General features: G+C 41.8%; 1 protein-coding gene across 1 annotated transcript; it reads left to right on the top strand.

Moving 5' to 3' along the window:
- Positions 1-45523: 45523 nt before the first annotated feature.
- SLC26A2 (solute carrier family 26 member 2) lies at positions 45524-112938 on the top strand. The gene is made up of 3 exons (XM_082252871.1): positions 45524-45632; positions 89793-90417; positions 111346-112938. The coding sequence occupies exons 2-3, from the start codon at positions 89806-89808 to the stop codon at positions 112867-112869; spliced, it is 2136 nt and encodes a 711-aa protein (XP_082108997.1). The 5' UTR covers positions 45524-45632; positions 89793-89805; the 3' UTR covers positions 112870-112938.
- Positions 112939-144179: the final 31241 nt, after the last annotated feature.

Genomic DNA, 144179 nt, shown 5'->3' with positions numbered 1-144179 from the left:
TCTGGATTGGTAGCTGTGTGTGGGTAGTCAATGTTATCTGATTTGCTCCAGGGAAACCACTAATCGTGGTAAATATAAATGAGGCGGTTATGGAAGGTGTGTTGCTGTGGACAAGTTAACGGTGTGGGATATAGCAATAATTTTGTAATTTCTTTATATGGTGATATATCATTCCATATGGTTATGTGACTTGGTTGGGGATTTTTTGCAGTGATCATGTATTATTGCCTTGATCCCTGATGGTTGTAATACCGTTTTTTCACCCCTAGGTGGTCGGATGTTTGCTCCACAGATATTCAATGAAAGTTAGTTTATATCCAAACACATATTTCCTTCAATCTATTAAGAGCAGCAATATATCTATCTCTCCGGGGACTAAGCAATGGTATGACAATATTGTCCAACTCATTGACGGTTAATCACCGTGTCTTCACCCCTATTTGATAGGTTTGCTTTTGTATGGAGGATATTAAGTAGTGTTGGGGACTAAGCAGAGCTATCTCAGTGTTTACCGCTGACCGCGCTTGTGTATCGGTTCAGTACGGTTCACATGGAGGGTGTTCGCTCTGACGGCGTGAAGCCGTTTCTTCACCCCTATATAACAAGTGCTTGGTTTACCTTTGTTGATAATCTGTGGAGCAGTGCATCCGCCTTCGTTGTTTGTCGCCACCGTTTTCCATGTGCCGTCCTTTGTTTCCGTTCTCCTGGTCGTTCCGGGCGTCCGATATGTGGTTGGAGTGGTGAGGGGTGTGCCGCCGGGCAATGACGTCGACGCGTTTCGCCTTTCTTGCGTAGCTTCGTCTGGACGTAATTTGAGCCAGTCAGCTGATCCCTTTTATCACGGTCTTTTCAGCTGTTCTGACTCCGGGTTAATTCATGGTGAGGGAGTTTCTTTGCGTTAGGTTCTCACACCTGTTGTGGTGGGGGCATGGTTAGGTGATGTAATTAAGATTGAATTGCCGATTTGCATTGTGCATGTATTCTCTCCGGCACAACATCGTTATTATTCTTGGGGTGCAGAGATCTGGAATTTTCATTAATTAGGATATGACAGGCATATTCATTTAAGAATTACAATTATTTTAGTGTCACTCTGCGAGAAAAAACTTTTTTAATATTTTATATATGTAGTTGGAACGAAAGACAAAAGTTTGTTACTACAGGTATTGCAATTTTAGTTCCTTCTTTGTTCCAGTAAATTTAGGATAAAAGAAATCATAGTTGTTATTCACTAATATTAGTCTGATAATTATCGATCGGAGATGGGCTATTTTAATTGACAGTGTTTAATTTTGCAGGGTTAGTTAAATTGAAAATTAAACCATTAGATGCCGCTATGTATTATATATACGTTAATTGTATATAAGTATGTGGCTATAGCCCCTTACGAATGTTCGCTGGTAGAGGTTTCTAAAATTGCATTACTGCATTTTGCACAAATAGTTAGCTGAACAGGGTGATGACAAACACATGACATTTAAGCTCATTTGGACTGATTGTATTTATCATTGTACTATTGTACATGCTCTGGGTGTTAATTTCATCAGTTATCGGTGTACTATAATAGTCTTTCTGTTATCATGTGTGGTGGTTGAGGGTTAAGTATATATGTGGATGGTGTTTGTTTACTGAAACATGTAGGTCGGGATGTGGGGAAGATTGTATCCCATTGTTCAATTTCGGGAGTCTTGATATCCAGTGGGTTCTTGTTGACAGATGGGAAAAAGGGGGTATATGATGTTTTCCATTCGTTTACATTCAATGTTAAAGAAAAACTTGAAGGTTCATTTCGGTGTTTAATCCATTGGGTGTCAAGCTATCCAGGTTATAAATCCACCATTTTTCTTTCTGTAACAGAATGCGGTCGAAATCGCCGCGTCTTGCCGATATTTTCAGTTCATATATTCCTTTTATTTTTGTGTTTTTCATACTGCCATTATGGTATTGGGCAAAGTGTCTCGATAGGGGTTTATCCGGGTTCTTGTCCTTTATTTCACGCATGTGTTCCCCTATTCTGATCTTCAGTTGACGTTTTGTTTTCCCTATGTAGTTCTTATTACATGGACATGTTATCATGTAGATGACCTTGGTTGAAGAACAGTTAATTAGGTTATGTATTCTGAATTCTTTTCCGTTTTTATTTTGGAATGTGTTCGTTCTGTCCACGTACGGGCACATTTGGCATCTTCCACATGAAAACATGCCCTTGCTTCTGGGTGTGTCCATAAGCCAGGTGCTGTCGTGGTCCCTCGTGTATTCTGATTGGGTAAGTATGTCTCTAAGGTTTTTGGCACGTCTGGCCACCATGTTGGGACTGGGTCCAACTATTTCTTTTAAAGATGGAGTATTATGGAGTATGCCCCAGTGTTTTTGGAGAACATGTCGTACGGATTCCCATTGGGCTCCATATTGGGTGATTATCCGTGTTACCCCTATCGCATCGGCCTTTGGTTTTGGTTTGCGTTGGAGAAGGTCTTCTCTTGTTCTTGTACTGGCTTTTTGTTTAGCCTTCCGTAATTGCCTGTGGGAATAGCCTCTTTCCCTAAATCTGTCATACAGTTCCTTGCTCTCTTGATGGTAATCTCTTTTTTCTGAGCAGTTCCGTTTGATCCGCATGAATTGTCCTGTAGGTATACCGTCTTTTAACCATTTTGGATGATAGCTGTCAGCCATTAAAAGGGTGTTCGCTGCTGTTGCTTTACGGAATGTTTTCGTCGTAAGTCTGTTGTCACTCATTTTTATCATTATGTCCAGGAAGGATATTTCCTTTTTATCGAACGTGTGGGTTAGGCGTATATTTCTTTCATTTGAGTTCAGCTCTTTCATAAATTTTTCAAGTGTTGGCATGTCCCCTTTCCATATCATCAGCACGTCATCTATATACCTAAGCCATGTATGCACGTGGTTTCTATATGTTTCACTGGGATATACTTCCTCCTCTTCCCAGAGGCCGAGGTGGAGGCAAGCATATGCTGGTGCCCATGCTGCTCCCATAGACGTACCCTGGGTCTGTTGATAGTACTGGGAGAGGAATTGAAAATAGTTGTTATTTAGGATAAATGCCAATAGGTCTACTATGTACTCATTTTGATGACTTAGATTGGGGTAGTGTCTGTCAAGGAATATTTCAACGGCTTTTAATCCCCAGTTATGGGGTATTGAGGTGTAGAGTGATTCTACGTCGATCCCCACGAGCCATGTCTCGTTTTCTGTATGCATATTGTTTATTTTCTCCAGTACATCCCTTGTGTCTTGTACGTAGGATTTCAATTGAGTTACCATATCTTTCAGGAGGGCATCAATGTATTTTCCTGTTTTCTCAAGGGGGCCATTGATGGCCGACACAATGGGTCGTCCTGGGGGGTCAGTTAGTGACTTGTGTACCTTCGGGATTATGTAGAATGTTGGTGTATTATAATCTTTTACCGTTATATGTTCAGCTTCTTGTTTTGTCATTAGGCCTTCTTCTTTGGCCAGTTTAATTTTCCAGTTTAATTCCTTGATTAATTTTGGAAATGGATTGTTGTCCAGTTTTTTATAAGTTTTGTCGTCGTTGAGAAGTCTGTTTACTTCTTTTTCATATTGTGTTGCATTCATCAGGACAACATTTCCCCCCTTGTCACTTCTTTTTATGACGATATTCTTGGCTTCATTCAGCTCTCTGATTGCTTTACGTTCCTCTTTGGTGATATTGTCAATACCTTTGTTTATCCAATCAATTTGGTGGAGGTCAGTTTGTACCTGGTTTAGGAATACGTTCATCCATTTGTTTTTATTTATCTGTGGCATGTTGAGTGATTTTATTCTTATGCCTGATTTTCTGAAGTTCTCCGGGCTATCAGGGGATGATGGTTCTTCATTTTCCTGTAATAGGGAATTCAGGATTTCTAGTATTTTTTTGTCATTTTCATCTTGAACCGTATCCGGTTCCGTGCTTTCGTTCTGATTTGCATATAGTGATCTTAGATATATCTTTCTTATAAACAGTACAATGTCTTTGTATACTGTAAATTCATCCATTGTATTTTTAGGTGAAAATGAAAGTCCTCTTTTGAGCAATTTTGTGTGATGTTCTTGTAGTTGAAATTCTGATAGATTAATGACTTTTAAGTCATTTGTTCGTTCTTCTTCTTCATTTGTGGCTATTTGCCCCTCTGGCTTCTGGTGTGTGGTTTTCTTATCTCCCTTTCTTGCCTTCCTTGTTTCCTGTTTTGTTTGGAGGAGTTGGGGTGTTGTGAGTCTCGTCTTATTTCGTTGTCCGTCTCCTCCCCTGGTACTAAAAAAGTCACCGATTTTGTGTAGTTTTCATCGTCTGTCTCGCTGGAGTTACCCTTTGATCTTGATCTGGAACGTGAACCTCTTTGTCTGGATCTGTATCGATTACGTCTCTTTGTTAGGTCGAAGATCTGACCTTTCTCCCAGTCATCCAGGTCTCTTTTGTATTTAGATTGTTTGGTTTTTTTCAATGTTTGTTGGGCCTTTTCGATTTCTTTTTTTAGATTATCGTTGTATGTATTAAATTCTTCATTTTCTTTAAATGGCTCCAGTCCTTTTATACTTTCTGTTATTTGGTCGTTGAGTTCAGTGAGTTGGATTCTTTCTTCCTCCACTATGAGTTTCATTACCTCGATTCCGTGTTTAATGCATTGTTCTTGCCATTTTGGAAGAAAGCGGTCGTTTTGTAGGTGTTCAGCCGGTATCACTTTATCCCTTAGACCTCTTGGGATTATTCCCTCCTTGATGTATGTCTCGAGGAAGGAGACATCCCATTTTCTGTTCAGATGTTTTGTGATTAATTTTTTATGTTCCTTGAATCTATTAGTGATTTCCTCCTGTTCATTGAGTGTCGTAGTGCCTTCCTTGTTGAAGGCTTGGCTTATTTCTATGTCAAAGTTTTCCCCGAGTGAGAACGCCATGCCCTTGTGAGAGTATAGGTTTTAGTGGTGTGTGAAGTTTTTATACTTTATGCCACTGGTCGTTGATTGTGTTTTTGCTTTATATATTATTTACTCCAAGGAATGGATCACTTGTGATCCGTGAGAATTCTAAGCATATAAGGTGGTTTATTGAGGAGTAGTTGTATCAGTCTATGTTTGTGCCTGTATGTAAAAATGCATGTGCTGACTTAACCAAGAGAAGCATATGAACAAGGTATTTCTGTATAGACCACAGAGGAAAGAAGGTTAATTAGTCAGCAAAATAACATATCAGGCTCTATGTAAAGTAAACATAGGTGTTTTATTAATAAATTTATAGGGTATATTAACAACCGTGCAATAAAATCATTGGATAGATACGATCAGTGCAAATACGAGAAACAAGACAAACAAGACATATACATAAACAAAAAGTGACAAAAAACCGGCCGGCATGAGCTTATTATACTTCAATTAGTATTAATATACAATCAATCGATTAATCAATAGGATTTCTTGAAGGGACTCCTTAAAGTACAATCGTACGCCAATCTGGATTGGTAGCTGTGTGTGGGTAGTCAATGTTATCTGATTTGCTCCAGGGAAACCACTAATCGTGGTAAATATAAATGAGGCGGTTATGGAAGGTGTGTTGCTGTGGACAAGTTAACGGTGTGGGATATAGCAATAATTTTGTAATTTCTTTATATGGTGATATATCATTCCATATGGTTATGTGACTTGGTTGGGGATTTTTTGCAGTGATCATGTATTATTGCCTTGATCCCTGATGGTTGTAATACCGTTTTTTCACCCCTAGGTGGTCGGATGTTTGCTCCACAGATATTCAATGAAAGTTAGTTTATATCCAAACACATATTTCCTTCAATCTATTAAGAGCAGCAATATATCTATCTCTCCGGGGACTAAGCAATGGTATGACAATATTGTCCAACTCATTGACGGTTAATCACCGTGTCTTCACCCCTATTTGATAGGTTTGCTTTTGTATGGAGGATATTAAGTAGTGTTGGGGACTAAGCAGAGCTATCTCAGTGTTTACCGCTGACCGCGCTTGTGTATCGGTTCAGTACGGTTCACATGGAGGGTGTTCGCTCTGACGGCGTGAAGCCGTTTCTTCACCCCTATATAACAAGTGCTTGGTTTACCTTTGTTGATAATCTGTGGAGCAGTGCATCCGCCTTCGTTGTTTGTCGCCACCGTTTTCCATGTGCCGTCCTTTGTTTCCGTTCTCCTGGTCGTTCCGGGCGTCCGATATGTGGTTGGAGTGGTGAGGGGTGTGCCGCCGGGCAATGACGTCGACGCGTTTCGCCTTTCTTGCGTAGCTTCGTCTGGACGTAATTTGAGCCAGTCAGCTGATCCCTTTTATCACGGTCTTTTCAGCTGTTCTGACTCCGGGTTGATTCATGGTGAGGGAGTTTCTTTGCGTTAGGTTCTCACACCTGTTGTGGTGGGGGCATGGTTAGGTGATGTAATTAAGATTGGATTGCCGATTTGCATTGTGCATGTATTCTCTCCGGCACAACATCGTTATTATTCTTGGGGTGCAGAGATCTGGAATTTTCATTAATTAGGATATGACAGGCATATTCATTTAAGAATTACAATTATTTTAGTGTCACTCTGCGAGAAAAAACTTTTTTAATATTTTATATATGTAGTTGGAACGAAAGACAAAAGTTTGTTACTACAGGTATTGCAATTTTAGTTCCTTCTTTGTTCCAGTAAATTTAGGATAAAAGAAATCATAGTTGTTATTCACTAATATTAGTCTGATAATTATCGATCGGAGATGGGCTATTTTAATTGACAGTGTTTAATTTTGCAGGGTTAGTTAAATTGAAAATTAAACCATTAGATGCCGCTATGTATTATATATACGTTAATTGTATATAAGTATGTGGCTATAGCCCCTTACGAATGTTCGCTGGTAGAGGTTTCTAAAATTGCATTACTGCATTTTGCACAAATAGTTAGCTGAACAGGGTGATGACAAACACATGACATTTAAGCTCATTTGGACTGATTGTATTTATCATTGTACTATTGTACATGCTCTGGGTGTTAATTTCATCAGTTATCGGTGTACTATAATAGTCTTTCTGTTATCATGTGTGGTGGTTGAGGGTTAAGTATATATGTGGATGGTGTTTGTTTACTGAAACATGTAGGTCGGGATGTGGGGAAGATTGTATCCCATTGTTCAATTTCGGGAGTCTTGATATCCAGTGGGTTCTTGTTGACAGATGGGAAAAAGGGGGTATATGATGTTTTCCATTCGTTTACATTCAATGTTAAAGAAAAACTTGAAGGTTCATTTCGGTGTTTAATCCATTGGGTGTCAAGCTATCCAGGTTATAAATCCACCATTTTTCTTTCTGTAACAGAATGCGGTCGAAATCGCCGCGTCTTGCCGATATTTTCAGTTCATATATTCCTTTTATTTTTGTGTTTTTCATACTGCCATTATGGTATTGGGCAAAGTGTCTCGATAGGGGTTTATCCGGGTTCTTGTCCTTTATTTCACGCATGTGTTCCCCTATTCTGATCTTCAGTTGACGTTTTGTTTTCCCTATGTAGTTCTTATTACATGGACATGTTATCATGTAGATGACCTTGGTTGAAGAACAGTTAATTAGGTTATGTATTCTGAATTCTTTTCCGTTTTTATTTTGGAATGTGTTCGTTCTGTCCACGTACGGGCACATTTGGCATCTTCCACATGAAAACATGCCCTTGCTTCTGGGTGTGTCCATAAGCCAGGTGCTGTCGTGGTCCCTCGTGTATTCTGATTGGGTAAGTATGTCTCTAAGGTTTTTGGCACGTCTGGCCACCATGTTGGGACTGGGTCCAACTATTTCTTTTAAAGATGGAGTATTATGGAGTATGCCCCAGTGTTTTTGGAGAACATGTCGTACGGATTCCCATTGGGCTCCATATTGGGTGATTATCCGTGTTACCCCTATCGCATCGGCCTTTGGTTTTGGTTTGCGTTGGAGAAGGTCTTCTCTTGTTCTTGTACTGGCTTTTTGTTTAGCCTTCCGTAATTGCCTGTGGGAATAGCCTCTTTCCCTAAATCTGTCATACAGTTCCTTGCTCTCTTGATGGTAATCTCTTTTTTCTGAGCAGTTCCGTTTGATCCGCATGAATTGTCCTGTAGGTATACCGTCTTTTAACCATTTTGGATGATAGCTGTCAGCCATTAAAAGGGTGTTCGCTGCTGTTGCTTTACGGAATGTTTTCGTCGTAAGTCTGTTGTCACTCATTTTTATCATTATGTCCAGGAAGGATATTTCCTTTTTATCGAACGTGTGGGTTAGGCGTATATTTCTTTCATTTGAGTTCAGCTCTTTCATAAATTTTTCAAGTGTTGGCATGTCCCCTTTCCATATCATCAGCACGTCATCTATATACCTAAGCCATGTATGCACGTGGTTTCTATATGTTTCACTGGGATATACTTCCTCCTCTTCCCAGAGGCCGAGGTGGAGGCAAGCATATGCTGGTGCCCATGCTGCTCCCATAGACGTACCCTGGGTCTGTTGATAGTACTGGGAGAGGAATTGAAAATAGTTGTTATTTAGGATAAATGCCAATAGGTCTACTATGTACTCATTTTGATGACTTAGATTGGGGTAGTGTCTGTCAAGGAATATTTCAACGGCTTTTAATCCCCAGTTATGGGGTATTGAGGTGTAGAGTGATTCTACGTCGATCCCCACGAGCCATGTCTCGTTTTCTGTATGCATATTGTTTATTTTCTCCAGTACATCCCTTGTGTCTTGTACGTAGGATTTCAATTGAGTTACCATATCTTTCAGGAGGGCATCAATGTATTTTCCTGTTTTCTCAAGGGGGCCATTGATGGCCGACACAATGGGTCGTCCTGGGGGGTCAGTTAGTGACTTGTGTACCTTCGGGATTATGTAGAATGTTGGTGTATTATAATCTTTTACCGTTATATGTTCAGCTTCTTGTTTTGTCATTAGGCCTTCTTCTTTGGCCAGTTTAATTTTCCAGTTTAATTCCTTGATTAATTTTGGAAATGGATTGTTGTCCAGTTTTTTATAAGTTTTGTCGTCGTTGAGAAGTCTGTTTACTTCTTTTTCATATTGTGTTGCATTCATCAGGACAACATTTCCCCCCTTGTCACTTCTTTTTATGACGATATTCTTGGCTTCATTCAGCTCTCTGATTGCTTTACGTTCCTCTTTGGTGATATTGTCAATACCTTTGTTTATCCAATCAATTTGGTGGAGGTCAGTTTGTACCTGGTTTAGGAATACGTTCATCCATTTGTTTTTATTTATCTGTGGCATGTTGAGTGATTTTATTCTTATGCCTGATTTTCTGAAGTTCTCCGGGCTATCAGGGGATGATGGTTCTTCATTTTCCTGTAATAGGGAATTCAGGATTTCTAGTATTTTTTTGTCATTTTCATCTTGAACCGTATCCGGTTCCGTGCTTTCGTTCTGATTTGCATATAGTGATCTTAGATATATCTTTCTTATAAACAGTACAATGTCTTTGTATACTGTAAATTCATCCATTGTATTTTTAGGTGAAAATGAAAGTCCTCTTTTGAGCAATTTTGTGTGATGTTCTTGTAGTTGAAATTCTGATAGATTAATGACTTTTTAGTCATTTGTTCGTTCTTCTTCTTCATTTGTGGCTATTTGCCCCTCTGGCTTCTGGTGTGTGGTTTTCTTATCTCCCTTTCTTGCCTTCCTTGTTTCCTGTTTTGTTTGGAGGAGTTGGGGTGTTGTGAGTCTCGTCTTATTTCGTTGTCCGTCTCCTCCCCTGGTACTAAAAAAGTCACCGATTTTGTGTAGTTTTCATCGTCTGTCTCGCTGGAGTTACCCTTTGATCTTGATCTGGAACGTGAACCTCTTTGTCTGGATCTGTATCGATTACGTCTCTTTGTTAGGTCGAAGATCTGACCTTTCTCCCAGTCATCCAGGTCTCTTTTGTATTTAGATTGTTTGGTTTTTTTCAATGTTTGTTGGGCCTTTTCGATTTCTTTTTTTAGATTATCGTTGTATGTATTAAATTCTTCATTTTCTTTAAATGGCTCCAGTCCTTTTATACTTTCTGTTATTTGGTCGTTGAGTTCAGTGAGTTGGATTCTTTCTTCCTCCACTATGAGTTTCATTACCTCGATTCCGTGTTTAATGCATTGTTCTTGCCATTTTGGAAGAAAGCGGTCGTTTTGTAGGTGTTCAGCCGGTATCACTTTATCCCTTAGACCTCTTGGGATTATTCCCTCCTTGATGTATGTCTCGAGGAAGGAGACATCCCATTTTCTGTTCAGATGTTTTGTGATTAATTTTTTATGTTCCTTGAATCTATTAGTGATTTCCTCCTGTTCATTGAGTGTCGTAGTGCCTTCCTTGTTGAAGGCTTGGCTTATTTCTATGTCAAAGTTTTCCCCGAGTGAGAACGCCATGCCCTTGTGAGAGTATAGGTTTTAGTGGTGTGTGAAGTTTTTATACTTTATGCCACTGGTCGTTGATTGTGTTTTTGCTTTATATATTATTTACTCCAAGGAATGGATCACTTGTGATCCGTGAGAATTCTAAGCATATAAGGTGGTTTATTGAGGAGTAGTTGTATCAGTCTATGTTTGTGCCTGTATGTAAAAATGCATGTGCTGACTTAACCAAGAGAAGCATATGAACAAGGTATTTCTGTATAGACCACAGAGGAAAGAAGGTTAATTAGTCAGCAAAATAACATATCAGGCTCTATGTAAAGTAAACATAGGTGTTTTATTAATAAATTTATAGGGTATATTAACAACCGTGCAATAAAATCATTGGATAGATACGATCAGTGCAAATACGAGAAACAAGACAAACAAGACATATACATAAACAAAAAGTGACAAAAAACCGGCCGGCATGAGCTTATTATACTTCAATTAGTATTAATATACAATCAATCGATTAATCAATAGGATTTCTTGAAGGGACTCCTTAAAGTACAATCGTACGCCAATCTGGATTGGTAGCTGTGTGTGGGTAGTCAATGTTATCTGATTTGCTCCAGGGAAACCACTAATCGTGGTAAATATAAATGAGGCGGTTATGGAAGGTGTGTTGCTGTGGACGAGTTAACGGTGTGGGATATAGCAATAATTTTGTAATTTCTTTATATGGTGATATATCATTCCATATGGTTATGTGACTTGGTTGGGGATTTTTTGCAGTGATCATGTATTATTGCCTTGATCCCTGATGGTTGTAATACCGTTTTTTCACCCCTAGGTGGTCGGATGTTTGCTCCACAGATATTCAATGAAAGTTAGTTTATATCCAAACACATATTTCCTTCAATCTATTAAGAGCAGCAATATATCTATCTCTCCGGGGACTAAGCAATGGTATGACAATATTGTCCAACTCATTGACGGTTAATCACCGTGTCTTCACCCCTATTTGATAGGTTTGCTTTTGTATGGAGGATATTAAGTAGTGTTGGGGACTAAGCAGAGCTATCTCAGTGTTTACCGCTGACCGCGCTTGTGTATCGGTTCAGTACGGTTCACATGGAGGGTGTTCGCTCTGACGGCGTGAAGCCGTTTCTTCACCCCTATATAACAAGTGCTTGGTTTACCTTTGTTGATAATCTGTGGAGCAGTGCATCCGCCTTCGTTGTTTGTCGCCACCGTTTTCCATGTGCCGTCCTTTGTTTCCGTTCTCCTGGTCGTTCCGGGCGTCCGATATGTGGTTGGAGTGGTTAAGGTTGTGCCGCCGGGCAATGACGTCGACGCGTTTCGCCTTTCTTGCGTAGCTTCGTCTGGACGTAATTTGAGCCAGTCAGCTGATCCCTTTTATCACGGTCTTTTCAGCTGTTCTGACTCCGGGTTGATTCATGGTGAGGGAGTTTCTTTGCGTTAGGTTCTCACACCTGTTGTGGTGGGGGCATGGTTAGGTGATGTAATTAAGATTGGATTGCCGATTTGCATTGTGCATGTATTCTCTCCGGCACAACATCGTTATTATTCTTGGGGTGCTTTGTCTTTCGTTCCAACTACATATATAAAATATTAAAAAAGTTTTTTCTCGCAGAGTGACACTAAAATAATTGTAATTCTTAAATGAATATGCCTGTCATATCCTAATTAATGAAAATTCCAGATCTCTGCACCCCAAGAATAATAACGATGTTGTGCCGGAGAGAATACATGCACAATGCAAATCGGCAATCCAATCTTAATTACATCACCTAACCATGCCCCCACCACAACAGGTGTGAGAACCTAACGCAAAGAAACTCCCTCACCATGAATCAACCCGGAGTCAGAACAGCTGAAAAGACCGTGATAAAAGGGATCAGCTGACTGGCTCAAATTACGTCCAGACGAAGCTACGCAAGAAAGGCGAAACGCGTCGACGTCATTGCCCGGCGGCACACCCCTCACCACTCCAACCACATATCGGACGCCCGGAACGACCAGGAGAACGGAAACAAAGGGCGGCACATGGAAAACGGTGGCGACAAACAACGAAGGCGGATGCACTGCTCCACAGATTATCAACAAAGGTAAACCAAGCACTTGTTATATAGGGGTGAAGAAACGGCTTCACGCCGTCAGAGCGAACACCCTCCATGTGAACCGTACTGAACCGATACACAAGCGCGGTCAGCGGTAAACACTGAGATAGCTCTGCTTAGTCCCCAACACTACTTAATATCCTCCATACAAAAGCAAACCTATCAAATAGGGGTGAAGACACGGTGATTAACCGTCAATGAGTTGGACAATATTGTCATACCATTGCTTAGTCCCCGGAGAGATAGATATATTGCTGCTCTTAATAGATTGAAGGAAATATGTGTTTGGATATAAACTAACTTTCATTGAATATCTGTGGAGCAAACATCCGACCACCTAGGGGTGAAAAAACGGTATTACAACCATCAGGGATCAAGGCAATAATACATGATCACTGCAAAAAATCCCCAACCAAGTCACATAACCATATGGAATGATATATCACCATATAAAGAAATTACAAAATTATTGCTATATCCCACACCGTTAACTTGTCCACAGCAACACACCTTCCATAACCGCCTCATTTATATTTACCACGATTAGTGGTTTCCCTGGAGCAAATCAGATAACATTGACTACCCACACACAGCTACCAATCCAGATTGGCGTACGATTGTACTTTAAGGAGTCCCTTCAAGAAATCCTATTGATTAATCGATTGATTGTATATTAATACTAATTGAAGTATAATAAGCTCATGCCGGCCGGTTTTTTGTCACTTTTTGTTTATGTATATGTCTTGTTTGTCTTGTTTCTCGTATTTGCACTGATCGTATCTATCCAATGATTTTATTGCACGGTTGTTAATATACCCTATAAATTTATTAATAAAACACCTATGTTTACTTTACATAGAGCCTGATATGTTATTTTGCTGACTAATTAACCTTCTTTCCTCTGTGGTCTATACAGAAATACCTTGTTCATAAATCTGCCTAGTAACCTATCTGAAATGACTAAAAGGATACCTATTTATTTTCAAAAAGGCCTGCCGCCATCCCATCTAGAAAAAGGGGTTATGAAACCCCTTTTTCTTTACATTCTGGTACAGTGCATGGGTAGGGGCGCATTTGCTCAAAGCACTGCTGATAAACCAAATGCCTCAATAAAAAGCTACTTTTAATACATCTGACAACTGATTCAAATCAGGACACATTAGCATTACCAAACTACATTATATTTTTAAGTACAAAAAGACTCTTATTTCACTCCAAATATTTAATTCTGGGGAGCATGCAGGAGCATTGTGAGTAGTTCATGTTAACAGAGACTAAAAACATCTAATTTATACACTATGCAATTTATACACTATGCATTTATACACTATGCAATTGTCTTTAGATTTTTTCCTTTAGATTGACCAAAACCATATAATATAAGGTTAAATCTAAACGCTTTCAATTTGTATGCAATCAGGCAGGCCCTTGCACTACATAGTAAAAGTAAATCTAAAGGAAATCTAACAACAAAAGTTGTATAGTGTGTATCCAGCTTTAGTCTGCATATAAAAATACACATACAATGATGTCTTAGAGCCGGTTCACACTGCCGCGACCAGAAAGTCGCCTCATAAGGGGCGACTTGTTAGCGCGACTTTCAGCGCGACTTCAGCGCGACTTGGCGCGACTTCAGCGCGACTTATATGATAGACGACTTTGTATGACTTTGTATTTGGCCAATCAGAATATGATGTGTTCCTCATTGCCTCATTGCCCACCAAATAAAAGTTCTTAAAAATTGTCGTTTTTGATAGAGAGGCAATTATTGAAAAAATTATTCAAAAAAAAAAGAAAAAGAGATTTCTTTGGATTTAGTGTCTGGGGGGGGGGGGGGCGGGGGGGGGGTCTAACAAGTGTACCTCTGAAGTTTCAGCTCTGTAGCATGTCCAGAACCAGAAAAAAAGATAATTTTTCTTAGAATTTTTATTAGCGCAGGGATGGAGTTCCGCTCCTGTCACTCCTGTCAGGCGTTTATTGGGAATTTTTTGGGCGTCTTTGGAGGCAGGCATGACATCTGAACTTCTGCATAGGGGTATATATACACACACACACACACACACATATATATACACATACACACATATAGGTGTGAAAGGAGGGTAACACCATCTCTGCAAATAATTTCAGTAGCGCAGGGATAGGGTTCCGCTCCTTTCACACCTATATGTGTGTATGTGTATATATACATTTATGTGTGTGTGTATATATACCCCTACACAGAAGTTCAGATGTCATGCCTGCCTCCAAAGACGTCCACAAAAAAGCCCAATAAACGCCTTAAACAAAAACGCCCAGGTGTAAAAGGAGCGGAGCCCCATCCCTGCTCTACTAATAATTCTAAGAAAAATGATCTTTTTCTTATGGCGGTCACCCTGACATGGATGAGTTCTGTCACCCTGGCATAAAAGGAGCAGAGCCCCATCCCTGTTTTACTAATAATTCTAAGAAAAATTATCTTTTTCTTCTGGCGGTCACCCTGACATGGATGAGTTCTGTCACCCTGGCATAGCAATCAGAGTCAGCTCACCCTAAACTACACTACAGTCACCCTGACACTTAACACTTTCCCTACAGAGACTAGATTATTGAATCTAACTATAGCGGTATATAGTACCCTAACTACACTGCATATCCCTTTCCTCACACTAAGTGTCCACTAGTGCCACGTATCAGTGCCACAAATCAGTGTCCACCAGTGCCACATATCAGTGCCATGTATCAGTGCCACGAATCAGTGCCACGAATCAGTGTCCACCAGTGCCACATATCAGTGCCACGTATCAGTACCACGAATCAGTGTCCACCAGTGCCATGTATCAGTGCCAAGTATCAGTGCCACGAATCAGTGTCCACCAGTGCCACATATCAGTGCCACGTATCAGTGCCACGAATGAGTGTCCACCAGTGCCACGTATCAGTGCCACGTATCAGTGTCCACCAGTGCCACATATCAGTGCCACGTATCAGTGCCATGAATCAGTGTCAACCAGTGCCACGTATCAGTGCCACGAATCAGTGTCCATCAGTGCCACGTATCAGTGCCACGAATCAGTGTCCACCAGTGCCACGTATCAGTGCCATGTATCAGTTCCATGAATCAGTGTCCACCAGTGCCATGAATCAGTGTCCACCAGGGCCACGTATCAGTGTCCACCAGTGCCACTGCCCACCAGTGCCACTTATCTGTGTCCACCAGTGCCACTCACACAGACCAGGCAGATTTAAATGGTATATAGGAACTGTAGGCATGGCTGCAATGTGGGGAATCCCTGGTTAATTTTCCTTCTTCTTCCTGGAAAGTCAGATCACAAGTCGCTTCAAATAAGATAAGGATCCGACTTGGAGGCGACTCCCATTGAAGTCTATTGGGACAAGTCGGATACAAGTCGCCTCAAAGTAGTACAGGACCCTTTTCTGAAGTTGGAGCGACTTCAGTAGTGCCAATTAAGACGACACTCATTGATTTACATTGAATCTGTTATGTCAAGCGACTTGGGGCGACTTGAGGGCACACAAGTCGCCTGACAAGTCGCGGCAGTGTGAATGGACTCTTATTGTGCAAATGTAACTGCAAATTTTGCAAACAAGGTTTATTACCCACTTCAGCCCTGGAAGGTTTACCCCCTTTCAAGACCAAGCCGTTTTTTGCGATACGGCACTGCGTTACTTTAACTGGCAATTGCGAAGTCGTGCGACGCTGTTCCCAAATAAAATAGATGTCCTTTTTTTTCCACAAATAGAGCTTTCTTTTGGTGGTATTTGATCACCTCTGTGATTTTAGTTTTTTTTTTATTATAAACAAAAAAAAAACGACAATTTTGTAAAAAAAAAAAAGAAAAACTATATTTTTTACTTTCTGCTATAAATCCAATAAAAAAAATGTAAAAAATCAAATTTCTTCATCAATTTAGGCCAATATGTATTTTGCTACATGTTTTTGCTAAAACAAAAAAAATCCCAATAATTGTATATTGATTGGTTTGCGCAAAAGTTATAATCTCTACAAACTATGGAATATTTTTATGGAATTTGAATTTATTTATTTATTTTTTACAAGTAATGGCGGTGATCAGAGACTTATAGCGGGATTATGACATTGCGGTGGATAAATCGGACACCCAGCGACACTTTAACACTTTTTGTGGGGACCAGTGACCCCAATACAGTGATCAGTACTAAAAAATATGCACTGTCACTATACTAATGACACTGGCAGGGAATGGATAAACATCAGGGGCAATCAAAGCGTTAAATGTGTTCCTAGGGAGTGCTTGCTAACTGTGTGGGGGATGCTTTAACTGTGGGAAAACAGAGATCTGTGTTCCTGCTTAGCAGAAAGACAGGATCTCTATCTTCCCTTGTCACAGAATGGCGATCTGCCTTGTTTACATAGACAGACCGCCGTTCTGCCTCTCTCGGAAATGATCACCGGCGGACATCAGGTCCGTCAGACCTGCTGATTGGTTCCTGCTGTGTCCAATCACATGCGCTCCAGACCTTAAAGTGCAGAATGACATAACTGTATGTGATTCTACGCACAGGAGCCAATGTCCTGCAGTAAATGTACGTAGGGTGGTCAGCAAGGGGTTAAGTGCACACTGGGTTAGAAAGGCTGGATTCATCTCTTTTTCATGGATAGTGTAGGACCCACTGATAATGGGGTACTTTGACGTAGTGGTGGGCTTGAGCACTATATGGCCATATGGTGGGACCAAATCCCCATTTTTATTTATGGATTGTCTTCACACTTAGTAATTTCTTTTGCATGTGTGCGCTTTTCTTTTTTAATATATTCTTTTGGTTCATAGCTGCACCAGCTTTAGAAATACATGGGTATGCTCCCCCAAATTCTTTGCTTGTCACACTGGTAGGATTACCTACATTACAAAGTCTATCATTCCCTGTGATCAAGCCCTAAAGGCTCAAAATTACAGACCTATTGCCTAATGGTCTCATTTGCCCACTGTGTCCCATCTGTCAGTCTGTATTACCAACCTTGGTATCCGAGTTTTTGTCTGAGTACTCCCTGAAGAGCACTCTTTTTGCTGGACAGTTCATGTAGCAAGTAGTATAATAAATATACTGCTTTATCTCTATCTCTGCCTCCCTCTGCTGTTTATCTGATAAACAGACAGCAATATAATGTATACTTTTGCTCCACAGTATTAAAAAGTATTAGAACATTATTTGTTTCTTTATTATATTATTTATCATCATTATTCATATAAAAGTATCCCCCAATAGTACTTTTTTCCCTTAAACCCAAAGTTTTGACAAAGTTTTTTACCTCCTTCCTTTAGCTATTTTTTGTTAGGTTTAGGAAGATGGTAAGGATATTCATAGAAAATAAACATTGGTTCGATACAAAAGGCAGTTTCAAGACTCATCTTCATTCATGTACGAAAAATTAAAGATTTTTCTAAAACTGTTTCATGTCAACAGGAAGGCCATACGATTAGGGGTATGCATGGGATAACTTATGGTGATATTATGGTCCTTGTTAAGGATTTTTGTCTTCATGGTGTAGCACGCCCCCTACAGGGGCTGCTGAGTATGTTCGTTTCCTCCTCACTTCCTTGACCCTAAGACACCTCCAACCCGCTTGACGCTATGGGTTCTGACATGATGGTTCAGAAAACATGACAATGACACATAGATATAGGTACATCAGTTTTACTGAGTTTAAATGGAAAAGGAACAAATGCAATTTCAACACAACAGGAATTATGACAGTCTAGGATCAGAGTGAGATTCCGAGTCTTGAAGTCCCACAAAGCACAAGGTAACCCAAGACTCAGAATCCCTTACTTCAATATTATCGGAAACAAATAGATATAATGATATGAAGAAACATATAACTATGGTTGCAAGAACAGTGCAACAGTGAGTGACAAATCAGATATCTGACTCTATATTATTTGATAATAAGACAGTCAGATCTAACTAATTCAGCTGCATGAATAACTCTTAATGGAGTATACTTCAATAATAAGTGTAACTTGACAGAGGGCACTCTATCATCTATAGGCGGCCCCCTTTGTCCCTGAATTAAGTGAGTCTCTTCCTGAGCAAGGCCTTGCTGGTCTTCGCCGGCAGTAGGAGCTCAAATCATTCCAAGAATGAAATTTGTAATCCAAAGGGGAAAGGGGTACTTGTATCCAGATTCTAACTAAAATAAACAGTATGATCCACTGTATGTATGTATGTAGAGGCGGTCTCTCGGTTCACCACTCACTAGGCAGACCAGTAGTGTCCCATGGCAACCGCTCCGCTAACTCCTAGTTCTCACTGTAATTATACTGTGTCACAGGCCCTCTCTCTGAGCTGCTGTGCCCACTACAATGGGATATCTCTCACCCGATTCCTGAGTACTCCTCTCCAACAGTCCTCCGCACTGGGCCAGTCACTCCCCTGCAATGCTCGCTACCACTCGCAGGTGTTGTCACTCTGGATCAATCACTTCTCAGTGACATCCGCCACCTCTTGCTAGTGCCTCTGCACTGGCCTGAATCTCACTCCCTCTGCTCCCTGCAGCAGATCTCCGGCTCTGTCCCCGAGGAGAGAGAGCGAATCTCTGACCCCGACCCTTATTTATAGACCCCCGCACAATCCCCTGCGGGACCCGCGGCTCCCTGGGAGTATAGTTCCAACCGGCCATCTCACACAGTCTTCATTCTCCTCTGGACCACATATCCCATAATCCAATACGCCACTCTTTAGGAGAACCTCAGAACAAACAGCGAACTTAAAGGAACAGTACGTCAGCCTTAATTATGCTGGTAGCGATTTCTTCACTTGGCCACATCAGCTTGCCTTCTTTTTTGTCTTCATTTTTTTTGTTTTGTCTACCTTTTTTATCTTGCACCTACTTACAACCCCCACTTCCTAAATATTACAGATATCAAATAAAAGCCATGACCAAAAATAAAAAATACTTACCTTGTTCTTGCTTCTGATGTCACTGCGCCTGCAGGAACAGATAAGTTATTGAAATTGTGTGAGAATATACCGTATTTTTCACTCCATAAGACACACTTCCCCCCCCTTCCTCCTCCCCCTGTAGGCGGCGCTTACGCGCCGCCGGAGGCGCGCTTCCGCTGTTTTCAGTTACAGCAGGAGTCGGGCCAGGGGAGGAGCGGCGGCGATCGCCGCTGCTCTTCCCCGATCGTCGGGGAATCTAGTTTGGAGATACGCCCGCCTGTGTAAACAGAGCAGGCGGATCTCCTAAGTGACAGGGAGTGACAGATCGCAGAGTTCAGCATAGCTGAACATGCGATCTGTCCCTGACTCATTCAGTCACCTCCCCCCACACATGTTAGTAAGCACCAGGCATACATTAACCCCTCCCTGTCCAATAAAATGAACCCCTTCCCTGCCAGTGTAATTTTTACAGTAACAGTGCATATATATAGCACTGATTACTGCAGTAATGTCACTGGTACCCCCAAAAGTGTCAAAAATGTCAATCAAGGGTCCGATCTGTCCGCCGCAATGTCGCAGTCCCGCAAAAAATCGCTGATCGCCGCCATTACTAGTAGCAATAAATAAAGCAAATAAATAAATTTGCATCGATGGGCACTGATATGCTGCACTGATGGACACTTATATGCTGCATTGATGGGTGCTAATAGGCTGCATTGATGAGGGCTAATATGCTGCTCTGATGGCCACTGATGAGGTGGCAATGGTGATCGCCGCCATTACTCGTTAAAAAAAAAAAACACCAAAAATTACAGAAATCTTTCCCTTAGTAAACGCAATAACTTTTGCGCAAACCAATCAAAATACGCTTATTGTGATTTTTTTTTACCAAACATAGGTAGCAGAAAACAAATTGGCCAAAAATTTAAAAAAAATTAGATTTTTACATTTTTTTGGGGGGGAATTTCATATAAAAAAATGTTAAAAATATTGTTATTTTTTCAAAATAAATGCTCTTCTTTTGTTTATAGCGCAAAAAGTAAAAATCGCACAGGTGATCAAATACCACCAAAAGAAAGCTCTGTTTGTGGGAAAAAAAGGACGGAAATTTCATTTGTGTACGGCATTGTACGACCGCGCAATTGTCAGTTAAAGTCGCACAGCGCTGAATCGCAAAAAGTGGCCTGGACGTAAGACAGCAAAATCCACCGGTGGTAAAGTGGTTAAAAGAGACTTGTACAAAAAATAATGATTGGTTAAAACCCCGAGACCTTTTTTTTACCTTTCCTTTATACTGGCTTTTGGAATTTACAAATGCAGAAATTTAGAAATTGAATGAAAGGTTTAGCACTAGGAAACCCTTTTTGATAGATAAGTAGTGCATTTTAAATACAACTATATAGATCAGACCAAAATGAGGGACGAATGAGGAGGAAAGAGGGACAGAGGGACTTTGTTCTAAACCAGGGACAGTCCCTCGAAATCAGGGACAGTTGGGAGCTATGGACTTGTACTGGAGAGGCAAAAAACATAACGGTAAGTAGAGAGCTGGGGTAGAGGGTTTTGTGTAATTTAGCCCTAGAGGACTAGGGGGGCTGGTTTATTGTATTTTGTCTGAAAGTACACTTGTCCTATAACGTGTCTGTTCTCTAAACTGTATCTGTTACTTGCTATTGCTTACAAAAGCAGGATATACTACAAATTTGGTCCCTAACCAACGAAGGCCTTGCTTTACTGATTTGTTGTGACACAGGGCTGGGTTAAAAGAATACAAAGCTGCGATTGATTTATCCAGCCCATCCAAAGACTTGATGAAGGATGGAGGAACATCAGGTTAACCATACATTTTATTTTGTCCACTATGTCCATGTTTGCTCTATAGGCTTTCTGTTCTCACATATTCATTTCTTGTGCTTGGAGTATACTTGTTGGCTGAGCATAAGCAGATATTAGTATCAAGTTAACTTAAATAGCGACTTGCACGGACTTCATATAATTGAAGTCAATGCAGGTCGCCTCCAGGTCGCCCCAAAGTAGTACAGGACCCTTTTTCTAAGTCGGAGTGACTTGTGTCGCTCCTATTAGAACGGGTCCTGTACTATTCAATGGCGAGCGACCGACCGCGACTTGTCAGGCGACCAAGTCTTCTGTCAAGTCGCGCTAGTGTGAATGGACCCTTAAGGAACAAAACATATAGTTGTTGGTGTGGTTTCCCAAGTTGGGATACGTAGTTCCTAAATCTTTGTGTCTGCTCCATTCATAACGTGAATGGAACAATCTCTCATTTATCAAGGAACATAAAGCATGTCCCATGCAAGACAGATAATTGGCTCTTTATTCCTACTAATAAAGGCTTATTCAAGCAATGTTAAGTGTCATGTGCAGTAACTCACAACCAATCAAAGCTGATTATTTAAGTTAAGCGCTGTCTGAAAAACCATAATATAGTCAATCGGGATTTTCCAGTTGTGAAATATATTTCATTTTTCCTTGGCACATTGCTCGGAAGAGTTAGCATACTTCTGTTTAAATCATGGTTACCACAGTAATAGCCACCAGGAAAACGCTAGAAGAACAGAAAGCCATTGTATTCTGGGTTAGGACAGATCAGTCTGGCTAATCAGCACTGCACGAAGGAGGTGTGGTTGGTTCTAGTTAATAAAAGTTGTGTTTGATTATTCATTATTTAGGTTAACATTATAAAGGGCATGAACAAGCATAAAAAACAACTTTATCCAAAAATGAATATATCAGATCATCCATCATATTTGACTCAAATAGCAAAACATATAGAAAGAAAGACAGGTAGGAGTCAGACTGGGATCAAAAATCTACCTGGTTTGTCACTTGCTTTTAACAGCAAACCTGTCAGAACAATCTTAAACTAAACATATAATAAAACATGTTTAAGCGGAGGTTACTTTGAGAAAAATTGCATTATCAAAATGATCAGTAGATCCAGAGAGCTCAAAACCTCCATCCCTGCCTGCCTGTTGGTCAACGAGGCCACCTATCATATTAACAGACCAATAGGGGATCTTAGAAGGAAAGATGAGACAGGACCAGGCTTGACTTTTACAGGTAATGTCAGGATTTGCATGTCAAGAAGGCTGCCTATGGCCTTGGATCTACTGATGAGATATACAGCTACTGAAGGTAACACCAGCTTATGGATTTTTTAAAATCATATATTAACCACTTTACCACCGGAGGATTTTGCTGTCTCACGTCCAGGCCACTTTTTGCGATTCGGCACTGTGCGACTTTAACTGACAATTGCGCGGTCGTGCGACGCTGAACCCAAACGAAATTTACGTCCTTTTTTCCCCACAAACAGAGCTTTTTTTTGGTGGTATTTGATCATCTGTGCGATTTTTACTTTTTGCGCTATAAACAAAAAAAGAGCGTAAATTTTGAAAAAATAACAATATTTTTCACATTTTTTTATATGAAATTCCCCCCCAAAAAATGTAAAAATCTAAATTTTTTAAAATTTTTGGCAATTTTTTTTTTCTGCTACCTATGTTTGGTAAGAAAATCACAATAAGCGTATTTTGATTGGTTTGCACAAAAGTTATTGCGTTTACTAACTAAGGGAAAGATTTTTGTCATTTTTGGTGTTTTTTTTTTTTTAACGAGTAATGGCGGCGATCTGCGTTTTTTTTGCGGGACTGCGACGTTGCGGCGGACAGATCAGACCCTTGACTGACGTTTTTGACACTTTTGGGGGTACCAGTGACATTTCTACAGTAATCAGTGCTATAAATATGCACTGTTACTGTAAAAATGACACTGGCAGGGAAGGGGTTAATTTTATTGGAGAGGGAGGGGTTAATGTATGCCTGGTGCTTACTGCGTGTGTGGGGGGGAGGTGACTGAGTGACACAAGGACAGATCGCATGTTCAGCTATGCTGAACCCTGCAATCTGTCACTGTTTGTCACTTAGGAGATCCGCCCGCTTTGTTTACACAAGCGGGCGGATCTCCAGACTCGATTCCCCGACGATCGAGGAAGGCCCGACTGAAAACAGCGGGAGCGAGCCTCCGGCGGCGCGCGAGCGCCGCCCACAAGGGGAGGAGTCCAGCGACGTAGGTCTACATCGCTGGACGGAATCGAGCCACTTTGCCGCAGTACAGTCCCAGTGACTGGTCGGCAAGTGGTTAATACAGACTTTGCATGAAATGCAGGGCCAGCCTTTAATGTCTGGGCCCACTTACCTATAAAAATTGACAGATGATTTCTCAAAATAGGAAGAGTCCCCTGTAGTGCATTTGCACATTTTTCCCAGCAAGGAGTATTATCTCCAAGGGTTAAAAAGGCTGGATTCATCTCTTTTTCATGGATAGTGTAGGACCCACTGATAATGGGGTACTTTGACGCAGTAGTGGGCTTGAGCACGATATGGCCATATGGTGGGACCAAACCCCCATTTTTATTTATGGACTCTCTTCAGATTTGGTAATAATTTCCTTTGCATTTGCGCGCTATTCTTTTTTAATATACATGTCTTTTGGTTCATAGCTGCAGCAGCTTTGGAAATACATGGGTATGCTCCCCCAAATTTTTTGCCTGTTTATTATGATTTCTCAAAATTGAAATGTAATGCTTAGCTTAACCCCCATCTTGGCATGAGGGTGACATCACATTCTTTCCAGCAAGATCCTGGGGAATACAGAGTAGCTAAATGTTGAGGGAAGATGCTCTTCCAATGGACTGGAGTGTCTTCTTGGAAGATTTACACTACTCTGCATTCTCCGGGAACCTTCCTGGAAAGGGATAGGTATCACGCCCAGCTATGTGTAGGACAAGGGAAATGTAGGTATAGCATTTAACTTTTTTCTCTATGGGTAAAGTTTACAGATCTTATCATCAGGCAATATTTACAGGGGGAGGAGGGCTGGCTGGACATATAACTAGAATCGAAAAAAACAAACACAAGGCCCCCCTGGCCTAGTGCATTATCCTCCACAAAGATTTTATTATCAAAAGGTATAAAGATACTCACAAACAAATTCTTGGTACAAGCATATCAAATGAATGTGTTGCCATCATCATCATCAGAACCAAAGGGTATCGTCCTCTGGAGCTTGAAGGCTTATGCGTTTCGAGGCTTAGCCTCTTCCTCAGAGCCTACAGACCATGTCTTCACCCTTTGGTTCTGATGATGATGGCAACACATTCATTAGATATGCTTGTACCAAGAATTTGTATGTGAGTATCTTTATACCTTTTAATAATAAAATCTTTGTGAAGGATAATACACTAGGCCGGTGCGCCCTTGCGTTTGTTTTTCGATTTTAGTGGTCTCAGACTACCCTGGTCTTGAAAGGGGCTGCAAGGCTGAAGCATTCAAGAGCAGCCAAGTAGAAGGTCTTCAATAGCCACAGGGGTGTGGCTGGATGTGGTTGGAGGATTACCTCTTAAGGCCCGTACACACGTAGCGATTGTCGGCCGTAAATATTCGGCCACCGACCGATCGGCCGATTGTCGGCTTGTTAGTATGATGCTTCCGACAACCGACTGCGACTTTTCGGCCGAACAGAATCTGGTGTGCAGGCTTTAAAATTTTTGTTGGCCAACACCAGAACGGCCGATTGTTCGCCAGTCAGTACAGAATTTGGCCGACAAACAGCAGATGAGCAAGACTGGGCATGCCCAGAGAAGAAAAAACACACGGAAAGTTAACCATCACATGACATCACTTCTGCAGTCGGCTGTTGTTGGCCGACAAAATTCGTGTGCAGTCTTTAGCAGTTTTCAACCGACAGGACAGCACCGGACAAAAGAGGGCCAAACGTTCGGCCGACAATCAGTGCGTGTGTACGGGGCTTTAGAGCACAGTAGATAGTTGCTTTGTATCAACTTTTTTTTTTTTTTGGACATATAACTAGACCTGAAGTGGTTGTAAACCTCAGACGTGACATATGAGCAAAGCATATCTCTCTATAGTGTGTACTTATCTCAATTAAGAGCACTAAGTGTTTTTTCTGTCTGCTGCTTTGTTCCTCTGCTATCAGCATGAAAAACTTCTGATATGTTTTCCTGACACCAAGAGAAAAAAGATGACAGGGGAGGGATCTCCAGCTGATTGACAGCCTCAGCTCTGTTCCTGTATGCTGTGTGAAGAGGGGTGTGTCCCTTCCTTCCAATCAGCTCTCAGAGCTCTCCTCACTGAGCTCTGCAGTGTAATCTTAGCTCTCCGTTTCCTTTTTTTCTGAATGCTCAGAAAAGCTTAAAAATTCTGCACTTTGTATGAATGTAGAGGAGTAAAGACTGCAGATAAACAGGTACAACCTATGTAGGAGGATTTGTTTCATCTCTGCATCACCAAAGGCCAGTCACTTTGCTGGGTATATGTAAGTGTTTACAACCACTTTAACCACTTGCCGACCGCCTGCCACAGATATACTGCGGCGGCTGGCTCGGCTGCGTGAACCGCCTTACTTGTAAGGCGGTCCGCTGGAGCGATCCTGGGGGCGCGCGCCCACCCCCATTAGGCAGCGGGAAAACCGATCCACGGGGCCGGCGGCTGCGATTGCCGCCGGGCATCCATGATCGCTTCCTGTGGAGAGAGAACTACGGTCTGCTGTTATAAACACAGCAGACCGTTGTTCTCTCTGGAATGAACACAGAGCGCCTGTGATCCTCCTAATTAGGATCACAGGTCTCTGTGTTGATTCCACAAGTCCCTCCCCATATAGTTAGAAAACACTCCCCTAGGCTCACACTTAACCCTTTGTTTGCCCCCGGGTTAACCCCTTCCCTGCCAGTGTCATTAGTACAGTAACAGTGCATATTTCTAGCACTAATTACTGTAGTAATGTCACTGATCCCCCCAAAAGTGTCAAAAATGTCAGTTAAGGGGTCCGATCTGTCCGCCACAATGTCGCAGTCCCACTAAAAATTGCAGATCGCCGCCATTACTAGTAAAAAAAAAATAAACAAATAAAAATGACATAAATCTTTCCCCTAGTTTGTAGACGCGATACCTTTTGCGTAAACCAATCAAAATACTCTTATTGGGATTTTTTTTGTTAACGAAAAATATGTGGCAGAATACAAATTGTCCTAAAAGGATGAAAAAATCAGATTTTTATTTATTTATTTATTTTTTGAGAATGTTATATAGCAAAAAGTGAAAAATATATATATTTTTTTCTGAATCATAAACTCTTTTTTGTTTATAGCGCAATAAATAAAAATTGCACAGGTGATCAAATACCACCAAAAGAAAGCTCTATTTGTGGGAAAAAAAGGACATGAATTTTATTTGGGTACAGTGTTGCACGACCGCGCAATATTCAGTAAAAATAACGCAGTGCAGAATTGCAAAAAATGGCCTGGTCATCAAGGGGGGAAATCTTCCGGTCCAGAAGTGGTTAAGTATGGGTTAGCCAGTCAGAAAAGAAAATAAATCATCACACCCCAAACTGCAGCACATTTTCTTCTTTTTTTAAACTCCAGAAGCAACATGTTAGATTATCTTCAAGATACTCATATAGGAAATGTTGGTTGCTCACTTATCCATTTAATCACTGACACATATAAAAATAAACCCTATATGTAGCTGATAAAATGCAGACAAGGCTCTGACTAATGTAATGTATGAATTAGATGTTCAGTAATGGGAGGATGTAGGGTCAGTCCTGCCTATAGGTGACAAAACATCTTTTGTGAGCTATTCAGACCATATCCTGATTCCGGCTTTGTTCACACTGTCTTCGTTAACGTCCATAAAACACACATGACTGACAAAACATATCGCAAAGGAACCAGTTCAAAATGATGTGTGAAAACACAGCCTTTCATAAAAAGTCTTGCATGATGCATTTTAAATGAATTTAAATGAGTAGCTAAGGCCAATTAAAATGAATAGATATGCAAGTCATATGAATGGCAAATGCAGTTGTCATATGTTTTCCATACATTAAAATTAGAGTAAACCTTATTTCTATTTATCAATATGTTTGACATATCTCTCTGCATACAATTTTCCTAAGGCTACGTTCACATCTTGGCGTTGCTATTACAGGCGTTTTTTCAGGTGTTTTTGCAGGCGTTTTACAGGCGTTTTACAGGCGTTTGTTGTGCAGGTGTTTTTAGATTGAATAGAGACCAATGGAAAACTCCTGTAATCTGCCCAAAAAAAAGCTCATGTACTTTTTTGAGCGTTGGGCGTTTCGCTCACGGCGCCAAAAAGCTCATATGTGAACAGGGGCCATTGAAATGAATAGGATTTGTCTTGTTGGGCATTTTGAGAGCTGATCCTAGAGCAGAAAAACTCCCCAAAAACGCCCCAAAACGCCTACATGTGAACGTAGCCTGGACTCCATGCAGATATAAAAAAAAAAAAAAAAAAACAAATACTGCAGTTTTTTCATGAATAAATCATTAAATATTTTTATCTAAATGTAAGCAGTGTAAATATCTGAATTTGGCTTGATATCAGCCTTTCGCAGAGCTCAGACTGAGAAAGGGGGTGATGAACTCATCATTCTGTTGTCTCTCCTTTCACTGTCCAGTTATGCACTGGGGAAGGAACAAGACCTGTGAGTGTTACTTAACTGCAGCAGAGAAAAAACAGGTCTCCTGCCCTGCCAGAAAGTACAGTGCTGTGTGACAGATGTAGGTAAATCGCAGGACTGAATGGACAGAAATTGAAATCATTTGAAAGGTACAACAACTCTCATAATTATTTATTCGCTATATACAGTGCATCCAGAAAGTATTCACAGCGCTTCACTTTTTCCACATTTTTTTATGTTACAGCCTTATTCCAAAATGGATTAAATTGATTATTTTCCTCAAAATTCTACAAAAATACCCTATAATGACAATGTGAAATAAGTTTGTTTGAAATCTTTGCAAATTTAACCAGTTGCCGACTGCCTACAGTATATTTACTGCGGCAGTCTGGCTCCTACAGGCAAAGCGACGTAGGGATACGTCACTGGATGAAAGGCAGCTAAGGGGCGCGCTCCCGCCCCTGATCGTCAGCGGGGAAGCTGCTGCGGGTGTCAAGCGGCACCGATTGCCGACTCACACCGGCGATCGCTCCCCGCTGAGAGAGAAGGACGGTCGGCTATTGTAAACACAGCTGACCTTTCTTCTCCCTGGAATGATCACAGAGCTCATGTTATCCTGCTATATAGGATCGCATGTCTCTGTGATCATTTCACAAGTCCAACCCCCATACAGTTAGAATCACTCCCCTAGGGTCATATTTAACCCTTTGATCACCTATACTGTTAACCCCTTCCCTGCCAGTGTCATTATTACAGTAATAGTGCATATTTTTAGCACTGATTACTGTAGTAATGCCACTGGTACCCCCAAAAGTGTCAAAAATGTCAGTTAGGGGTAGGGATGATCGAACTTTTCAAAAGTTCGGTTCGGCCAGAACATCCGAACTTCCTGAAAGTTCGGCCCGGATTTCAGAACCCCATTGAAATCAATAGGACCCGAACTTCGGTAATCAAAAAACACCATTTTGAAGCCCTAAAACCCAATAAATGTCCCTAAAAAGTGCCTAGGGTCCTGGGTCATGCCCCAGGGACTATTAATCACACAAAAAAAGTTCTTAAAAATTGTCATTTTTGATAGAGAGCCAATTATTGAAAAAATTAAAAAAAAAAAAAAATAAAAAAAATAAATAAAAACATTTCTTTGGATTTAGTGTCTGGGGGGTCTAAAAAGTGTACCTGTGAAGTTTCAGCTCTGTAGCATGTCCAGAACCAGAAAAAAAAAGATTGTTTGTATTAGGTCACTTAAAGAACAGGGATATGGCTCCGCTATTTTCACACCTTGCCGGTTTTGTAGCAAGCATTTTTTTTGGGCATTTTTTGGGGGACTTTGGAGGCAGGCAAAACATCTGAACTTCTGTGTAGGGGTATATATACATACACCCATGTCTGTATATATACACATACACATATATAGGTGTGAAAATAGCAGAAATCTATGCTTGCGCTAATTAACACCAATATAGCTTCTCTCCTATAACACCTATATATGTGTATGTGTATTAATACATATAAGTGTGTGTGTATATATAACCCTATACAGAAGTTCAGATGTTTTGCCTGCCTCCAAAGACCCCAAAAAAATGCCCAAAAAAAACACCTGCAAGAAAATACCTGGGCATTTTTTTTGGCGCAGGCATTTTTTTGGGCGTCTTTGGAGGCAGGCAAAACATCTGAACTTCTGTATAGGGTTATATATACACACACACTTATATGTATTTTTACACATACACATAGGTGTGATAGGAGCGGAGACATATGGGTGTTCATTATTTCATTAGCGCAAGCATAGTGTTCTGCTACTTTCACACCTATATATGTGTATGTGTATATACACAGACATGGGTGTATGTATATATACCCCTACACAGAAGTTCAGATGCTATGCCTGCCTCCAAAGATGCCCAAAAAATGCCCCAAAAAATGGCAGCTACAAAAACGCCCAGGTGTGTTTTTGCAGCTGGCGTTTTTTTTGGGCATTTTTTTGGGGTCTTTGGAGGCAGGCAAAACATCTGAACTTCTGTATAGGGGTATATATACACATAATAATAGATAAAAATTCAGCGCAACTGTATAAAATAATATAATAGAAAGCTGCTATGCACTAAAGGATCAATAAACCAAAAGTCCCAATAACAAATATATAACAAAAAGTGCAGCGCTATCAAATATGGATTATGAAGAAGATATCGAGGAGAGCAGTCCATAGGTGAAAATTATGGTGAAGCATGCACAAGATATAAACATTCAGTGCTCTTCAATGTGCTGGTAATCCTCCACCCAGTCTCATTAGCCTCTCACCTCACACTTAGCCCTTGTGTCACCAGACAGGCTAGTAAGACAAACTTTATCCAAGGATATCACAAATATAGATCAAATCAGTATTCCTCTTCATCAGAAGATAAGGCTCACAGGTAACAGATCACAGGTCCATAAAGCGGGTCACAGGTCCATAGGAAAACAAAGGTCCGGACATAGTGCATTACCGCAATAAATTACTTTATTGAACATAGCATAAAATCATAAAAATTACCTTGTAAAGCACTATACAAGTGCATGTGATGAGCAGATTGTATTACACACAGCGGTCTCGACCGCAATGGATCACAGGTCCTATGATAGCTGAGGAAGTCCCGTGCAGTGGGACGTAACGCGTGCGAAGGGGGAGGGGCCGGTGACGTCACCCGCCATCCATTGCGGTCGAGACCGCTGTGTGTAATACAATCTGCTCATCACATGCACTTGTATAGTGCTTTACAAGGTAATTTTTATGATTTTATGCTATGTTCAATAAAGTAATTTATTGCGGTAATGCACTATGTCCGGACCTTTGTTTTCCTATGGACCTGTGACCCGCTTTATGGACCTGTGATCTGTTACCTGTGAGCCTTATCTTCTGATGAAGAGGAATACTGATTTGATCTATATTTGTGATATCCTTGGATAAAGTTTGTCTTACTAGCCCGTCTGGTGACACAGGGGCTAAGTGTGAGGTGAGAGGCTAATGAGACTGGGTGGAGGATTACCAGCACATTGAAGAGCACTGAATGTTTATATCTTGTGCATGCTTCACCATAATTTTCACCTATGGACTGCTCTCCTCGATATCTTCTTCATAATCCATATTTGATAGCGCTGCACTTTTTGTTATATATTTGGTATATATACACACACACTTGTATGTATTTATACACATACACACATATATAGGTGTTATAGGAGCGGAGACATATGCCTGTTAATTATTTAATTAGCGCAAGCATATGTTTCTGCTACTTTCACACCTATATATGTGTATGTGTATATATACAGACATGGGTGTATGTATATATACCCCTACACAGATGTTCAGATGTCATGCCTGACTCCAAACATCTCCTCAAAAAAGCCCAATAAACGCCTGCAGCAAAAAGCATGCTCACAGGCGAGAAGCCATATCAGTGCACTGAATGTGACCTAAGAGAAACGATCTTTTCTCTATAGCGGTCACCCTGATATGGAAGGGTTTTGTCACCCTGCCATAGCAGTCAGAGTCAGTTAACCCTACACTACACTACGGTCCCCTTAGACTTAACACTTTCCCTACAGAAACTAAATTATTAAAGCTAACTATAGTGGAAAATAGCGCCCTAACTACACTAGATATCCTTTCCTCACACTAAAAATTGCTAAATGACACTTTGTAGCAGAAGTAACAGAACTGCTTCCACTCTCTTCCATGTCCCTGTATAACAATGCTAGGAATTTGGCGGAGGCTATCTTATATACTGGGGGGTGTATTCACTAATGATTGGCCTCTGGACCCCCTAGTCACTCCAATCACATTCCTAGCATTCTCCTGCCCCCTCAATTGGCTTTTACTGATGGTTCTGGTCCAATCACGGGCTTTTAAAGCCCATTTCCTGTCCCATTGCATTTTGGTCGGTTCTGGTCGCCGAATTCCGAACTTTTTCAGCAAAAAGTTCGGAATTCGGCCGAACCTCGAACAGCCAATGTTCGGGTCGAACCGATGGTCGACCCGAACCGTTCGATCATCCCTAGTTAGGGGTCTGATCTGTCAACCGCAATGACGCAGTCTTGCAAAAATTACATTAGTAGTAAAAAAAAAAAAAAAAAACATTAAAAATGACATAAATCTTTCCCGTAGTTAGTAAACGCGATATCTTTTGCGCAAACCAATCAAAATACGCTTAATGCAATTTTTTTTTACCAAAAATATGTAGCAGAAAACAAATTGGCCTAAAATGTTAAAAAAATTTTGATTTTTACTTTTTTTTTGTGAGAATGTCATATAGCAGAATGTGAAAAATATATATATTTTTTCAAAATTGTCGCTCTTTTTTTGTTTATAGCGCAAAAAATAAAAATTGCACAGGTGATCAAATACCACCAAAAGAAAGCTCTATTTGTGGGGAAAATAGGACGTTTGTTTGGGTACAGCGTTGCATGACCGCGCAATTGTCCATTAAAATAACGCAGTGCCGAATCGCAAAATAGGGCCTGGTCATTAAGGGGACAAATCCTTCCGGTCCAGAAGTGGTTAATAAAAAATAAACAACAGAAAAATCACTGCACTGCCTGATTATGGTTCATTAAGCTCCATTTGCAGTATCAGTTAGAGAGAGCAATTCCAAAAGTGAGCAGCTAGTGCTAGACTTATGAAAAAGGCAAGAATGTCCTGAGAACATAACTACAGGAGTACACTGCATTCAATTTTATTTAACCCCTCTACCTGTTTGTGCTCATGTGCTGTGATTCTTTAACCCTGAATTTCCAATAAAGAATTGGTGTTTCCATCGAAGTGTGGGATATGGGATGTGAACAGGATATGGGGATAAGTGTACCTACCTGGAGCGGTGTTACCTTTACTGTAAAAGTATTCTGGGAAGCGGTGTCACCTGAATGCAACTAGAGTGTGACAGCAGTGAGCCTTTCTTGGGCTTTTGCATTCCTCCCTGTAGCCCAGAACCACAACAGCCAATGTCAGGATTACATGCAGGGGAATGAACTGACGTTTCCTGATCTCCTCCTGCAAAACTATAGAAAAGAAGCTCTGAGCACAGATTCTGTATCAGAATCGTGGCTAGAAACCTGGATACATTGTGGATTAAGCGCAGTCCTGTGCTCAGTTGACTGCAGTAGAGGCACAAGGTAGACATTAGGAGTCCTGGCGCTTTTCCACTGCATGGAACCGTACCGGTTCGGCACGCTTTTGTGCTTTTCCACTGCGGTACCGCATGGTATAGGGTCGGAACGGTTCGGTACGGTACGGTATAGGTTTACTTTTCCACTGCATGGAACCGAACGGTACGGTACGGTACGACTCTGAAAAAACAGTACCTACTCGATTGTGGTTCCAACAGGTACCAAACTGGTACCATATCCCACAATCCTTTGCATGCAGTCACTACTAGCCACTGATTGGTCAGAGAATCACACCCACCCCGTTGTTATCCCACCCACTTACCTATACCGTACCGTACCGAACCGTTCCGACACTATACCATGCGGTACCGCAGTGGAAAAGCAAACCGGGCCAAGCAGGGCCGAGTAGAGCCGAGCCGGTACTAGCCGGTACTTGCAGTGGAAAAGTGCCAGACCCCTGATATCTCCATAAAGAAGACCTATTTTTTTGACACTGCTAACACATAGTGGCTTGTAATATGTAATTAACCACTTAAGCCCCGGAGGATTTGGCTGCTAAAAGACCAGGGGGTTTTTTGCGATTTTTTACTGCGTGACTTTAACGGACAATTGCGCGGTCGTGCGACACTGTACCTAAACAAATTGGACGTCCTTTTTTTCCCACAAACAGAGCTTTCTTTTGGTGGTATTTGATCACCTGTGCGATTTTTTGATCATGCGCTATAAACAAAAAAATAGCGTCAATTTTGCAAAAATAACAATATTTTTCACATTTTTTATATGAAATTCCCCCCCCAAAAAAATGTAAAAATCAAAATTTTTTAACATTTTCGGCCAATTTGTTTTATGCTACATATGTTTGGTAAAAAAAATTGCAAAAAGTGTATTTTGATTGGTTTGCGCAAAAGTTATCGCGTTTACTAACAAAGGGAAAGATTTTTGTCATTTTTGGTGTTTTTTTTTTAACGCGTAATGGCGGTGATCTGCGATTTTTTTTGCGGTACTGCGACATTGCAGCGGACAGATCGGACCCTTGACTGACATTTTTGACACTTTTGGGGGTACCAGTGACATTACTGCAGTAATCAGTGCTATACATATGCACTGTTACTGCAAAAATGACACTGGCAGGGAAGGGGTTAACTGTATTGGAGAGGGAGGGGTTAAGTGTGTCCTAGGGGCGTGTTTCTAACTGTAAAGGGACATGGCTATTGGTGTAAAAACAGAGATCAACGGTTCTACATAGTAGAACCGTCTGATCTTCATTTTTACACCAGGGAGAATGACCGGCGGCTTGCTTACATAAGCCATCCGTCTTTCTCCCTTCACCGGAGCGATCGTGAGTGACCGTCGGACGATCGGGTCCGCCGGTCACACGCACTGACTTGTCAGTGAAGGAGCTGGGGCGGGCGCACGCCTCGGCGGGCGCGCGCCCGCCCGCAATTGGCTCACAAGTCAGTGACAGGCGAGTGACGTACCCCTACGTCACTCTGCCTGGCCGGGGCTGACCGCCGCAGTATATAGTCGTGCGGCGGTCGGTAACCGGTTAAGTAAAAAAAAAAATTTAATTAAAATAAAATAAGATTAAAAGTAAAAAATAAAAATGAAAAGCTCCCCCTTTGCCCTGCTCATACACATATGAACTCAAATGTGCGCATATGTGCATGTGAATGGTGATTGTGTGGCACACATGTTAGTTATCACCGTGAACATCAGAGTTATAACAATTTTAACTAATTTACAGCTAACTCTAAACTCATGAGTTGTAAAAGCATCTCCTATTGATAATTTGGGTATCGTCATTTTTTGCCATTTTGTAGGCAAGCACAGTTTGGCGGCCTGACACATTTGGTATCTTTTTACTATAACACAACTGCAACTTTTATTTTGCACAAATGTACGGTGTTTGTGTGCATTAAAATTTATTTTAGTGTATTTTTCTTGTATTTGTTCTTGTTTAGTGTATTTTTCTTGATAATATATATTTTCAGGAAAAAATACTTTAAAATTAACTTTAGTGCCCACAATACAATAGGGGTTGATTTACTAAAGGCAAATAGACTGTTTACTTTGCAAGTGTGGTTGCTCCAGAACTTAGTAGATGAGGTAAAGCTTTACTTTATAAAGAATACATCAAATGCAAGAAAAATAAAAAAAAATTAATTTTTTCTTGCATATGATTAGATGATGGAAGTCAGCATAGCTTCTCCTCGTTTACTAAGCTCTGGAGCAACTGCACGGTCTATTTGCCTTTAGTAAATCAACCCTATAATATTACTGATTTTTTGTGTGCACTAGTTTTAGTAAATCTCTCCCATTGATTTGGTAAATGTTTGCTTAAATATCATGGATATCATAACTTTAAAAAATATAAACTACCATTTTTTCATTCTACAGGGCCTCTGTTTTAAGAAAATATATAATATTCCAGGGGTTTTCAAATATCTTTCTAGCCAAAAGTGCAGATTTTAACGTGTGCAAAAAAAGGAAAGTTTTGCTCTAGAGGGGAAGTAGTTAAATAGAACCATATTATCTTCTAATCTTCTAATGCCAAAACACCAAAACACATGGAGGGAGATTTCTGTTGTATGGTGGATGTTTGTACAGTTTGGAGACAGGTGTGGTGGTTTACAAGCAGCTATATGATCTTTCACATTCATATTAGAAGGGTAACAAACATCAATTAAGAGTTAAAACTGTTGTCATCCAGACAGAAAAAGCCAAAAGGTGCGAAAATGCATAAAGCATGCATACTCATGAAAAAAAAAGGGAAACATATATCATTACACATTCTAAAAACATTAAAAGAACACTGCTATTGCATGAATTGAACATGTGTAAAAGTGTGAATAAGGCCTATAGCAAAAAGAAGAAGCCACAACATCACCACTTGAAATCTCCATTTATCTAAATTAATGTGGTTTTAAAGTCTGAAGGTTTCTTCCTTCATGAATTCTATGCATAAAGGTAAAAAACCTTCTGTGTGATGCTCCCCCCACAATCCCTCCAATACTCACCTGAGCCCCTCTCAATCCAGCGATGTGCACAGGGGCCTTAGCTGTCCCTGGTCTCTCTCTACTCATTGGTTGAGACACAGCAGGGGAGCCATTGGCCCTCACTGATGTCAGTGAGCCAACGAGGTGACAGCTGGGTGCGGGGCTGAACCGTGGCTCTATGTATCTTATGGACACATAGAGCGGGGCTCGGAAGCGAGCACACACCAGTGCTTCCATAGCAAGCGGCTTGCTACTGGGGGCAATGGTCAAGAGGGAGGGGCCAGAAGCGCTGCCATAGGACCCAAGAAGAAAAGGACCAAGAAGAAGAGAGCCATTGCACAGAGCAGGTAAGCATAACATGTTTGGTATTTAAAAAAAAAAAAAAAACAAAAAAAAAAAAAAACCTTTAATATCACTAATACTTACTAATAAAATCACATTTAATGCTTACTTATACTTGTCCTTGACATTGAACTCCAAGTTCTTCTAAGCGGAATTACCTTGGCTTGAGAGAAAGAACAACCTATTATATGAACAGTCGGTGATTATAATATACTATTTAAAGCATGCACTTAAGACAAGTGGGATTGTTACACTAAAAAGAAAATGGCAAAATTACTACATCGTTATACTAAATGCACAACTATTGGTAAGCGCTCCCATTGCCACAATATTATTTACATTGTACCTTTATTATTAAAAAACAATTCCAGTTCCAGTCAATGATTGTGCTAGGGATGGGCTTGATGTTCGACTTGAACATCAGCTGTTCATGTGTTCGCTGAACACACAAACAAATGGGGCACTCGGAGGGGAGTTCGCCCACCGATGAGCGCCGAATAATGCACTGCGCTGGTGCAGTGAATAAATTACTGATGATTGGCCAAAGAATGCACATGACTTGTATACTTTGGCCAATCACAGCACAATGTCCTGTCAGAGCCATGATTGGCTAAAGGCAGAGTGCCTTTAGCCAATCATGGCTCAGGGGCTAAGTCCACACCCCACACTATATAAGGCTGCTGCTTACATGGCAGCCGTGTGTAGTGTGTGATAATAGAGGTTAGGCAGGTAGTTAGTGGATAGTGTGTTGAGTTAGATTAGTGCAGTCAGTGTAGTGTACAGGCATACTCCACTTTTCTAATGTTTATATATTTTGTAGTCCTGGGTCCCCTCTTGGTGCTCCCCAAGTTTTGTGTCCCTGTCACTTATAGTTCGTGAGTAGTGCCATATCAAGCTGACCAACATTTCCCATAGACACCAATGTTAAAGACAGGGAGCAGTGCCATGCCAAGCTGACCAATATTTCCCATAGATGCCAATGAGCACTGAAAGCTGAAAATTGGTCTAGGCAGGAACGTGCCCTGTATTTAAGTGGTTAAGGGGAACCATATGACAGAATTTATAAAACAAAACGGCATGGGTACCCCCCTAAAATTTATACCAGGCTCTTTGGGTCTGGTACAGATTTTTAAGGGGAACTCCATGCCAAAATGTAAAAGAAAAATGAGCATGTGCCCGCCCCCCCCCCCTCCTGAACCACACCAGTTCACTTGCCCTCAACATGGGGAGGGTGCTTTGGGTGCCCCCGAAAGCACCTTGTCCCCATGTGGATGGGGGAAAGGGCCTCTTCCCGACAACCCAGGGCTGTGGTTGTGGGGGTCTGCGGGTGGGGGGCTTATCCAAATCTGGAAGCCCCCTTTATCAAGGGGCCCCCTGATCCCAGCCCTCCCCATGTGAATGGGTATAGGGTACCCATGGGTATCGTACCCATACCCATTCACCAAAAAAGTGTACAAACCCCCTCCCCCCACAAAAGCCAGTTTTTGACAAGTCCTTTATTCAAATAAAAAATAAAAAAATAGTGTCCCTAGATGTAAATCAATCGTCAATCACGCTGCCCGCCTCACCCGAAAAAAAGGCGTACCCACCGAATGAGGCACTTGAGCTGTAACAGTCACGGGACGTCAGAAGGGGACGGTGCCACGGATGACGTAATCGGGTGGGCCTGCCGGCCCCTTGCCTATAAAAGAGCTGTCACAGCTCAAGCGCCTCATTCGACGGGAGGCCTCTGAAGAGGCAAAGCGTCTTTGATTTTTTTTTTTTTTTCTATTTTTCGGTGCGGCGAGCAGCGTGATTGACGATGGATTTACTTACTATTTTTTTATTTTTATTTTTGAATAAAGGACTTGTCAAAAACTGTCTTTTGTGTTTTTTTTTGTACACTTTTTTGGTGAATGGGTAGGGGTACGATGTACCCAATACCCATTCACATAGGGGGGGGGCAGGATCTGGGGGCCGCCTTGTTAAAGGGGGCTTCCAGATTCCGATAAGCACCCCACATGCAGACCCCCACAGCCCAGGGTTGTCGGGAGGAGGCCCTTGTCCCCATCAACATGGGGACAAGGTGCTTTGGGAGCACCCTCCCCATGTTGAGGGCAAGTGGCCTGGTATGGTTCAGGGGGGGCACTCGCTTTTCGTCGTCCCCCTATCCTGGCCAGCCAGGCTGCATGCTCGGATAAGGGTCTGGTATGGATTTTGGGGGGGACCCCACGACGTTTTTTTATTTTTTTATCTGGAAGCCAGTAATACATTACAGCCGCGAGCAAGTTTAAATAAAATTTTTTCCTTGTCAGTATTGCTGCAATGGGCTACATACATCGTACAGATGTGCAACTTTACAGGCACATTACCCACTTCAGCCCCGGAAGATTTTACCCCCTTCCTGACCAGGTCCTATTTTGCGATTTGGCACTGCGTTACTTTAACGGACAATTGCGTGGTCTTGCGACGATGTAACCAAACTAAATCTACCTAATTTTTCCCCACAAATTGAGCTTTCTTTTGGTGGTATTTGATCACCTGTGCGATTTTTATTTTTTGCGCTATAAACAAAAAAGAGCGACAATTTTGAAAAAAAAAAACACAATATTTTTCACATTCTTTTATATGACATTCTCAAAAAAAAATGTAAAAATCAAAAATTTTTAACATTTTAGGCCAATTTGATTTCTGCTACATATTTTTGGTAAAAAAAAATCGCAATAGGCTTATTTTGATTGGTTCGCGCAAAAGTTATTGCGTCTACTAACTACAGGAAAGATTTATGTAATTTTTATTGTTTTTTTTTTTTACTAGTAATGGCGGCGATCTGTGATTTTTTGCAGGATTCTGACATTACGGCGGACAGATTGGACCCCCTCACTGACATTTTTGACACTTTTGGGGGTACCAGTGCTAAAAATATGCACTGTTACTGTAATAATGCCATTGGCAGGGAAGGGGTTAATACTGTTGGTGATCAAGGGGTTAAATGTAAGCCTAGGGGAGTGATTTTAACTGTGGGGGGGAGGCGTGGCTTGTGAGATGACCATTGAGACATGTGATCCTATATAGAAGGATCACATGGTCTCTGTGGTCATCCCAGGGAGGAGGACGGACGGCTGTGTTTACAAAAGCCGACTATCCTTTTCTCTCAGCGGGGAACGATCGCGAGTGTCAGACGGCAATCGGAGCCACCTGACACACGCATCGGCTTTCCGGCTGACGAGCGGGGGTGGGAGCGCGCCGGGTGGCGGCGCGCACTCGCCCCCTAGACTCCCCAGAGCGAGCGCCGCACATGTACGGTGATTTGCCTGTAGGAGCCAGCCTGCCACAGTATATCTGCGGCGGCTGGTCGGAAAGCGGTTAAGGGGAACCCCCAGGCACAATATTTAAAGAAATTTTTCATTTTTATTGTTTCACTTTAAGAATTATTAAAATCACTGCTCCTGTAAAAACGATCATTTACATTTTTTTTTTTTTTTTTGCATTGCTACATGTCTCCCAGGGGAGTACCCAGGACCCCATACATTTTTATGGCAATAACTTGCATCTAAGCCTTTAAAATGAGGACTTTTGATTTTTCATGTTCGTATCCAATAGACTTTAATAGAGTTTGCATGTTCGCCAGAACTTTTTTCTTGTTCGAGATGTTCTGGTCGGAACCGAACAAGGGGGTGTTCGGCCCATCACTAGATTGTGCTTAGGTACTGGCTCCTATGGTCTACATGATAGAAGCACTCTAAAAGAATGCTGTAATCTTCAGAAAGCAGGGAAAAGTCCTTTCGCAAGATCAGTAGGCTAGCTTGGGTCACAGACTTCAAGCACTCCATCTATGAGGATGCTAAAAACGTTCTGTCCTTTACTGCTTTTCTTTGTAAGTCAATTTTAAAATCAAAAGAAATCTGGAATTTGCTGCAACACTTCACCTTTATTGACCCTTCACAGAGCTGGGTAAAGTAAAAGTTGACGCGTTTCGCGCTGTGACACTCACAAATGTGTCAACCTTTACTGTATCCCACACTGCCTGTGATGTCTTTTGCATGAAGGATCAATAAAGGTGAAGTTTTGCAGCAAATTTTGGATTTCTTTTGATTGTGTGTCTGCAGACGAGCTGTGCTAGCACCTTCACCTAAACCATGGCTATGTTGTGGATGGATGGCTAATGTGCTCACCTGGAGTGACTTTCTCTTTAGTAGTAAGCCAATTTCAGCTTTGTGGGTCTTTATATTAAACATGTGATGGTACAATAAAACCAACAATGGACTGCCTCACCAGGCAATAGGAATGTGAGGAAGCAGAATTGGGTGGGCAAGCTCTAGCACTACCAAAAAGTGTTGAAACCTTGTCCATTATTCAAAAAGGCTGTCACAGGTATGTACTTGAGCGTCTCGGTATGTGCATTTTATACATGCCAACAACTTTTGTTTTTGTATGTTAAAGTGTCAGAAATACTTTAAGGGGCAGAAGTCTAATCTATGTGGGTGTGATGGAATTTTTTCACTTTATGGTCATAGACTAAGTAGCAGAGGGGGGCTAAGCTGTAAGACACATTTTCACACACAGCCATCATATAATAACAACTACCATACATGTACTGGGATTTACATGATTGTATCATCCATGAGCCAACACCTGAGCTCCAGATTAGATTCCAACCCTAGATGATGTCCAAACAAAGTCAGTGGTGGCATTCTTGGGGACAAGAAGAAGAAACCGTTGTCAAGGGCAGTACAGTCATCTCTATGAGTTGTATTATATACCATTTTTCAGTTGTTTGGCTTTCTCTGGCTTTAATGCTTTCCGAGTCACTGAACTGGAACCAGTAAATAGCAGGTAAAGTCATCATAAATGACCTAAACCTCCAGTGCTTCTTGGAAAAAATGATGGCTTTGAAAATGTCCACTCTGCTTGGTGTACATGGTTTAAAAACCCAAGGTATAATATCTAAACTGAAACACTTTCTGACCTACTATTCAAAATGTTCATTATTATATAGGACTAGACATTAAGCCCGTTAAATTAACGGGCGCTAGAACATATGTGGTCAAACATTTGTAAAAACAGACTTTTTCCAGTACAAAAAAAGTGGACAACCATGCAGTTGATTTCTATCTTATCGGATGTATTCTTTAGAAATGTTAAAGAAGAATAATGTGAAAATTTCACTTTTTGAATTTTTTTTTTTTTTATGTAGTAAACAAAAACAATTAAGGTACGGTAAATGTTGCTTCAAAAGCAAAGTAACACTGGAACGTGTTGGTCTCCTCTAAAAAGGGGGGGGGATTTTTAAGGCAATGAGCAAAATATAAATGCTAGATAGACAAAACAATGGCATAACAACAATATAAAAAATTGTAAATTATTTATTGAGTACAATTAAGAAAATATATATCCATGACCAAAATATGGATCCATGACCGATTGTGGTTCTTCCATCTTTTGGTTTCATGACAAGAATGTCAAAACCATTTCCAATGTGACTTCATTGTCATTTTATATATTTTCTTAATTGTACTTAATAAATAATTGACAATTTTTTATATTGTTGTTATGCCATTGTTTTGTCTATCTAGCATTTATATTTTGCTCATTGCCTTAAAAATCCCCCAATTTTTAGAGGAGACCAACACTTTCCAGTGTTACTTTGTACTGACTTTATCGGATGACGGCAATATCATGTCACTTATCATCTGGGATTAATTCATCGGTAAATGTTGCTTAAGTGCAAACCTTTTCAAACAATTGTAAATATACAAAATCAGTAGAGTTTTTGTTTTTTAATATTTTTTCTTGTTTTTTTGGGGGGGGGGGGAGGGGGGGTTATGTTGAATTTCTAACATCATTTTCCTGTTCTTCAATAGATCTATTTTCTATCCTTTGTCTTTTGGCCTTTGTAATGTTTAACTCATTTTGCTGAGTTGAACACTCTTCTTCTGAATTGTATATATGTATCTGTTTGGTTTAGTCCTATAGCCTCTGTCAGCTCTGCGTCCCTGTTGCCCTAGCAACATCGGGGACACGCGCAGAGCTGACCGAGCGGCTCTCGCGTGCGAGCGCACACCCGCCGCGTGCCCGCGCACAACCGCCGCTTCAACATTTTCGGCCGGCCGCCCGAAGTCTCTGCGCTCCAAGTCCCAACAGCTGTCCGTGGGGCACATGCGTAGTAGCGCAATCCCACGGACACAGGGACTGGACGCAGAGACACTTGTACTTTATATAGTAAGATTTGCAATATATAATGCCAACATTTTGCAACATGTACAGTTAAAACACAATTCAGTACAAGAGAGTTAGATGGGCCCCGCTCATGAAGGTTAAAATCAAGAAGGGGTACAGAAGATAAGAACTGTGAGAGAGCCGGTGGAGAAAAGGTAAGTACCATTGCATTGTAGTGAGATACACTCGTATGGGAAATACAATAGGGTCATTCCTTACTGGACAGCATCCTTGGCTTGTGGCAATAAGTTTGATGTTACTGTAATTTTCTGCATAGGACTTCCCAGAGTTCTGGATTTTCTGAGGGTTGAGCAGTGAAAGGACATCACCCTCTTTGGCACTTTAGGCAAGGCCCACTAGCCACAATACAGCACCACTATCTAGCCCACCCTCTTCACAGGCATCTGTCTCTTTGTCACCGCACACAGGTTCGTGATCAAGAGAACTTTCCCCTAAACAAATAATGATTGTCCAAGCTGGTATTGCCTTTTACCAAAATAAATGCTTTACCGTACGTTTCACATAACATAACTTTCAACATCTACGGTGGCGTCTGTTTCTTCTGCAGCACATATCCTTGGCGATACCCACACATTGCATAAACCTCCCCATACATACTCTTCCCATCTAAGGAGTTTCATGGCTTCACTCCCCAATCCAACAGAAAAGTCAAAGTGATCCCCTACTGATCAACGTCGCCTCCCATAGGGAAGCTGCGGACCCGTTCTAATAGGAGCGACACAAGTCGCTCCGACTTAGAAAAAGGGTCCGGAGCTTCTTTGGGGCGACCAGGAGGCGACCGCCATAGACTTCAATGTTATGAAGTCCGTGGCGGCCGCTCCGAGGTCGCGGCGCGCTGCTCGCACCGCGATCTCGGAGGTCGCCCCGGGAAGTAGCGTTGCGGTAGTGTGAACCGGCGCTAAGTCACTGACTTGAAACAAACATGTAACAGATGTTATAGTATTTGTAGCTGATCACTGGCTCACCAGGTAGTGAGAGAAGGATGACAGCTTAGACTAGAGCGAGGGTCAGCAACCTGTAAATCATGATCTACCAATAGATTGTGGCAGGGCCGTCTTTAATATTGATTGGACCCTGGGCAAATATTTTTTTGGGCCCTCCCAAATCCACCTATCAATTATTTGCAGGCAGTGGGGGCTCAAGGGGCAGCTGCTTTGGGCCCTACAACAATGACTGGGCCTAAAGCAGCTGCCCCTTTTGCCCTGTGTTAAAGACGGCCCTGGATTGCGGACAGCTAACTGGTAGTTTGCAGTCTGTGCTTGCTGACCCGCCATTCTAGGAGCATCAGAGTGCAATGTAGGACTACTTGTAAAGTTGGAGCTGTAGTAGGGAGCCAGGGTCGCACAAGCCGATTCCTCTCCATGCGGAGTGATACCAAATTATCCCAGCCAAATGTAACTAAGGGCTCATTCACAAGTGCAGCAGGCACTGCTTCTCCTCTGAAAAGCGATTTGTTTGATAGGTGGTTAGGAGGCAATATGTTGCCTCCCCACAACCTGATTTAAATCCATGATTGCCGTGCAATGCACGCAATTACGACACCGGAGAATGGCAATTAGAGGTTTAAATCAGGTGCGAGGAGGCGACACTGCGCCTGGTGATCTTTGACTTCTCCCATGTTGTTCAGGTAGATCTCCACCTTTAACCACATCCTGCCTGGCCCATAACAGAATGATGGCTGGACAAGACGTGTGGGCATCGCTCCCCCTGCCTGGGTGTCACATGATGTCCAGCAGGATAAGCCACTCGTGCGCCCCCCTGAGAACGCACAGCACAGTGATCGGTAGTGCGGTGTGTTGTTCTGACACACCGCATCTCTAATCTCGGTAAAGAGCCTATGATGTAGGCTCTTTACCATGTGATCAGCTGTGTTCAATCATAGCTGGTCACATAGTAACCAGGAAGTAACGTTTATCGGCTTTTCCTCTATTTGCGTTGACATGGCGCAGGTAGAAGAGAGCTGATCAGTGGCTCTCATGACAGGGGGGCTCTGCACTGAAAATCAGCGCATTGATTATCAGTGCAGACCCATCAAGGATGCCCACCAGGAATGCCAACCTGCGCCCACCAGGGATGCCAACCTGTGCCCACCAGGGATGCCAATCAGTGCCTACAAGGGAGGCCAATCAGTGCCCATCAGTAATGCCTGTCAGTGCCTCCTCATCAGTGCTGCCTATCAGTGCCCATCAGTGTCACCTATCAGTGCCCACCAGTGCCGCCTGTCAGTACCCATCAGTGTTGCATGTCAGTGCCGCCTATCTGTGCTGCTTATGAGTGCATGCCCATCACGGCCACCTCATCAGTGCCCATCAGTGCAGCCTCCTCAGTGCCCATCAGTGCTCGTCAATGGAGAAAACTGACTTATTTATAAAGTTTTATAACAGAAATATAGAAAAACTATTTTTTTTAAAAAAAAATGTTCGTTCTTTTTTTAGCAAAGAATAAAAAACCCAGCGGTGATCAAATGCCACCAAAAAAAAGCTCTATTTGTGGGAAAGAAATGATAAAAGGTTCATATGGGTACAGTGTTGCATGACCGCTCGATTATCATTCAAAATGTGACAGCGCTGAAAGCTGAAAATTGGCCTGGGCAGAAAGGGGGTAACAATACCCGGTATTGAGGTGGTTAGGGTTGCCTATCCCTAGTTAAAGATCTCCAGTGTGCTTTGATCCTAATTCTTCAGGTTAGAAGGAGTAAAGTGTAATCTATACATTATATTGCAGTCTTTTCCTTGTTACAATGTGTGTTGGATGAGTATGAATGTAAGTGTTGTATATGAGCACACAGAGGGTGTAACGTGTGTCCCCATACAGTGGGTGTAGTGTATGAGCCCATAGTGTACACCTCCCAGAGTGGGAGTAGTTAGTCCTCATCATCACCACTTGTTGATCGGCTCTCCGCCTCCTGGCCGGCCCAATGACAGCTGCTAGCTCCTTCCCAGGGCCCTGGCAGCCCGCTATGATCACTGTGCCCAGAGCGGGGAGCCCGGTGAGTATCAGGGGCCGATCACTGCGGGGAGGGGGGTCATAGTGACAGTGGAGGGGACAGGCTCTGTCCTGTGTAGGACTTGTCATTGCATTGTGCATACAACTTCCAGCAACTCCTGCTGGAGGGGAGGACCAGATGGTATCCAGTTCAGCGCTTGTCTGCTCTGCGCTGATGCCAGGGAAAAGTTGACTTGCCAAACTCTCTGGCAGCCTGATCTCTATAGATCGCTGGTCTCTGATCGCAGACATGGTACTGCCAGGGAGGGGGCGGGGCTACACTCTGCTAAGTGACAGCTCAGCTGCACGACCACTCCACACCGATCAATGTGACAGTTCATATACTCACACTGATCACTGACAGTTTATAAACTCACACTGATCACTGACAGTTTATAAACTCACATTGATCACTGACAGTTCATATACTCACACTGATCACTGACAGTTTATAAACTCACACTGATCACTGACAGTTTATAAACTCACACTGATCACTGACAGTTTATAAACTCACATTGATCACTGACAGTTCATATACTCACACTGATCACTGACAGTTTATAAACTCACACTGATCACTGACAGTTTATAAACTCACATTGATCACTGACAGTTCATATACTCACACTGATCACTGACAGTTTATAAACTCACACTGATCACTGACAGTTTATAAACTCACATTGATCACTGACAGTTCATGTACTCACACTGATCACTCTGACAGTTCATATACTCACATTGATCACTGACAGCTTATATACTCACATTGATCACTGACAGCTTATATACTCACATTGATCACTGACAGCTCATATACTCACACTGATAACTGTGGTAGCTCATATATACTCACAATGATCACTAACAGCTCATATACTCACATTGATCACTGACAGCTCATATACTCACACTGATCACTGACAACTCATATACTCACACTGATAACTGTGGTAGCTCATATACTGACATTGATAACTGTGACAGCTCATATACTCACATTGATCACTGGCAGCGTTTATACTCACACTGATAACTGTGGTAGCTCATATACTCACAATGATCACTAACAGCTCATATACTCACATTGATCACTGACAGCTCATATACTCACACTGATAACTGTGGTAGCTCATATACTCACAATGATCACTAACAGCTCATATACTCACATTGATCACTGACAGCTCATATACTCACACTGATCACTGACAGCTCATATACTCACACAGATAACTGTGGTGGCTCATATACTCACATTGATAACTGTGACAGCTCATATACTCACATTGATAACTGTGACAGCTCATATACTGACATTGATCACTGACAGCTCATATACTCACATTGATAACTGTGACAGCTCATATACTGACATTAATCACTGACAGCTCATATACTCACAATGATCACTGTGACAGCTCATATAAACACACTTATCACTGTGACAGCTCATATAATCACACTAATCACTGTGACAGCTCATATACTCAGATTGATCACTATGACAGCTTGTATACTCACACTGATCATTGTGAAAGCTCATATACTCACATTAATCACTGTGACAGCTCATATACTCACATTGATCACTGTGACAGGTCATATACTCACATTGATCACTGTGACAGCTCATATACTCACATTGATCACTGTGACAGCTCATATACTCACATTGATCACTGTGACAGCTCATATACTCACATTGAATCACACATTGATCACTGTGGAAGCTTTTATACTCACACCAATCATTGTGATGGCTCGTATATTCACATTGATAACTGTGACAGATCGTATATTCACACTGATCACTGTGACAGCTCATATACTTACATTGATTACTGTGAAAGCTCGTATATTCACATTGATCACTGTGACAGCTTGTATACTCTCATTGAATCACACATTGATCACTGTGGAAGCTTATATGCTCACATTGATCACTGTGACAGCTCATATACTCACATTGAATCATTCTGCTTCTTCTCATGGAGAAACTTTCATCACTCACAAATTGTAAATATACCTTGTATATTTACAATTTGCAGCTTCATCTAACTTTTTTTTTTTTATAATAACGTATTAGATGTCTCAATATACCACACTTGATTTCTGTAATTATGCAAATAAGTCTGATAAAATATTATTGTTACTACAACTACTAATACAACTAAAATTAAGGGCACGTTCACATAAATTAAAGCTGATCTTGGCAAGGGCACACAAAAACAATTGTTTTCTATGTGCTGTGTTCATACCTAAAGGGGTTGATTTACTGCAAAATCTGGTGCAGCTCTGCATAGATTTTGATTTTTTCTGGTCAATGCTTAATTGAACAAGCTGAAGTTCACAGCTGTACCAGATTTAGCATTCTCCAGTTTTAGTAAATCAACCCCATAGTAGATCTAAACCCCAAAACATAGCGGTCGATTTTCTAAAGGCAAATACAATGTACACTTTGTAAAGTGCAGTTGAATTCTGCAAGTGCAGTTGTTCCAGAGCTTATTAAATGAGCAAAAGCTCTGCTGACTTCCATCATCCAATCATGTGCAAGCACAAATATTGTTTTTTGAAATTTTCCTTGCATGTGATTGGGTATTCTTTGTAAAGTGAAGCTTTACCTCATTTACTAAGCTCTTGAGCAACTGCACTTGCAAAGTGCGCAGTTTATTTGCCTTTAGTAAATCAACCTCAAAATGTATTATATTGCATCGTACCCATTCTGCACGATTTCAAAGCCGCATGTCAGTTCGACTTCAGGTAAGACATAGAAGACATATGTGCGGTTTCACGCACAGATGTCCACTCAAGTCGCACCTGAAATCGCCAAAAGTAGAGCAGGAACTACTTTTTCAAGTCGATGTGGCACCGCAAAGTCGGTGTCGCATCAATTTGAACATGGTCATTAGGGTGCGACTTGTCATGTGATTTGACCTGTCAAATCACATGACAAGCTGCTCCAAGGTGAACGAAGGCTAACTGAACAAACTGGCCAGACAAACTAGCAGTTAGAGGGTAGACACAAATCGTTTACCACTGACAAGGGTGCTTACAATGGTCAGCTTTTTTCATTCATGAAAAACCTTTAACCTAACAGGAACAAAATAAACAGTTTGCTGTAGCTGCTTATAGGGTACTCGCTCAAGGTACTGATGTTTAAAAATTAGTATTCCTGGTGAAAACTTCTTGTATTTATTTTGCGCGTATTTTTGTGTATTTGCGTGTGTATTTGCACGTGTATGTGTACACGAGTAAAATAAAATGATAGAATTCTAGAATGAATTTTTAACCTCTTCAGATTACCATTTTACATGCATGTGTGTGTAAAATACTGACCGGCAACACAGATTTCTGTATTTTTTTTTTTTTTACTCATCTTTACGCCGTGCATGTGACATGCCTGTGTGTACAGCCACATTGAAAATAATGGGCTGCATGCTACTGCATCTCCACATAATGACAACTGACGGGTTCTAACCACTCTATCAAAATCCAGAAAAAATTGTTGCCTTTTTATACTTTTAGGATATCATAGCCAAAAAGGTCCCTAAAGTTATTATGTTCATATGACTTTCTTTTTATTGTTGTGTAGCTAAATTTTTTATTTTATTACTGTATTCTGGAAGTTAGACACCATTCTCAAATGAGTGTATATGCTATTTTACTGACAAGAGAGTTTTTAAGAAAGGTGTGTTTACAGTGAGGGAAAAAAGTATTTGATCCCCTGCTGATTTTGTACATTTGCCCACTGACAGAGAAATGATATAATTTTTCTTTCAATAAATTTTTATTAGAGAATAACAAAGACAAATAACAATGGACGTGGTACAATAATGAAAGCCAATTTACAACAAATAATGGTTGTAGGTCATCATTGTTAGGTGGGTACCCAGCCAGCAACGCATTATAACATCTAGGGTTAAGTCATGAGAAAGGTAGACAAACCTATGTACTATAAGAGAACAAAAGGTGTTCACCATCTAGTAAGTGCAGGGGATAGCCCCCAAAACAGTAGGGAGCCTCACCCAAGACACCCCAAAAGGGAGCAAACTGTGTCTCGGATGAGGCGCACCACGTGTCAACTGCAAAATCGTATAGTGACCCAAACAATAAAACTCCAAATTATATAATTTTAATGGTTTATTTTAACAGTGAGAGACAGAATACCAAGAAAAATATCCAGAAAAATGCATTTCAAAACAGTTATAACAGTTACAAATTGATTTGCATTTTAATGAGTGAAATAAGTATTTGATCTCCTATGACTCAGCAAGATTTCTGGCTCCCAGGTGTCTGCTATACAAGTAACGAGCTGAGATTAGGAGCACCCTCTTAAGGGGAGTGCTCCTAATCTCAGCTTGTTACCTGTATAATAGACGCCTGCCCACAGAAGCAATCAATCAAATAGATTCCAATCTCTCCACCATGACCAGGATGTCAGGGACAAGATTGTACACCTACACAAGGCTGTAATGGGCTACAAGACCATTGCCAAGCAGCCTGATGAGAGGGTGACAACAGTTGGTGCAGTTATTTGCAAATAGAAGAAACACAAAATAACTGTCAATCTCCCGTTGTCTGGCGCTCCATACAAGATCTCACCTCATGGAGTTTCAATGATCATGAGACTGATGAGGAATCGGCCCAGAACTTCACGGGAGAATCTTGTCAATGATCTCAAGGCAGCTGGGATCATAGTTACCAAGAAAACAATTGGTAACACACTATGCTGTGAAGGACTGAAATCCTGTAGCGCCCGCAAGGTCCTCCTGCTCAAGAAAGAACATGTACAAGCCTGTCTGAAGTTTGTTAATGAGCATTTGAATGATTCAGAGTAAAACTGGGTGGAAGTGTTGTGGTCAGATGAGACCAAAATCAAGCTCTTTGGCATCAACTCAACTCACCATGTTTGGAGGAGAAGGAATGCTGCCTATGACCCCAAGAACACCATTCCCACTGTCAAACATGGAGATGAAAACATTATGCTTTTGGGGGTGTTTTTTTGCTAAGGGGACAGGACAACTTCACCGTATTAAAGGGACAAAGGACAGGGCAATGTACCATCAAATCTTGGGTGAGAACCTCCTTCCCTCAGCCAGGGAATTGAAAATGGGTCGTGGATGCATATTCCAGCATGACAATGACCCAAAACACACAGCCATGGCAACAAAGGAGTGGTTCAAGAAGAAGCACATTAAGGTCCTGGAGTGGCCTAGCCAGTCTCCAGACCTTAATCCCATAGAAAATATGTGGAGGGAGCTGAAGGTTCGAGTTACCAAACATCAGCTTTGAAACCTCAATGACTTGGAGAGGATCTGCAAAGAGGAGTGGGACAAAATCCCTCCTGTGTGCAAACCTGGTGGCCAACAGAAACGTTTGACCTTTGTGATTGCCAACAAGGGTTTTGCCACCAAGTAATAAGTCATGTTTTACGAAGGGGTCAAATACTTATTTCACTCATTAAAATACAAATCCATTTATAACTTTTGAAATGCTTTTTTCTGGATATTTTTGTTTTCATTCTGTCTCTCACTGTTAAAATAAACCTACCATTACAATGATAAACTGGACATTTTTTTGTCAGTTGGCAAACGTACAAAATCGGCAGGGGATCAAATACTTTTTCCCTCACTGTATAGAGACTTAATTGGGCCAGAAAATACATAAAAATGCGTAGAAAAATGGACATGTCACAATTTTATAAACGCACCAAAACACAGCACACAGATGATCTGTGCTGGCACATTGGTTGAAGGTGTTCTTAATACACAAGTCTTTTTTTTCTTTCTGACGTGTGAGTTAAAATGCTAAGGTGTGAACCAAGCCTACTTTTAAAGTAAAGATAGAAAACCTTCTGCATGCAGCTCCCTCCCTCACCCCCCAAATACTTACCTGAGCCCAATTCCAGTCCAGCTCTGTGCGCAAGAGCCAAGGCTCTCCCGGCAGTCTTGCTCCTCATTGTCTCAGATACAGCAGCGGGAGCATTGTCTCCCACTGCTTCCAATAACAGCCAGTGGGAGCGGAGAGCAGGGCCAAGCCGCACTCTGTGTGTCTTTCAGACACACACAGCAGGGCTTGGGAGCAAACGCGCAGGAGTGCCCCCATAGCAAGCGGCCCGCTATGGGGCACTCAACGGGGGGGGGGGGGGAGCCAGGAACGCCAGTGGGGGACATGAGAAGAGGAGGATCGGGGGAAAACCATTACACAGAACAGATAAGTACGACATGTTTGTTATTGTAAGGAGAAAAAAATAAAAAAATCAACTGTTTAGTATCACTTTAGGCAGCTGTGTTGCATTTAATGTGTTTGTAATTTTAAATGCAGACATGTGGCCAGGTTGTGGTAAAGTGTGCAGTTGAGCCATGGTTTTACCTCCTCTCAACTGTCCACCTAAACATGAACATAAAGCTCATGCCACGAATTCAACAAAAATTAAACGGCATGAGCGTTTGCAGGTGGTACTATCCTTGAACATTACTTAATCAAGTGAATGGGGCTGAGCTGCAATCGCCCTGCAGTGGGCCCAAATTTTTAGGGTTAAAACAGAAGGTGAGAAGGTGACTTACCACTTTCTCATCGCCTGTCAAACTTCTCTGAAGAGCATGCCAGTGCAGGTAGAGGGGGCGACAAGGGCTGCTGCATGTAGGAATGAGCCCCAATGTTGCGGTATGACTTTGTGCAGTGTATTTCACTAAGGCCCCTCTCACACTTGTGTGACTTGTCCTGAGATTTGGGACTTCAAAGTCGCATGACAAGTCGAACTCCATGATTTCCAATGAGTACCGTTCATATCTGTACGACTTCAAGTTGCAACAACTTCAACGTAGTCCCTGCACTGCTTTGGGACGATTTTAATGCATTTTGAGGTCCAAAGACATAGGCATTACTTCAATTCTAGTCAAAATCGTGTAAAAAATTGCGTCAACAAAATTGTGCCAAAATCGCTGTAAAATCATGCGACTTTTAGGTGTGAAAGGGGCCTAAAGGGCTGGTTCACATTATCTCTGTTGAGCTGTGTTGATCTGCACCGCCTATCATAACCTCTAAAAGCCTGCACCACAACTGCCTGCATTGCACAGCGGTTGCAGTACAGCCCCATTCACTTTAATGGAGTGCATGCACTAGTACAGGGGTGTCCAAACTATGGCCCTCCCGCTGTTCCAGAACTACGATTCCCATCATGCCTAGTTAAGTCTGTAAATGCCAGAGATTTACAATGCCTCATGGGACATGTACTTCTGCAACAGCTGGAGGGCCGTAGTTTGGACACCCCTGCACTAGTAGATTTATGCATATTTGTACGAATATCCTCATTAACACAATTGAAAATCCTGTTTGAGATTTTGTATGTTGTGAACATTTGATTTTAGGAATGAATATAATTTTCCAAAAGAAAACCCCATACACGAGATGAAGTTTCTTGTCAATGTGGTCGAAAACAAACATCACTTTGACCCCACTAACAATTTGGAGAATAAAACAAGCGCACATTTCTTGAAATAAAAGTTTTCAAGCTAAATTATTCCCTTGCATGGCTAGCTTAAAGCCTAACTCTGGGCAAGTAAAAAATCATCCCTTGCAGTGGGGCTGTGCCCACACTTGAAGAGTTTTTTGCTCATTTAGGTCTAGGGAGATGTACTTACCTGATCCTGCGCTCTCCCCGCTGCTAGACTAGTCCCCAAAGCATTTGTACCCCCACGTTCTACCAGTTTAAGGTCTTCTGATGTCATCAGAGCAACTTCAGTTCTTTGTAGGGCAGCCTATTACATTTTTTAGGCCTCATGCATGCCTTGCACCTTTTTGTGGCTGCTAACTTTTTAAATTTCTTTAAAACACAGTGAGATACTGGTGCTTTGACACTGAATTCATCAGCACTGGACATTTCCACTAGACCATGGACAGTTTGAGGCTGAAAAAGCGCACTAGGGTAAAATAGCAGCATTATTTTCCACACCCTGGGGACCACTGGTGGCACGCACGGCTAGACCTAGAAGTGAAGAGACAAGAACTCACTGCTCAAGGTGGTGTAATTGCCTGATGACTCACACCGGTGCATGCCCCGGCTCGCCTCCGTGGAAACTTGATAAAGGAAAAGGAATTGGCAGCCATGCATTTATGCTTTGATGTAAACCAACGCATGCATGTATGACATATTCTACAAACGTGGAAAGTTTGTATTTGGAGAATACATTTTAGATGTATGTGCATATTTATGCTGATGCATGAAAGCATCGCCGTCTATCCGAGCACAAGCACCACTTGTGGCTCCCTGGGTGCGCAAAATGGTCTTTTACGCTAGTGCGTTTTTTCCAGTCTCAGACTGTGTGCCTTAGGTGGATGCCAGCAGCTAAGCCAAATATGCCAATCGCAATACCCAGTAATGAATACAGTATAGCAGTGCTTCAGACTCTGCTTTGATCTTCAGCTACAACTGCTCAGAAATGTGCAATTAAACATAAATAATGAAATCAAGTTTATAAAAAAAGCTATGGAAATTTTTCCTTTATTCAAAGGCAAAGGCACAGATTATGGAGGGGTATATTTAACCTAGACTGTGTGACATGATGATAACGCAAGCAGCCATCACATGCACTTTGCACTCCCTGCTTCCTTTTTTGTTCATGCTCTGGCTGACACATAGTGCAATAAAAAGAATTCATGTCCTTTCCTCTATCAGGAATGGATGTATTGTTTGTAACTTTAAAAGTTAACCCTTTTCACGCCTAAGCCTTTTTCTGACATTTGGTGCTTACAAGTTAAAATCAGTATTTTTTGCTTGAAAATTACTTAGAACCCCAAACATGTATATCTTTTTTAGCAGAGACCCTGCAGTGATGGCGAACCTTGGCACCCCAGATGTTTTGGAACTACATTTCCCATGAAGCTCATACGCTCTGCAGTGTAGTTGAACATCATGGGAAATGTAGTTCCAAAACATCTGGGGTGCCAAGGTTCGCCATCACTTCCCTAGAGAATGGCAATTGTTGCAATATTTTATGTCACACGATATTTGCGCAGCAGTCTTTCAAATGCAATGACCCGGGCGAGCTGCGGAAGGCAGCGGGAGGGGTATCCCTGCCTCCCACTCCTTGCAATGACAATTGAGCAGCTGCTCAGCTGCATCGGTTGTCATTACAAGAAAGCCGACCATCGGCTCTAAACAACGGTACCAGGATGATGTCTCTAGCTGCAGGCATCACCCTGGTTCAACCCCTTAAAGCTGAGGCCGCATATTTGCGTTCTGTCGGCATAAAGGGGTTAAAGGAAAAGCAGCCAGCGCTGAATTAAACCAATGTTGAAGCTGCTAGCAATGTAAGTGCAATACACTAACACCCAAAACATTTAATATAACACATTTCAACAAATTATTTCCTATCTGGGTGCCATTTCTTGGTGAGTGGTCAATGATGATGTGTACAGTCTGGGTATAGGCTACATCAGTAAAGACTAGAGGCCCCTGAGGATGCACTCTTGTGGGAAACGCGTTGGCCACTATTGTAGCTTCTACTGCACTATGAACTATTCTTTTATCCATGGTGTATGGTATGCTTGTATCATCACATGAGTGGATGACAGCCCAGCATTGGAGGGGTAACAGAACCAGCCTTGGAACCAGTGATGTGTGTATGGATCTGGGTTCCCAGGGAGATCTAACCATTTGCCATATGAAATGTGAGCGTGCCTGCTGCTTATATCTTGGCAGCCAAATTGTCTGGTGAGTGTTGTATTTACTCACAGGCGGAGGAGTTTTTGCACAATAATCTTCTTATTACTGAAAGCACTTGTGGTGTCTTAAAATAGGAGTATTTATTCATTGAAAAGCACGGTTGTGGTGCTACTGAAGAGGAACATTTATTTCACTGAAGTTTTGTGTGAACTTTTTTCTATGTTTATTTCACATAGGATTTAGATCAATGTCTGTACATTTGCACTTTATTAGATTTGAGCTCTGCAATTTGTTATATTATATTGCTTGTAACCTGAATGTTAGGATTGTGCATGCTGAATGTAGATTTGTAATGGTGATACAGCAACTTTTTAGCAGTGACATCTGGTCACCAGAGTTCAGTGACATCTAGTCCATTGTTTGTTTCTAGGTAGCGTGAGGCAATAAGAATAGAATGTGCAATTTCATCAGCTACCTACCTACTGCTTGTAGGTTTAGTCTTTCTGTAATGAATGTTTTGCAAAACTAACTCCTCCGTGTACTATAACAGAGCAGACCCCTCCTGCTGCAGTTCCCAACATTTACACAATTCCTTGGGTTCCTTTCTCAGTAGCTCACAGAGCTCACACCTGATGAGGCAGAGGTAGCTGGGTTGGTAATCTGCAGCCAGGTGAAAGGCCCTCCATTGTCAGAAGAGGTGTGTGGGCAGGCAGGAGCCTAAAAGCACTAACTTTCATCAAAAGACCCATCTACTGTGTGTGGAGGGGGGCTCTCCAATTTCTTCCAGAGTATTGCAGTTCCAGTGGGGTGTCCTTCGACCTCTCGTCTCGGATCCCTCCAGCTGTTCCTCTGTGGTACCGGAGCTGCCTTGGATTTCATTGTGAGTAGCACTGTTTATGAGGATAATCGCAAGTAGATGTTTGTTTTCCGTACTGTTTTTTCTGTTTACAAAATTTAATTAGAGAATAGCAAATGGTGGTACAGAGAGATTAACATTTTACAAAAGCTCCATAACATCTTAATAAAAAGATATTGACAGAAAATATAGTCTAATTCAGCCTTTCTCAACCTTTTCAATGTGGAGGAACCCTTGAAATAATTTTCAGGTCTCAGGGAACCCCTGCTAAAAATGACTATACAATAAAACCTTGGTTTGAGAGTAACTTGGTTTGAGAGCGCTTTGCAAGACAAGCACATTTTTTAAATAAATTTTGACTTGATATACAAGCGATGTCTTGATATACAAGTAGCGTCATGTATAAAAAAAAATACAAGAGAGATGAGAGGAGCCTCTAAGTGTAACAATATGGTTACATTTAATGAAGGTCCAATATTCACATGGTTGATGATTAAAACAGGCACATATAACTATGCAGGCATCTGGGGTAAAGCTGACCACATAGACCATCCTCTGCACTGCCATCTTCATCATCCCTTTCCCGCTGAGCTCCACAAGTGATTCAAAGCCTCACTTTCAGATCACTCTACTGCAGGCTATTCTTCCCAGTCAGGATTACAGACTGACAGTGGTGAGAGCCGGTAGTTCAGAAGACGCTCTATGTGGACAGCTTTACCCCGGATGCCTGCACACTTAGGTGTGCCTGTATAATCATCAACCATGTGAGTTGCTAAATGTTGAGCCTTCATTAAATGTGACCATATTGCTACACTTAGAGGCTCCTCTCGTCTCTCTTATATTCTGTAGCTCTGCTAGATTTTGCTTCTAACCCACTTTGGGAAGGCTGCATATTGTGGATGGACATTTTATGGTTACACAACCTATCACATTGCTATAATCTTTGTATATAGACTATAAACCAAAGGACTTGTGGAACGAACCATCTGAGTTTCCATTATTTCTTATAGGGAAATTTGCTTTGATATAAGAGTGCTTTGGATTACAAGCATGTTTCCAGAACAAATTATGCTCGCAATCCAAGGTTTTACTGTATTTACAACTCATGATACATTAGAGTGATGGTCAGTGGGATGAATGTTCCTTATACTTGTGGACATTGGGAAGAATTACCCCCTTACAAGTAGCTAAAAAGATCAATGGTGTCAAGGGGAACTTATCTGAGAGGCAAAAATTGTTCATTGCTCAAGGAACCCCTAGCAACCTCTGGAGGAACCCTAGGGTTCCATGGAACCCTGGTTGAGAACCACTGGTCTAAATCAGTGGTCCTCAGCTCTGGTCCTCAGGGCCCACTAACAGGCCAGATTTTAAGTATTACCTTGGGGAGATGCAGACTAAAATACTGCAATCACCGAGCAGCAAATTATATCACCTGGGATGTATTTCAGTTATCTTGCAAACCTGGCCTGTTAGTGGGCCCTAAGGACCAGGGTTGAGGACCACTGGTCTAAATGATAGCCATGTATCAATCACCACACAAAGTGAGAGCAGTGGTGTCAGAAACTTGTATATTTTCAAATCTAGAATATAAAAACATCCGCATTGACATAACAGTGTGTAAAACAATTATCATTGGGTACGGGGGTTCATTCAAAAATTGTGCTCTGATCTGACCAAGGTGACCATTTCCAATCATAATAGGGCATAGCGTGGTATAGGGTATGAAAAAGGTTTTCTGCTCTGCTTATGGAATCTATCCAGAGTTTAACTTGAGAGAGTGATATTGATTGATACTTCCAATGCAACGCAACAACCCAATGAATAGCAACACTATTTGTATGAGTTAGTCTCATCTGCAACGTGGTAGCCTCTTGAATTGGAGAAAATAACAAACATTGGGTTGGGGTAAGAGTGAGCCGAGCACCTATTATTTCGTTTTCTGTACTGTTTTACTGAAGTAGTGATTCTAAGCTAGACTATGGGGTTGATTTACTAAAACTGGGGAGTGCAAAAACTGGTGAAGCTCTGCATTTAATCCAATCAGCTTCCATTTTTTTCTTTTTTTTTGTCAACGCTTAATTAAACAGTCAGGAAGCCCTGTATTTGACTTCCTTATTTTTTAAGGACAATAAGAATGAATTACTGGGGATAATTTACTAAAGGCAAAAGGGCTTTAGTAGGGGAATTAGGGAATTTTCTTCAGAGCTTAGTGAATGTGGTGAAATGTTACCCTGCAGTACACCTTGCAGTATACCCAGAATACCAAGTCACATGCAGGGAACCCCCCCCCCCCCCCCCAAAAAAAAAAAAAAAAATCTGCATTTTGCTTGAACTTGATTGGATGATGAAGATCATCAGAGCTTCACCTCATTTACTAAGCTCTAGGGTAAATTCCATTGCAAAGTGAGCAGTCTGTTTGTTTACTAAATTAACACTAGAGTGTGAGAGTTGTCGAAGACCAACAATTACATTGGGGCCCCTGGCTACGTAACTAGTCTAGTGTACCTGTTATCACATTTAAAGAAAAACTCAATCTTTCCATGCATATTACATAGTTTGTTTGGGCCAAGCTATTCCTTCACTAACCTGTGAGCCTGCTGGATGTGCGGTATAAACTGTAGCTATGGCTACATACAGCATACCGCACTGTGTTTCTCTGATTGGCTGAGTCAGAGAGGTGGGCAGATGATGTCACAACCTCTGACTCAGCCAATCAAAGGAAGCTTTGTATTCATTGATAGAATACATTGCTTGCTCTGAGCGGCTGAGCTCCACTGTGTTCCGGGTATGAGACAGAAAGTCTCGGCTCACACCCGGAACACAGTGCGGTATGCTGTATGTAGCCGCAGCTACATACAGTTATTACCGCACATCTAGTGGCTTCACAGGTTAGTGAGGGACATAGGTGGTTTTCTTTAAAGTGGAGCTTCACCTAAAAGGAGAAGTTCTGCTTTAAAGCCTCCTCCCCCACTCCTCTTTATGAAATGGCACCTTTTTTGGGGAGGCGAGAGTGGGTACCTGGTTTAACTGATTTCTCCTCCCCACCCCCCTCCCTGCAGTCTTCTGGGAGAAGTCACAGGTCCCAGAAGACTGCGGGACAATTCACAATGTGCAGCTCAGCTCACACATGCCCAGTGGGCTCCTAGCTGTGAAGCCGCAAGCTGTCACAGCCGGGTTCCCACAGTCAAGATGCCAGTGCCGGGTACTGAAGATGGGTGGAGAAAATGGCTCGGGTAAGCACAGTGCTGGATCCTGAGACAGGTGAGTATGTGTTTATTAAAAGTCAGCAGCTACAGTTTTTGTAGCTGCTGACTTTTATTTTTTACAAATATGACTGGAGCTCCGCTTTAGGGAGCTAAACTGGACCACTACCATACCATAATTCTAGACAGTGTCTTTAGCTTTCTTTGAAACTCTAAATCATAATGAGTTCAGATATGCAAATTGTAAGTTTCTCTCCAAATGGTGAGAGCTAAGAAACACCCTCCTTCAAACTTTCTATAGGGCACTGCATCAGGTCATCACCTTGAACAATCTATAGGGAGCTGTAGGGAGGAACCAATACTTGTCTTTTGTTGAAAAATCTCAACATTTGCTTATTAGAGCTAGCAAGGAATTGGAACTCTTGGGGTGCTGAAGATGCAGTTGAAAATGTTCACATTCTCAAGGAAGCATGCTTCTAAAGCATGAGCTGTACTTGCCATCCGGGCCAATTCTGACCCTTCGCTCCTACATGAAAAAATCTACTTTTTTTGCTAGAAAATTACTTAGAACCCCCAAAATATTGTATAATTTTTTTTTTAGCAGAAGCCCTTTAGAATGAAATGGTAGGTGTTACATTTTTTATGTCACACAGTATTTGTGCAAAGCAATTGTTTTGGAAAAAAAAAAACACTTTAATGAATGAAAAAAAAACACAAAACACTAAAGTTAGCCCAATTTTTTGTATAATGTAAAAGATGATGTTACGCCAAGTAAATATATACCAAATATGTTACGCTTTAAAATTAAATCTGCCAGTTTAATGGCAGCAAACTATGGCGCTTAACGTTCTCTATAGGTGACGTTTTAAATGCCTTTGCAGGTTACCAGTTTAGACAGGAGGTCTGGTGTTAGAATTATTGCTCTCGCTCTGGCGTTCTGACAATACCTTACATGTGTGGTGCGATCACCATTTATATATGCATGCAGGAGTAACGTATGAATTCGCATTTGCACGTAAGCATGGTGGGATGGGGGCGCTTTATTTTATTTTTTTTATTATTATTATTATTTCTTTTTTACAAATGTTTTTTTTTCTTTTACACTTTTTTTTTGGATGAGCTTTATTGCTATCACAAAGGATGAACAACATCCCTTTTGTCAGAATGGGCTGTGACAGGTCCTCTTTATGGAGAGATATGGGATCTCTCTTCTGGCTTTCAATGCAGCTGTTTAGACACAGATCGGTCTGATTGGCTGCTTTCTTGCCCGCTGGCAGCAAGGTAAACAAAGAGGCGGAACCGGGAGTGACAACATACTCGTCGCTCCCGATATCTTTTTTTTTTCCAATTCCAAACGATATCTGGGGTTACAGACAGAGAGGAACAATCTCAGCTCATCTCTCTCTGTTCAGGGCAGCCATTCCCGCAAGGCCGCATGATTGCCGCATGTAGGTGCAGGCATCATTCCGGTATAATCACTGAAACCGGAGGACGTCCCTGGACCTCCTTCCAGTGAGAAGTGGCTAAAACAAAGACACTGGGGTGGTAAGTATTCTTATTTACTAAAAAAGTAGTCAACACAATGTGAACAGTCCTAAATAATGCAAATGTGTTCATTTTGAATAGCCAATCATGGTAGAACAGGTTCATTTTATTTGATAAAATTCACTTTGCAAAGTTGGACCTCCTTCCAGTGAGAAGTGGCTAAAACAAAGACACTGGGGTGGAAAGTATTCTAATTTACTAAAAAAGTAGTCAACACAAAGTGAACAGTCCTGAAAAGGGCAAATGTGTTCATTTTGAATAGCCAATCATGTTACAACAGGTTCATCTTATTTGCTAAAATTCACTTTGCAAAGTTAAAAGCCTCTCCTCCCTTAGTAAGGTAAATGTGTGTATTGCTATTAAACCGTGTATGCATTAAAAATGTAAATTAATACAAACAGAAAGATTATTTGATAAAAAACAGATCTGAAATTAAATACATGTCAATCAAACAAGATTGTGGCCTTAAACAAAAGGTTTACCGAGTCATTTACACAGTTCTGGATACATGCTCTACAGCTGTAATTGCACTGTAATCCTATATGTCCTCATAATCTGCTAGCAGTAATTTCAATTCTTCGTGCTATGTTTGCTAATCGAGAGGTATTCGTATTGGAAAAAATAGAGATGATATTACAGCAATTGGATCCGAACACTTTTCATAAATGTGTGAACTTGATTACTGCAATAAGAAATGATTGCTGAGATTTAAGTTTGCAGATCTGCTTTTATATGTTATAGGTTAAAATTAATTTCCACCCGTATTTATCATGGATCATGGATTACCCTTGACTGTCACATATAACTTTATAAATATAAAGAGATTGTGCTGGCCTGCCCTCGTCCTACTGAGGAAGCCTTTGGAGGTGTAACGCGTATAGGAACGGAATCAAGTCAGCAAATTTGATGCCACCACAGGGCGGTGTGGAGACCCTGTGGTGAAAAAGCAGTTTTCTTTTATACTATGTGCAGAACATGGCACTGAGGAGGATTTGTTTTTGAGTGTCCCATTTTAGATTTTATAAAATTGCTTTAAAACATATGAAGATCACTATTAGTTGTATTCCTTTTGCATGAGCACATGTCACACAGAGAGGAGGAGGTCGAGCAGAAGCTCCAGTCCATGTATTGATGCCTGTGATTATTACTGGGAGCCAGGAGGCAGTTGGAGTATAGCCCTAGAGGGGCAAAAGTGTGTTTGACCTTGACTATTGGTTAAGGTCCAGCCCAGGAGGTGAGAGCATATGGTTCACTGTTATGCATGTGACACGTAGGTGATTAGTTGACGAGAAGGCTGGGATACCTGGATTTCACTGGTGGTTGGCCACACATACATAGGCCACACATACATATTTAATCACTTCAGCCCCGGAAGGATTTAACCCACATTAATGACCAGGCCAATTTTTGCGATTCGTGTTGTTTTAACTGTTTAACTTCAACGACAATTGTGCGGTCGTGCGACGCCGTACCCAAATACAATTAATGTCCTTTTTTTCCCACAAATAGAGCTTTCTTTTGGTGGTATTCGATCACCCCTGCGGTTTTTTTATTTTTTGCGCTATAAACAAAAAAAGAACGTCAATTTTGAAAAAACACCAATATTTTCTACTTTCCGCTATAAAACTTTTCCAATATAAAAATTAAAAAATTCAATTTTTTTTTATCAGTTTAGACCAATTTGTATTCTGCTACATGTTTTTGGTAAAAAAAAAAAATCTCAAAAAGCGTATAATAATTGCTTTGTGCAAAAGTTATAGCGTTTACAAACTACAGGATAGATATATGGACTTATTATTTTTTTTTATTTTTTTTATTAGTGATGGCGGCAATCAGCGATTTTTATTGGGACTGCCACATTGCGGCGGACAAATCTGACACTAAGGGGTAGATTTACTAAATCTGGTGCACTCAGAAACTGGTGCAGCTCTGCATTGCAGCCAATCAGCTTTGAACTTCAGCTTGTTCAATTAAGGCTTTGGCAATAAAATCAGGAAGCTCATTGGTTTCTATGCAGAGCTGCACCATATTTTGCACTCTCCAGTTTTAGTAAATAACCCCCTAAGTGACACCTTTTGGGGACCAATGACATTAATACAGTGATCAGTGATAAATAATATGCACTGTTCTTGTATAAATGACACTGGCACTGAAGGGGTTAATACTGGGGGTGATCAAGGGGTTAAATGCTTAGCAGAAACACAAGATCTCTGTCTTCTCCTGTCACGGAATGGTGATCTGCCTTGTTTACATAGGCAGACAGCAGTTCTGTACGATCAGTGGGTCCCGGCAGACATCGGGTCCACGTGGAACCTCTGATTGACTCCCGCTATGTCAATCAGTACATGTATGTGGGGCGGTCCTTAAGCAATTAAAGAAAGTGGAAATCCCCTTTAGGGCCTCGTTCACACTATCCATAGTGACCTGCACATTTCTGCACTGGATAAGAGCAGGTCACTGTTAGGGAACATAGAAAACAGCTGTTTTCTAGGTGCCCCATTCACACAGCAATACCAGTGTGATGACCAGCAGTAAAATTCAGCAGTGCACCTGCACAATACGCAACACACCACATCAATGTACAGTGACAAAAATGAAGTGTCACTACCTCACACTTTAAATTTGGTTAAGAAAAAAAAAGTGAGCAGTGTGATGCACTGAAATGTGCTTCACACTGCTCCCTAGCAAGGCCGGTGTTCCGTGAGAATTACCTACCCGTGAGAAAAACCTACCCTCGTCACTTCCGGTGTATGAAAGTGTCTGTAACGCCGCGGAATTACATTAAAACAGCTCGCCAGAAATATCATGTGATCTCCACTGCTATCCCTGACACTTCCCTGGTCTTGTCTACTAAATATAAAACCGGCGGCGGCTGTATGACAACATAAATCACGGAGCCGCCAGCCGCTTTTATATTTAGTAGACAAGATCAGGGAAGTGACAGGGCAAGGAGCGGAGCTTACTCATATTGCAGTACAGCTGTTTTAATGTACCCGCCGCGATGGTAGGTTTTTTCCACGGAAGAGTCATCATTTCAGACTAGTGCGCATGCGCACTGCCAGGGTAGGTTTTTCTCACGGGGTAGGTAATTCTCACGGAACACCGGCACCATCACTAGCCTGCATTGTAGAATGCTGTGGTTTACCATGCAGGCTAGTGTGAACCTATCCTTAGCAAAACACAGCAGCATCTTATGTGCTGATTTATTTTGTATTTTTACAATCACTACCTGAAAGCTTGGGTAATGATATTCTGTCTAGGTCTGTGATTCCATTTCATCATTATTATAAGAGGTGGTGGGGTGATGGGACAAAAACACATGTACATTGGTCAACATGTACCTACATTTTCCAACATACAAAATTCTAGGTACATTGGAGCCGTGCAAAAGGGCAAAACAAGAATTGATTATCAAACTAAAAAGCTTGGTCCATCCAAAAGTGACTGGTTATTTGGTGATGATTGGAAAAGGGGGTTGGGGTTGAGTCCCCCATTTCCCTCTTACACTCTGGTGTTGACATCTATACACCTTCAAGGGGGCCTTAAGCTAGGCATAGATGGCTGCAATCTTGGCCTGTTCAGCAGGGACTGGGCACTATTCAAACCACGATTGGGCACGCTGATTGTACCCAAGTTGATTGATCAACTTGGATACAACTAGCCTGTTGGATTTTTCATGTGATTATTGACAGCGGCTATTGCCGCTAGCAGTAATCACTGTGTTTTTCTGGTACGGACGGCTCCCCCCGCAAAGAAAACACAGTAACTCCACAGGAGGGATTCCTCCATGAACACTAATCAACCACGGGTTGCAGGAAAGAAATTTGCTTCATCTGTGGCCGGCCTTACTCTGTGTGTTGGAATTTATATTTGTTATAGGTTTTGGAACATGCAGCAGGAGAAGTAAGACAATGGGGATCTGAGAGAGGTGGGGGATTATTAAAATTCATTGGGTAGTTTGGCCGCCAGCATTTATCTAAATCCTGGTATCAGTTTATATACATGTATGGTAATATATTAGAAATTAACTCAAGGCAGGTAATAATGACACATTCATGCAACTGGTCATTTGCTTTTAATTTATTAAATTTATTTTTGTAGCCACCCTGCCTTAAAGCCTAACTTTGTCACTTTAAATAGTTCATTTGGACCAACCTGGCCATGGTTTCTAGCTTTTCTCCTGTCCACCTGGGAGTTTTGGGTGTCCATGCCTAACTTTGTGTGTTGCAGCTGCTAGCGAGAATCCGGCAGGCTGGTTGTACCCAAATTGATCGATTGATCAACTTGGTATACTCAGCCCGCCCTTTAACTGTTCGAATCTTGGCCAGTTCCTGCCGAACAGTATCGAACAGTGCATGGCTGGCCTAAGAAACTGTCAGTCTGTTTAATGGAAAGATAATTTTTGGTTGGACTGATCCTTTGGAGAGGTAATCCAGCATGTTACAAGGCACAGTTGCAATTATTTTGATTTATTCAAATATGTCATTTTACAACACAATAGTTCTAGCAGCTGCATGATAACGCTACATATTGTTTGAACCTTGTTTTCTACATTTTCCCTATCACTAAGAAACGTATACTCCACCCTGAAGTGTGTCTATGAAGATAACATCCTTTTCTCTGACTTACTGTAACCGATCTCAGATTAACATTAGTCATGGTCTGTGGTCTGCTTCTTTACCTAATGACAATACTCACTAGACCTTTAACCAATTTAAAGGATGAGCAGTTTCATATGTTGGTTGTAAAGCTTTGGTTCCATATATAAAGGGCTTCCTCTACAGAGAAAATGATACAAAAGTCTGCAGTATTCCAAACTAAAAATGTGACAGACATTATTGAATAGATCATGAAATGTGTGTGCATATTGTGTGGGGTTATTTACCACTTCCCTGCCACAGAACATTAACTATGGCGGCGCGGCACGGATAGGCTCAATCCGGGTCTTAGGGTGCACGCATGCGTGCCCCCTGATGACCCGTGCTGTGATTGATCAGACTTACTTGGATTTTTTTTACATTTTATCTACCAAAGACATGTAGCAAAATACATTTTGGCCTAAATTTATTAAGAAATTCGATTTTTTTTTTGGATATGCTTTATAAAAGTAAGTAAAAAATATTGTTTTTATTTCAAAATGTTCGGTCTTTTTTTGGTTTATATAATAAAAACTGAAAAAACCCAGTGGTGATTAAATACAACCAAAAGAAAGCTCTATTTGTGTGAAAAAATTATATAAATTTCATTTGGGTACAGTGTTGCATGACTGCTCAATTGCCATTCAAAGAAGCGCAGTGCTGAATAGCAAAAACTGCTCTGGTCATGAAGAGGGTAAAATCTTCTGGAGGTCAAGTGGTTAAGTAAATCTGTCAATTACCTTGTTAGTTTAAATTGATCATATGATGAACAAATTCATTCTCACGAGTTATCTTCAAAGTTAGTGGTTGAGTTTAGGTAAAGCCTAGTACACACGGGCCGAATGTTGGTTCAGTAGAAACTGGTCAACATTCGACCCGTGTTTGTGGCAGCCAGTGCGACAAAAGCCGACCACTCGGACGGCTTAGGTCGAAAGCTCATGACCGAAAAAGGTCTGCTGATCGCCCCCCCCCCCCCCCCCCCAGTGCCTGAGGACGCTGACCGGAGTGTTCTGGCGGGGGGCTGACCTGTCAAACACACAATAGAACAACAGGGGAGATCAATGTACTAACATCAGATTGTTAGTACAGCGGCTCTGACCTGTGCTGTCAGTTTTTTTTCCCGCTGGGTTGAACAAAAAAAAAGACTTGTGGTGTGTACCAGACTATAGTATTTGGCTGGGTACAATTGATTTTGTTCAGCCTAATACATACAGCACAGATGGAGTAATCACCTGCTGTGGCTATTGTATTCTGTAGAGTGGCTGCATTTGATTGGAATCAGCTGCTGTTTGTGTGACAATTTTCCACCTGGCCCCTTTGATTGTTCAATCGAAGAGGTGGCCAACATGACCATCCATGTAGCGAATTTTGCCCAGTTCCTCTGGAACAGTATGTTAGTGTGTAATGGTCGTGTCGCCTCAATGTGAATGGACTCTAAATCACCACTGCTTTTTTTTTTTTTTTTTTTTTTTTTTTTTTTTTTTTTTGCACTATAAACAACAAAAGATGCAACAATTTTGAAAAAAAAAAAAGCAATATTTTTTACTTTCTGCTTTAAAACATATCCAATAAAAAAAAAATGAAGAAATCGAATTTCTTCATAAATATAGGCCAAAGTCTTCTGCTACATATTTTTGTTATAAAAAAAAATCAATAAGCTCATATTGATTAGTTTGCACAAAAGTTATAGCTTCTATAAACTATGGGAAATATACTGGAATTTCTATATAATAATTTTTTTTTTATACTAGTAGTGGCTGCAGTTAGTGACTTATAGTGATACTGTGATATTGTGGCAGACAATCGGACACTAACTGACACTTTGTGGGAACCAGTGACACTAATACAGTAATCAGTGCTAAAAAAAATATGCACTGTCACTGTATTAATTACACTGGCTGAGAAGGGGTTAAACATCTAGGGCGATCAAAGTCTTAAATGTGGGCCTAGCCAGTGCTTATGTGTACTGTGTGTGCTGTTTTTAATAAGGGATGTGAAGGATTTTCTTCCCTGCTTGGCAGGGAAAGAAAATCCATCACATCCCTACTGACAGGCTAGAGCTCTGCCCTGTGTCTCTCCTTGCTGATCAGTGGGTGCAGGCGAACATTCATTGGCCAGCACTCCTTGATCCACATCTGCTATGATTTACAGCAGAAGTGGCACGCCGGCGGCGTGTGCGCTCCACAGGCAGAAGTGCAGAATTATGTATATATATATGTGATTCTGCCGGGAGCGGCTGCCCTGTAGCAGTAAATCTGCTATGGGGCTGCCAGGAAGTGGTAAATAAACCTGTGCTAGTAGAATATAGATGCTGTCATTGGTGACCTCTCCTTTTATTATACAATCAGAATACAATACAATCAGTTATAAAACATCAGAAGTTCATATTTCACTCTGAACCTTTACCTCAGATTGAAAATACAGGTAACTACTCCTCTTAAAAGATCAAAATATAGCATGAAGTACAGCATATGTGGCCACAGAACAGTGGATAATGGAGCAGCTCAGTCCCTGAAATATGAGCACTAAAATTGCCCATGGACTTTTACAAGAGTTGCATCCAACAAGTCCGAACATTTTTAAAATATTTTTATTCAAATACGTACATGATTAAAATCATACTAACATGACATATATTATACCATATACATGGTTGTAACATATATACATATAGCAGTAGTCAATTTAAATCCTAACACTCAACATGTTTCACAAAGCAACGTTCACTTCTTCAGGAGACAATAATATTTTATAGGATATCTGTGGTTTTTACCATGTTATTAGAATGCTATAATATATAAAAAGCCTCATACTTCTATATGCATACACATTACGACCATTTATCATTCTTTTATATATTTTATGTAATTTTAGTATGATTTTAATCACGTACTGTATTTGAATATAAACTCTGTCTTTTTAAGAATTTTCTGACTTTTTGTTGTTGGGTGCAACTCTTGTAAAAGTCCAATGGGCAATTTCAGTGTTTGAGAGTTCTTAAAAAAACAAAAACATTTCATCCCAAAAAATTTCTGTTAGTATAGGTTTCCCTAAATGTTTTGGTCTGGAATAAGGGGAAAAACCCAACTCTGGGCTATGTTCCCTGCCTCCCAAACACCTCTCCTTCCTTGGAGGCTCTCCACATGTTCATTGTGATTTTTTACTACTTACCTCTGGCAGATGTCCCCAGGCCAGTCACTTGACAAGCAGGGTTCTCTCTCTTCTTCGTCTAGTCTCTGGCGATGGGTCATCCTCAGTTTTGCAAACTGTTGTGTTGACATGGGGATATCAGCACCGCTCTCTTTATTATTAAATGGTGAGGGGGGTCCATGATACCCTACACTTAAAGTATAGATACCAATCAAAGTCTGTGCTAATAGATAGTGAGGTGACTTGCAAGGCATCGATATATACAAACTCTTGATAGATCTAGGTTAAATCCCAGATACCAAGGATAACTTGCCACAAATGTGTGGCAGTGTTGAACTGTAAGTTTTGTTGTCTTGCTGCACATTTTCACTGGCAAGTTGTACACTTGGAGAGCACTTGAAGCACAAGTTCTAGTTGACACTTTTCCAATTTGTAGCAAATTAGCTTTGCAAGTCTTTAGCAAGAGCAAAGTTGCAGTGGTGAGTCTACAGCAAGAGCTCTGCAAGTCACAGTGCCCCCTGTGGTGGGATGACTATTGCACAACATAACTGAACCAGAACTTGCAGCTGACTTGCAGAATGTCTGCAAAGAAAGTTGATCTGGATTCATGCAATGCAGACTTGCTGCAATTGTGCAACAAACTTGTGAAGCCTGGCAAGTCTAGCAATAGCTTAGCAAGTCATTTTCAAACTTGCAGCTCAATTGCTTGCTATCCCAGATGCAGCCCAAACCTGTGGGCATGGGGTGATCCTGCCAGGGCTTCCAATTAGGGCAAAGTGACACAAACTCCTAAATGTCCGCTCCCTCTACCTACTTATTTTTACTTTCCTCCTTTGCCAAGCTGTAGCCCTTGTGAAATAGTGGATACAGTAGAGCATATGACCTCCTCCCTGCATGCATTGCTTGGGCCTCTCATGTGAGGTAGGACGTAATGTCACCAACATCAAATGTGTAAGACCTACGTAGAGAATAAACAGGGTTAGGATTCAGCACTCAGCAATAGAGGAGCAAATCGGTGGAGTGCACAAAGAAGGTGTGTATCAATGGGTAGGGAAGAGGGCTTTGGGGATACTTTGTCCTGTAGCTTTTTAAAGAGAAACATACATTTTCAAGTACATATTCATGTGTGTTGTAACGAATCATGTCAGAATAAATCAGTGGCGGAGCTAGACTTTTAAAACAGGGGTGGCAAAGGGGTGGCATTATATAAATATGTCCTTTTTTTGTCATGCTTGATGTTTCAGATTTTGATTCTTGTATTTCATATACGTATTGTTCCCACTTGTAGCTTTCTCTTTATCTTTAGCAAGCCACCAAGCTTGCTAAATAACAGGTATAAACAAAGACTGTATTGTCTCATTCTGTCTAGTCTAGGAAAAAAGTAGTCATTATCCAGCACTAAAAAAGAGGAAGTAGAACTGCATATGTAATGAGCATATATTGCTCTTCTAATGTACATGCAAGGCTTTTAGAACATTGATACCCACTGATAATATTTATATATTATACCAATTCCAATGAATACATAGCATACATGTTTCAGTATAGAACAAGAATATTGCATGATGCCATTGATGCCTGTGAGGGGGATCTCCCCCAAATACTGGATGTACGAGGTGGTATCAAAAAGTTTTGAGACTCGTTTTGTAACATGCCAACAGTTGGCAGCACAAGGCTACACACACAGGTATAGGGAGCACTGACCTTCATTAGTCAGTGTGCCAAAAGACATTATCCTGTGTACATCGGGAGCTGTGCAACTGGTGCTATTCTGACTAAATGTGAAATTCTGCCTAAAACTGAGCAAACTTGCCACAGAGACATTTGACATGATTCGGCATGTTTACGGCGATCCTGCAATGAGTTGAAGATCCAGCTCAAAGGTCGCCGTTTGCCACCATTTTGGAAATCCAGCATGGATAGCAGAAGGTGCTTGACACACTTTGAAAAGAAGACGTCCAGGACACATTCCGGAAGTGGCTGGAACACTGGGAGCACTGTATTGCTGTGCAAGGGGACTATTTTGAAGGTCGTAGTGTGTAAATAAATAAAGTACTTTCTTGTAAACAGAGCTAGTTTCAAAACTTTTTGATACCACCTAGTTTAGACTCCATCAGCACCGCGACTTCACAGGTCGCCCCAGCAAGTCGCGTCGCCCCTGTCTGAACGGGGTCTTATACCTTAACATTTTGCATATGCCGATACATATAAAAAATGTTATTGTATATCTGGTAGCATGCTATGTAGACAGTTGGCAACATGTAAAAAAAAAATAGGATGGACACTTGAAGGGAACGAGAGCAAAAAAGACATTAGTGGGCATGACTAGTGTACACAGTCAGTAAGGTGGTTGTCACTTCGTAGCTTGTAGTGGGGCATTTCTTACCCCTTTTCTTCTCTATATTTTAGGGAAATTATGGCACTAAAGAGAAAGTGGGTGCAAAATAGGCCCCATCACTAATGTCTTTGGCAGTAGCATCAATCGCAGGGAGCAAAAATAAAGTCAGCATTGCTGGTGAGTTTACAGTGCCCCTTTTAATTTACCCCATCCCTTTTTACTGGCATTAAAATGAATATTATTATTTATATCAAAATAATCTTTTGTCTATTACATGTGGGGTCTATCTTAAAAGATGCCATTTTATGAAACAATATTTTGTATATATTTCTAAATAGAGGGATGTGGATATCAATGTAAGAAACTCATAGAGGGATTACCTAAAGCGTTTGTAAAGGTTATCATTTTTAAATAACAAACATGTTATACTTACATACTCTTTGCAATGGTTTTGCACAGAGCAGCCTGTATCTTCTTTTTGGGTCCCTTGTTGGGGGTCCTGGCCCCTCCCCCTACCATGTGCCCCCAATAGCCAGTCTCTTGCTATGAGGGCAATCTAGCTGGCTTATTACCGAGCCGAGTAATAACTCATGCTGCTGTGTGAGCCAGTGAGAAGAGAGAGATCCGAGAGCCGCTCCTCTTATGCACATTGCTGGTTGGAGATGGGGCTCAGGTAAGTATTAGGGAGGCTGGGGGGAAGTGGCACCCGGATGGTCTTTTAGCTTAATGCATAGAATGCTTTAGGCTAAAAAACCATCTGCCTTTAGATGCATTTTACCTTTCACGTATACTGTTTTTTAACCACTTACTGACCACCCGCCGTCGCTTTACGTTGCTCGTTTGACACTAAATACCGGGGTTATGGCAGGAGATAGCTGCCATAACCCCGGTATTTTTAAAAACAACGGGCGATCGGCTTTCGGGTAAGGGTGGTCCCAGCAGCGGATTCACCGCGGGATCACCCTTATGGTGCGGCAGCGGGGAAAACGATCGGGTCCCGGATACTCTGAGACAGGAAGTCGAGTGAGGGCAAGATGGCCCTCACTCGACTCTATGGTCTTGGAGGACGTCGTTGCCTAGCAACCGGCTTAAAGAGGTGATTTTTTTTAACCATTTTTTTTTTCTTTTTTAGTGTACTTGTGAGATCTGAGGTCTTTTTGACCCCAGATCTCACAATAAAGAGGTCCTGTCATGGCTATTTCTGATACAAGGAATGTTTACATTCCTTGTAATAGGAATACAAATGATAATTTGTTTTTTTTTTTTAAACTGTGTAAAAATCAAAAATAATAAATAAAATAAATAGAAAATTGTAAGCGCCCTGTCCCCGTTAGCTCGCGCGCAGAAGCGAACGCATATGGAAGCCCCACCCACATATGTAAACGGTGTTCAAACCACACATGTGAGGTATCGCCGCGATCATTAGAGCGAGAGCAACAATTTGCGCCCTAGATCTCCTCTGTAACTCTAAGCTGGTAACCTGTAGAAATTGTGTCGTCTATGGGATTTTTAAGCACCAAAGTTTGTCGCCGAGCGTGCGCAATTTTGAAGCATGACATGTTGGGTATCTATTTACTCAGCATAACATTATCGTTCACATTATGGAAAAAATTGGGCTAACTTTACTGTTTTCTTATTATTTAATTAAAAAAAGTGATTTTTTACCAACAAAATTGTGTTTGGAAGACCGCTGCGCAAATACGGTGTGATAAAAAATATTGCAACTATCTCCATTTTATTCTCTAGGGTCTCTGCTAAAAAAAAAAAATATAATGTTTGGGGGTTCCATGCAGTTTTCTAGCAAAAAAAAAATGATTTTAGCTTTTAAACACAAAGTGTCAAAAATAGGCTTGGTCTTAAACTGGTTAAATTAAACCTGTCCTTGGAGAAAGAAAGGGAGAGACATTGCCAAACACCTTCTTTCTGGCTGATGTGTGGAACCTCTGGTTTTGGTACTTTGGGTCACTGTGTAGAACAAGTATACTAATTTGTAAGGTTTCAGAAAAGTCAGACCCCCCTATTTGCCAACTTGTTTATGTCAGGCACCTAACATTTTCAGAAGGAGATATCAACACATGGATGAATATCTTCATGTTTCTCTGATGAGAGGGCAACAGTAAATAAAACCCGTACTGTGAGAAACATGAAGAACTCCACTGGCAACTTATGAACAAACACTCTGCTCTCTAAACCACCAAAAAAATACCGGGTGTTTCCATGTATGCAGAAACATGTAACATCCTCTCCTTATGCAGTGCTCAGACCTGGTTTCCGAATTCTAGGCCCGAACACTCTACATCAGGGGTGTTAAACTGGGCTGCATCAGCATTATGGTTGCCCTCAAAGGGCCAGCTGCATCTGTAAGACTCGATGTCCAGAGAAACCCACCCCTCTGATATCAGATGTCAGGAGCCCTCCACCATCAGAAGTCAAGAATCCCGTCCCTCCCTTACATCACAGTGCACCCCTCTTTCCTTGTGCTGCTGCTGGGAAGAAGCTCGGGGGCAGAGCTGGGAAGCAGGAAGTCCAGGGTCTGGAGGAGGACCAGAGGAGACCTGGAGTCTGCTAAATGCTGAGACCAGGGGTGGCAGAGGCAAGGGGGTGCTGCGACTGCACAGAGAGGCGCAGAAACTGTAGGAGTTCTGTCCTCCTCCCTGTTGCGGACTGCTGAGTCTGGAGGGCAGAGAGGAGCATCTCCCCGGGTGGGGGTACTGCAGCTGCAGGAGAGGTGTGAGGACCACATTAAATGGCCTGGAGGGCCGGACTCGGCCTGCGGGCCTTGTGTTTGACACCTGTGCTCTACATGAAAAGGTGTATACTTCGCCAATCCTGTGTAAGCTCCAACAGGACCTGACACGGAGCTTACACAGGGTTAGAACAGCAGAGAAAATCAGGGAAGGTGACTATAAGTGATGAGGGGGGGGGGGGGGTCTAGTAGTATCCTATGTCACTTTGTAAGTAACAAAGTGTCTAGTAGTATCCTATGTCACTTTGTAAGTAACAAAGTGTCTAGTAGTATCCTATGTCACTTTGTAAGTAACAAAGAAAAAGTCTATATTTTCAACATTTTTCAGGTTTTAGTGAAATGCCACATAAAGGTAGTCTCCTTCTTTATTTTGCAATGCTAGCAGGCTGTTCAACAGCCACATAACTGACCTTGTTTGTTGACACAAAATCTACAGGAAACACCATTTGTGCTTTGGTAAAGCAGACTGATAGCAATGTCTGAATGGCAGAAATATACAAAAGTAAACATTAGTGGCACCCATGAGAAAGATTTGTCGTTGATTATGCATAACATATTTCAGATACCCTATATTTATGGTCTAAATGATCTTGCACAATAGAGATTACAGCCTAAAAGGAAATACCAGTAGAATCTGACACTATTGCTATAGAAATGAATGGTAGGATCTGTCATCCTGCCACATGAGACACATGAAGCATCATATATACATTCAAGTATATCACTAGCAGTTTTTTATTGTCCTCGTTCTTAAAGCACCTTATGCCTAGGGGAAGAAATGACATGAGAAAATCCTGAAGGTCACAAAACACTTTAGTTGTTGACTAGAAGGAGGAAGTGGTGAAAAAAAGATCAAATAGACTTAAAGAGCCTTCCAGCCTGTAAGAAAAATAAAAAAAATAAAAGTCAGCAGCTACAAATACTGTAGCTGCTGAATTTTAATATCAGGACACTGACCTGTCCAGGGATCACGTGATGTCAGCACCCCAAGCCGATCTGTCCATCGGCTGTGGGTGCAGGCGCCGGCATCTTCACTAAGGGAAACAGGAAGTGAAGCCTTGCGGCTTCACAGCCTGTTTCCTACTGTGCATGTGCGAGTCGCCCTGCGCTTTCTAAATGGTCTTGCTGTCTTCCGGGACCTGTGTGTCTCCCAGAAGGCAGCAGGGGGAAAGGAGGAGGGGCCAGAAATTTAGTAGATCGCCACACAATGATTGCAGCGATCTTACCCAGAAGGGGAAACCATCCGCTCCCCCCCAAAGGGGGGGGGGGGTGCGAACAAGCGGAGCTTCCCCTTTTGGGTGGAGCTCAGCTTTAAGCTTTGACAAAAAATGTGAGAAACAAACACTGTTTACATATGCTTGCGCGACTTATGTATGCGTTTGCTTCTGCATGAAAGCATTGAGGGATGGGGGCACTTTTATTTATTTTTTCTTATTTGTTTCACTTTTTATTTTTTATTTGTACACTGTCCTTTTATTTTTTATTTTTTTTTTTACCACTTTTTATTCCTATTACATGAAATGCAAACATCCCTTGTAATAGAAATAAGGATGACAGATCCTCTTTATGGAGAGATCTAGGGTCAGAAAGACCTCTCTTCATTACCTTTAGAGGCAAAAGATCAAAAAAAATATTTTTTGATCTTTCTTTTTAAAAAAAAAAAAAGTACTTGCAGCCTGGACCGGAAGTGACGTAATGACGTCGCTCCGGTCCTCCAAGGCCATAGAGACGATCAAAGAACATCTATTCTTTGATAGCCTATAGGAGCAGCCGGCTCCACCATTGGAACGTTTCTCAGGCGAACCGGTGGAAATAGTAAGCCCCGGGAAACACTGGCAAGCGGCAGGGGGGGGGAGGACAGCCTTCCCAGAAGAAATGAAGCTGTTATAGCTGCAAAGGATGGGCCAACTCAATATTAAACCCTACGGACTAAGACTGGGATGCCATTAAAGTTCAGTGTGTGTAGAGGCAGGCGTCCCAATACTTTTGAAAATATAGTGTATTTTTCAAAGCAAATAAAAGCATATCTATAGTCAATGTGTAAAATCATAGTAATTTCCACATAGTATTATTGTTATATATGTTATATATATATGTTATGTTATATAATTACAATTATGTCTAGGCTACTCCTATTATTCTGAACAAGCTTAGGCTCCTTTCACACGGCCGCTCCGTGTGAAAGGTCCGCTGCGGGACTTTTTTTTTTTTTTTACCACGGAGCGGATGACATTTCTGTCATCCACTCCGTGTGCCCGCATATCATCCCATCCGTTTGCGGATGATATGCGGACATAATGTATGTCTATGGCACTGCGGATGTCAGCGGATGACACCGCTGACATCCGATTTTCCTTCCTTTCCGTGTTTTACACGGAAGAAAAAATGGGTTCTGTTCCATTTGTAAAAACGGAACAGAACTGAATGGAGGAAAATCGGGTGTCAGCGGATGGTATTCCGCTGACACCCGCAGTGCCATTCACTTACATTATGTCCGCAAATCATCCGCAAACGGATTGGATGATTTGCGGACACACGGAGCGGCCGTGTGAAAGGAGCCTAAAAGTTTGTAAACGTTTGTTGTGAAGATCCCCACACAATTACTTCCTTGAATTCTGTGACATTATTCACTATGTCCTATGAGTAGGCCCTGCTGGGTCACAGAATTCCCAGAGTCTGCCTTCTGAACTACAGAGGTGCTGAGAGGACTAGTTTCAGGAGGCGGAGTCAGTACAGGAATCCAGGAAGTTGTGAAAAAAGATGGTCAGCAGACAGGCAGAACTCACAACTTATTTTTCAAGATTTTATTGGATTGTTAGAGGTAGCTATTGTTGGTATTGTTATTACAATGCTGATGTTAAAAAATGAAAGTGTATGCTGTGATCATAGATTTCCTTTAACCTACAAAGTAACCTACGGTGCTGGTAAAGAAAAAAAGGTGAGTAGATGCGACTTGGCAGGACGACTTAAGTGGTCATTTTCTTTTTTCCTGCATGGGCACACTTTAACCACTTCCTGCGAATTGACATACCTGTACAGCGGCTTGGAGAAATGGTTGTACCGAGGTGATACCCTTTTTTTAGAGCCGACGGAGGGCTTTCAGAAGATAACAGCGGACGTGGCTCAGCAGCCACTCGGCCGTTATCCCAGCGAGCGGGAGGGAACGTCCCCCCCCCTCCCCCGCCTTCCCCGGCTTTGCTCAGGTCCCATCGGGTAGAGCCGTGGGAGGGAGGGGGGGGGAGGGGACGTTCCCTCCCGCTCGCTTGGATAACGGCCGAGTGGCTCCTGTGCCACATTGGCTGTTATCTTCTAAAAGCCGACAACCGACTCTAAAAAATGGTACTGGGATGATGCCTGCAGCTACTGATTGGAGTCTTCGGGCTTTGCTCGGGTCTCCGATGTAGTAACCCGAAAGTGACGTCACAACATCACTTCCGGGTTACTCAGCTGGCAACAGCTCCAAATTTAAAAAGCTGTCAGTATTCAAAAATGCAGATTTCGGCCCGTGGAAGTCGGATCGCCCCAGTGTGAACGGGGCCTTACTGTCACAAGGGATGTTTACATTGCTTGTGACAGTAATAAAAGTGATCAGATTTTTTTTAAAAAACAGTGCTAAAAATAAAAAATTAAATAAAATAAATAGGAAAAAAAAATGTAAAGCGCCCCCTGTCACCGTGAACTCACGCATGAAAGAAAACGCATACGTAAGTCGCGCCCGCAAATGAAAACGGCGTTCAAACCACACATGTGAGGTATCATTGCGATCCTCAGAGCAAGAGCGATAATTCTAGAAAAAGATCTCCTCTGTAACTCTAAACTGGTAATCGTTAAAATATTTCAAATCGTTGCCTATGGACATTTTTAAGTCTGTAGTGTGTCGCCATTCCACGAGTGTGTACAATTTTAAACCGTAACATCATCTTTTACAATATACAAAAAAATTGGGCTATCTTTACTGTTTACTTTTTTTAAATGCAGTGAAATGTATTTTTTCCAAAAAAAATGCGTTTAAAAGACCGCTGCACAAATACCGCGGGACAAAAATATTCTCCAGAGTCTTTGCCAAAAAAAAAAATATATATATATAATGTTTGGGGGTTATAAGTAATTTTTTAGCTAAAAATACTGATTTTAACTTGTAAACAACATGTGTCATAAATAGGCTTGGTCCTTAAGTGGTTAAATGTAAAATTTTACTATCTGCAATATTTTTTATCTAGGTGATTTTCTGTCATCTATACAAAATGGCATGGCTAAATGCCAAATGTAGGCACATCCAAGTGGCATTTGCCTTCAGATACATATACACTGCCCTGAATGCAGGCAGTCTGCGTTTGGGGCGGCCCATACACCCCTGTATAAAAGTAATGCTTGGATGTGCCTATACTGGTGAATTTCAGCCTGCCGTTACATCTGACAGGCTGCTGGGAGCGGCCTGTACTCTTCACCTGTGATTCCCAGCCGGAGATTTAGACCCATACATACGTATGCTGTACAGCTCTCTTTTAGCCGTGTGCGTGAAGCCCTACTATAACTGTAACACTGTAGATTATGTGGAGTTCAAGTGTTTGTTACCCCAACACTTCAGGTTCCTAATATTTATTTGCTTGCTGTACCATTTACTTGTATGAGAAAATCTCCTATTCTCTTTATATTTCTTCCTTTGTGTGAAATCCCTGGTGTTCCTGCCAGTCCCCATGCTTTCCTATTAAAAACTGACCACACTAGGCAGGAAAGTAGCGTGGTCAGTTCTCTAGCTATGCTGGGAACTTAGTGTACTCTCCTGCAATGATCAGGCCTGTCCTAAAATGTCCCTGCTGCACAGCCATTCACTGGGAAGGTTAGTGTGCTGTTGCTTCTCCTCCCCAGCACTTATGCAGCTGAGAACAAAGGGAATGTGATCATTTGTGATCATTTATAAAAAAGAGAAAAAAGGTATTTATAAAGTTTTTTTCATATCTATACAAAAATGTTTTAGCAATACAAAAAATGTGTGATTGTCCTGCTTCTAAATCAAGGTAAAAATAATAACTAGAAAGTGACAAAAAATGACTAAATAGGTAAATGTTTCATATATATAAAGTGTCAGTGCATATTAAATCTATAAACAAATGTATAAAGCAAAAAAGGCCAATGCAATAAATAATAAAGCTTCTTTAACTTCATTAAATGCAGGTGGGTTCTATGCAGTGTGTTGAGCTTAATAACCCAGGTACTGCACTATTGGAAGCTGTTTTTTCTGTTTGTTGCTTATGACTTATGTGTGAGCTGTGTGGAGCCATCTTGGAGAGGGAATTCCATCATTCTTAAAGGAACCTGAACACCAGAGTTTAGTTCATCGGATTGATCTGCATTTATGCTTTGTTTACTCTTAGGGGTCTATAATGGAGGTGAGCTTGCACTTCACCTGGTAAAAGGAGCAGGAGTGGAAAATTGTGCTTACACTGTGGTGAAGTACCTTATCAAATAGAGACTTTTTTGATTGCACAATCTATATTATTTATTGCATTGGCCTTTTTTGCGTTATATGTTTATGGATTTAATTTGCACTGGCACTTTATATATATATATATATATATATATATATATATATATATATATATATATATATATATATGAAACAATTTTAATCATTTTTTTGTCACTTTCTAGTTAATATATTTACCTTGATTTAGAAGCAGCACGATCACACATTTTGGTATTGATTTATTGCGGAAGTGGGAACACATTTGGTGATTGCAGCAGCTGCACCCTGTAATTTGCTAATTTCTATCACTAGGTGACAGTGCGCTTCAACCACATACCTATAGAAAAAAATGTCTTGCCTTTCATTTCTATCTTAACCACTTGCCTGTGTATTTACTGCAGGACTCAGCTGCTTACAGGCAAAGTTACGTATTACTACGTCGCTTGCCAAAGAGCCTGTAGGGGGCGTGCTCACGCTCCCGCTCGTTCCCTGCCTAGCCTGCGCGTGTGACCGGTGGCTCCGATGTCCGCCGGCCACTCACGATCTCCCTCAGGGGAGGGAGAAAGACAGACGGCTGATGTAAACAAAGCCACCTGTCATTCTCCCTGAAGTAATGACATAGGCTATGCAATACTGCTATGTAGGATCGTATGTCTCTGCGATTACTTCACTAGCCACGCCCCCTAACAGTTAGAATCACGCCCCTAGGGACACACTTAACCCATTGATCACCAATAAAGTTAACCCCTTCTCTGCCAGTGTTATTTTTATAGTAACAGTGCATATTTATAGCACTGATTACTGTAGTAATGTCACTGGTACCCCCAAAAGTGTCAAAAATATCAGTCAGGGGGTCCGATCTGTCCGCCGCAATGTCGCAGTCCCCCCAAAAAAATCGCAGATCGCCGCCATTACTAGTTAAAAAAAAAAACAATAAAAATGACATAAATCTTTCCCGTAGTTAGTAAACACAATAACTTTTGCGCAAACCAATCAAAATACGCTTATTGCGATTTTTTTTTGCCAAAAATATGTAGCAGAAAACAAATTGGCCTAAAATGTTAAAAAAATTTAGATTTTTACTTTTTTTTTGGGGAATTTCATATAAAAAAATGTGAAAAATATTGTTATTTTTGCAAAATTGACGCTCTTTTTTTGTTTATAGCTCATGATCAAAAAATCGCACAGGTGATCAAATACCACCAAAAGAAAGCTCTGTTTGTGGGAAAAAAAGGACGTCAAATTCGTTCAGGTACAGCGTTGCACGACCGCGCAATTGTCCGTTAAAGTCACGCAGTGCCGAATCGCAAAATACCCCCTGGTCAGGAAGGGGGTAAAATCTTCCGGGGCTTAAGTGGTTAAAAAAATATGTCAACTGGGCAAATTGGCCATAAATTAGGATTCTGCAGCAAAAAAAATGCTAACAAACGGCGACGAATGTCCCTAGAGGTTATAATCCCTCTCACACTACCTAACAAAAAAAATTAATAATGAATGATGGTATACTTTAATATCTTTGTTCTACTACAAAGTGTTCCTCTGTATGCTTTGTGTGTGTATGTACCTTTCAGTTTTAGCCTTGAACAGTGGTTATCGATATTAGCAAATATTGACAGACTATTTCCGTCCCCTAACTAACACTTGCTAATAGGAATACTTGTGGATTTTTCCCTTTGCAGGACTTGGCACGGGGTGAGAGTTCACTGCGGGTAACTTGTGCTGTATGTAAGGCAGAAACAAGGAAACTGTGTTTTAATGTGAATTTAATAAATTCACCGTAATGAATGGTCCACTGTGGCTGTCATATTAAAAATGTGTCAATATTATTCATCCAAACATTATACCTTTTATTTCACATTCTGTTAATGTGATTTTCTGTTTTTAATCTGTATTTGAAATTTAATAAAAATTATTGATTGAAAAAAAAAACATTATACCTTTTAGAAAGAACACCAGAAAAAGAAAAAAAAAGCAAAAGCTCTGGTTATACATAATACTTCTAAAATATCTTCATAATAACTTTCTCGTGGATGATTTGAGTCACATATTTAAATTTTGTTTTGCATTTAACAATCTATAATGATAATTCAAGTGATTCAGAGGATTAGGTGCTTAATTGCCAATTAGAATTGTGTTATAGTTAGAGCTGTGTGCCAGTGTTTTGCTTTTGATGGATTATTTCCTAGCTGTTATTTATTGTTGCTGGCTTCCTAGATTTCATTTAATGCCAATTGGGTTATTTAGATATGATGTGGTATTCTCAGCAGCTGTATATGTAGATATTATGTTTAAGCAAAATACACTGTCAGGGTGCTAAGAATGTGGAACTCTCTTCCACAATTGGTGGTATCAGCAGGGAGTATAAATACTTTTAAAAGACTCGTGGAAGTGCATCTCAAAGAACACAATATACAGAGATACGTGAAATGATTATCGTCACTGACACACACACCTACACAGGTTGAACTGGATGGACGATTGTCCATATTCAACCTTGACTACTATGTTACACAAGGGTTGGATAAAAGCTAAGAGTGCCCTATATTGTACACTGGTGTTTTCATGTACCTGCTTATTATAACTCATAGGGCCTCATTTACTAACTTCTAAAGTGTGGGGTCAAGGGAACCTTTACTTAAGTGGGGGTCAAGGGAACCTCAAGCTCAATGCTTCTTTGGCTGTACTTCTCCTGTAGATATGACAGTAGTTCAGTTTGTTCTGCATTCCTGTGACCCGTTTTCAGCAGACAGCAGGTTGAAGCCCAATGATAGGGAACAGCAGGCAGTGGTGACTGACAGTTATTGTCTCTCTGCTTTCGGAGCTCTGAGAACCGAGCAATCCGTTGTCTTTGATTGCTCGGTTCTTAATCTTAGAGCTGGACGGGGACAGATGCAGCATCGACCTAGGTAAGTAACATTTAAAAAAAAAAAGCCAAACTTCTCTTTTGAACTTCCAGTTTGTGAAGAATTTTTTAAACACCACTGTGCAGGATTTGATGTTTGAAATTCATAATATTAGGGATAGATAGACCGATATGTTTTTTTAAGGTAAGATAAAGAAAATTTTTGACACAAATCTGGTACTGAACATGTTAATTTTTGTTTAATGCTTAATGGCTGGTTGTCTGGCACCCTGTGGTGAGTGGCTGGCTGCCTGGCACCCTGTGGTGGGTGGCTGGCTTGCTGGCACCCTGTGGTGGGTGGCTGGCTGGTACCCTGTGGTGGGTGGGTGGCTGGCTGGCACCCTGTGGTGAGTGGCAGGCTGGCTGGCTGGCACCCTGTGGTAGGTGGGTGGCTGGCACAGGGGCTGTGGGTGGCTGGCTGCCTGGCACCCTGTGGTGGGTGGCCGGCTTGCTCGCACCCTGTGGTGGGTGGCTGGCTGCCTGGCACCCTGTGGTGGATAGCTAGCTGGCTGGCACCCTGTGGTGGGTGGCTGGCTTGCTGGCACCCTGTGGTGGGTGGCTGGCTGGTACCCTGTGGTGGGTGGGTGGCTGGCTGGCACCCTGTGGTGAGTGGCAGGCTGGCTGGCTGGCACCCTGTGGTAGGTGGGTGGCTGGCACAGGGGCTGTGGGTGGCTGGCTGGTACAGGGCCTGTGGGTGGCTGGCTGGTACAGTGGCTGGCACCCTGTGGTGGGTGGCTGGCTGCCTGTTACCCTGTGGTGGATGGCTGGCTGGCTGGCACCCTGTGGTGGGTGGCTGGCTTGCTGGCACCCTGTGGTGGGTGGCTGGCTGGTACCCTGTGGTGGGTGGCTGGCTGTCACCCTGTGGTGAGTGGCAGGCTGGCTGGCACCCTGTGGTAGGTGGCTGGCTGGTACAGGGCCTGTGGCCGGCTGGCTGGTACAGTGCCTGTGGCTGGCTGGTACAGGGCCTGTGGGTGGCTGGCTGTGTGTGGGTGGGTGGCTGGCTTTCTGGCACCCTGTTGGGGGTTGGCTAGCTGTTTGGCACCCTGCGGTGGGTGGCTGGCTGTCTGACACCCTGTAGTGGGTGGGTGGGTGCCTGGCACAGGGGCTGTGTGTGGCTGGCTGGTACAGTGCCTGTGGGTGGATGGCTGGCTGGTACAGTGCCTGTGAGTGGGTGGCTGGCTGTTACAGTGCCTGTGGCTGGCAGGTACCGGGCCTGAGGGTGGATGGCTTGCTGGTACAGGCCTGTGGGTGGCTGGCTGGCTCGCTGGTACAGTGCCTGTGGCTGGCTGGCTGGTACAGGGTCTGTGGTTGTGGGTGGCTGGCGGGCACTGGGCTTCTGTGGGTGAGTGTATTGCTGTGATATACTCCCGCGACTAGTCCCGACTCTAGACGAGGCTGTCCAAGGTGAGGGAGGTAGCCTAAGAAGGCAGAATGAAGTCACAAAAATATTGGCAATATCGGCCAGTTCCAGGGGCCGATACCAATATATTGAGGAAAGTGCATATCGGCCCCCCGATATATCAGCCTTGCCGATAATCGGTCTATCCCTAAAACATATTCACTTAACACTTAAACTGGCCATAGATTATACAATTTTCTTATTCAATTTCTTTTAGATTTACCTTCAACTATGTAGTGGAAGGTTTTTACCAGGATGACCAGGCCATTTTTTGCGACTCGGCACTGGATTACTTTAATGGACAATTGCGCGATCGTGCGACACTGTACCCAAATACAATTGATGACCCTTTTCCCCCCACAAATAGAGCTTTATTTTGGTGTTCTTTTGATCACCTCTGCGTTTTTTGGATTTTGCGCTATAAACTAAAATAGAGCAACAATTTTGAAAAAAAAAAAAAAAAAAAACACAATATTTCTTTACTTTCTGCTAATAAAACATTCCCAATAAAAAAATTTAATTTTTTTATCAGTTTGGGCCAATTTGTATTCTGCTACATATTTTTGGTAAAAAAAAAATCCCAAAAAGCATATTTGAATTTGTTTGTGCAAATGTTATCGCGTTTACAAACTATGGGATAGATTTTTGAACTTTTTACTTTTTTTTGTTTTTATTAGTAATGGTGGCGATCAGCGATTTTTAGGGGGACTGCGACATTGCGGCGGACAGTTCGGACCCCTAACTGACATTTTTGAACCTTTACAGTATGGGGACCAGCGACACTAATACAATAATCAGTTCTTAATAATATGCGCTGTTACTGTATAAATGACACTGGCAGGGAAGGGGTTAATACAGGGGTGATCAAAGGATTAAATGTATGCCTAAATGTGCTTGCTAACAGTGGGGTGGTTGTGTTTGGGCTCAGTGACAGGCGCACAGAGATCAGTATTTCAGCTTAGCTGAGACACACGATCTCACTGTACCTGTCTGACAGAAAAGCCACCTGCTTTGTTTAGATAGGTAGGCGGCTCTCCTGTCAGTTTCTCTGAAGATTGCGGGAGGTTGGCGGCGATCGAGCCCGCTCCTCCTGTGGTCTAGCTCCCGCTGTGTCTAATCACAATGGAAGTGCGGCTCTGGTGGGGCGCGCGTGCGCCGCCGAGACCACGTGCACATAATCACGTGATTATGCACTGCTGAGCCGCCCTGCCTCAGTAAATCTGTGTGGGGAGGTCGGCAAGTGGTTAAAGGCTAAGTCCACCTTTTTGGACCATGCTTCATGGTACACCCATATACCGTAAACATTATTGCATATCCCCATCCCCAAAATCCACACCACTCCTCCCTCATCTGAATTGCAGAGTATGCCTTCCTGGTGAATCCTTTAATTTTCAAAATTTAGTTTCAGTGTGCGTAACCATGTTATCAAGGCCTGGGAATGATATATGGACTTTACCACATGTAACATCTGATACCGCGACAGAGGGCCTATGTAGAGAGCTTGCTGGGATTCCTTCTCCTTTTTCTCTCTGCTCTGTAGTATAGCGGATCTTCATCCAGTCAGGTTCATACCTCGATATGGACCTGAGGCTGGGGGAATACAATACTTTTTTTTGCGGGACTGCGACATTGCGGCGGACAGATCGGACCCTTGACTGACATTTTTGACACTTTTGGGGAAACCAGTGACATTACTACAGTAATCAGTGCTATACATATGCACTGTTACTGTAAAAATGACACTGGCAGTGAAGGGGTTAACTTTTTTTGAGAGGGAGGGGTTAAGTGTTTCCCTAGGGGCGTGCTTCTAACTGTGATTGGATGTGGTTGAGGTGTAAGAACAGTGATCAACGGTCCTACATAGCAGAACCGTATGATCTCCATTCTTACACAGGGGAGAATGACAGGCGGCTTTGTTTACATTAGCCGCCTGCCTTTCTCCCGCTGTAACTGACAATCGCGAGTGACCAGCGGACATCGGGTCCGCCGGTCACACGCGGGGGGGGGGTCCGTTAGCGAGCGGGAGCGAGAGCGTGCCACCGGCGGCGAACCTCACAGGCTAGTGACGTAGTCCTACATCGCTTTGCCTGTGAGGGGCTGACCGCCGCAGTAAATAGTCGTGCGGCGGTCAGCAAATGGTTAAAGGGGGTGCCTGCTCAGCGGACCCTGAAGGATTAGAGGGGGTACCTAGTCAGAGGCCCCTGAAATATTAGAGGGGGTACCTGCAGTTTGGGCCCTGAAGAGTCAGTGTACATTGTGAAGTGTATACATTGTGAAGTGTATAAAGTTGCAGCAGCACAAGGATTTGCAAGGAGCTACCTCAGCCAGTGCAGGGCTGGAGGGAGCTGTTCAGTGACTTTTGAGCTAAAGCAGTGTCAGGAGTCAAGTATTCTACAGTCCTGGATCTTCTGAGTTAACGGTCAAGTTAAAGCGGAGTTCCAGCCATTCACTCACCTGTCCAACGGTCCAGCGATGCGGCCGCCCGAAGCCTCGATCCTCTCCCTCGGCGCCGGCATCACTGCTTTGGGAACCCAGCTGTGACAGTTTGCGGCTTCACAGCTGGGTACCCACTGCGCATGCGCGAGTCACGCTGCGTGTCTTGATTGGCCGGCAATCTTCTGGGACCTCTGACGTGTCCCAGAAGATTGCAGGGAGGGAGGGGGAGAGGAAAACTTCCGTTCAGGGCGCCGCGGCGCTCCAAGCGGAAGTGGGAGCGGGTACCTGTCAAAACTAGGTACCCGCTCCCCCCCAAAAAAATGACATGCCAAATCTGGCATGTCAGGGGGTCAGGACTCCCTAAAGCGGAAGTTTCACTTTTGGGTGGAACTCCGCTTTAAAGTCGAGGTTCCAGCACAATTTCAGTATCACAGTATATTTAAGTGTCAGGAAGTGCTGGTCGGCATTCAGCTGGCGTCAAGACAGCGACAGTGAGCATTTTTTCTGTATAGTGTCCCAATCAAACCTAGTTGATCCAGAGCAGTATCCCACTCATTCCCTTCTCCCATCCCCTAAATACCATAAAACAAAACAAACCAAAGGTGCCGGAATGGTCATTGTCTCAGTTCTCACACCTGAGGTTACAACTCAAATGTGTTGGAGGTGTCACCGGTAACAATGGCAGACCCACATCAGGCATAAGACCTGGGATTACTGCTACAATTGCAAAAGTTAAAAATGATTATCCTGTTTGGGAGCCTGAAAACAAAATGTACATCAATATGTGACAAACCAAAGAGCTTTAACAAAGGCTGTTATACCAATTCATTGTTTTAGCTCTGCAGAGTGTAACGCCACAGTCTAAACTCTTGCATCTTGATTTAGACATTTCACTTGATAAACTGATAATTTGCTCTTGCTACTTGTCAACACGTGAGGTATCGCTGCAATCGTGAGAGCGAGAGCAATAATTTGAGCCTTAGACCTCCTCTGTAACTAAACTGGCAACCTGTAGAAATTTTTAAAGTGTCGCCTATGGGGATAATTAAGTACCAAAGTTTGTCGCCATTCCGTAAGCGTGCGCAATTTTGAAGCATGACATGTTGGGTATCTATTTACTCAGCGTAACATTATCTTTCACATTATTTCACATTATTATTTCAAGAAGTTAAATTTCCCCACACTTGCTCTTCTGTCCTATCAGATACACTGAAGGTGAGGGAAAATTTGCAAAAATATAAAAAGATTGTTTGACACAGATTGTAACACTTTTATCAGATGAGGCCTACTCCTGCAAACCTCAATGCTGACTTAGGCTGCTTTCACACTGATGCGGTGTGGAAACCTCCCCCCTTATTAGAAACGCAGGCAGTTCACTCTGCGCTCTGCAAATTGCTGTGGGTGGCAATATAAAGTTAATGACACCCCCAAATTGGTTTGCAGAATGCAGTGCGAACTGTGGAATCGGATGTATTCGGCATGGGTCTGAACACCCATCTCATCCGATTCCAGTACGGACAAAAAAGAGGGTCCTGCACATTTTTGGTGTGGATCCTGTGCAAATTGAGCCATACATAATGTGTGGCTCAATTCACAATGCACTGAATTCGCATGTCCTTTTTCCAGGAATCCTGTGCGATTGATTCCTGTACAAATGACATGAGGTGAGGTACACCGTATCAGTGTGAACTCAGCCTAAGTGATGTTGAACCTAAAAATAAAAAAGAGAAATGAACGTAACATTTCCAACTAACTGGACCACATGTGACAGAGGCGTAACTAGAACCTTTAGGGCCCCGGTGTTCCGTGAGAATTACCTACCCGTGAGAAAAACCTACCCCTCGTCACTTCCGGTACTCCGCACTGTATGTAATGCAGCTCCGCACTGTATGTAATGCAGCGGGTACATTAAAACAGCTGTGCTGAAATACGAGTGATCTCCGCTCCTGTCCCGGTCACTTCCCTGCTCTCGGATAGTAAATATAAAAGCGGCGGCGGCTGTATGAAAACATAAATCACTGAGCCGAAAGCCGCTTTTATATTTACTTGCCGAGAGCAGGGAAGTGACCGGGACAGGAGCGTGGATGACTCGTATGTCAGCACAGCTGTTTTAGGTAAGCGTCGCGTCGGTAGGTTTTTTTCACGGTACATCGTGATCGTTTTATACTAGTGCGCATGCGCACTAGTAAGCTCCTCTGTTCTGCCATTAGGTATCCGGCGCTCTGAGCATGCGCACTGCTGCGCTGCTCAGATGCTTCTGGCCGGAAGTGACGAGGGGTAGGTAATTCTCACAGGGTAGGTAATTCTCACGTTACACCGGTGCAAGAAACCATGACCTGGCCGTGGCCCTTCCCTTTAAGCCTTGGTTTCTTCCCACTGATTCTGGGGCCCTTTACTCTTGATGTGGGGCCCTTTATTACAGTCCCATAGCGGGACTCTTTCACAAGTTCTGCAGTGGGCCCCCTTCCTGCCCTCCTGGGTCCTCCCCACAGTGGTGGAATGCCAGGGTCCAGTTGCAAGTGTGACCTTTGCGATCCTGGAAGTCCACCCACTGGTGTCAGTAGTTTTTCTTTTTTGGTATTTTAGTTGTATTATTTTTTAGCATTTAATTTTATTTTTTTACAGTGTCACTGACTATGACTCTGTCCATTCAAAAAAGGAAGGAGCTGATAAATTACATATTTACCGACCCCTTCCTGGTTCTTTATTGTGACACATCCCCTGCAGCAACCGACAGGAGAGGGAAGGGAGCACAAAGGGGGTGGGGGGGAGGACCAGGGGAGCACACAGGGGCCCAGAGACAGCAGAACACAACTGAACTGGATAGGAGGAGTGGCGGAGGCAGCATACAGAAGAACCAATCTCCTCCATTTTCCTCCTGCAGCTACAGGAGTAAAAAGGACAGTGATTTCTCTACATGCTTCCCCCGCCGCACCTCCTATCCAGGTAGGTGTACAGAGGAGCCGCACAGGTCCCCTGGAGCATGGGGTCCGGTTGCAATTGCAACCCCTGTAGTTACGCCCCAGACATGTGGATTCACTTGTAAGAATGTCATGATTGTGCCAAAATTCTTCATAATACTTTCTCTGTTACACAGTGGAGGTCCATGTCCTGAATACCACCTATGGTCCATGGTAGCTTTACTTCATTATTGCCATTCAGTATTATAACAGAGTTGATTAAATACAGGTGTCTTACTGCAGGGTAATGTACAAGGGTGAACACAAATGTGATTATTATGATCACAGATGAAGATGTTTTCCCACGCTTCTTGTATGGTAGTGTAGAAGTTCTTTTCACAAGTCTTTGGATACATTTGCTCTTTCTGGGGAATGTCCTTACAATTGTCTTAGAGAACAGGTATTATGTGCCGGGTGATGAATTTTCTCTAGCTAAATACACAGAATAGATCCCATTTGACAGAGTAGGATTATTTATTAAGGTTTCTTGGCTACAGAAGGTCCGTATGTGGCTTCATCCATAATATTTCCTGCTGGCTGGAGATAGGAAGGAAGTGGATTAAATAATATTAAATCTGTCTGACAGTAATTACTGTAATCAGCATTAACTAAATAAAGCATGTAAGGAAACATTAATTAAGTTATATTATAGAGCACATCATTTGCAGTATATACTGTATGCTGTCTATATGACTGTATGCTGTCTATATGTAAGGAAACATTAATTAAGTTATATTTTAGAGCACATCATTTGCAGTATATACTGTATGCTGTCTATATGACTATTACTGACCATTTGCAGGGTATGGTTCCTAATCTTATGGTAATAAACATTGTTTTTTGAAATTTCAGGAAATAATTCAAGATGAGTAGTGAAGTCAATGACAACATCCATGCCACTCACAGGAACCCACATCCTCCAGGGTCTATACTGCTGGAAGAAAAAGAGAAGAAAACAATTCCCCTACAAAAACATGTAGCCAAAAAGATTAAGCAGACATGTAGCTGCTCACCTGATAAAGCCAAAGACACTCTCTTCGGTTTGCTGCCTGTATTGCAATGGCTGCCCAAATACAGACTAAAAGAATACTTGCTGGGAGATGCCATGTCTGGGCTAATAGTGGGCATCCTGCTGGTCCCGCAATCTATTGCTTATTCCCTTCTGGCTAATCAGGAGCCCGTCTATGGACTTTACACCTCATTCTTTGCCTGCATTATTTATTTCCTCATGGGAACCTCTAAACATATTCATGTCGGAATATTTGGAGTACTGTGTTTGATGGTGGGTGAAGTTGTGGACCGAGAACTGCAAGCCGCAGGGTATGACAAATTGGAAGGTCACGGCAGCCATTACTTAGATGCTTTATTAAGAAATGAGACACTTAATATCAATCAGACTTCAACTATGACATGTGATAAAAGCTGTTATGCAATTAGGGTAGGAGCTACAGTAACTTTTATGGCTGGAGTCTATCAGGTAAGTCTTGGGAAAGAATATATTTTTATTTCCACAAAGTTGGTTTTAAAGGATAAGTGTAGCTTAAAGTGTTACCAAACCCAGGACCCTGTATTACTATATCTGATCTCCCACTGCACACACAGAACATGAAAATTGCAATTATTTTAGTAAATATAAACTTCTAAATACCTTTTCTCATCAGCAGTATATAGCAGTCTTGTGACTTATATCCATGTCTGGGTAAAGCTTGTAGGAGGAGCTTTCATTCTACTCCGACAGTCCTATGAGGCTGCAGGACCCCTCACCCTCTGTCTGGACAGTGCTGATTGGCCCTGTGCTGATCACAAGCACCCTCCTAAGAAAAAAAAAAAACTCTCTAGCAATACACACCAAACTGAGCATTGGCAAAGTACCTCCTAGGGCTCTTTTCTATCAGCGGATGAATTCGGGACAGTAAAAGAAGGAGAGGATCAGGGAAGACGGGATCAACCAGCCTTTTTGTACAATGCAGAGGATTAACCCCCTTAGGTTCCACAGTGAGTATAACAAGCATGCTTTACTACATATACAGACTGATTTTACTGTTGTGGGTTTTGTAACACTTTAAGTGAAGTCCTAGATGCAGACATATGATGAGCTGACATCTTAGGCCTTTGACACACACTGCTCTACTTTCCTGCCTTCTGTTTGGCACATGCGCTGCCATGTACCATAGAACGTAGCAGTATGTGTCATGCCTACATCAATTTGGGACCGATTTCCATAACAAGCAATAACAGACGGGCTTCTAGTATAGAACACATTAAAACTATACTTTATAACCTGTGGGTTTTTTATAATGTGGTGTTCAGCATAAAAATCTCAACCGGCCCTCAGGTTCTTGCCTACCCAAAGTTTGGGACTTCCCACATATGACTAATTTTTTGAACATTTTGTATGTTTTTTTTTTTTTTTTTTTGCGACTGCATTGCTTTCGCATGATTTCAATGTGTGGGTATTTGTTTTTGCAAATTTTGAGTCAACTGTTATTTTGCCTGAGAAAGGTGGTTCATAAAAATAACTTTTTTTTTCTAAAGATACACAAAACACATATTTCCAAACCCAAATAATAAAGCATATGATCTTTGCAGAAGGAGAGATTTTTAATGTTCACAGAAATATAATTCGTACCTAAGACGTTTCCAAACTGTCTGATGTCTATGGCTCGTCTATACTTGTGACAGTTTGTTTGGAGCTTTGCTGACGTATAACTCAGTATTTTTAGAATTTAGAGATAAGACTTTGGTCTTCATGATGTTCTCAGACCTTCAGTGTAATGTCTGTGGGATTTTTAGCTGAGGTTTGGCTGCCCCCTGGTGCTAATATATGCTACAGTATTTCTGATTAGCAGTAGCAAGCGAGGAAAACAGTTAATGTGTCATGTAAGTTAAAAATGTAATTGGTTTAAATGAACTGCAGGCAATACATAAACACATTTAAGCGAGTTAATGCGGTGCTAAATCCTAAAGCCTTGCTTTGATTTGCAAGTTTCAGAGCCTCACAAAGTTGATTCACCCACGAGCCTTCTCACAGTGCTTCTAGATGGGTTTGCTTCAGCAAGAAACACTTGGTCTCTTAATCGATAACAGGAGGGGGTGGACACTTAGTGGACTGCAGTGAAGGTCAAGGTTCAAGTGAGAGGAGAGAACGTGAGCTTGTTGTACAGTGGCTGGAAAGTACAGCCACAGATGGCAGTGGGCATCAGCTGCCATCCCAAACTGCATAAAAAAGCTACACTATAACCACCACGAGTCTGGTGATCTGAGCCTTGCTTTGCTCAAGATCTTTGTGCTGCAACCCTTCTCATATAAATAATCTAGTGGAAATTTCCTGGCTTGAGTTGCCCAAGAGTGGCATATTACCATCCATATTTTTTGCTTGTTTTAATTTAATATACAGTAAACCCCCGCTCCATCGCGGTTCAGTTTTTGCGGTCCCGGTATATTGCGTTTTTTTTGTAATGTTATTTTACTATATAAATCATTAAAAATGAAATATTTTTGTGTTTTCCATAGCTCTTGCTATGTCTCTCAGTATCTTTTATGTGTTTAAATGAGTTTCTATTGTTTTAAAAGTGTGTTTAAAGACCTTAAAATGCTTTTACACGTACAGTGACAGTAAAAAAAACACGCCTACAATGCATTTTAATAGGGTTTTTCTATTTCGCAGATTTTCACTTTTCGCGGCTGGGTCCGGAACGTAACCCCCGCAATGGAGGGGGGTTTACTGTATATTAATTATAGTCAGGGCTCTGAAGGTTTAGTAGCAGTGGGAAAACCTACAGGCAGCAGCAAATGGAGGGGAGAAATCCCATAGCCATAGGCTGTGTGCCTCTCTTATAATTAGAGTTTACCAGGCACAGAGGCATATTTATTAATCTGCTGTCATAGACTGGAGGTTGTGTTCTGTTTGTGAAGTTAAAAATGTTTTATACACATTTTTAATATACACATCTACAACTTGTTTTTATAAATTGTATTTACATTTTTAACAGACAGGAACAGCAATGGAAATTGGGTACCATATTGGTAAGGAAGTCCTAGGCCCAATATTATCTTGTCCCTATTCAAAACCAGAAAGATTGACTTGTAAGATAAGGCTGCCAGCTCAGACACTCACCTTGCAGAGGTGATGGCTATAAGGAATGCCACCTTGTAGGTGAGATCAGAGAGAGGAATATCTCTAGTAGGTTGAAAAGGTAGTTTGGAAAGTGCAGAGAGAACCAGGTTAAGTATTAATCACGGAGTGAGAGGTCAGTAGTCTCTGAAACAGGACAGAAAGGGCAGAAACCTGACCTTTGATGGTAAAAAGAGCCAAGAATGGTTCAGACCCAACCATTTTCCCACTGGAGGCTGGTACCATTGTAAGCCAAAGTATAAATCACCAACTCTCCATAGATCTTCAAGATCTTCAAGTTTATTAAAGAAATGTTTAATAAACTTAGCACATCTCAGCGGTAAAGTGCAATGTTTTGGGGCCACAGGACCCCTTCACCGGGTATGTCATCACCTTGGGCCTAAACACCATCTTCTCCCTATGCAAAATAAAAAAGGTTCCTAGCAAGATAAGGCCACCAGCTCAGACACTTTCCTTGCAGAGGGAATGGTTACAAGGAGCACCTTGAAAGTAAAAGCAGAGAAAGGGATCTCTCTAACTGGTTTAAAAATAAGGATTCTGAAATGTAGAGAACCAAATTCAGATCCCATAGAGTAACAGAGGAACAAACTGGGAGCTATATGGGAGTTTCTCTGAACAAAGGATCAAGGAGTGAGAGGCCAACGGTCTCCAAAACAAGATAGATAGAATGGGCAGAAACCTGGCTTTATTAGTACTGAAAGCCATACACCAGTCCATTTTGGAAATTAATATATGATTTTACATTTTGACCATAGCTACAAGTGCTATTAAAGGTTCAGCTTTTTTTTTTACAACATAACAAACGTGTTACACTTACCGGCTCCGTGCAGTGGTTATGCACAGAGCAGCCCCAATCTTCTTCTTTTTGGGTCCACCTAGCCTGCCTCCTGCCTAATCCCCCTGACCAGTGCCCCCAATAGCAAGATGCTTGCTATGGGGGCACTGGTGCATACTCGCTCCCGAGCCCTGCTCTATCCGTCTATAGCAGTGGTTCTCAACTCCAGTCCTCAGGACCCACCAACAGGCCTGATTTTAAGTATCACCTTGGGGAGATGCAGACTAGAATACTGCAATCACTGAGCAGCAAAATATATCACCTGTGATGTATTTTAGTTATCTTGCAAATCTGGCCTGTTAGTGGGTCCCGAGGCCGGGGGTTGAGAACCACCGGTCTATAGGAGACATAGAGCCGTGGCTCAGCCCCGTCCCCACTCTCTCCTCATTGGCTCACTGGCTGTGAAGAGAGGGAGTCCCTGGACAGATGGGGGTCTTGTGCACACCACTGGATCAAGAGGGAGCTCAGGTAAGTATTAGGGGGGCTGTGGGGGAGCACCACACAGAAGTTTTTTTTTACCTTGCATAGATTGCATGAAGTTAAAAAAAACCTTTAGCCTTTACAACCATCTTACGTATATTTCCACTTTGACAGCCACATTTGAGAAAACCCCACTACAAGTTTGTCATGTGTTTCCACTCACACAGCATGCCTAAAAAAATATATTTCTTACCATTTAGATGTTTCTCAGGCGAAGGCCTCATGGCTGACTGTAAGCATTTCTGAACAATATAAGAATCCCAATAGAAAGGCTTAGCACAGGCAACAGACAAGGTTCATTATGGCAAAACCTCAACAGCCCCCCATAAATAATGAGAACTAGGTAATGGAGCAGCAGCAAAAGCTCAGGCTAGTGATCACTTTGCCAGGGCCTCATGTGACCCTCCATCTCAGAGGGCTGCTGCGTCTCTAACACTGAAGTAGGAACATCTTTTGGCACTAGCCCCTGTATCCGAAACCACCTGTATCTCTGGTACATGGCAAGTGGCCTATCTGGCTAAAGAAGAATTTTCTGCATCCATGGCACAATTCCTCAGACAGCTAAATGTTTCAGTACAGCTGCCAGGCTCCTCTGCTTATCCAGAGTCCTTAGAGCTTAGTCCTACAATGCCTGCCCTTAAAAAGGTACAGCAGGACTTAGGGGAAGTGTTAGTAAGGAACTCAAAAGCTATCTCTTTCCCAAGCCCATGTGCACAGACTGCACACAGCCTCACATGATCAGTCCGCTGATATATAGCTACAGTACTTTTCTTCATTATTTGTAGGCTGACGGGTACAGCTCGGTGCTGTTTCCCACTGATCCCCACACCACCACCACTGCTGCCACTGATCTCCCCCACACCATTGCTACCACTGACCCCCCCCCCCTCACCATCACCACCACTACTGCCGCTGATCTCCCACACACCATTGCTACCACTGATCCCCCCCACACCACCACCACCTCTGCTGCCACTGATCCCTCACCCCACACCACCACCACTGCTGCCACTGGTCTCCCCCACACCATTGCTACCACTGATCCCCCCCACACCACCAACACCACTGCTGCCACTGATCCCTCACCCCACACTACCACCACTGCTGCCACTGGTCTCCCCCACACCATTCCCATCCCTGCCACCACCACTGCGACTTATTCCATCCCATCTCCCCACCACAGCTGCCATCATCCCATCCCCCCACCACCACCGCTGCCACTCATTCCATCCCCACCCAATTTTTGTTTATTTAAAGCCTTGCAATCAACAAGCATAACATCAATATACATAAATAAATATATACATATTTACATGAAAAGGGAAAAAAAACATAGCAAATTCTGCTCTCAAACAAAGAATGGCTTTACGGCAAAAGCAAAACTCACATCATGAACATGTCATTACTGGGGAAAATAATCTTAGCAAGACTCACACCACCACACCACCCAACCCCATCCATTCCCCACCCAGCCACCACCGCTGCCACTCATCTCAGGGGCGTAACTACAGGGGTCACAATTGCAATGGCCAATGTGTTGCCCCTGTACACCTGGATAGGGATGGGTGGGGGGGGGGGGCAGCATATAGAGAAAAAAATCCCCTCCATTTTTCTCCTGCAGCTGCTAAAAGCCAGCTTCTCCTCCTCTCCCTCCCATAGGCATTCAGAGACTGCAGGAGGAAAATGGATGGGATTTGTTCCTCTATATATCCCCCTTCGCCACCCCTCCTATCCAGAAGGTCCTGCTGACCTCACGCCCCAGGATCAATGGAAAGGGCCCTGACCGAGGGACAGGGGGGCACTTCATGGTTTCTTGCACTGGGGCCCTGAAGGTTCTAGTTACGCCTCTGTTCCAGGGTATATGTTTAACTTTAATGTTTAAAGGGTTAGTTCACTTTCACTCAGTTTTGTCAAAAACATCTTCAAAATGACAGCATCCACAGTTGCCCTTTTTATTGCCCTCCCCTCTTCATCCTGCAGATGGCAGGACATACCGAGCATTGACTGCACGGTTCCATAAACTCATGAATGAGGCTTTGTTCCCTAACCACACATGCACAGTCTTTTCTCTCTGGCAGCTCAGTTTTCTGCATTGGTAGGAAACTGCTGATTATGAGATTCCAGGGCCATGCATCCAAAGCTCAGTACATCCTGCCACCTGCAGGACACAGAGGGGAGAGCAATGAAATGAGCAGCTGAAAAAGTGAGCTGCATGTTAAGATACTGAGGGTACAGTAATGCTTGGGGATGTTTATGGCAAAAGTCACTAAAGGTCAACTAATCCTTTAAGGATACAGACCCTATATGTTGCCAGTTTGTCTTAGTAAGAATATGAAACTAAAATCCAACACTTTATAACAGTAATGCTGTTCCCAGGCAATTATAATGCATAGAATCATTATCACACAATACATTATTGTAAATATTGTAGGTCTTCAGCATGTTCATCCACTTCTCATTTAAATTGTTTTACCAAGAAATAATTTGCATTTAGCGAAGTTGGTCAAAATCATTAAACTTTAAATTAAAACATCCCAAGGACATGTAAAAAACTCCATGGCATATTTAGAATAAAGTCTTATATTCTAGCTGTATATTTTGGACTCCTAGAGGAAACAGGTAATATTGATAACCTAAAACTCCATACAGATGGGGTCTTGAATAATAACATATTCCAGAAACCCAGCACCATTTAGCCCATGTGCTAAGCACTAAACTATTGAGCAGACCAACCCAACAAAAACAAACTGCTTTTGATCCACTTTTTACTTTTTAACACTGCATTTTTTTAACTTGTTGTGTAATTATTTGTGCTATGAACAATATTTTACTCTGCGATAGGTTCAAATATCTTTCTAATGTTATTTTCAGCTTCTATTGCAAAAACACTATATTGTTAAAAATATTGGGACGCCTGCCTTTACACGCACATGAACTTTAATGGCATCCCAGTCTTAGTCTGTAGGTATCAATATTGAGTTGGCCCACCCTTTGCAGCTATAACAGCTTCAACTCTTCTGGGAAGGCTGTCCACAAGGTTTAGTAGTGTGTCTATGAGAATGTTTGACCATTCTTTCAGAAGAGCATTGGTGAGGTCAGGCACTGATGTTGGACAGAAAAGCCTACCTCACAGTCTCTCTAATTCATCCCAAAGGTGTTCTATCGGGTTAAGGTCAGGACTCTATGCAGGCCAGTCAAGTTCCTCCACCCCAACCTTGTTCATCCATGTTTCATGCCACAAAGTTAACAATTGCAAGTAGGTGTCAAGGCTGATGGTGGCATAATTGCCACATCCCAAAATTATACATTACAAAAAGCACAAAAAAGTCCCATGGGGATTTTTAGGGCATAGGCCAGCTAAAGAAGTAGGTAAAGTAAAGTAGTAGACATTATATAAAAATTCAACTATTTTTATTCAAAATTACACATAGGAAAAAGTGTGGGGCATAGCGCCCCACCCAAATGTTAAAACAAGATAGACACAATGCCAAACATAAGAAAATATGCTCTTGGTCTTGATCATATAGTTGGTCTCATGTAGTAGGAGATCAAACTACTTGTAGTTCATATAGACATCCCGATATGTTTCAAAATCTGGGATGATTTCTTCTTCAGGGGATAATCAGAGCAAAAATATTCTTAACGTGGAAGTGTGTCAGTATTTTAATATGGAAGGTCGCCCAGGGCTCTTGAAGCTGTCCTCTCTGAAAGGGGAGGGGGGGAAGGGATTGGGGTGGAAGGAGAAGGAAGACACAGAAGAATATATAGTGCCACAAAGTTGGGAGCATGAAATTGTCCAAAATGTCTTGGTATGCTGACGCCTTAAGAGTTCCCTTCACTGGAACTAAGGGGCCAAGCCCAACCCCTGAAAAGCAACACCATACCATAATCACCTCCTCCACCAAATCAATTGGACCAGTGCACAAAGCAAGGTCCATAAAGACATGGATGAGCGAGTTTGGGGTGGAGGAACTTGACTGGCCTGCACAGAGTCCTAACCTCAACCCAATACAACACCCTTGGAATGAATTAGAGCAGAGACTGTGAGCCAGGCCTTCTCACCAACATCAGTGCCTAATCTTACAAATGCCCTTCTAGAGGAATTCCCATAGACACACTCCTAAACCTTGTGGACAGCCTTCCTAGAAAAGTTGAAACTGTTATAGCTGCAAAGGGTGGGCCAACTCAATATTGAACCCTACGGACTAAGACTGGGATGCCATTAAAGTTCACATGCGTGCAAAGGCAGGTGTCCCAATACTTTTGACAATATAATGTATACATAATATACAATATACATTTTTTTTAGTCATTCAGATAGTGTATTTTGTGACTGATCTGTTGTATGAAGATCACATTTAGACAAGGCAGCCTTATTTCATATAGGATCAAGTAAAGAACAAGACAGTTTTGCATAGCTAATGCTGTAATCTGGCTAAGTTACTTTGTTACCCTATATATAGCCTGCAAATCATTTAATCAACACTGCAGCTTTTGGCCTCAGCCACAGACACAGTTATTGTGTATCTGGGAAAACTCCATTTAAACCCATGGGGCACAATATACTTTGAGAAAACTCTCTATTATTAGCATGTATATTGCTCTTCTAGTTTAATCTAAAAAGGCCTACAGCATTTATAATGAAACTGTAATTTAAGACCTACAAATGCACCAATAATATTGGGAATTTTAAAATGGCTTCCTTTCTACACGGGGCACTGTAGGAGCCCCTTAGCAAAGAGATTATACTGAAAAAAAAAAACAATTGATTGGCTAGTGAGTTAGGACCCGTGCATGATTAATTCAACAATGCTTTTTTGTATTTACAGATAATTAGTTTTGGTGAGAACATTCATCAACTCTTATCTCTGCCCCGCATAATAGGAAAACATATTTAGTGTTAATTACTTCCTAATTAGACCATTTTAGTCAAAACAACCCAACAGTCCACCTACACTGATATGCAGAATTTCAATATGGATTTAATGTAGTAATAATTACCAGACAACCTACAGCTTGAATAGTTGCGGTAATACAGTACTGTATTATGTACAAAAGGGGCATAACAGAACATACAAGGGAAAAATGAAGCTCACATAATGAATTGGAAGATATAAAAAGTATACACGACAAATGAATTTCATTTCCAAGAATTTCCAAACATAAAACAACACACACACATCCGGTACATTGCCACATACTTTGTATACTTCGGAGGTTTCATTCCATCATATATATAAGCACGACTACTAGCGCAGAACTATTTTTGGGATAGCTATATGGAGGTAAAGAGACACTGTCACTGTCCATGCAGGATAAAATTAAGGGTGTCTCTTCAAGGGCTTCCCCAGACCCCCTTATACTCACCTTACCAGTGTTTCCCTGCTGCTTCTTCATCTGTTACAGCTGGCAACACTAGTAGGCACTTCTGGGTGTGGAGGAGTATGTCACCTTCTCCTCTGTTAGTTTTTTAATTTGTTAGTTAAGTCCACCCAAATCTGCTAGTGCACCTTACACTACCCTCTCTCCAGATTGACAATGCTGCTGTCCAAGGGTGGCTCTGTTACTCCTCCATCCTCACTGGAGCCACCCTAAGAAAGAAGGTGTGTTACTGGCCCAGTCCCCAGGTCAACCTCAAAGTGTTTGTTCCCCTAAAAAAAAAAAAACAGATCCTTTTCCCTTAAAGCATGAATACCAGCTCAGTGCTTGTGCTGTGTAATTTGGCCCCATCTATCACCTAAAAACCTTGCTGATCCTGCCTGACTATAGCCTCCCCCCCCTATAAACTGACCACTGTATATTATGGCTGCTGAGCCCTGACACCTTGGTCAGTTTACGTGCCTTCGTCACCTGCAGCCCTGCTCTGTCCTTCTCTGTCCTCTCCTCCATCCTCTCCCCCTCCCCTCCCTGCCTGTCTGCTCTGTGTCAGTGCCTGCCGACTCACCTCCTGCTGCTATTATAACTACATTAAAAACATCCTATCCCCTCTGTAACATAACATTATGTGCCCCTGTGTCTGAGTTATATAAAATATGTCGATCTGTACCTATGGGACGTAGATGAAAAAGGCGCTGGTGATCTTTTATATTTACTGGAATAAAACTTGTTCAGGGTAGCATGTGTATTAAATATATATTAAAAGTGCTTGTTGGTGAATTATTATAATTGAAGGTAATAAATATTTTTTCAAAGTGCACAACTCAAAATTAAAAAAATATTTCTGTTACTTATTGATAAATAAATATATAAATAATTATATATAAATAAATAGATATATAAATATATTGTACATGCAACAAGCAAATCAATTATATAAATATATAATATTCCGTGCAGCAAACAAATAAAAGTGCTTAATAGTGCGTGCATAAAAAAAACTCGTCAAATATAAGCAAATAAATTCATGCTCTCCAGTGAAAAAATAATAATTATATAGCAAGTGTCTCTGTAATTCGTGCAAAAAATATGCTCCTTAAAGTGCTTCAGGTGGTGGGGTGTGACACACGTGGCCTCTTACCAGCTTCCAATGAGTCACAATGACTCCCAACGCCTGTGATCCCTTTAATTGGGTGGATCAGACCTCTCCTCGATCTCTTTTGGGATGGATATCTGCTCCTACATTAGGCATGTATGGACCATATAGTCCGCATAAAGATAAACAAAAAAAGCCTCCAATAGTGAAATATTGTATGCTTTATTTGAAAATTAATAAAAAAGGTATACAGTTGGTCCCTTACTATTAGTTGTGCCCTCCTGGCACTGGGCAATTCGGCAGTACACAAAATCTTTCAATAGTGGGGAATCGTATCCGAGGATCTGCAGCTTCCTCTTAGTTTTCCTCTCACTGTGCTGTGTGCGGCGGTCGGCGAGCGTCCCTGCCTCTGCTACGAATGCCTGTATGTTTTGCTTCCGGGTTTGTCAGTAACCACAATGCATTTCGCATCTGTGCGTCATCAGGCGGCTACTGTTCCCCGGGATCTCTTTCCTTAAGTGTCACGGACCTTCTTTTGATTGGCTATTACTCAGTATATTATCGGCATCTTATTTACAATTTATTTTCAGCTAACACTTATTGCCAATTATTTCTTTATTTTAATACTGGCAGTCTATATGGGGATTTTGTAAATTTTATTTCAATGTACTCGGATTTATGCTGCATATCCGTCGTATACGTTCCCCTCACTCACATGTATCATACAATTTTCATAACAGTTCATAAAAAGCTATTAAATTTCTCACAATCCATTAACATACAGTATAAAACTTTATTAATTATCAAAATTTATTAAAAATTATTAAAATTATCTTTTTGTTTTTAGCTTTATTTAAAACCATGATATGGACTAGTTTCTTATATTTCTAGCGCCATCTAGTGGAAATTTTTTGGGAATCAAGATTAATTAGGTTCTATAATGGGAATCTTTTCCAATATTTATAATAGGACGGCTCTAATCTTATAATTTAAATATTTTTAAAATTATTTTAAAATATATAAATATATGTAAACATGTTATACAAAGTATTAGATAGTAAAAAATTAAAATTTATTTAAAATAGCTAAAGTGTCAAGGGATATATATATAAAAAGAGATGGATTTATTTCTGAATATCTATAAAATTCTATTATTAAAAATTATTAAGAAAACAATTTAGATCTATGTCCGCATTTAGCCCCAAGGGTTTTAATGTTTTTAAACGATGTATCCAGACGGTTTCATTCTGTGATATTTTTTTCCGCATGTCTGCGCCTCTCCAATGATTAAATATTTTATCAATCCCACAAAACCAAAGGAGGGAAGGATCCTGGTTGTGGTATAGTCTGAAATGATTGGATAAGCTGTGCTTTTTGAAACCTTTTTTAATATTATCGACATGTTCTCCTATCCTTGTTGCTAAAGTGCGGGTAGTGCGTCCAATGTATTTAAGTCCACAGGGGCAAATGCACATATATGTAACGAATTTGGTGTCGCAAGTAATAAATTGTTTTATCTCAAACTCTCGGTTGTCTGAAGAGAAAAACTTGTGTTCTATTCTTTTCTTAAATTTGCTTATCCTGCAGGCTTTACATCTTCTGCATCTATAGAAACCATTTTTTGCAAAGAACATTTGTTGTCTTTTAGGTGGATCCGGAACATTTTTTGCTAACATATTGCGTAATCCTGGAGCCCTTTTGTAAATAAATTTAGGGTGTTTAGGGAGTAATGATTTCAACGTGTCATCTCTTAATAATATGTGCCAATTTCTCTTTATACACTTCTCAACTTCTTTATATTGTGTATTAAACCCCGTAATGAAAGCCAGTTCGAAGTTCGATTTTCCTTTTTTCTTCTTTTTCTTCTTCAGAAGGTCTTCTCTCTTTACTTCGGATATTTTCTTCTGGGTTTGTTTCAACTCTTTCTCTTTATAGCCTTTTTCTTTAAATCTTTCTATTAGTTTGTCTGTCTGTATATTGTAGTCTTTCAGATCTGTACAGTTCCTTCTTATCCGGGTGAATTGTCCCTTGGGTATTGCCTGTATCCATGCCGGATGGTGGCAACTCCTTTTGGAGATATATCCATTTGTGTCCACCTTTTTAAAGAAGGTTCTGGTATTTAAAGTGCCGTTGTGCTTGTATATCTCCAGATCTAGAAATTGTATTGTATTCTTATCTGTGTTTCCTGTGAATTTTATCTGGTATTTATTTTTATTCATTTTTTTAAAAAATTGTTCAAGAGACTCTTGGGATCCTTCCCACACAACCAAGATATCATCCAGATACTGACGATAGTACCTCAGTTGTTGTGGGTATTTTGAGTAGATTTCTTCTTCTTCCCATTTGGCTAAGAATATATTCGCTACGCTAGGAGCATAACGTGCTCCCATCGCTACACCTTTTATTTGGTTGTAATACTCATTCTTATACCAAAAATGATGGTTTGACATTGCCATATTTAGGCCTTCCAATAAGAATTCTCTTTGTGTATCTTTCAAGTTTGTGTAATTTTCTAAAGCCCATTTTGTAGCGTTTAATGCATCCTTCTGTTTAATATTCGTATAAAGTGATTCTACATCAATTGATGCCAGTATCGTTTTTTCGGTGATATTTATACTTTCTAGTGACACTATTGTTTCCTTGGTGTCCTTTAAAAAGGATCTTCCAATCGCTGCTATCGGCTGTAAAAATGTGTCCAAATATTCACCAATCCTGGCGTATAAAGATTCAATGCCACTAATTATTGGCCTTCCTGGTGGCTGTTGTAGATTCTTATGGATCTTCGGGATTTGGTAGATCACCGGCATGCGTGGGGCTTTTATATTCAGATATTTTCCTTCTTTTTTATTAAGGAGGCCTTTTTTTAGGCCTTTATTGATCCACTGTACCATTTTTGCTTTCAATTTGTTAGTTGGGTTTCCAGATAGTTTCACATATGTTTCTTGATCATTTACAATACGGTCTAATTCTTTGATATAGTCCTCTTTAGTGAGGATCACCAAGCCCCCTCCTTTATCAGCTGATCTGATAATAATATTTTTCCTTTTTTCCAAACTTCTAATGGCTTCCCAGATTTCTTTCGTATTTCTAGTAGGTTTTCTTTTCAGCATTTGTACTTCTTTTTGGACAATATTCCTGAAAACTTGGATATATTGGTAAGTACTAGATTTGGGGTTGAATATTGATTTGTTCCGTAGTTGGGTATGTTGGTATTCTAGTTCTTCTTCTTCTCCTATCCCTTTTTTATGTTGTTCTGCAAAAAATTTCTTAATGTTCAATTTGCGTGTAAATTTTTCTAGATCTATAAATGTTTCAAAATGGTCTAAAGATTTGGCAGGGGCAAATTTCAAACCTTCTTGTAGTATGTTCATTTCAGATGTTGTCAGTTCCACCCCTGCTAGGTTAAAAATCCCTTGTTCTAGCCGTCCCTTTTTCGTTTTCTTTCTCCCTCCTCTACATCCTCTTTTCTTGCGTTTTCCCGCATATTGGCCCAGTAGTTGTCTTTCCAGGATCTCTCTTCCCCCTGTTGCTTTAGACCATTTTGAAACATTTATAGATCTAGAAAAATTTACACGCAAATTGAACATTAAGAAATTTTTTGCAGAACAACATAAAAAAGGGATAGGAGAAGAAGAAGAACTAGAATACCAACATACCCAACTACGGAACAAATCAATATTCAACCCCAAATCTAGTACTTACCAATATATCCAAGTTTTCAGGAATATTGTCCAAAAAGAAGTACAAATGCTGAAAAGAAAACCTACTAGAAATACGAAAGAAATCTGGGAAGCCATTAGAAGTTTGGAAAAAAGGAAAAATATTATTATCAGATCAGCTGATAAAGGAGGGGGCTTGGTGATCCTCACTAAAGAGGACTATATCAAAGAATTAGACCGTATTGTAAATGATCAAGAAACATATGTGAAACTATCTGGAAACCCAACTAACAAATTGAAAGCAAAAATGGTACAGTGGATCAATAAAGGCCTAAAAAAAGGCCTCCTTAATAAAAAAGAAGGAAAATATCTGAATATAAAAGCCCCACGCATGCCGGTGATCTACCAAATCCCGAAGATCCATAAGAATCTACAACAGCCACCAGGAAGGCCAATAATTAGTGGCATTGAATCTTTATACGCCAGGATTGGTGAATATTTGGACACATTTTTACAGCCGATAGCAGCGATTGGAAGATCCTTTTTAAAGGACACCAAGGAAACAATAGTGTCACTAGAAAGTATAAATATCACCGAAAAAACGATACTGGCATCAATTGATGTAGAATCACTTTATACGAATATTAAACAGAAGGATGCATTAAACGCTACAAAATGGGCTTTAGAAAATTACACAAACTTGAAAGATACACAAAGAGAATTCTTATTGGAAGGCCTAAATATGGCAATGTCAAACCATCATTTTTGGTATAAGAATGAGTATTACAACCAAATAAAAGGTGTAGCGATGGGAGCACGTTATGCTCCTAGCGTAGCGAATATATTCTTAGCCAAATGGGAAGAAGAAGAAATCTACTCAAAATACCCACAACAACTGAGGTACTATCGTCGGTATCTGGATGATATCTTGGTTGTGTGGGAAGGATCCCAAGAGTCTCTTGAACAATTTTTTAAAAAAATGAATAAAAATAAATACCAGATAAAATTCACAGGAAACACAGATAAGAATACAATACAATTTCTAGATCTGGAGATATACAAGCACAACGGCACTTTAAATACCAGAACCTTCTTTAAAAAGGTGGACACAAATGGATATATCTCCAAAAGGAGTTGCCACCATCCGGCATGGATACAGGCAATACCCAAGGGACAATTCACCCGGATAAGAAGGAACTGTACAGATCTGAAAGACTACAATATACAGACAGACAAACTAATAGAAAGATTTAAAGAAAAAGGCTATAAAGAGAAAGAGTTGAAACAAACCCAGAAGAAAATATCCGAAGTAAAGAGAGAAGACCTTCTGAAGAAGAAAAAGAAGAAAAAAGGAAAATCGAACTTCGAACTGGCTTTCATTACGGGGTTTAATACACAATATAAAGAAGTTGAGAAGTGTATAAAGAGAAATTGGCACATATTATTAAGAGATGACACGTTGAAATCATTACTCCCTAAACACCCTAAATTTATTTACAAAAGGGCTCCAGGATTACGCAATATGTTAGCAAAAAATGTTCCGGATCCACCTAAAAGACAACAAATGTTCTTTGCAAAAAATGGTTTCTATAGATGCAGAAGATGTAAAGCCTGCAGGATAAGCAAATTTAAGAAAAGAATAGAACACAAGTTTTTCTCTTCAGACAACCGAGAGTTTGAGATAAAACAATTTATTACTTGCGACACCAAATTCGTTACATATATGTGCATTTGCCCCTGTGGACTTAAATACATTGGACGCACTACCCGCACTTTAGCAACAAGGATAGGAGAACATGTCGATAATATTAAAAAAGGTTTCAAAAAGCACAGCTTATCCAATCATTTCAGACTATACCACAACCAGGATCCTTCCCTCCTTTGGTTTTGTGGGATTGATAAAATATTTAATCATTGGAGAGGCGCAGACATGCGGAAAAAAATATCACAGAATGAAACCGTCTGGATACATCGTTTAAAAACATTAAAACCCTTGGGGCTAAATGCGGACATAGATCTAAATTGTTTTCTTAATAATTTTTAATAATAGAATTTATAGATATTCAGAAATAAATCCATCTCTTTTTATATATATATCCCTTGACACTTTAGCTATTTTAAATAAATTTTAATTTTTTACTATCTAATACTTTGTATAACATGTTTACATATATTTATATATTTTAAAATAATTTTAAAAATATTTAAATTATAAGATTAGAGCCGTCCTATTATAAATATTGGAAAAGATTCCCATTATAGAACCTAATTAATCTTGATTCCCAAAAATTTCCACTAGATGGCGCTAGAAATATAAGAAACTAGTCCATATCATGGTTTTAAATAAAGCTAAAAACAAAAAGATAATTTTAATAATTTTTAATAAATTTTGATAATTAATAAAGTTTTATACTGTATGTTAATGGATTGTGAGAAATTTAATAGCTTTTTATGAACTGTTATGAAAATTGTATGATACATGTGAGTGAGGGGAACGTATACGACGGATATGCAGCATAAATCCGAGTACATTGAAATAAAATTTACAAAATCCCCATATAGACTGCCAGTATTAAAATAAAGAAATAATTGGCAATAAGTGTTAGCTGAAAATAAATTGTAAATAAGATGCCGATAATATACTGAGTAATAGCCAATCAAAAGAAGGTCCGTGACACTTAAGGAAAGAGATCCCGGGGAACAGTAGCCGCCTGATGACGCACAGATGCGAAATGCATTGTGGTTACTGACAAACCCGGAAGCAAAACATACAGGCATTCGTAGCAGAGGCAGGGACGCTCGCCGACCGCCGCACACAGCACAGTGAGAGGAAAACTAAGAGGAAGCTGCAGATCCTCGGATACGATTCCCCACTATTGAAAGATTTTGTGTACTGCCGAATTGCCCAGTGCCAGGAGGGCACAACTAATAGTAAGGGACCAACTGTATACCTTTTTTATTAATTTTCAAATAAAGCATACAATATTTCACTATTGGAGGCTTTTTTTGTTTATCTTTATGCGGACTATATGGTCCATACATGCCTAATGTAGGAGCAGATATCCATCCCAAAAGAGATCGAGGAGAGGTCTGATCCACCCAATTAAAGGGATCACAGGCGTTGGGAGTCATTGTGACTCATTGGAAGCTGGTAAGAGGCCACGTGTGTCACACCCCACCACCTGAAGCACTTTAAGGAGCATATTTTTTGCACGAATTACAGAGACACTTGCTATATAATTATTATTTTTTCACTGGAGAGCATGAATTTATTTGCTTATATTTGACGAGTTTTTTTTATGCACGCACTATTAAGCACTTTTATTTGTTTGCTGCACGGAATATTATATATTTATATAATTGATTTGCTTGTTGCATGTACAATATATTTATATATCTATTTATTTATATATAATTATTTATATATTTATTTATCAATAAGTAACAGAAATATTTTTTTAATTTTGAGTTGTGCACTTTGAAAAAATATTTATTACCTTCAATTATAATAATTCACCAACAAGCACTTTTAATATATATTTAATACACATGCTACCCTGAACAAGTTTTATTCCAGTAAATATAAAAGATCACCAGCGCCTTTTTCATCTACGTCCCATATTTTATATTGTTTTTACAATTAAAAGGGCAGCAGGTTCAGACATATCTTTAAAAAGAGCCAGGCGCCTTCCTATAATTTGCTATCGATCTGTACCTATATCAGAGCGTCTCTTGGCACTCACATGACTCCTCGGCTCTCCTTCCTCCCCTCCTCCCGGGCGGATATCAGCAGGAGGGCTCGGCCCCACCCACTATAGCTGTCAGCTGGGTAGAGGAGAGAGCCGAGGAGTCACTTGAGCACCGGGGGATGCTCTGATATAGGTACAGGTCAGCATCTTTTTTAAATAACACAGACACAGTGGCACATAATGTTATGTTACAGAGGGAATGGGATGTTTTTATTGTGACTTTACAACCACTTTAAGTAGAAAAATCCTAAAAAAAAAAAAAAAAAAAAAAAAGAAATGTACACTGCAGCTACTAAATTGACATTTAGGAAGAGTTGGACTTTTTATCTGAAGCCCCCGCCGAGCTCTCCTCTATGTTATCCTATGTGTCTATGTACACATAGTTGTTTAGAGGAGTTTTCAGGCAGCTGAGTTTACTGCCATTTTTCTGACAGCACATAAACTGCATTCAGGACAAGAGTTTACCAGTATTTAAAATGCCAAAATGCGCATAAATGCACCTAAACGCTAGATGTGTTTAGCACTTCAGGATTTATTCATTTCAATTGCCAGAATAAATCCAAATTCTGACCAATGAAATAAACTCCCAAAAACCAAATGCTGATAAACTCTTCTAAACTCACCTTAACTGGTTTAAAAAATGTGAGCTCTTAACACTGATAAACAGCATTTACAGTAAACCAGTGTGAAAGAACCATTGCATTTAAGGACTGGTAAGCTGCACTATATACATTTTACCACTTGCCAAATGATGGCTACAATGCGGCCAGCCAGTTCTGGGAGGGCGTCATATGAGGTCCTCATGTGATTGCGCCTGCCATCTGGCACGCATGCGGTGCTCACTGTGATTGCTGCATCTCACGGACACAGTCGATCACAGCTCAGGGTAAAGAGCCAATCAGTGGCTCTTTACCAGGTGATCAGTTGTGTCCAGTCACAGTTGAACACTTTATAAACACAAGCCAGTCATCGGAATTTATTTCCTCAAGCTGAGAGTGTGTACGGGGCATCTAAACTGATAATCAGGGCACTGATTATCAGTGCAGTCCTAACAGTGCCCACCAGTGCTGTCAATCAGTGCCCACCAGTGCTGCTTATCAGTGCCCATTAGTGCTGCCCACCAGTGCCCATAAGTTCCACCCAACCATTGCCAATCGGTGCCCATCAGTGCACCCTCATCAGAGCACATGAGTGAAGGAAAAAAGTTACCTGTTTGGAAAATTTTAATAATAAAAAATGTTTTCTTTTTTTCACAATGTTTGCCCATTTTGGTTTATTTAGCATTTTAAGAGTGACAGCGCTGAAAGCTGAAAATTAGCCTGGGCAGAAATGGGTTGAAAGTGCTTAGTTGGTGAGTGGTTAATTTTCTTTGGGTTTAACCTTTTGCTGCTAGAGACAGATGTTTTAATTTTCAATTTTTTACATGTAAATATACTAAAAACCTAAAAACAATAGGGGGGGGGGGGCAGTTATCAATCCTATTGTAAGGCAAAGCAATGCTAAACTGGGGCAAAAAGATGCATTGTGAGACAGATTTATTAAATGGGATGAAGATGATGCAGCCTGATTTGTGATTGATCATGTCACTAATTTGCTTGATAAATGTCCCTTTACAGTATATGGAAAGATGATAGTAATGTCTTATGTTGCACAATATTTGTGCTGCTGTTTATTAAATCTAAAGTAGAAGATAAAGAGGTGCCTCTGAGTGTAGACTGATTTATTGCATAAACAATATTAAAATACACTCACAATTTGTGATGTGTATTCAGGCACATCAACAGTCCATGTTCAGTGTGGGGGGGGGGGGGGGTCAAGTGCTCGTGCTGCTGGTGTTCTGCAACCTCTCTGTGGGATTCTTAGCCGGCTAGATGGTGAGGAAGGACCAGGAATGAGGGCTGGAATGCTGGCGAAGTGCAGTGTCAGACGTAATGATGTCACCAGATGTGATTGTGACGCGTTTCAGGGCATGCCCACTGAGCTGCAGGGAATCGGGTGCAGCCCTTTGTCAAGCTATTGGAAGAGGACTGGACATGCAAATATATAGGGAATATAACCAACTTTGTAGCAGTTTGGCGCCACCATGTGTCTACAAATTATATTGCAGTTAAAACATTTGAAGTAAAAACTGAGTAATAAATATGCTGTATGTATGGGTAGAAGATATCTCAAAACATGCACCACATCCCCATTTGATAAACAGAAGTACAAATGGAACGTGATTTTTAAGGTGCAAAAATGATAACACTATTAAACATTTACATAATTATTAATGAATTCCATTAAAATTGTTTGATAAAATCAATACATACAATAATTTCCTTGCTAATAGCTAACCCATTCAACTTGTATAAAGTTACAGATGTTGTTCGGTCAAACAGATAATTAGGGTATGGTATAATGCAACAGTTTTTGGTTCAATCGATACTTCATCAAGCTCCATATGTTACATTTTCTACATCTTTCGCCACTAGCACGGCTTCCTCGGGAGTTATTGTAGCAAGATAACCATTTAGTGAGGACAATTACTTTTGTACCAGAAAAAATCTTCTATGTGTATATTGTAATGTGTGCACAAAGGATGCAGCTTATAGATGACCATAGGAGAGACAATGGTCCTTGATGAGAACCATACATATATTTTTTGCCACTGGAGGACACCAAAGTCCCTTACTTCAGCAGTTATTGTTTCAGACTCAACTGATATACTCTGGCAGGTTTCCTTTACCTAATGTGGCTTTGACCATAGCCACACAGACCATACGGCCATCCAGGACTATTGTTGTTTTTTATTTCTTCTTTTGTTTCGTTTTTAACAGGACTTGCATGTCCTGGGACCCAAAAAAGGCTTGCTGCTTAAGCATATGGTTCATAACTGAAAGCTTTCCTATGCTCATTTAATCTTCCGAGAGGCCAAAGCTTATATACTTTTCCTCCTATAATGAATGTTTTCAATAAGGAAAGGATAAAAATTACTGTCATACAGAAAAATCAATCATAAAAGATGTTCAGTGGCATATGTTATTATTACATTGAAATGTGATTATTAATATGATGTCCCTTTCTAAATTTCAGGTACTAATGGGAATTCTTCAAGTGGGATTTGTTTCCGTGTACCTGTCGGACTCCTTGCTTAGTGGATTTGCAACAGGTGCATCATTCACAATCCTTACATCTCAAGTAAAATATCTTTTAGGCCTTAGTATACCGCGTGCCAATGGAATTGGCTCTTCTATCTATACTTGGATTTATATCTTTCAGAACATTCACCTGACCAACATTTGTGATCTTGTTACCAGCATTTTGTGCCTTTTAGTTCTGATCCCAACCAAAGAACTCAATGAATGCTTCAAATCCAAGCTCAAGGCTCCAATCCCTGTCGAACTTTTTGTAGTTGTCGGGGCGACCCTTGCCTCTCACTTTGGTCATCTCAAAGAAAACTATGGCTCTAGCATTGCAGGGGAGATCCCTACTGGGTTTCTAATGCCAAAGCCACCAGATTGGAACCTTATTCCCAATGTTGCATTAGGGGCTTTGTCCATTGCAATAATAGGATTTGCAATCACGGTCTCCCTCTCTGAGATGTTTGCTAAGAAACATGGGTATGAGGTGAAGGCCAATCAGGAAATGTATGCTATTGGATTCTGCAATATCCTCCCATCGTTTTTCCATTGCTTTACCACAAGTGCTGCCCTTGCCAAAACACTTGTTAAAGAGTCTACTGGCTGCAAAACTCAAGTCTCAGGAATCATGACCTCTCTGGTCATTCTCCTTGTCCTCTTGGTAATAGCTCCTCTTTTCTATTCACTTCAGAAATGCGTTTTGGGGGTCATAACCATAGTGAATTTAAGAGGTGCCCTCAGAAAATTTTTAGATTTGCCCAAGATGTGGAAAGTAAATAAAATAGACACGGTCATCTGGTTGGTTACCATGTTTTCATCTGCAGTAATTAGCACAGAGCTCGGACTTTTGATTGGCATTGCATTTTCTATGCTCTGCGTCATTGTAAGATCTCAAACATCTACATCATCTTTGTTAGGTAGGGTGGAATCTTCTGAAGTTTATGAGTCTATGGCTGACTACAAGGATCTCAACACCACTAAAGGTGTCCAGGTGTTTCGATTTGAGGCCCCACTGTATTATGTGAACAAGCAATCTTTTAAATCAGCACTGTATAAACATGTTGGAGTGGACCCGGTTTTGGTGGCTTCGCAAGAAAAGAAAGCGGCAAAGAAGAAAGAGAAGCTAAAGAAGCAGGAAGGCAATTTAGAAAGCAGAACTGCTGAGGTGGAAACTTTTTTGCATCTCTACCAGGAGCAAATGCCCCTACATTCCCTAGTTATTGATTGCAGTGCAATTCAGTTCATTGACACAGCAGGCCTAAACACCTTGAAAGAGGTCCTTAAAGATTATAATGACATTGGGGTTCGTGTTTTGCTAGCCCAATGCAATATGTCTGTGAGAAATTCACTAAGAAATGGTGACTATTTTAAAAAGGAAGAAGGTACCATGGTATTTTACAGCATCCACCAAGCTGTGCAGTTTGCACTATATGCACAGGAGCAAATAGATGCTTGTGTGAACGGGTCAGCTGTTTAATTACACACCTATGTTAAAGTTCCAGCAGGTGATGCTGTATGTTAAAATATGCACTACAAACTTGGGCAGTAATTCTAGTACAATTCCACAAACCAAGGCAAAGCACAATCACTTGATACAGTATATATATATATATATATATATATATATATATATTCACTATATTACCAAATGTATTGGGGCGCCTGCCTTTACACACACACACGGTGAATTTTAGTGGCATCCCAGTCTTAGTCCGTAGGGTTTAATATTAAGTTGGCCCACCCTTTGCAGCTATAAGAGCTTCAACTCTTCTGGGAAGGCTGTCCACAAGCTTTAGCGGTGTGTCTATGGGAATATTTGACCATTCTTCTAGAAGGGCATTTGTGGGGTTAGGCACTGATGTGAACGAGAAGGCCTGGCTCGCAGTCTCCGCTCTAATTCATCCCAAAGGTGTTCTATCGGGTTGAGGTCAGGACTTTGCAGGCCAGTCAAGTTCCTCCACCCCAAACTCGCTCATCCATGTCTTTATGGACCTTGCTTTATGCACTGGTCCAAATCATTTAGTGGAGAGGGATTATAGTGTGGGGTTGATTTTCAGGGGTTGGGCTTAGCCCCTTAGTTCCAGTGAAGGGAACTCTTAAGGCGTCAGCATACCAAGACATTTTGGACAATTTCACGTTCCCAACTTTGTGGGAACATTTAGGGGATAATATTTTATTTTATCTTTTCATGTGACAATACTGAAGAAATGACATTTTGCTACAATGCAAAGTAGTCAGTGCATAGCTTGTATAACAGTTTAAATTTGCTGTCCTCTCAAAATAACTCAAAGCGCCATTAATGTCTAAACCGCCGGCAACAAAAATGAGTACACCCCTAAGTGAAACTGTCCAAATTGGGCCCAAAGTGTCAATATTTTGTGTGGCCACCATTATTTTCCAGCACTGCCTTAACCCTCTTGGGCATGGAGTTCACCAGAGCTTCACAGGTTGCCACTGGAGTCCTCTTCCACTCCTCCATGATGACATCACGGAGCTGGTGGATGTTAGAGACCTTTGGCTCCTCCACCTTCCGTTTGAGGATGCCCCACACATGCTCAATAGGGTTTAGGTCTGGAGGCATGCTTGACCGGTCCATCACCTTTACCCTCAGCTTCTTTAGAAAGGCAGTGGTCGTCTTGAAGGTGTGTTTGGGGTTTTGATCATGTTAGAATACTGCCCCGCGGCTCAGTCTCCAAAGGGAGGGGATCATGCTCTGCTTCAATATGTCACAGTACATGTTGGCATTCATGGTTTCCTCAATTAATTGTATCTCCCCAGTGCCAGCAGCACTCATGCAGCCCCAGACCATGGCACTCCCACCACCATGCTTGGCTGTAAGCAAGACACACTTGTCTTTGTTCTCCTCACCTGGTTGCCGTCACAAATGCTTGACACGATCTGAATCAGATAAGTTTATCTTGGTCTCATCAGACCACAGGACATGGTTCCAATAATCCATGTCCTTAGTCTGCTGGCCTTCAGCAAACTGTTTGCGGGCTTTCTTGTGCATGATCTTTAGAGGAGGCTTCCTTCTGGGATGACAGCCATGCAGACCAGTTTGATGCAGTGTGCGGCGTATGGTCTGAGCACTGACAGGCTGATCCCCCCACCCCTTCAACCTATGCAACAATGCTGGCAGCACTCATACGTCTAATTCCCAAAGACAACCTCTGGATATGACGCTGAGCATGTGCACTCAACATCTTTGGTCGACCATGGGGAGGCCTGTTCTGAGTGGAACATGTCCTGTTAAACCGCTGTATGGCCTTGGCCACTGTGCTGCAGCTCAGTTTTAGGGTCTTGGCAATCTTTTTATAGCCTAGGCCATCTTTATGTAGAGTAACAATTTTTCTTTTTCAAATCCTCAGAGAGTTCTTTGCCATGAGGTGCCATGTTGAACTTCCAGTGACCAGTATGAGAGAGTGACAGAGATAACACCAAATTTAACACATCTGCTCCCCATTTACACCTGAGACCTTGTAACTCTTAACGAGTCACATAACATGGGGGAGGGAAAATGGCTAATTGGGCTCAATTTGGACATTTTCACTTAGGGGTGTACTCACTTTTGTTGCCAGCGGTTTAGACATTAATGGCTGTGTTGAGTTATTTTGAGGGGACAGCAAATTTACACTGTTATACAAGCTGTACACTCACTACTTTATATTGTAGCAAAGTGTCATTTCTTCAGTGTTGTCACATGAAAAGATATAATAAAATATTTAAAAAAATGTGAGGGGTGTACTCACTTTTGTGAGATACTGTATATATATGGGGAACAGCAACATTGGAACGGGAAGGGGCCATCCCCAAATTGTTCCTACAAAGTTGGGAACATGAAATTGTCAAAAATGTCTTGGTATGCTGATGCCTGTGAGGGGTGTACTCGCTTTTAATATATATTTTATATATATATATATATATATATATATATATATACCGTATTTTCCGGTGTATAAGACGACTGGGCGTATAAGACGACCCCCCTATTACATGATCTACCGGTAATACTTATACTTAGGTTACCTTGGAGATATTATACTCGGCGTATAAGACGACCTCCCATTTTTGGGGGATTTTTTTGAGGTTCAAAAGTAGTCTTATACGCCAGAAAATACAGTATATATATTTGTTTGCGCTTTTACAAAGAATAAGAAACATTGTTATTCTCAACAAAAAAATAGTTAACAATGAAATTCCAACCATGACTTCCTACAGTTTTTTTCATTGTCACAGCTTATAAATTTAAGTGGAACAGACAGCAATTAAAACTTGGACAGAGGCTATATTCTACCTAGCACTGTTCAACTTAAGAAAAAACTGGAGTTCCACTTTATTTACAGTTAATTCTCTATCATCTGGGTGTTTTAAATAGCACCTTGTTGCACTTAGCTATGGTACATCCATTGAGATCAGATGCTTAGTGGGCAGTTGAAGGAATTGTGCACGTACATGGGTTCTGATCTTCTGGCTCTGCTTTCACCACGAAAGAGGCATCTAAAGGCCTTTGAACATGTTTGATAAACATTTTGCAGACATCCAGGAACCCTTACTAAAATACCATAAAGAGAAGTAACTACTCTCGACAACCATGCAAGAATGCACTTATTGCTTGCTAGGTTTCAATAAAATCTATGCAGCCATGAGGTCAAAGGCAAAGGTGTAGAAGCTAAAGCACATTATGCATTCATTCACCGATATGACAATCATTCTGCACTGTGTGAGCCTTCAGGATGTATGTCACTTATAAGACACGGGCATTATTGTCATCCTTTTCACAAGCTAGCACCCAGTTGTGGGAACAAATTGCAGAATGTTTCATTATTCAGTCTTTATTAACAAAATGGTTGATTTATTAAAGACAAATAGGTTGTTCACTTTACAAGAGAATTTTCCCTAGGGTGAATGTGGTAAAAACTCACTTTGCAAAGAATAGCCAGCCACATGCAAGGATAATGAAAGCTATATTTTTGCTTGCACAGGATTGGTTAATGGAAGTCAGAATAGCTCCAGCTCATTCCCTAAGCTAAGGGAAAAGTGAATAGCCTATTTAACTTTAACAAATCAACCCCGATATTTTATTTTGTTGGCTACTTTGAGAACATAAATCTCTGATATTACGCTGGTGTGTGGGTGAAATCAGTGGGGAGATGAATCAAACTGAAGCAGACAGAATCTGGAGGAGATATGCATGGCAAGCAATTAGCATCAATCTTCAGCTTGTTCAGTTGAGGCTTGAAAATAAAAGAGAGAAGCTGAGTGGTTGCCACGCACATCTGTTCCATATTCTGGCTGCTTAAATTTTGATAAATATCCCCCAGTCTGTCAGTAATACATCACCATTTTACTCTGATTGTTTACTCAGGACTGTTTAGCATTCATATTGATTAAGAAAATATTTTTATATGCACTTACTTTATTTTCCTTAATTTAAATTATTTATATGTGTCATGACATAATAGTCGATGGGCTCAATTCACAAAGTTTAACACAAGGATAGGACTTGTATTTTAACCATGTATTTTTTAACATCTCATTGCACTAAGCACATCGCTTTAACTGTTACTTTCAAGTCATGTCTTGAACGATAACTGTGAGGCTCCATTCACACCTGGGCATTCCGGAATCGCGGCAAAAACACGGGACGCATTTGCGATGTCATTACTTCTTAATGGCACCCCAATAAGCCACAATTTTCCTGCGATTGTCACGCGATAAATCATGCTGTAACCACGGCTAATCGCAACGCGCGAAGCTGTCGCCCAAAAGAAGCTCCTGTTCCTTTTTGAGCTAAAAGCATTGCACGGTGTGATTTTGCCACAATTGCAGTGCGATTTATCGCTGGACAGTTGTGGCAAAATCGTGGCACGATTAAGAAGTAATGACATCACAAATGCATCCCATGTTCTGAAATTGCCAGATTCTGCCCACTAATCCAGAACACCCAGGTGTGAATGCAGCCTGACAGTTGCCACTGTGCTTATGCTAGCTTTCAACTGAATTGTCAAGCCAATAAATGTCTGCTGTCATAGTTGGTCACATGTGCAGCACCATGGCAACTGCAGATAAAACAAGTTAAAGTGGAACTTTAACCTAGGAAAGAAACCATTTGGCAAACAGGCAGAATTTTTAATGCAGAAGAGATTTTCAAGGAGAAATTTACTAAAACTGGTGCATACAGAATCTGGTGCAGCTGTGTATAGTAGCAAATCAGCTTCCAACTACAGCTTGTTCAATTAAGCTTCTACAATAAAACCTGGAGGCTGATTAGTTACGATACTCAGCTGCACCAACTACTGTGTGCACAAGTTTTAGTAAATCTCCCCGACTATTTCTCTCCTGCATTTTAGTTATTTACCTGCCTCTATATCCTGTATGCTGAGTTGTGCACCCACAGCTCAGTGTACAAATTGTGCCAATACTGAGATAAACAAACTTTCATTTGTGGGAGTACAGTAATGTCATATCGGCCAGGCCAATGAAAATGGTCAAAAATCAGAAACCGATCCAGCTGGAGATGACAGCAGCTGACAAGGGGCTCCAGGACACCGCAGCGCTGGTTCGTAGGTGAGTATAGTTCCGCCTAAAGATGGCAGCTTTCTTGGTTTTAACACATAGGATTGGTTAGTTCCAGTTTAACTTAAATTAACTGTCGATTTTCAAAAAAAGCTATTCTTATCTTTGTTTTTGAACTTTTTTGAATTGAGCGTAATGTGCAGTACCCTGTTTTCTGATGTGAAAATAAGTAATAATAGAAAGCTGATTCATTTTAAAATTAAACTTAGAAATACAGAGACTTCACAAACTGTGTAACAGCATCCCGACAGCTTTTGTATGTCTACAGGTATGTAAAAAATCCAATGCATAGGCTACAAACAGTAGATGACTTGCCACATCTCAAAATCATTCAGCACATTTCATTTTTAAAGAATTATTTTGTATGGTTATATTATTAGTAAATGAGGAATAACACAATTTTAAAGGACTTAACAATCTGTTGTAGTCTATTATATTTAGGGCTATGCTAGCCAGTCCCAATGAACTGTTAATGTACAACTAAATGAGACACATAAGGCCATTTTGGAGCTCATGCTGGATTGCCTGATTCCAGGGATAAACATCATAGCTCTACTGCACCTTCTTAAACTGCTCCAGTTAAAGGGTAACTCCACTTTCGTGGGCAAAAAAATCAGCAAATAAAGAAAAAACAATATAGCGTATAAAATTGTGACACAAATCATATTGTAATTAAATGTTATTAAAAATGACCTTTCCTTTTCAATCTGCAGTTTCTGAAAATGCAATGCAATATGGCTACCTGGAGCTGTTCTGTGCACAGAATGTATACTGACCACACCCTAGAAACATAATGTCTTGCTTAAGAAATCAGGTGCGCTGCCCTAGTGCATATGTGCAACATACAAAATGATGTAAACAAATAAACCAAAAATGCAATAATAATGCAAAAAATGAAAACGTATGCAAATCGTGTAAAACAAAAAATGTCCAGAAGGTGACTAGTGATACACCAATGTGCAATAAACGTCCATATTATAAGTCCATAAATAAAGTGCAAAAAATGGTGACAAAAACTTCCAGCTTGGGGAAAGGTGAACTGTGATAGGAAGGTGCAAAGTCCCACCACCAGCTTGGCCTCTTACCAGAAGTTAAACGTTAAGGGCATATATGAATATGACCGCTCCAAAGGTCATGCAGCCAGGTAGAAAAGTTCCCAGAAATACAGAAGGCACTCTGACACACTCGTGCTGTGTGTCAGAGTGCCTTCTGTATTTCTGGGAACTTTTCTACCTGGCTGCATGACCTTTGGAGCGGTCATATTCATATATGCCCTTAACGTTTAACTTCTGGTAAGAGGCCAAGCTGGTGGTGGGACTTTGCACCTTCCTATCACAGTTCACCTTTCCCCAAGCTGGAAGTTTTTGTCACCATTTTTTGCACTTTATTTATGGACTTATAATATGGACGTTTATTGCACATTGGTGTATCACTAGTCACCTTCTGGACATTTTTTGTTTTACACGATTTGCATACGTTTTCATTTTTTGCATTATTATTGCATTTTTGGTTTATTTGTTTACATCATTTTGTATGTTGCACATATGCACTAGGGCAGTGCACCTGATTTCTTTACCTATTCTACAACATACACTCTAAGGTAGCAGCACACCCTATATTGAATCAGCGCACTTTCCTACCCACCACATAATGTCTTGCTTGTGTGATTGGTTCACTAGTTTTCCCAGCAGTCTGCCTAATATACAAGTCAGATTTCTGGCATCCCCTGCAACAAAAATGTCATTTTTGGTGAGGTACTCCCAATAGGAACATGGCTAAAGGGATACAGGCCCAGCAGATTTCCTCATTAGAGCCCTGCAGCTGCCACAGCTGATAGATAATTATGAAACCACTCCCAATAGACCCACTCAGTACAGGGGCACAGAGGAACAAACAATGATTTCTTCAGAATAACAAAAGGTAGGAATCTGCAACAAAGTTTGTTAAAATCCTTGTAATGTACAGAGATCACCCAGATGGGATGTTTTTTTCTCAACAAAAGTGGAGTTACACTTTAGGATAGAAATCACCAATAAACTTACATGATCAATTGATGATCACTTAGTGTTTGTTTGCCTGATGTGATGCATGAAAGGACCGTTGCTTATTTAAATTAGATGGGAGCAAATTTCTACTTAAGAGACAGAGAGGGCTGGAATGAGACCCACTTTTGTTTAATCTGCCAGCTTTGGCAGCAATTTCCTTTCAATTCACTCCTTAACTGCTCCATTTGGTTCCATGGAGATAAGAGAGTAAGCTGTTTGCAGGCTTCAATAAGTGAATTTACAGAGGGATGGGGATTGTGTCACTTCCTCCTTGTGGCAGCACTGGGTGTCTGAGTGGCCAACCAACATGCACTAGTGGTATCATGTGACAGGAAGGTGGAGTTAGTCACATGCTCCCCATACCTGGAATCACTGGAAGTGCTCCTAGCTGGTAACTGAGTTGGTGTCTCCGTCTTCTAGACATAAAGTGAACCTATACTCAGATATTTATGTATTTATTTATTACAGGTATATTAACCTAGTTATTTATGGTGAATAAGTACACAATTCCTTCAAGTTTAATCCCTCAGAACCCCTCAGCTATTTCTCTCTAGAGAGAGTGCAAAACAAAAAGCAAAAATGTTAAATGTCTTGCTATGGTAGACCAGAAAAGCTAAAACCCTTACTTTAATGGAGAAAACATTGTTGCAGTTGCCATTCATTGCTGACTGCATGTCTGAAGGCCTATGAATGTGGTCACTTGATCTCAGCTGAAGGGACATATTAGCTAGTTTTAAGGCCTAGTACACACAGGCTGAATGTTGGGCAACATTTGGCCCGTGTGTACAGCAGCTGGTCTGACAAAAGCCAGCCAAAAAAGGTCTGCCGATCAGCTCCCGATCAGTGCTCTCAGCCAATGGTTGAGAGCGCTGACTGGAGTGTTCTGGCGGGGGGGGGGGGGGGGCAGGGGCTGTCCCCTGTCCCCCTGTCAGAACACAATAGCACAGCTGGGGAGATGGCGAGATGGCTGTACTAACATTGCATGGTTAGTACACCGACTCCTCCGAAGCTGTCATGGAACATCTCTAAAAATGTATGGAATGCGTATGGAACATCTCTAAAGATGTAATTTCCTACCTGAGTAATGGGCTCACTGACTTTACCAGTAGCCTGCAGATACAAGAAAATACAAGTCAATTTTTAGGCATCTCTGCAACAAAAAAATCATTTTTGATAGTCACTGAGGGTTAAATACTTTTAAAGGGATGCAGACCCAGAAGCTTTTCTCATCCGAACATTAAAAGTGCAACAGCTGATTATAATGAACCAGGCCCTTCCATTCAGAATCAGTATCCAAAGATCCTGGCCAACAGGTAGGAATCTGGAGCAAAGGTTTGTTAAAATATTTACAATGTATATTGATCACCCAGAGGGGATATTTTCTCAACACAAGTGGAGATACTCTTTAACCTCACTCCTAAACTTATACCTAAAACTGAACTCTAGGGAAACAGCTAAAAACACAAATTACTAGGAAACACACGTATGTGAGTAGACACATCTTTTGTGCCATAAGATTGTAATTCTTACCTTGCCATGCACCCACCTCTGTTGGACAGTGCAGCCAAGAGGATGGCACCACTTTCTCTGTTGAGGAACACCAACACACTGATAAGTCATCACCTCTGCTCATTCTGCTCTCTTTCCCTATTGCATTTTCCCTGTCAGTGTATGTACATGCACAAGAGCCCAAATGGCTTCCAGTACTGCCCCTCGCACACCTAATCAGAATGCTGCTATGCAGGAAATGACAGGAGGATAATATCAAAGTTAGATGTATATATTATTATGTTTCATTTTTTTCAAGGAAACACAGAAGTGCCTTACTGTGACATTCAAACATGTCCATTGCCATCAATGCCATTATATGAAAACTTACATGAACAAATTTGCTATAGAGTGTCCGTGAAAGCTGGATATTGTTCTTCTGAGAATTTACCTGTATTCATACAAAAGCTGCCATTGCTGAATTCCTTTTATAAAATATTAATTCTCTGTTTTTTTTATCTTCAAAAATTTCTAAGTTGCTGACCCATAAAAAGTATCCACAATGTGTTATGGCATACTAATTTTGGGTCAGTAACTCGGAAAGTATAGAAGCCATCAAATTAGCGTGAAAGCCAGGGAACCAGCATTTTAATAAGAAGATAACAAATCCTTTTATAGAATATATATTTTTATTTTTCATAGATTTATATAAGAATACACTATTGAAGAAGTTTGATTATATAGTATAATTTTATGTAAAAGCTCCTATGAAATTGATTGTATTATCCATATTCAATAAATCTGAATTAGTATTTTTTTTTTTTTTTTTTTTTTTATTAACTAGCTCAGTGACTGGGAGCTTGTCAGTTGTATTTCAGTCATGATAAACTGTAGCAATACAAATAATATTTTCCACAAAGATAACTCTAGACAACAAGATTCAGCTGCATTTGTTTAGATTAATAGGCCAAGCTGTTACTATTATCATTATTAGCTTTCTTATAGCTTACATGTTACATGAAATGCTTGTTTTGAAGTTTAGCACTGAAAATAATTTTTTGTTTTATTACAGTTGTCATTTCCTGTGTGCCTTGAATGGAATAAAACATGTTATATGTGTACCATTTTAGTGTATGGATTTCTTTTTATTTTATTTCACAGTCAATCGATCCAAGGGTAATATGTCAGTGTTTCATGAATGATGTAAAGCAGGCATGTCAAACTCAGATGAAATAGGGCTCTAAATTTAAAGGGTAAAATCGTCAAGAGGGCCACATTTTCTAACATGGGCCACATTCTGTCTACTGAGGGCCGGAGCTACTTACTTCCCATTCCGAAAAATGAATATGATACCATTTTTAGCTACAGAGAAAGGGTCCTTAAAAACATTTCTCTAAGTATTCAGCTGCAACATGATGTAAGAAAGTGTAACTTCTCTATTGAAAACTCGGGGCACATTCATTGTTTTATCTGTAAACCACTGTGGGCAACAGAGAAGGAATTAGGGCAGCGTGTGACCCTTAATCACATCCTGCCCGGCCTAAAGCAGAATGATGCCTGGGCGGGGGGATCAGTTATCCTGACTGGGCGTCAAATGACGTCCAGCAGGATAAACCGCTTGTGCGCGCCCCCGGCGATTGGTGGTGCGGTGTGCCGCTCTTACACACTGCATCTCCAGTCTCAGTAAAGAGCCTATGATGGCTCTTTACCACATGATCAGCTGTGACCAATCACAACTGATCAAAGGGGTAACCAAGAAGTGCCGGTAATCAGCTTTCCTCAGTTCGCGCTGACAAGGCGCGAGCAGAGGAGAGCCGATCAGCACCTCTCCTGATGGGGAGGTCTGCGCTGATAATCAGCACATTGATTATCAGCACAGCCCACAACAGATGACAATCAGTGCCCATCACATGCCAATCAGTGCAAATAAAAAAATGCCAATCAGTGTCCATCAGTAATGCCTGTCAGTGTCTCCTCATCAGTGCCATCTATCAGTGCCGCACATCAGTGCCACCTATCAGTGTCCATTATTGCCCCCTATCAGCACCCATCAGTGGCACCTATTTGTGCCCATCAGTGTCAACTATCACTGCTGCTTATCAGTGCCTTCTCATCTGTGCCTATCAGAACAAACTCATTAGTGCCCTTCAGTGTAGCCTCATCAGTGCTCGTCAGTGAAAGAGAATACATACTTATTTACAAAAATTTATAACAGAAATGAAGAGAAACTTTTTTTTTTCAAATATTTTCGTTTTTTTTTTTATTTGTTTAGCAAAAAAAAAAAAAAAAACCCAGTGGTAATCAAATACCACTAAAAGAAAGCTCCATTTGTGGGGGAAAGAATGATAAAAATGGAATATGGATACAGTGTAGCATGACCACGCAATTGTCATTCAAAGTGTGACAGCGCTGAAAGCTGAAAATTGGTCTAGGCAAGAAGGGGGTAAAAGTGCCCAGGATTGAAGTGGTTAAAACACCAGCTTACCATGTCTCCTGTTGAGTTACATAGGTTGAGGGGATACAGTGGTGGACAAAGGGGCCACTATGTTTATATGATATTTGTGCCCCATTTATTACTGTTGTAATGGTAAATAGTAACCTATACACAATGGCTCCTTCAATTGCTAGTAATGATCTTTGCAAAGTGCTCAATTCATGCAAAAAATGTTACTTAAAAATGTAATTTATCCAATATCAAATATTTCACATGCCACGCCATTAGGCCCCACACTCTGCAGTCACATCTTAGGCCCTGGCTCGGCTTGTTTCCACCAAAGCAATCAGCTGTGCCAGCAACAAGAATACTGCACCCCAAGATACAAAATAATATTTTTTCTTTATTAAAACAGCCAGCAGGAACAAGTTCTATTCTGACGAGTTTCACACTAGGGACACCACTTTCCCAAAGAAAAGTACTTGACCTAGTCTGTAAAACACACAAAAATGTCAAATATATTTCAGAATAGAACATGGTTCTGTTGGCTGTTTTATTAAAAGAATAATATTATTTTGCATCTCTGTATGTGGTATTCCTTTTGCTGATACACTTGAAATGATGTTTATGTTTGTGAGCATTTTTAATTATTATGAGATAAAATAGCAAATGGAAGTAAAGTATCTCATTGATCATTACTGTCACATAACCATAGCACATTGCACTGCCAACTGCCAGTAGCACATATACTGCGGCATACCTGGGGGTCGTTTCGTGCAATAGCCAGTGGGGGCATGCTCGTCTTGATTGGCCAGAGGGGGGAGCCAATCAGCGGGTCAGGCGGACGCGATGTCCACTGGCCACCCGCAATCGCTCCCCAGAGAGACAGAACGGCGGTCTACCTTGTTGAATACAGGGATCTTGTGTTCATGCTATTAAGGAACACAGATCTTTGTGTACATCTAGTCAGTCCATCCCCCACACAGTTAGAAAGCATCCCCTAGGGACAAATTTACCCCCTTGATCGCCCCTGGTATTAACCCCTTCTCTGCCAGTGTCATTAGTACAGTAACAGTGCATATTTTTAGCACTGATTAGGGTTGAGCGGACACCTAGATGTCCGTGTTCGACGGGTTCGGCCGAACTTTAAAAAAAAGTCCGGGTCCGTGTCCCGGACTTTTACCGAACTTTTCCCGGACACCGAACCCCATTGAAGTCAATGGGGACCCGAACTTTAAGGCACTAAAATGGCTCTAAAACACCAAAGGAAAGGGCTAGAGTGCTGCAAATGGCAGCAAAACGTAATTAAGAGCATGGCAAGTGCTCTGCAAACAAATGTGGATAGGGAAATAACTTAAAACAACAAAAAAAACAGAAAAATACAACAATGTTCTTCTTCATCTCTGAAGGACGAGGCCCATATGGAGTAGGAGGGAGGTTGAGGTGGTGGTGGATGTGGCGGTGACATAGGCATGCGCACAGGGTGTGCCGGGTGTGCCTGGGCACACCCTAATCACCTAGGGCACATAGCATTGCCAGTGAGGAGATGGGAAAGATCTCCCTCGGACCTGCTCTGCTCTATTTCTCTTTGCCTACAGGTACATGGCCCCGATACATTACTCTCCCTGCTGGCAAACACATGCATGTGTATTTCAACTTTGGGGTGCACACTTTAATGCAATAGGCTGCGCACACCTATGGGCGGTGTAGGTGGAAGCGGCGGTGGAGGAGGACCAGGGCCGGATTAAGAGCATCATGGGCTTGGTGCTGAGGATTTTGAAGGGCCTTAAGGGCCGTGCCTTGCCATGCACCCAGAGGAGGAAGGGTGCAGCCATGCATGCCTAATTCAACATGGGATGCTGTCTCTGAAGCCCATAAACACATCCATGCATCGGCAACTGTCCCTCCTTGTCCGGCCTTCGCGCTGTGTGGGGAGGTTCTGAGGGTGCTGCCTGGGGAAGCGAGCATAGAAGCCAGACTTCTGTGTTTACAAGTGACAGAAGAGCGGTAACAGTGAATATGGCCAACCCGGGGCCTATATAAAAGGTAGGGGCCTGGAGCTGCAGCTCCAATAGCCCCTACGTTAATCTGGCCCTGAGGAGGAGGACGAGGTAGCCAACACTGCTTCTTTTCACAAATTTTAAATGAGGGTACACCCCAAAAGAGTGAGAAAGAGCAAAAATGGAACAATGGGTGGGTAAGGTCGGTATCCATTGCTATTCTGCATAAGGTATGGAAAAGTCCCGTGGGATCCATGCCTGGTTCATTTTAATGAACGTGAGCTTGTCCACATTGTCTCTGGACAGGCGGCTGCGCTTGTCTGTTATAACGCCCCCAGCCGTGCTAAATACCCGTTCAGATAATACACTGGCTGCAGGGCACGCCAGCACCTCCAAGGCGTAAAGGGCAAGCTCAGGCCATGTGCCCAATTTGGAGACCCAGAAGTTGAAGGGGGCAGACCCCTCATTCACTACATGTAGGCGTGTGCACACATACTGCTCCACCATGTTGGTAAAATGCTGCCTCCTGCTAAGACGTTCCATCTGAGCTGCTGGTGCTGCTGTTTGTTGTGGCGTGCTGACAAAGCTTTTCCACATTTCGGCCATGCTAACCCTGCCTTCTGAGGTGCTGGCGGTGCCCTGGTTGCGTTGGCGACCTCCTCCTCCTCCTCCGCCTTGTGCTTCCACTGCGGCCCCGCTGTCAGATGGGAATGCCAGCAGCATGGCGTCTACCAGCGTGCGCTTGTACTCGCGCATCTTGCGATCGCGCTCCAGTGAGTGAATTAAGGACGGTACGTTGTCCTTGTAACGGGGATCCAGCAGCGTGGCCACCCAGTAATCAGCACAAGTTAGAATGTGGGCAACTCGGCGGTCGTTGTGGAGACACTGCAGCATGTAATCGCTCATGTGTGCCAGGCTGCCCAGAGGCAACGAAAGGCTGTCCTCTGTGGGAGGTGTATCGTCCGTGTCCTCTGTATCCCCCCAGCCACGCACCAGTGATGGCCATGAGCTGGCCTGGGTGCCACCCTGCTGTGAACATGCTTCTATCTCCTCCTCCAGCTCCTCCTCCTCCTCATCCTCCAGAACTGTGCCCCTGCTGGACAATTGTGTCCCTGGCGTTTGTGTGTGCAGGAACCCACCCTCGGAGCCCCTTGCGAATGACTGCCCTGAAAGCCTTGGAAATGTTACCTCTTCATCCTCCTCCTCCTCCTCATCCTGTGCCACATCCTCTTCCATCATCGCCCGAATTGTTTTTTCAAGGAGGCATAGAAGTGGGATAGTTAAGCTGAGAACGGCGTCATTGCCACTGGCCATGTTGGTGGAGTACTCAAAACAGCGCAACAAGGCACACAGGTCTCGCATGGAGGCCCAGTTATTGGTGGTGAAGTGGTGCTGTTCCGCAGAGCGACTCACGCGTGCGTGCTGCAGCTGAAACTCCACTATGGCCTGCTGCTGCTCGCACAGTCTTTCCAGCATGTGCAAGGTGGAGTTCCACCTTGTGGGCACGTCACATATGAGGCGGTGAGCGGGAAGGCCGAAGTTACGCTGCAGCGCTGCCAGGCGAGCAGCAGCAGGGTGAGAACGCCGAAAGTGCGCACAAATGGCCCGCACTTTCTGCAGCAGCTCTGACATATCGGGGTAGTTTTTAAGGAACCTCTGCACCACCAAATTCAGCACATGCGCCAGGCAAGGGATGTGCGTCAAACCGGCTAGGCCCAGAGCTGCTATGAGATTTCGCCCGTTATCGCACACCACCAGGCCGGGCTTGAGGCTCGCTGGCAGCAACCACTCATTTGTCTGCTGTTCCATGCTCCTCCACAACTCCTGCGCGGTGTGTGGTTTGTCCCCCAAACAGGCAAGTTGTAAAACTGCCTGCTGTCGTTTACCCCTGGCCGTGCTGAAGTTGGTGGTGAAGGTGTTACGCTGTCCGGATGAGGAGGCGGTAGAGGATGAGGAAGCGGAGTAGGAGGAGTTAGGAACAGGAGGCAAACTGAAGCGCCCTGCAATCCTCGGTGGTGGAAGGACATGCGCCAAATTGCTATCCGCCTCAGGCCCATCCGCCACTGCATTTACCCAGTGTGCCGTTAGGGAGATATAACGCCCCTGACCGTGCTTACTGGTCCACGTATCGGTAGTTAGGTGGACCTTGGCAAAGATGGCGTTGCGCAGTGCACACCTGATTTTTTCCCCCACTTGGTTGTGCAGGGAAGGGATGGCTTGCCTGGAAAAGTAGTGGCGGCTGGGCACGACGTACTGTGGGACAGCCACCGACATAAGGTTTTTAAAACTGTGCGTCTCCACCAGACGGAATGACAGCATTTCAAAGGCCAATAATTTTGAAATGCTGGCATTCAGGGCCAGGGATCGCGGGTGGGTAGGGGGGTACTTCCTCTTCCTCTCAAGTGTTTGGGAGATGGAAAGCTGAACGCTTCCACGGGACATTGTGGAGATGGTTGTTGGTGACCCAGGTGGTGGTGTTGCTGACAGATCGTCTGTTTGCGGGGTGGCAGGTGCCGGTATCACTACAGATGTGGCTGGAGTGGCCGAGACTGCAGCAGAAGAGGAAGCAGGATGAGCCAGAGACGTTTCTTGGTTTTGAAGGTGTGTACTCCACTGCAGCTCGTGCTTTGCACTTAGATGCCTGATCATGCAGGTTGTGCTCAGGTTGAGAAGGTTTATGCCTCGCTTCAAGCTCTGATTGCACAGGGTGCAAACCACTCGTGTCCTGTCATCAGCACATTTTCTAAAGAACTTCCACGCTAGAGAACTCCTTTGAGCTGACTTTGGTGCGCTCGTTCCCTTGCTGCGTTGGGCAGTAGCGGGCGTAGTGTCTAGGGCACGGCCGCTCCGCTTCTGCACCCTGCTCCCTCTTCTGCTGTGCTGGTGGCTCTGTGCGACCACCGCCTCTTCCTCTAAACTACTCAGGTCACCTGCATGACGTTCATTCCATGTGGGGTCGAGGACCTCATCGTCCTCCACATCATCTTCCACCCAGTCTTCACCCCTGCCCTCCTTGTCGGTCTCCACAATGCTGAACGCCGCAGCAGTTGGCACCTGCGTTTCGTCATCATCGGAGACGTGCTGCGATGATCCTTGCATGTACTCATCTTGAGAAATAAGTGGTTGGGCATCGCTGCACTCAATCTCTTCCACTTCTGGGGCAGGGCTAGGTGGATGGCCCACCTAGTGGGAGTCATCAAAAAGAAGAAGAGACTGCTGTATGGCTTGGGGCTCAGACTGCTTGCCTGATTTGCAAGGGGGTGAGGTGAAAGACGGTTGGACATCGGCTGCAGGTGCCAACTGTGCCCTTTCTGCAGTAGACTGGGTGGGAGACAATGTGAAGGAACTGGAGGCACTGTCAGCAGCAAACCAATCTACTATCGCCTCCACGTGTTCTGGCCTCATCACTTCTAGGGGCGTATGATGCCCTACCAAATACTGATACAGGTTCTGTCGCCTACTCACACTTGAGGAAGGTGTTTCACTTGTGCGTGTAGCTGGCACAGATCGACCACGTCCTCTCCTTGCAACAGGAGCTCTACCAGCAGCACCACGACCCAGGCCACGGCCCTTATTTGACGGTCTCCTCATATTTCTGTAATTTAAGATCTTGCCCTAGAAAGGTTTTTATTGAATAGCGGAATAGGAAATATGATCCAAAAAAGTGTATGTATCTCGCACGTACAAAACCACACTAGGCCCCAATTACTATTGTTTCTACCCCTAAAAGGATGGATGAGGAGTAGGAGGAGTATGGAGCAGACAACACCCTCAAATCTTCAGAAGTATGAGATGAACCTCAAAAACTTGGAAAGGTGGATCTCACACGTACCGACACAGACTATCCCGCAATTCAATTGATCCTTAAAGGTTTTTATCGAATAGCGGAATAGGAAATATGATCAAAAAAAGTGTATGTATCTCGCACGTACACAACCACACTAGGCCCCGATTACTATTGTTTGTACCCCTAAAAGGATGGTTGAGCAGTAGGAGCAGGAGTATGGAACAGGCAGCACCCTCAAATCTTCAGAAGTATGAGATGAACCCCAAAAACTTGGAAAGGTGGATCTCACACGTACCGACACAGACTATCACGCAATTTAATTGATCCCCAAAGGATTTAATTGAATAGCGGAATAGAAAATATGATCAAAAAGAAAGTGTATGTATCTCACACGTACACCACCACACTAGGCCACAATTACTATTGTTTGTACCCCTAAAAGGATGGTTGAGCAGTAGGAGCAGGAGTATGGAACAGGCAGCACCCTCAAATCTTCAGAAGTATGAGATGAACCCCAAAAACTTGGAAAGGTGGATCTCACACGTACCGACACAGTATCACGCAATTTAATTGATCCCCAAAGGTTTTAATTGAATAGCGGAATAGAAAATATGATCAAAAAGAAAGTGTATGTATCTCACACGTACACCACCACACTATTCCCCAATTACTATTGTTTGTACCCCTAAAAGGATGGTTGAGCAGTAGGAGGAGGAGTATGGAACAGGCAGCACCCTCAAATCTTCAGAAGTATGAGATGAACCCCAAAAACTTGGAAAGGTGGATCTCACACGTACCGACACAGACTATCACGCAATTTAATTGATCCCCAAAGGTTTTAATTGAATAGCGGAATCGAAAATATGATCAAAAAGAAAGTGTATGTATCTCACACGTACACCACCACACTAGGCCCCAATTACTATTGTTTGTACCCCTAAAAGGATGGTTGAGCAGTAGGAGGAGGAGTATGGAACAGGCAGCACCCTCATATCTTCAGAAGTATGACATGAACCCCAAAAACTTGGAAAGGTGGATCTCACACGTACCGACACAGACTATCACGCAATTTAATTGATCCCCAAAGGATTTAATTGAATAGCGGAATAGAAAATATGATCAAAAAGAAAGTGTATGTATCTCACACGTACACCACCACACTAGGCCCCAATTACTATTGTTTGTACCCCTAAAAGGATGGTTGAGCAGTAGGAGCAGGAGTATGGAACAGGCAGCACCCTCAAATCTTCAGAAGTATGAGATGAACCCCAAAAACTTGGAAAGGTGGATCTCACACGTACCGACACAGACTATCACGCAATTTAATTGATCCCCAAAGGATTTAATTGAATAGCGGAATAGAAAATATGATCAAAAAGAAAGTGTATGTATCTCACACGTACACCACCACACTAGGCCACAATTACTATTGTTTGTACCCCTAAAAGGATGGTTGAGCAGTAGGAGGAGGAGTATGGAACAGGCAGCACCCTCAAATCTTCAGAAGTATGAGATGAACCCCAAAAACTTGGAAAGGTGGATCTCACACGTACCGACACAGACTATCACGCAATTTAATTGATCCCCAAAGGTTTTAATTGAATAGCGGAATAGAAAATATGATCAAAAAGAAAGTGTATGTATCTCACACGTACACCACCACACTAGGCCCCAATTACTATTGTTTGTACCCCTAAAAGGATGGTTGAGCAGTAGGAGGAGGAGTATGGAACAGGCAGCACCCTCAAATCTTCAGAAGTATGAGATGAACCCCAAAAACTTGGAAAGGTGGATCTCACACGTACCGACACAGACTATCACGCAATTTAATTGATCCCCAAAGGTTTTAATTGAATAGCGGAATAGAAAATATGATCAAAAAGAAAGTGTATGTATCTCACACGTACACCACCACACTAGGCCCCAATTACTATTGTTTGTACCCCTAAAAGGATGGTTGAGCAGTAGGAGGAGGAGTATGGAACAGGCAGCACCCTCAAATCTTCAGAAGTATGAGATGAACCCCAAAAACTTGGAAAGGTGGATCTCACACGTACCGACACAGACTATCACGCAATTTAATTGATCCCCAAAGGTTTTAATTGAATAGCGGAATAGAAAATATGATCAAAAAGAAAGTGTATGTATCTCACACGCACACCACCACACTAGGCCCCAATTACTATTGTTTGTACCCCTAAAAGGATGGTTGAGCAGTAGGAGGAGGAGTATGGAACAGGCAGCACCCTCAAATCTTCAGAAGTATGAGATGAACCCCAAAAACTTGGAAAGGTGGATCTCACACCTACCGACACAGACTATCACGCAATTTAATTGATCCCCAAAGGTTTTAAATGAATAGCGGAATAGAAAATATGATCAAAAAGAAAGTGTATGTATCTCACACGTACACCACCACACTAGGCCCCAATTACTATTGTTTGTACCCCTAAAAGGATGGTTGAGCAGTAGGAGGAGGAGTATGGAACAGGCAGCACCCTCAAATCTTCAGAAGTATGAGATGAACCCCAAAAACTTGGAAAGGTGGATCTCACACGTACCGACACAGACTATCACGCAATTTAATTGATCCCCAAAGGATTTAATTGAATAGCGGAATAGAAAATATGATCAAAAAGAAAGTGTATGTATCTCACACGTACACCACCACACTAGGCCCCAATTACTATTGTTTGTACCCCTAAAAGGATGGTTGAGCAGTAGGAGGAGGAGTATGGAACAGGCAGCACCCTCATATCTTCAGAAGTATGACATGAACCCCAAAAACTTGGAAAGGTGGATCTCACACGTACCGACACAGACTATCACGCAATTTAATTGATCCCCAAAGGATTTAATTGAATAGCGGAATAGAAAATATGATCAAAAAGAAAGTGTATGTATCTCACACGTACACCACCACACTAGGCCCCAATTACTATTGTTTGTACCCCTAAAAGGATGGTTGAGCAGTAGGAGGAGGATTTAATTGATCCCCAAAGGTTTTAATTGAATAGCGGAATAGAAAATATGATCAAAAAGAAAGTGTATGTATATCACACGTACACCACCACACTAGGCCCCAATTACTATTGTCTGTACCCCTAAAAGGATGGTTGAGCAGTAGGAGGAGGAGTATGGAACAGGCAGCACCCTCAAATGTTCAGAAGTATGAGATTGTGTTCACTGTACCCCACAAAGATTGTGTTCACTGCACCCCACAAAGATTGTGTTCACTGCACCTCAAAAAGGATTTTGTTCACTGCACCCCACAAAGATTGTGTTCACTGCACCCTAAAAGGATTTTGTTCACTGCACCCCAAAAAGATTGTGTTCACTGTACCCCCCAAAGATTGTGTTCACTGCACCCCACAAAGATTCTGTTCCCTGTACCCCACAAAGATTGTGTTCACTGCACCCCACAAAGGATTTTGTTCACTGCACCCCAAAAAGGATGTAGTTCACTGCACCCCAAAAAGGATTTTGTTCACTGCACCCCAAAAAGATTGTGTTCACTGCAGCCCACAAAGATTGTGTTCACTGCACCCCAAAAAGGATTTTGTTCACTGCACCCCAAAAAGATTGTGTTCACTGCACCCCAAAAAGGATTTTGTTCACTGCACCCCAAAAAGATTGTGTTCACTGCACCCCACAAAGATTGTGTTCACTGCACCCCACAAAGGATTTTGTTCACTGCACCCCAAAAAGATTGTGTTCACTGCACCCTAAAAAGGATTTTGTTCACTGCACCCCAAAAAGGATGTTGTTCACTGCACCCCAAAAAGGATTTTGTTCACTCCACCCCAAAAAGATTGTGTTCACTGCACCCCACAAAGATTGTGTTCACTGCACCCCAAAAAGGATTTTGTTCACTGCACCCCAAAAAGATTGTGTTCACTGCACCCCACAAAGATTGTGTTCACTGCACCCCACAAAGGATTTTGTTCACTGCACCCCAAAAAGATTGTGTTCACTGCACCCCACAAAGATTGTGTTCACTGCACCCCACAAAGGATTTTGTTCACTGCACCCCAAAAAGATTGTGTTCACTGTACCCCCCAAAGATTGTGTTCACTGCACCCCACAAAGATTCTGTTCACTGTACCCCACAAAGATTGTGTTCACTGCACCCTAAAAGGATTTTGTTCACTGCACCCCAAAAAGGATGTTGTTCACTGCACCCCAAAAAGGATTTTGTTCACTGCACCCCAAAAAGGATGTTGTTCACTGCACCCCAAAAAGGATTTTGTTCACTGCACCCCAAAAAGATTGTGTTCACTGCACCCCAAAAAGGATTTTGTTCACTGCACCCCAAAAAGGATGTTGTTCACTGCACCCCAAAAAGATTGTGTTCACTGTACCCCCCAAAGATTGTGTTCACTGCACCCCACAAAGGATTTTGTTCACTGCACCCCAAAAAGATTGTGTTCACTGCACCCCAAAAAGGATGTTGTTCACTGCACCCCAAAAAGGATGTTGTTCACTGCACCCCAAAAATATTGTGTTCACTGCACCCCACAAAGGATTTTGTTCACTGCACCCCAAAAAGATTGTGTTCACTGCACCCCACAAAGGATGTTGTTCACTGCACCCCAAAAAGGATTTTGTTCACTGCACCCCAAAAAGATTGTGTTCACTGCACCCCACAAAGGATTTTGTTCACTGCACCCCAAAAAGATTGTGTTCACTGCAGCCCAAAAAGATTGTGTTCACTGCAGCCCAAAAAGATTGTGTTCACTGCAGCTCACACACAGAAAAATGGATGTGGATCACTGACACCTGCCTATCTCCTATCCCACACCACACAGCAATATCGATTGTAGTTTGTAGAACACAGTTTCCCTAAAATTCAGCAGCAGCAGCCTCTCCCTAACAGGATTGAGAAGAGATCGTAGATCAGGATTGAGTGCAGAGTCACCCCCACCCCCCACACAGCAATATCGATTGTACTTTGTAGAAGACACTGACCCTATAATTCAGCAGACTCTATCCCTAAAATGCCTACAACTCGCCCTGCCTAAACACTCCGACCTGTCCCTCAATTCTATCCGGACACAAATGTTTTTTTCCTGCCTGTCTTTCCCTAATGAGCAGCCAGCACGTTGATGTGTGCTCTGTCCCTGATCTAAGCAGCAGAATGAAGCCGCTGCGGCTGCCTGGAACTTATAAAGACTTGGTCACATGCTTCAGACGGCCAATCACAGCTACTGAGACATTTGCAGGCATGGCTGGGATGGCTTAAGGCACACCAGTTAAACGATTGTTGATTGGCTGTTGAAAGCCCGCCATGAAAAGAGCGCCAAAGCATGCAAAACCCGGAAATAAAACGACCGAACACGGATTTTTACCCGAACATACAGTAAAGTGTCCATGTCCGTGTTCGGGTACAAAAAATCCAATTATTCGGTACGAACACGAATAATACAGTCCGTGTTCGCTCAACACTAGCACTGATTACTGTAGTAATGTCACTGGTCCCCTTAAAATGTCAAAAGTGTCAGTTAGGTGTCCGATCTGTCCGCCGCAATATTGTAGTCCCACTAAAAATTGTTGGTCGCCGCCATTACTATTAAAAAAATATATAAATGCCATAAATCTATCTGCTAGTTTGTAGATGCGATAACTTTTGTGCAAACCAATCAATATACATCTATTGGGATTTTTTTTACCAAAAATATGTAGCATATACATATTGGCCTAAATTTATGAAAACAATTGATTTCTTTTGGCTGTGTTTTAAAGCAGAAAGAAAAAAATATTGTTTTTTTCTTTTTTTTTTTTTTCAAAATTGTCACTTTTTTTGTTTATTGTGCTCTCAAAAAAAAAAGCTCTATTTGTGGGAAAAAGGGACATATTTTTTATTTGGGTACGTTGCATGACTGTGCAATTGTCAGTTAAAGTAAGGCAGTGCCGTATTGCAAAAAATGGCCTGGTCATTGAGGGGTGAAACCTTCCGGTCCAGAAGTGGTATCATGCCATTACACCATTTAATGTTATTTGAACTATAATGGTATATTACATTGATCAGCATCTGTAAGTTGTATCACCCACCAAGGATATAGACTATGCTTGTTTATTATATCAACCAGCAAGAATTTATTTTGCTACATATGTGATTTATATAAGCTAACAGCATTATTCAGCCACCACTAATGTGAGGCTTGCTTATATTCAGCCACTGTCAGATTTGCACCCCCATGGGAAGCTCCCCTCACATTTGTAAGGACAAGGGGGCACGGTGTAGAAGGCTAGAATTGGGCCTTAAAGCAATGCCTACTATTTTCCTGAGACAGAAAAATTAAGAGAAACAGAATGGGTAAAATGAAGAAAAAACACAAAATTATCAGGCGCCATATGGAGATTAAAGCAGTTGTATACCCCACTTTCCCATTTTTACCTACAGGTAAGCCTATTATAATTTAAAATTAATATCTTCTAAACCATGCGCTCGAAAGGTCCAGCATACTGTGCTGGATCTTCAGAGCTTCTTGGCGAAATCGAGGGCTTTCATGCGCGGGAGTGACGTAATCGTAGCTCCGGCCACTCATAGCGTTGGAGCCATCGATCCCAGAAGGGTGGGAGAAGATGTTAGCCCTCTCAGTAGTGACCAGGCGCCCCTGAGAGGGCTTTGTTCTAAGGTGAGTAAAAGTGATAGTATGCGATGCATACTAGCACATTATGCCCTTATTTTGCAAGTTTTTTTTTTAGCAGGTTCACAGCCGCTTTAACAACTGAGAAGAAGTCTTGTGACAGCAGTGTTATTCATAGCAGCTGGAGACAACCCATGGGGGGAGTAACTCTAAGAAAAAAAAAACAATAATATCCATAAAGCGCTTAGAACCTGGCTGTAAATGTCGTGGGTGTACATTACCTCAGTTGGAAAGTGAAAATACACCAGAACCAATTAATACATTTAATATAATATAAATCAGTTTATTGTGCCTATAAGACACATACAAAAGTCATAAAAACAATAAGGTAATGCAGTGAATGGTAATTGCTAAAAAAAAGCCTGACTGGAGCAGGTCCACCAATGTCATATGTAAACAACCAGTGGCTGAGGCTGCCTACTTGCCCACATGTGGAAATGTGAAGGATGGATCCTCAGCTGTAGCAGGAATGCTGCAGAAGTGCAGAGATGTCACTGATCTCAACTCGCTGAATACGGAATGTTGAGCATGGGTAGGCTGCTGTGACACCGCCACTCGCAGTACCGATGGTGAGGGAAAGCAGGGGAACCTGCAGTGTTCACTTCATGGAGACACTGCGTCCGGCTGAGGCAGCCGGTGATAACATCACACAGCTGCGCCGGAACAGAGAACCGCTGGGATGGTGGAATCCTGAAACGCAAGCCAGTGGCTGTGGTTACGTCACTATGACAACACGTTTCACATGCCTGTGCCTTATCAAGTCATGTCATAGAAGGGATAAAATACCTACATGTTTGTGTAGATTGTTCTGCCCTCCCAGTGCTGGTCACATAAAGCCAAGGCATTTGGTCATATAATCCAAGCAGGCAAGGATCACAGATTGTATTGTCTTTTCATTCAGGTGAGACTGACATGGGGCTGAGCTATAATGTGGGTGGAGGGGACCTGGAGGCCACACAGGGACGGGCTGTATGTGTTATGGCTGAGGCAGCTTATGAGGCCCTGGGGGGACAACATCATTCTGTTCTATATTGTGTAGGGGGGCTGCATTCTTCTGCTAGTGTCTTTTGGGGCCCAACACTGTGCTGCTCCTGTATGTATTGTCTGGGGGCCACACTGGCTGATATCAGTATACAGGATGACACTACGGTTGCCACCTGACCAGGATTCACCTGAACAGTCTGGGTTTTGAATAATGTATCATGTATATGTATTGCATCAAGTATATGTATGTACATGTATATCATGTACATGTATTGAATCATGTATATGTGTTCACCTGTATTTTCACCTGTATTTTCCTAGGATGGAGGAGATGGGACTAGAAGAGGAGGACATGGGATGGAGGAGATTGGACTGGAGGAGGAGAACATATTATGGAAGAGGAGTAGGGTATGGAATGAAGGAGATGAGACTAGGAGAGGAGGACATGGGATGGGGGAGATGGGACTGGAGGAGGAGAACATGGTAGAATAACAAGTAAGGGGATTTAGTGTGTCAGCCAGTTAACGGGTCCTAGGGAATGTTGGTGGTCAGCCCCAGGGGGGGGGGTCATGCCTTAAGCTGTGTAAGGGGCCCCTGGCCCCAGTGTTATGGGGTGGACTGGAGTAAGAATGAAGCCCTCCAGTGCCGTGATGTCACTGCTGAGATGGCTGACATCTTCCCCGATCCTTCTTCCACATTCTCTGTCTCCAGCTACATGAGTGGCCAGGAGCGCAATGATGTCACTCCCATGCATGCAGGAAAAGGTGGAGACTAAAGAGGAAGGAGTGTGGTTTACAGATGACAGAGTGGGTCTTAAACAGGAGGGGGTGTGGCCTTGGCAGGAAGGGGTGGGTCATATTTAAATTAGGGGGTGCACGAGTTTAGTCAGACCTAGGGCAGCACAAACTCTAATGTAAATACATCACTGCCCAAACATTATATATTTTATGATAAAGCAGGCCTCTGCTCTGGAGAGTAAAATGGTGGGTGTTGCAGTTTTTTATGTCACACAGTATGTGCGCAGCGTTTTTCAAACTAATTTTTAGGAAAAAATACACTTTTTGGAATTTTAATGCACAAAATACAATATATTGGCCAATTGTTATGTAAAATTTAAGATGATCTTACGCTGAGCAAATAGATACCAAACATTACATACTTTAAAATTATACACGCAACAAACTACATACGTTTTTAACATCTAGGTATTACAGGTTACCGCTTTAAATTTACACAGGAGGTCAAGTGCTAGAATTACTGCCCCAGATCTGACGTTTACGGTGAAATCTCACATTCATTGTGCAATCGCTGTTAACTGTACATACTGACATAAGACCGATCCTTGTGTTCTCCTTTGCGGCCCATACCTATTGGGCATATATGTAATGTTCTTTTTTTAAGAAGATTCTTACATTCACATTGATTGATGTGGATGAAGAAATCACTGCCAGAAAAAGTGTGTTGTATGCCCATCATTAGAATATACAGCTCTGCATCCACCCACTTCTAATGATGGGCAGACATGCAAGGTCCGACAATGATATTGCACAAAATATGGACACTGATCATGCCTGCCATGGCGAGGTACCCCTATAAGACTCTCCGTGTTATCTTTTCTGATACAAATTGTACACTGTTTTGTATGATTGAGAACACTGGTTTTTGCTTATTTTTCTGTATGTTAAACTTTTTTCTTACTTTTCTGAAAAAAACAATAAAAAATATTGAATACAAAAGGTTAAATGTGACAGTAAATATGTGGTGGGCAAACTGACACTATCTGGGATTAACGCTAATTGACACTAACGATATCTGGCGTCGCCCGTGACACTAATACAGTAAAAAAATCTGTACACTGTACTAATAACACTGTGACAGTGCAGTGAAAGTGTTAACTGGGGGGCGATCAAGGGGTTAAATGTGCCTAACTATGTGTTTTTATGTCAGCGTGTTGCTTTTACTCACAATACTCCTGATCTCTTCTCTCCCTGGAACTGAAAAGGGCTCCTGGAGAGAACAGATCAACATATCCTGTGCCCGTGTTTTTTAACACAGGCACCTGCTGATCTATCATTTACCAGAACCGATTAGCAAGTCCAGGCCAAAAATCATTGGCATGGACCTGATGACTGATCGGTGCTGGAACGAATCACAGCATCGCTGGCAGGCTCGGGAATATTGATATATACAGTATCTCACAAAAGTGAGTACACCCCTCACAATGTGGTAAATATTTTATTATAACTTTTCATGTGGCAACACTGAAGAAATGACACTTTGCTACAATGTAAAATAGTGAGTGTACAGCTTGTATAACAGTGTAAATTTGCTGTCCCCTCAAAATAACTCAACACACAGCCATTAATGACTAAACCGCTGGCAACAAAAGTGAGTACACCCCTAAGTTAAAATGTCCAAATTGGGCCCAAAGTGTCAATATTTTGTGTGGCCACCATTATTTTCCAGCACTGCCTTAACCCTCTTGGGCATGGAGTTCAACAGAGCTTCACAGGTTGCCACTGGAGTCCTCTTCCATTCCTCCAAGATGACATCACAGAGCTGGTGGATGTTAGAGACCTTGTGCTCCTCCACCTTCCGTTTGAGGATGCCCCAGAGATGCTCAATAGGGTTTAGGTCTGGAGACATGCTTGGCCAGTGGTTGTCTTGGAGGTGTGTTTGGGGTCATTATCATGTTGGAAAACTGCCCTGCGGCCCAGTAGTTAACCTGTCAGATTTCCATCGAAATGAGCAACATATACAACTATTACAGAATGGTCTATCTTTCTCCCCTACATCCTCAATGAACGAATTTGAGGTCTTTAAAGACCTAAACATGTTCTTGAGAAAAGTTTTATTTAAAATTTGGCATTAAATGAGAGAGTCTTCATCTGCCATAGCCACGGATGCCACTCTAAATGAGGATGAGAAAGAAGCTATTGATAATTTAATCTCTCTGTTAGATGAGAATTTAGACAGTGATCAGAGCTGGATGTTAATTTGCAGATTAGACAGAAATCCAATCTACGTATTGGATCTACCCAGATGCCATCTTTATCCAAACATAAAGGACTTAATCTCTTTTTGGATATGGTCCAAAAGGACCTGGCGAAGGTCAACTGGAGTTGGCGAGGTCCCGATAATTTAACTAAAAATTAACGACAAGCATGACAGGAACTGGAGGAGGCCCCTGATCTAGTGGTGGAGGGAAGTGACAAGGGAGGAAACCTTTTGATGATGAGTGAATCAGAGTGAATGAGTGAAACAGAAGTATTGAAACAAATTCATGCTAATACAACATATAAAAAAACTCGAAACAAATCTGTTCCCATGCCCTTGTCAATACCCTCAATGACAAATTAAAACTTAGACTAGAAACAAACTTGATTTTTAAAAAGGAGGCTGAATATCTATGGGTTGGAGAATATAATATCCCTACCTCCTACACAATCCCTAAATTACATATGTCTTTAACTAAACCCCCAGGAAGACCGATTGTGTCAGCTATAAAAGGTCCACTTGAAAAAATAGGAAAATACGTAGGTTTTTTTTGTGTTAGATCCCTAGTTGCCCTTGGTAGTAAGTGTAGCCAACATCCCGAAATACAATCTGGAACAGTGTTTGGTGCCTCAAACCAAAATTGGGGGGACTTTATGGGCTAGTCAGATAATAGTAAGGTATAGTAAAAATATCACAATTTATTGAAAACAAAGTTCATAATACATACGATAAAGTAGAATTAGGTGCCAATGGGTTATAGACCCATGTGTATGGTGAAATAAGGTAGATAGAGTGACAATGTGATTGGTGACATGGATATAAATCTCTGTCTGTTCTGGCTCATGTAAGAGACTCTGGAACGTGTTGAGAGAGAGTATATCTCAAATTTCCAACGCGTTTCGGCATTCTAAAATACGTTGCCTTTATCAAGGAAATGAGTAGGTCACCATATCTGGAAAATATATAGTAAATGTAAATTGTTTGCATGGTATGTAAATATTTCCATTATGGGATGGGAAAGTGAAATATAGACATACTTGTGACATTAGCGTCGGATCCCGGACCTTGGTATCTGTTCTCCCAAAATATCTCACACAGGATTTGGAGGAATCGCTGTCTCTGTTAGTGAGAGGAATTTGGGTGAGGTTTTATGTGATAAATGATAAAAGGAGGTTTTTATTATTTATTGATTGACTTACAAAGGAAATAGTTGTTCTGGTTTATGGGGAGGAGTCCCTTCGGATATCCTAAAAGTATTTGAGTACGGTAAGTATTCAAGATTGTGAGAGCATCGCAGTAATTAGTAAGTCCTTTAATGCATTAATGTGAATAGACTGTGTCACTTACAGGTTAGGTGTTGCAGGTTTGTGCCAGTAGAGGGAGCCCCGGTCTTGTATCCCGGTTGTTTCCCTGGTAACAATAGTGTGAAAATAAGCCTAAGTCAAAGGCGTTTTGCACTTGAAAAAATCATCCGACAATGCAATATTGTAGTCATTGTCGGATGGTAACTTACAGTTTGGAGAGAGGAGTAAGGAGCTTGGTGTCCTGGAGAGGCGAGTCCTGGGCGTCCGATACGTTCCCTCGGCTGGAGGGAAGTGGCGCCCTATTGGAAATCCCCGGCTTTTTATGCCCGCTCACGCATGCGCAGTAGCGCATCGGAGCGTCACAGCGCAGACCCGGCTTCCGGGTGAGCGTCTCGGCGTGGTGTGCGTGAGGTGGACCTGCGCGCGCACCCTGCCAGTGACGGTGGATGGGAGGGAGATGTTCCGAAGCCGCCGACACAGGAAGGACGGAGATAGTGTTCCCTGTGACAGGAGCACTTCTCTGTCAGGCCCCCAGAGAGGTGGCCTCTGGGGTCACCTGTGCCGGGTGTGTTTGGGATGACAGGAGTCAAGGCAGTACTGAATAAAAATTATGTAAATAACACAATGGGACATAATGATTAATAATAAAGAGGTAATGTAAATCCACATTTGAAAAAGTAATTATCAGCAATTGAAAATAGCATGAAGGGAGGATGGGAAATTGCACAGGGGGAGACATTACAGGCTGAGGTGGGATAATCCCATTAGTGATGCAGACATACTGGACACATTTGCTGTGTAGGGATGGTATAGTGTATGTCAAATTGGTTGGTTGTGAGAAGGAAATTGGAATCTTGCTGGGAAGTGTTGTTTATGATGTTATGGTTAGTCAGTCTTGCCAGAAACAAAGCCCTCTAAAAAAGGACGATAGCTTTCGTTTTCGTTGAGTCCAGGGGGTCTGGTTGCGTTAAGTTTTTTGATCCAGCGCATTTCTGTTTGTAAGAGGGACTTATTGCAGTCCCCACCTCTGCTTGGAATGTGTATACGGTCAAGAACAGAGAAACTAACTTTAGGCATTCTGTATTTATGGAAATGAGACATATGGCGGCCTAGTGGTAGGAAAATACGTAGGTTCCTTAATTAAAGAAATGGTATTTCATCTGCCATCCTTTGTAAAAGATACTAGGGATGTACTCCCCAAATGACTTCACCTCACTATACCAGAAGGAACACAATTAGTTGGAATCGATGTGGAGACACTGTTTACATTGATTCCACATGAGTGGGGACTTCAAGCAGTAGCCCATTTTTTGGGTAAAGAACATCCCCTGTTGGGTGCTTACAATTAATTAATTTTTTTAATTACTTGAATTCGTGCTTCATCACAACTTTTTTCAATTTCTGGGGGTTAACTAGCAGCAGGTCAGGGGGATGAGTATGGGGGCACCATGGGCTCCGGCTTATGCCTGCCTCCACTTGGGCCTCTGGGAGGAGGAGTTTGTGTATGGGTGCTCATTGTACCTCAGCCATTGTATACTCTGGCTGAGGTACATTGATGACATAGTAATGCTATGGAATGGCACCGAAAAACAATTGGCCAACTTTTTGAGTGAGTTAAATACCAATAACAGGAATATTAGATTGACATACCCCTATAGTACATAAACACTTTCTTTCCTTGAGCTACACATTTCAATTTAAGAGAATCTAGTTACAACCAACATTTTCCGCAAGGAAACAGTGGCCAAAACCCTTTATTGGCCCAAAGTCACCATCCATAAACCCCAATTCGTGGAATTCCGATTGGACAATTCTTAAGTATTAGGAGGAATTGCTCCAAAAAACAGGACTTTAGTGAGGAGGTCACCCATATGTATAATAGATTTAGAGAGAGAGGGTATTCACATAAAAATATAAGGAAAGCAAGGAGGAGAGCAGGTAAACGAGAACGTGTAACACTCCTTGATAAACCTAGGACATTAAATCCAAAAATGAAAAATATTTCAGAATAGCCACTCGGTATGGCTCACAGTGGTATCAGATTAAAAATATCTTGGAGAAACATTGGCATATACTGACGGTGTCCCCACTGATAGAGGAATTGGTGGGACCAAGACCACCAATGACAGCTCATAGGGCCCATCATTTTAAAGATGCTCTGGTACATTCTGAATATCGGAGAACAAAGCCTAAAAACTGTCTGACAGTCCTTACCCCTATGAGCTGAATGTATAGATGTGGACATGTTGCCAGATATGCAAATTTGTTCTTAAGTCCAAAGAGTTCTCCAATTTTGACGGGTCTAAGATCTTTAACCACTTTAAGACCGGAAGGATTTGCCCCCTTAATGACCAGGCCCTATTTTGCGATTCGGCACTGCGTTATTTTAACAGGCAATTGCGTGGTCGTGCGATGATGTACCCAAATAAAATTGACGTCCTTTTTTTCCCACAAATAGTGCTTTCTTTGGGTGGTATTTGATCACCTGTGCAATTTTTATTATTTGCGCTATAAACAAAAAA

Source organism: Pelophylax lessonae (assembly GCF_965119305.1).
Source record: "Pelophylax lessonae genome assembly, chromosome: 4".
NCBI lineage: Eukaryota > Metazoa > Chordata > Amphibia > Anura > Ranidae > Pelophylax > Pelophylax lessonae.
The sequence above is the reverse complement of the archived record's forward strand: the minus strand, read 5'-3'. Positions and strand labels throughout refer to the sequence as shown.

Excerpts from the sequence above, each read along its gene's own strand:
- SLC26A2 (XM_082252871.1), top strand. The coding sequence starts at position 89,806 with ATGAGTAGTGAAGTCAATGACAACATCCATGCCACTCACAGGAACCCA. Across the intron at positions 90,418-111,345 it reads TTATGGCTGGAGTCTATCAG|GTACTAATGGGAATTCTTCA; the intron begins GTAAGTCTTGGG and ends TCTAAATTTCAG.